The 144,107-nt window shown below is 39.7% G+C and overlaps 1 protein-coding gene and 1 long non-coding RNA gene across 2 annotated transcripts; one reads left to right on the forward strand and one right to left on the reverse strand.

Annotated features, from left to right (window-relative positions):
* Positions 1-13,295: 13,295 nt before the first annotated feature.
* On the reverse strand, positions 13,296-30,123 carry LOC123459226. The gene is made up of 3 exons (XR_006636112.1): positions 29,802-30,123; positions 29,142-29,224; positions 13,296-13,680 (listed from the first exon to the last, which is right to left on the reverse strand). It is a non-coding gene; the product is annotated as an uncharacterized LOC123459226 (long non-coding RNA).
* A 736-nt stretch (positions 30,124-30,859) lies between these two features.
* On the forward strand, positions 30,860-104,162 carry Sesn3 (sestrin 3). Its single transcript, XM_004661923.2, has 10 exons — positions 30,860-30,978; positions 72,025-72,090; positions 74,505-74,702; positions 76,566-76,748; positions 81,406-81,642; positions 82,947-83,121; positions 90,506-90,624; positions 91,425-91,615; positions 94,190-94,334; positions 96,306-104,162. The coding sequence occupies exons 1-10, from the start codon at positions 30,901-30,903 to the stop codon at positions 96,390-96,392; spliced, it is 1,479 nt and encodes a 492-aa protein (XP_004661980.1). The 5' UTR covers positions 30,860-30,900; the 3' UTR covers positions 96,393-104,162.
* Positions 104,163-144,107: the final 39,945 nt, after the last annotated feature.

Raw genomic sequence — 144,107 nt, forward strand, 5'->3', positions numbered from 1 at the left:
GGTCACTTGGTAAGTGAAATACCAGCTTTAAGCGACCCAAGCCTCATTCCAGAGAATATGCACCTTGCCCTTCCACCACATGCTTCCATCTTTGCTTACCCAAATTGCTTTAATTAGCTTAAAAGCAATGACAAAAAACTAATATGATTCTAGTAATTAAAGAAAACCAAAAGTGGCTACTTTCATGATTTTTAACTTAGTATATTTTTGATTTGGTATATATGCATTTTTAGTTTTAGTGGTCCAAATTCAATAGATTTAGATTTGAAAAAAAATTATAGCTAAGGGGTACATACTACTAATTTCCTACACATGAGTGCCAATCAAGATCTTTGTAGAAAAAATGTAAGTACAGTACAATATAAATAAGACAGAAAAAGTCACTTATGAGATAACTATTACTTGTATTTTAAAAATCTGTCAATTTTTTCTAATTATTTTTGCCTTCCCCACATACATATTGGTGATCATGCTATAATCAATGTTATCTTGATATTTCTCATGTTCCATTTTTTTATAAAAAGACATAATTCTCATTTTTGGCATGTGTTTATGCATATGGTATGCATGCATATGTATATACATGTTCATATGTATGTACATGCACATGTGTGAATGTGTGTTGAGACCAGAAGTTGATGTTGGATGTTATCCTTAGTCACTCACAACCTTCATTTTTGAGAAAGGGTTTCACAATGAATCTAGAACGTAGTGTTCAGCTTACTGGTTAGCCAGTGAGCCTCAGGGATTCCTTGGCCCTGTCTCCTCAGTGCTGGGATTGCAGGTACACACTCCTGTGCCTGGAATTTTCCATGGGTGCCAGGGATCCAAACTCAGGTCCCCATGTTTGCATGGGCAAGAATTTTACCCATTGAGCTGTCTCACCAGGCTCTTAAGCCTCATGTTAAGATCAGAAAAATGTCCCACCCAATAGCCATTCTATATTTAATTGTATCTCTAAGTGTTGTATCTCTTTGTGTTGTTTTTACTTTCTATATTAATTGAATGCTTCGATGCACACCTTTGTACGTTTTTATAATTGATATTACTTTTTCAAGCTTTGTTAAGTGTGTGTCAAATTTGGTTAATGAATTAATTCCATATGTGACAAATCTCTAGAAGGTGTCAGCTATAATTGAGGGATTGAGGACACTGGTATCCCCGCATTCCAAAGGCTGATGGCAGTTAAGGAGCTCGACATGTGGCATGTGTTACGATGGAACACACCTGAAGGCTATCACCAGCTCTTGAACAGTGCAGTTCACTGCATCCTACATGCATTATGAATTACATTTCCCAATTTGAAAAGTGAAAAATCATAACTCAACATTGCCTTTATATTTCTTTAATTTCTATTGAGGTCATACCTTTATTATATATTTATTATTCATAAATATTTAATTTTTAAATATTTTTTGGTTTATTTTTATTTATTTATTTGAGAGCACCAGAAAGAGAATGGGCATGCCAGGGCTTCCAGCCACTGCAAACGAACTCCATATGAGTGCACCCCCTTGTGCATCTGGCTAACGTGGGTCCTGGGGAATTGAGCCTCAAATTGGGGTCCTTAGGCTTCACAGGCAAGCGTTTAACCGCTAAGCCATCTCTCCAGCCCTAAATGTTTAAGTTTTAGAGTTAGGTTCAAGCCCTCATTTAATTGAAGAAATTTCTCTTTTCATGTTTCTTTATAGCTTACAAAAATGAATATCAAAAGTATTCCCTGACAGCCTTCATGTTGCCTTTTAGTACCCATAAAAGTCAAGGTCAGACTTTGAATTTTACTAGCTCTCAGAAATCTAAGTTGTAGAAAATAAAATATTGGCTCACTGTTTGCATCAAGAGCTTGGAATAGGGCTGGAGAGATGGCTTAGTGGTTAAGCGCTTGACTGTGAAGCCTAAGGACCCCGGTTCAAGGCTCGGTTCCCCAGGTCCCACGTTAGCCAGATGCACAAGGGGGTGCACGCGTCAGGAGTTCGTTTGCAGAGGCTGGAAGCCCTGGCGCGCCCATTCTCTCTCTCTCCCTCTATCTGTCTTTCTCTCTGTGTCTGTCGCTCTCAAGTAAATAAATAAATTAATTAATTAAAAAAGAGCTTGGAATAATCTAGGAAAAGATACTGAACAAAACTGAGCAGAAGGCACTCTGTTGGTCTCTTGGCTCAAGGAAACTAAGCCCATCATATATCAACAACAGTTGGATGGGTTCTTTCTACAAAATAGTTTAAAGATACAGCTTTGTCTTTCTACAGCAATTTGTTGTTTAATATGACTTGGTATAAATGAATAATAACCTTAATGTAACATATGTATCTCACTAAATTATGAATGCACAAAGTATTTGAAAATATTTTACAAAAATTCTTTGTAATCTCTTTTCAGATATAGCACCCCTTTATCTTTGTTGTACTATGGTCATTAAAAGTGGATCCAAGGGGCTGTGAAGATGGCTCAGTGGTTGAATGTGCTTGCAGGCAAAGCCTGCCAACCTAAGTTCAATTCCCCAGCCTCCTACATAAGGGAAGATGGACATTTGTCTGAAGCAACAAGAGACATTACTGCATCCTTGCCCAAACATACATACACACATACAAATAAATCAAATAAAAAAGTAAATCCTACTTACGTTCTCATTCAAGTGGTTATAAAAGATCATGAACTTCTGGAACCAAAGGTTATTAGTGACCTCAGAGGCTGCAAATAACACTCTGTTCAAGTTTTATTTGCTTCATGGTTCTTATTACTTCAATTATTTGTTCACATTTTTATTTTGTCTTCTTTAGAATGTAAGGTCCATGGAGGCAGGGTCTTCATCTGTTTTGTTTGCCATATTATTCTCGGATTCTTGACTATATTTGGTATTTAGTAGATACTAAATAAATATCATTTACTTAACTAACTAGGAAAAATGTAATGTCCTGGGGAAGCCCCATGTTTAGTACTCTGCTTGACCAAGAGCAAAATTGGCAGTCAAACTTGAGTTAAATTCCTGTTGTGTTCACTCACAAGCTGTGTTAGCTATGTGACTTTGGGCATATCACCTAACACTTCTGCTTAAATTTCCATGCTGATTATACACACACACACACACACACACACACACACACACACACACACATAAATAGACAGAGAGAGAGAGAGAGAAAAAACTTGGTATATAATCATTTTCATCACTCAATATGTGATTCTCATACCCTGCCCTAGGACTTATTCACTGACTTGTCTGAAGGAGAGCATGTGCATCCCTTCCTCCCCATTCAACTAAAACTTTGTTTGGCAAAATTGAGTGACAGGGTCTGAAAGGCTACCCTCAAATAAGATATGTAATTGAAAATGACCTCTAACTCCTGATCCTCCTGCCTCTACATCCTAAGTACTGTGATTACAGGTATGAGCCACCATGCCCAACCTTCATGAGGTGATCCTGTGATCTTGTGGCTTAATAGAAGCTATGGTTCACTTTCGCTGACCAGCACTACAAAAGAACATTGTACTGTATAGTGCTGGCCTAGGGAAAGACCAGAGTTCAAAATTTGAAGTTTGGTTTCTTCTGACTGCATATTGCTTCTGCACCACAGTAATAAAATTTTAAAAAGCACAAACTGAACTATGAATTGGGGACCATCTCTGTACTTATGAGCACAGCACTATATATGGATCTAGGAGACTCATGATGAGAGAACTGATAGAAGAGCACTGTGACAGAGTGCAATGGGACAGACACCTAATTCAGATGCTTACATAGAGGAAAATGAATTCTTTGCAATAGGTTTTGAAAAATGAAACTACTTTCTTCAGTTCATCGTTATCAACATGTAGTTAACTTCATGTTGATGGGAGTACCGGGAGATGGGGAGCAAGCAGGGAATGGGACGCACTTCTTCCTCAAAGATCTCACTGTCACTACGGGAATTAAAGAGTAGATGGAAAATCTCTGGGGAAGAGGAGGATACATGATTCTAGAAAAGGGAACTCTGTGGCTTATTTAGGGAGCAATGCTCTAGTGTGGGTGGAATATATGAACTTTGAGGATGGGTGACCTGTGAGGGGGTTAGAAGGAGATCAGCCTCAGAGGAAATGTTCAGGCCAGATGAGAAAGGCCTTGTGTCAAGGCCACGAGTTTCAACAAGGTTCTGTAGGCAAAATCAGGCTATAGAGCTGCGTATAGGAGAATGCTATTACAAGATCTGTGTCCTCACACAGGGATGCCATCTTATGGTTTTCCAGATAAGAAATAACTAGGTCCTGAACTAAGACATGGATGAGTACACACGGAGAGATGGGAAAGGACTCAAGAGCCAGGTCAAAGCCCATAAAGTCCATAAGGTATTGGGAAGGAACTAAAAGTTCCAAGGAACTTTAAATACCTTTTGAGTAAACTACTCTACCCCTACTACACATAAGAGAACTTTCTTCCAGAGAAATCAAGCAACTGGCCCAAGGCAAAAAATGGCAGCTTTACCCAGTCTCAGAAACACAGGTCATTTTAGTTGTCACTGTTCATTTGCTAAAGCTTCTATACCAAAGAGCCACTCACTGAGTACCTTAAATAACACAAATTTATTGGCTCACACTTTCGGAGATTAGAAGTCCAAGGTCAAAGTATTAGCATGGCCAAACTCCCTCTAAACTCCCATGGACCCTACTTTGCCTCTTTATAGCTACAGTAGTTAGCCAACAATCCTTTGAGTTTGTTAACTTGTGGGCACATCATTCCAATCCTTGTGTACAAGGAATGTTCTCCTGGTGTTTCTGTCTTTATCAGACATGCTGGATAAGGAGCCTACCCTATTCCATGCCTTCATCTTAACTAATTATATCCCCACTAAATCTGTTCCAAATATTATGACTGTGACACCATATCCCAATGTTCTGACTCAAGCTGACACTCTTGGAATAAATTGGCTTCCCCTTGCTAACATGCACATTAAGATCTGTCAGGAATTATGAGTGGCCATGCTTGGCTAAAGCAGTGTTGTGACCTTTGCCTATCTCTAACTTCTTAACCTGGACTTAAAGTGGTTGGTGGCACTTTTGAGAGATTTCAACTTTGATTGTGTCCCCATTCAGTTTCTCTATCATGCCGTCCTCATGTGATCCACCATAGATCGCCAAGCAAGCAAGCTAACAGTTTCTCTTTCCAGCCAGTGGGGAGAAGAGACTTCTTGGGGTAAGCTAAGCTTTAAGTGAACAAACAACAGGCCTACCATACCCGATCTTAATCAGCTAAGCAGCCAGTGCACTTCTACAGGAGAAAGGCTGGTAGAAAGAACAGACAGCTACCATTTCCATAGTCTTCTTGACTACTAACTAATGAGGAACCAGAGTCCAAAATAGCTGATGTGACCTCACCCAGGAAGTGCATCTCCCACCCCACTTCCTTCTGACTTCTCCTCGAGGCACCACAGCTGCTGTAACCCCTAACCTGAGCTGAGGTTTTCACCTCTGCACAGACTCCTGGTCTGTGCTGTTCTCAGAAAGTTTCTCTAAATCTCTCTGCACAGTGGGAACCTGTACCCTTTTGGGATGTTCACATGAAGAAAGGGAATGAGGACAACACTGGTTCAGAGACATCACACATTACATCTCTCTTGTAAAGAGAAAAAACACTTGGGGTGTTGGAGAATCACTGGAAGACTCTTTGTATTAATCTCAAGTCTACCAGCGAGGTGAAATTTAGATCACACTAAAGCCACCTTCACTTGCTATTTGGGGGTCAGTTAAACAGTCAAAACTGAAATTTAATTTTGCCCTCACAGTGCGGATTTGCTAAGCAAATTAATGCTAGAGTGTAAACAAGGCCTCCCCAGTCTGCCCAAGAGCCTGCAAAGCACAACATGCTTTCAGCACTTGGAAGCAATCCTTTTACATGCTAATTACAAATCCCACAGTATTTGTGAAAGTGGCTCTCTCTGGGATGTCTATTTGCCAACAAGTTGTTTATTTCCAGTTCAAAGGAGAGTGAGGACTATGAATTATTGAGTAGCTACTATGTGTTCAGCAGTGCAGTGCCCCACGCCTTGTGAGAGGTTGTTTATCTTCACACCCATCCTTGGAACTGAGCACGGCCCGGCCTGCACCTGTGGGATGGCGCTGCAGAGCTGTTGAGTGGTGCAGCTGGAAGGCAGCCCCAGGACAGGCACCTGTGCACAGCAGGCATCAACCATTGGCCAGGTCTTCTGCTTTTCTATATTCTCAAACTCAGTCTTCTCAGGAGATCTGAATGGCATGTCTCTAATTAGCTTAAATTAACTCATTTTTATAAGTCCTGTTTTCATCTCAGTAATGAGGGAAAGGAGGCATTCCGCCAAGAGGTTAGCTATCAAAAGAAAAAAAGAGAAAGGTTGTGGCAGATCTGGGCTAATAAATCAGTCCATAGTACTGGGACCTACCAAGGACTCTGAAAGAAGATGGAAAATCACCAAGTCTTTGTTTTTGTCTTTCTTTGCTTTGGGAAGATGTTTTCTGTACTCACAGGAGAGGTTGCCTTTTGGCTTTTGCTAGTGCAACAAAGGTGCATGTCTGGGAGGAATGACAGACAGCAATGCTGGGGAGGGAGTTTTAACCCTCAGCTGCACACTTTCCAATACTGTTGCCACTGTCTACCAAGAACAAGAATAAGAAAATGTGTGGAGACGATGGCATGTTTTCAGAAATACTACAAACCTTCTCTTACCTGTGAGGCAACATCTGCAAATTACATCTTACCCTTCCCATTTAGACTTGTTTTTAAAGCACACCATAAAACAAGTTAGTAGAATCACAAAAATAGGGCTATTGACCCAGAAATGAAACAGCTGTTGATTTCCAGACTCTGGGCTTGTCATTAGAGAGAAGAGGTAAAACATCACAGCCAAGTCCAAACTCTGTAGGGTTTATCAAGCATGTAGTTGACTTTACTCATGGCCTCCATGTCATTGGCTTACTAGCTGCCCAGCAGAATGTAATGTATGAATCAAAACAGGCTGCAAACAATTATAAGACACAACATATAAATAGAGGCTTTAAAACATTTCTTTTGGCCAAAATAATCCTTGCCGAAATGCATGGATAAAACTGTTATGACCCACAGGACTGGCTGTTGGGATCTAACTAATATTAACTGTTTGCACACCCATCCATGCCCCTTCAGCTAAGGAGCCATTTAGTCGCTGCTTCCAGTGTAAAGGAAGTGCAGATCGCCCCAGCACTCCAGAGCTCAGCTTGCTTTGCTAGGAGACAGTAGAGCGAAATCCTAGCATAGACTGATTCATTCTGTCTGCTGATTGGTTGTTTTCCCTGGCCACTGACATCATCCCTGTTGCTGGGTGGAAAACTTCTGCAGCACAGCCCTCCATACTGACAATACTACTGACTTGGGGTTCTTGTGAAAGGGACATTGTACTCAATGCAAAATTAGATTAGAGCTCAAATAGAATTAGAAAATCTTTTGTGTGATCACTGCAGTAATATTATGGCTCTTAAGATATAGTGCCCCCCACCCCATAATCTAGTAAATCCTTTTGTGTGACAATCTCTCCTCCAAGCCACCCAACCCCCAACACCTTGTAGAATATAATAGGAACCTTACCGTTTTCTCTATGACTGTAGATGGAAGATGTTTTTCACATCTCCCAGATGGGGCTGGCTTTTCAGATTAGTTTATGTCAGCCTTTATCAACAGAATTAGAGTATGTCCTGAATTGTGAAATAGGACTTAGGACTTTCTGTAATAAATGGCTTTCAGGCTCTCATTTGTCCTCTCAGATTCTGGGAGGTATTGATTAACAGGGCACTGATGGCCAACTTGTCTGCTGCCCTTTGCTGTATTCCTATGAATTAGGTGCTATTACTCCTCCCATTTTAAATATTTATTTATTTAAGAGAGAGAGAAAAAGGAAGAAAGAGAGGGAGAGAAAGAGAGACAGAATGGGCATGCCAGGGCCTCTAGCCACTGCTAACAAATTCCAGATGCATGTGCCACCTGGTGCATCTGGCTTATATGGGTCCTGAGGAATCAAACCTGGGTCCTTTGGCTTTGCAGGCCAGTACCTTAACCACTAAACTATCTCTCTAGCCTACTCCTCCCATTTTACAGATAAGGAAATAAGCCCCACCCCCCATACTAACTACATAGCTCATATGGGACAAGGCTGGAACACCAGCTCTGGATTTCTGACCCTAGATGCTGAACTCTTTCTACTCTAATAGCATCTTTCAGATGTGGGATGAAGTGAGTTGCAAGGATCAGTGTGGAGCAAGTCAATACCTCAGCATCAGACCCCAGCCAGTATTGTTCTCCACACAGGGCCTTTGCTTATCAACCTCTTAGTAGCTCTCAAGACAATCTCATTCTTCAAGTTTGCTTTAGGAGATGCTCATAGATACACATTTGTTTTAGAAAGCTCCAGGCTTTCACAGCCTTAACTAAGTGCTGCTTTGAGAGAAAAAAATAAAAGCCTAATAACTCAAACGCCCATTTGCATATATTACATAAGACTTCTATAAGGGTAAAATTATCCAGTTGCAGGCTTATTTTAAGTTTTAATGGAATAATTTTGACAGAGCAGAAATAGCAGGCTTAGTAACCTGCTTAGTAACTCAGATGTCAGAGATGTTTCCCCCATGAATACTGGACTCCTCCTGGGCTCTGAGGAGATGCCTGGTTTCCCTTGTTTACCACAGGCTGGGATTGTGAACATCCTTTGTGTGGCTTTCATCTTCCCTACATACTCAGCTTTCCTTTATCTCATTTGTTGCTATCAACTCTTCCTCTAGTCAGCATTTAATACTGAAATGTTCAGCTACTTTAAGTTATTTTATATAAGTAAAGGAACACAACAATAATACACACACACACACACACACACACACCATGGATTTACTTTATGCAACCTGCCACATCTGGCTTGCTCAGGCGAAAACAATGTACAGTTATTTGGAATACAACAGAATATCTGTGAACCAAGGCCTATGACACTAAAATGCTAGAGGGACCGAACACAAGACCAAGAGGTGCATATTACTTAGACATGGAGGTGGAGGTTTTTATTATCGTTCTTAACTTTGTTGACTACAGTCTTTACCCCCTTTAAGGCCCCATGTACTTTTGACCCTTAGGTCTCCTGGCTACTATGTGACATAAGCATATATAGCTTACTCTCAGTCCCAGCAAACTTCTCTCTCTCACTCTTTTCACATTGCTCACATTTTCATATTTTCACTGACTTGTTTTTCTGTGTTATTTTTAGGTAACAAGGAATTTGTCATATAAAGACACAAAATCTCTATCTTATTGACTCTCCAGGGGAGTCCAGAAACTAACTCTCCCTGTCAGCTCAGTGAACAAGACACACCTGTACTCTTGCTGCCCCTGCCTTTTTAGCTTGAAATGCAACCTGTGGAACTCTGTAAATAGCCAAAAAATATATTCGTATGTCACACAGTTGCTAGTAGCAGTTGAAACTAAAAGTTAGGTGAATATTTCATAGCTGAGGAAACACATCAAAGTAAGTTAAAAAGTTTATTCACTGTCTACCCAATTCCAAAGGACCAAAAATAGAAGCTCTCTCCCAGGATTCAGAAGTCAGAGTTTATCCACCCTGCCCTACCACTCCTCTAGTCTTCTCCTGTGCCTGCCTTCCGCTCTCCAACGGGGGTTGAGTTTGCCCAGAAAATAACTAAGTGGATGAAATCCACAAGCATTCATTCTTCTTGGGCTGGCACGTCCAGCACAGCAAGCTATATCTTCACACTTCTGAAGGGTTATATGTGTTAGTTTTAGAGTCTAGACTCTAGAATCAGATGCCACTCAAACCTCACCTCTGCAACACACCAGCCTATCAAGAGGAGAAAGAGAACTAAAAATCAATGTGCTAGTGATTTCCCTGTTTATTTCATTCTTTTAAATATATAAATCAAGGAGAGTTATATGCTTATCTCTCATTGGTAAGGATTGAATACACTAATAATTATGAAATCCATATCAAAGAACTGGGATGTGGGAACGTTTAAAAAAAAAAAAAAGCCAGGCGTGGTGGCACACACCTTTAATCCCAGCACTCAGGAGGCAGAGGTAGTGAGGTCAAGGCTACCCTGAGACTACATAGTGAATTCCAGATCAGTCCTGGCTAGAGTGAGACCATACCTTGAAAAACAAAAAAGAAAAAAAAAAGTCACCATTAAGCTAGGCACAGTGGTGTGGTGCACACCTGGATTCTCAGCACTCAAGAGGCTGAGGCAGGAGGATTGCCATAAATTTGAGAGCAGCCTAGCTACAGAGTGAGTTCAAGGCTAGTCTGAATTATTTAGCGAAATTCTATTTAGCTAACTTTAAAAAGTCCCAACAAACCCAGGCATGGTGGTGCACACCTTTAACTCCAGCACTGAGGAGGCAGAGGTAGGAGGATGGCTGTGAGTTTGAGGCCACCCTGAGACTCCATAGTAAATTCCAGGTCAGCCTGAGCTAGAGTGAGACCCTACCTCAAAAAAACAAACAAACAAAAAACAGGTCCCAACAACAAGGATTCAAGTTACTTTTGGCAAATGGATATAAATTCAGATGCAAGAAAGAAAAAAACATGAAGGCAGAGAGGAATTAGTGGCAATAAATTTTAAAAATAGGCATCTGTGGTCTTCACAGCTAGAGAAAAAAGTGAAATGTGCCAGGATGAAATGAAAGTTATAAGTATCTCAATGACTGCCAGTAAAATGGATTTTTTAAATTGGCATTCAGCATTTCTATATTATTACACTGTGATTTTTTTATACCACTGTCAACCAGGGGTCTAATGGAGAAGCCCAGGAACTTTTGACACATTCCCATCCAGGAACAGAGAATCAGTGATCTCTGAAAGAGTTATGCATCTTCTCCAGATTTTACTACATCACACGAGATCCTTGAGATAAGCGGAAGAGACAAAAATTTTCTGCGAACTATCAAGAAATGCTCCAGAAACCAAAACATATAATACTGTGGAACAAACTCTGAGGAAGGGATATGAGTCTCTGACACGAACCCCAGTGAAGCTGAGCTGGCCATAGGCCTGGAAACCATCTGTAGGGATAAATGTTCTATTTCCATTCTCAAAATTTATCAAATAACTTGGCTTTTCTGCACATTCTCTGCAAGTGTGTAGAAATGGTACGTATTAAGTTACCCTGAAGATGTTTATTGATTGTCCATCATCTGCAGCACACTGTACTGTCACACAATGGAGAGCAATAGAACAGCAGTCCCTAGGGATGGCCAGGTCTATAACAAAACTAGAAGAACTGTTAAGTGGGAATTCACAGGTGCTATGGGTGCTCAGAAGTAGGGCATTTATCTCTAGCTACAAGATAGAGATGGGTCTTAGGGGAAGATAATGCCACTGGCACTTGAACTTGTATTAACTCATTGATCAATTATTGCCTGGAAGGGAATTTCTACTACTGGGATGCAAAGAGTCTAAGGAACCCTTAAGGCCTGTCACCAATGTTTTAAGAAGGGTTTTAGGTTAACAAAAAAGAAATTGTTCAGCAAATCTGCATGTAGCAGGAAGTTGGAAGAAGGAGCTAGTAGAGTGATGACTGAAGCAAGATTCAGAAAGGTATGGTGGACTTGGAGGATGCCTGAAACCAGAAGATGTAAAATTCTGAATTGAAAACAAAAGCAAATACTGTATGTACTGTATATAAGAAGAGGAGATAGGAAAGTTGGGTTTTGGAACAGAATAGTAGTGCTGGTACAGAATCCTTTTGATGTGAGAAACAGCTAAAAGACTGGCCTAGTAAAATAAACAATCTGGAGGAAAGAGGAATCTACATATAGTAAGTGCTCAATAAATATTTATTGAATGTAAGAATGAACACATGAGTCATAGTCACTGTCTCCATAGGGAGTTGTCACATTGAAGAGAGATTGCATGGTGTGTTATGTGTACCTCTAGCAACTAGAAATTACATCTAGGGCAGCAGGACTCAGCCCAATATATTTTCTAGCAAGATTCAGATGTTACATGAAGAGCCTTCTAAATTATCTTTTATTGAAAATTATAGAAGCCACATAGTCTCTGGATTAGTGTGTTTTTTTGTGGCAACTAACATTAAAAAAAATTAAAGCTGTGGGTAATTAACTGGCTTCACTGGCAACAAACAAACCCTTATCCTTTGCCTTCTCTTCCTAGCCTCAATATCTGCTTCCTCTTGGGTAGCTACAGTGACAGCCCCCCAGGTCCAGGTCATTCCTTCTGATCAATGCATAGCCAGCCTCCCACCATAGCTCTCTTCTGACAAGATAAGCTGGGACTGTGGCTGAACAAAGCCATGTGGCTCCAAGGAAGACCCAATATACCTGGAGAAGAAGGTCCCACAGCAAGAGGACAATGGCAATGACAAGGCTGAGAGTGAAGGAGCAACCCAACCACCCAGACACAGACTGCCCAGTGTTCCCTGAAAGGATTGAGTGCTGGGAGATACTGATAGCAGTGGCCTACCATAATGTAGACTAGCCACCTCCGCCCAGGCTGCCAGCTCTGCTCAAGGGGGCGTCCACACATCCTACAAATGCAGTGTGTAACCACTGCTCGTTAAAAACTCCCAGCAATGAATGCATATTCTCCTAACCTGATAAACATTCACAGAGACTATATGACTTTTCTGCATTAATTTATTTCTTCTAGAAATATTTTATTGATGATAGAATGAAAGAAGAAACCAGTCCTCACAAAGTCTATAATCTTATGGAGAAGGAAACTAAGTAAACAATCACAAGCAGGGAATAAGCATGTTGGAAAATAACCTGTCTTTGTACTGTTGAACGGAGATGCAGGTTCCTTAAGCTCCTCCGTGACTAGGTGTCAGTTTTCTTTGTTAACCTGACTGGCCACCTCTCCAGTCATGATGCACATGGACAGCAGGCTGTGTTGCTGGAGCCTTCTCTGGTTTTCTCTGTCCATCAGAAGAACTGTCTACGTGCCTGAGCGCACAGTCTCTGGTCTAGCAAAGACTCACAAATGTGCCAGTGCAGTCGCTGAAATCAACACCTTCCAAGGCACAGAAATCACAGCAGATTACTTCCGGTAAAATGAGTAGCTCCAGCCAGTGGCTGGGGCTATTACATGATGAAAATGAACAAATGAAAAGATAGCGCTGTCCCAATTCTCACACAATCAACCCAAGGCAAGGCAGTAGCCTTCACTTTCTCTTATTTCTCAGGATGACCCTTTGAACTTTTGCCCCAGTCCTTCAAAGCTGTGGACATTCTCTTCTTCCACCTGTAGTGACATGGCCTACTACTTGTCCTCAGGGTCTGAAGTACCTGAGGAGGACTGAGGGATCCTCTTTTCTCCATAGAGAATTTGAATGTTTTATCTTCCTTGTCTTGTCTCTCCAGGCTCTGCCAAGCATTTTGCAGTATGCAACGGTAGCTGAAAGACAAGCTCACCAGAATTCAATCCATTCTTTTCACTTCGTTAAATTTTCCTTGATTGCTTGCTTATTAAGACCTTGGTTTCTGCTGACAGTCAGCACAGCGTAATTACAGCAGTGAAGCATCTAGAACATGGCTGTGACGACTCTGTTCTTCAGGAAACCTAGGGTGGCTTCCTCTCAGGCAATGGGCTCCATTGTAATTGTTGGCCCACACTGGGGGCCCAGCTGGGCTGACATTTTAATTTCTACCTCTTTGTGGCTTCCATTATCCTGAGGGCCAAGGTATACACGTGTCTGGAATCACAATTTGTGGAAGGTTAGTAAAGTTTTGGAGCAGGGCCAGGACCATTCAGTGCTCAGAATGAATTTCCTGGAAACTACCCAGATGTATGGTCGTCCATTTATGCCGTCTAGAATAGACAGTTAAGATAAAATTCTGCTTACCACAAGCCTTACTATGCAATGGAAAAAGCTTGAGGTGAACAGTCTGCAGAGTTTGCTTCTAGGCTTCAACTGTTCAATGAAGGCTGTTTGAGTGAGTGAGGGTTTAGGATGTTTAGAAAGCAGTTATTACATAAAGACTGAATAAAAGGGACAGTGATAGCTACCACTACAAGGCTTTGGTTCATGACAAATGTTCTGTCTACCCAAAAGGTGGTCCTACATAATAAATGCAATCAGGGAATGCTGCTTTGGCCAGAGCTGGTATTTTAGCTCTTGTTCATTGTGTGACTGAGAAGGTAACCCATGCCTCTGTGAAGCAATGGCATGATGAACTTAGAATTAAATAATACATATGTTGAGCATAATGCCTGTTCCATTAAAAGTGTTTACAAATTTTATAGAAAATCAATCCAAAATTATAATTTATAAACACATAATTAAAATGTTATTGGGATATAATTATAATGTTATAATCAAGAAGTTTACAAAGGTTTTGGAGGGCTGGAGAGATGGAGAGTTAAGGCACTTGCCTAAGAAGACTAAGGACCCATGTTCAACTCCCTAAATCCCATGTGCCAGTCAGACAAAGTAATGCATGTGCAAGGTCTCACTTGTACACAAGGTAGCACACACACCTGGAGTTCAATTGCAGTGGCTGGAGGCCCTGGCATGCCTGTTCTTTCTTGTTCTCACTCTCTCTTTTGCTCTTTCTCATTAAAAAAAAAAAGGCCATTCTGTCAGGTTTGCCGCACAAAAAGAGGTTTTGTGCTATCACGCCCAAATTTGATGAAAACTATAGATCCTTGTTGAATTTTAAAATGCATATTTATATAAATGTACACATATATATTCTCACAATAGATTTTATGTTTAAGTTCTTTGTACTATGGCAAGTCTCATTCCCAAAAGAGAGGATAAAAATCTGTTTTATTTATGTTCTATAATTTTTTGATCATTTAAAATAACCTCACAACATTTTTAAGTTGTAATCTTATCTAATCTTAATCTTTTCTTCTGCCTTTTTGTATTTTTTTCCTTACTTCCTTCTTATTTATAATTTTTTTAGGAATAACAGTGCTAAAGTCCAGAGAAAATACTTAAGGTTCAGGTAGATAGTCATATTTCTATAAATTTTTCAAGATATGTATCTCTCTATCCACTATCATTTATTTTGTAGCTATTCCTGTTATTTTAAGATATTTCTAGCTTGCTCCTAATCCTTTTCTCTGAGATATATTTAGATCCTCAGAAATTCATGACATTCATGTTCATACAAAGCCCCATGAGGGACGCAATGATGTTTTTTTTTCTGTATATATACAATGATGTTTTTTTTCTGTATATATACAAGTCTCCTCAGCCCCATCTATGTTTCCGATAGGAAAGAGCCTTGTTAAAAAGCAGCACTAACCTAGCAGCTTCATCCACTGGAATGCCTCGGAGAGGCTCCATTCCATGGTCTCTGACAAAAGGACAGAATCTAGATAGAAGTGTAACCTCATGGAGTTTACAGTCTAAGCGGGGGGGAGGGGGCCTTCCCTTTCAGAGGAATATGCCTGGGGTTGATAATCACTTCATGGACAGAGCCAGCGGTAACCCTCAAGAATTTACTCACAATTCAGCACAAGATACAGAATCACTATCTCTGGAAGGCTCATGAACTACAGGGAGCAAGCTGGCCACGTTTAGTTAGGTAAATCATTTCTCAGCTTTTTGCTGCAAAACCATCTCATTAAGCAAATCTACTTCCAGAATAATGTGGATGACTTTTGAGTATAGCCTGAACAATAGAGCAAAGCTACCGGGGTTTGGAAATTTGCTATATATAGTAGAAGGCAGCAGGAAGTAGGGCAGATGATGTAGAAAGAAGCAGACTCATAAAAGGAAAAGGAGACTGGAACATGAACAATTGGAAGCAAATCAGAAAAGTGGGCAGGTGAAAGGCCAGGGACACTAAAAGCCTTGTAATCATGTCATATTGTTGAAAATGCTTATGAAAACCCAGATCCAGTGGTCACACCATCAGAACAGCTAACATGCTTTTGGGATCTATGGGCTCTGAGGAATCCACTTCTCACTTCAGAAGTCTTGACAGCAATGTTGAGAGGCCACTATACAATGGACGGAGATACAGGAGAAAGGCTGCTGTGATGCTCATAAATCTGAAGAAGGAGGAATAAGCCTCAATGAGCTGCATCATTAGCTGAAAAAACAGTCACTTACTTATGATCCAGTAACGCAGTGACCTTGTTGACCTTGTTCATGGATACTCATAATTGATAGGGTACCATATATTTGGCAGATGAATTGCTTATCTCTTCTTGTAGACAATGTTGTGATAAACAGCAGTGTAAATATCCTGTAGCCTGGTTTCTTAGTTTTATAAACAACCAGAAAACAAATCAGGTGTTTATCTGATGACCGGTATAGGCTAACAGACTTCAATAAACAGATGACCACATAAGACACAGACAGAACCTGGGTACTTGGGGACTGGCTTCCCATACTTTCTGTCCATTGTACCAGAGGTCTCCTGCAGCCCAGACTTACTTACAATAGAGCCAGGTTCCTGCTTGAGTCATGAGAACACACTGGGAATATTAACTTTTGTGATTTTGTTCCTATCACAAAAGGCAGCTGCCTCCTGCAGAGTAAAACTGGAATCATTAGCTGTAACTTGTAGGCGAAGCTCTTGAATTATTCCAAAGCACTCTATCTCAAGTTTCCAGTTGTCCAGTGGGAATAATATTTCCTTTTCGTTAGCTGGCAAACCGCAACTCTTTAGCTAAATGCTTATAGAATGATTGCTATCTTTAGCATAGTAAAGAACATTTGTTGAGAGCAAGACACATGAATGCATATATATGTGTGTGTCACAGACACCTGTATACATATGCAAACCCAAATTTTAGACTTAACTTTCCTCTAGAGATTAGAGAGATACATTGTTGTCATTTAGTTTCTGCATACACTTTGCTTTTCATTGTTCAACAATACTGCGATACTAAAGTCTCCATCTTAGAATGTGATTGGATAGATCCACAGAGACAAAAGTATATTTTGCAAACACAAGCACAATAAAAATGCTTAATGATAAATCCTGCATGTTATCAAGCACTTGAAGCCTTTTAAACTGAAACAAACTGCCCTGGTAAATGGTATTAGGGAGCCTAAATAATAAAATTCAAGCATATTCCACTTGCTTCTGAAAGAAATATGATTGCCATATGAGTTTTCAAATAATAAAAGTTAACACTTATTGACTGTCCATAATTGGAAGGACACTGTTCTATCTCCTCTACATATATTTTTTCACTTAATCCTTACAAAAATTGTATAAAGTACTACAAGATAAACTTCATAGTTTTTTTAAACAGTGCCTAGATTATACAATATTGAGGTAGATATAAATAACAAAAGACCTTTCAGTTCATCTTCACAGAAGTCCTACTTGATCCATTTGAGGTTTCAGCTACAGCTATACTTGTACAATATGGGAGTGTTTGCCTTTCCATGCTTCCTAGTTCCCCACAGACATGGGAATCTCTGTCTTTACTGAGAAGGAGAAAATACAATCTGACAGGCCTTAAACCTACAGAACAAAACAACTTGCAGTACTATCTCATCGAGAACTAGGCCAGCACAACCACAATCTTTCTTGCATTGCCAAGGAGACCATTTTCTAGTCTTCATCATACCTGCAAAGAAGAGACCTTCTGGCAAGAGAATTACCTCCTTTGTTTTTCAAAGGCTTGCAAAGCCTAAGAACTATGTCACACAGGAGATGAAAATGGGTTCAAGGGGTAGTGATCCCAGAAGGAGTCCAGAATAAAAGTATAGACAAGAGACGAGACAGAGAACACACACAGAGAGAAAGAGAGAGAGAGAAAGAGAGAGAGAGAGAAATTCTCCAGTAAAGACAAGGAATATAAATGTAGAAAAGCAATAGTGGGAAATTGCAGATCTGTTGAGATCAGCTCTCCTGCAGCCATCTCCGCCTTCTTTCTGTGCGCGGCCCCAGCCTCCCTCCCCAGCCAGCCTCCTCACCCTCTCATCCCTGTCTGTTCTCATACAGTTTGCGTATGGTTTATGACATCGTCTCAAGTCTGACTTTGTTGCCAACTGGCTTTGTATCTTCATTTCCTAATGACAAATTTCCAAGAAAAAGAGTCTGATTTGCTGAGATTATCATTTTAAACCACCCCATCGTTGCTAGTGATTGGCTCTACAGAAATAGATCCATTTCCTATTCAGACACATTCCACATTTAGAAAATTGGATAAAATGAAAACTTCCTTATACATTTGTATTTCCATAATAAAACATCCTCCATCTTGTACAAATCTGGGCCTGTTTATATCACAATGGTGATGAACCTGCAGACCTGACACAAAACTATCATTACTCATGCTGTTTTTTTTTTTGTTGTTGTTGTTGTTTTGTTTTGTTTCGTTTTCTGGGCTATCTAATTCTCAGAAACTTTTGAAGAAATTTAACCTTGATTTTTGGTTGTTTTCATTTTTTGTTGTTTTCTTTTGTTTTTATCTTCTGGGTTCATAAATTCTAATCATTCAACCAGGGCTGCTGACATTAAGTCTGAACAAAGGGAAATAAGCAAAAGAGCAAACTTCTTGTCATTTCTTTTTTGAGGCAATTGACCACAGAGATATATGAGAATCACTTAACTATTAAGCCTAGAGAGAAGCACTTTGGGGACTAGGTTCACTGATCTCCAACCAGGAACAAAAGAAAGCAGCATACTATCTTAATGAAACTGTAAGTTTTGTTGTTGTTGTTGTTTTGTTTTGTTTTTTTAATGTGCAAAAACTAACAAGGGGATTTCTGGCCCAGTAAATTCTAGTTCTTTCTTCTGGATTATTTTAATTTCACATCCATGTACTAATGAGTACTAAGAGTTTATCTCACATTTAGAGGTACTTAACATCAAAGAAGAAAGACTGCTTCATTTAGTTGAAAGAAACAAAGATACAGTTACATCACAAAACTACTAGCAAGACGGGATTAGATTTTGGAAAGAATTATTGCACGATACACAGTAAGTATAAGTAGAAAGATGCCAGAATGTAAGACAACTCTAAAACTGGCACCCTCTTTCTGTGCATGACCCCATCCTCTCTCCCTAATCAGCTTCCTCACCCTTTCCTCCCTATCTGTTCTGATAGAGTTTGCATATGGTTCATGACATCCTTTCCCAATCTAACTTTGCTGCCAACTGGCTTCTTATCTTAGTGTCCCAATGCCAAATTTATAAGAAAGGAATCTGATTGGCTCTGCCATTTGAAACCATCCATACAGATGATGGCAGGCTGTAGAATGGGTGTTTTGCCAAGAGTAGTGGTGCACACTTTTAAGGCTAGCACTGGGAAGGTTGAGGTAGGAGGATCCCTGTAAGTTAGAACCCACCCTAAGACTACATAATGAATTCTTAGTCAGTCTGGGCTAGAGCAACAGTGAGACCCTACCTTGAAACACCAATAACAAAACAAAACAAAATAAAACAAAAAAAAGAATAGGTGTTTTCAAGTGTTTATGTGAGACAAGGGGCAAGGACATGGTAGAGCATAGTATAAGAATGTAACTATACAATCACTCACTAGCAAAAAATATTTCCTTAGAGGATATGGATGAGAGATCATATAAAAACCAACTTATTCATCTTCTTCCTCACTGGAGCCCTTCCCACTAATTGCACTAGACATGGGCTTGCCATGATCTAGCATGTGAGAACAGAAACAGCCTTTCCCCTCAACTTTATAAACTTTTATTTCATTCATATCCATCACTTTGTCTACATGACCAGCCCAGTACTAAGCAGTCTACAGACCTACATCTCAAGCATTTGGATTTAGCTTAGAGTGCAAACAAAAGCATTTTCCTTACCCAAAGATCATCCAATTGCTTCATTTTAGAGTAACATGCCAGTGGGAAACAGTAAGTTAGAACTGGGAGTGGTGAATACTTCTTTGCTTAATCCCATTGTTTTTATTTCAGTAGAATTCACAGAGGTGCCCCAGATATATTTGTTGAATGTATGGAAGACCTAAATCAATTGACCCGACAGTTTGATAGCCTAACACAAAGAATTCATTCAAAGAGTATTTACAATGACTAAATTTATAATGACTTAATAGTGTCAAGGTAGTCACATAACACTGTAAACACAGTTGGCATCAAGCAGTACAACTCCAGGTTCAAATCACAACTCTTTCTTATAATAATTGTGACTCTGGCCAAACTTTCATTGCTATAAATCATATGCAAAATGAAGATAACATTCATGGCGGGTTTATAAGTATTAGTCAAGATAAGATAATGTATGCAGGTTATTGGATAATGATTGGCACATAGTAAGTTCCTGGCATGCTAGTGATTGGGTCAATTACATATCTACAACGATTATCAGGACCATTCTATTATGAGGATTAGTGAGATCAGGGGTTTAAATGGTATACTTTCAATTACATTACAGTCAATGTAGATGGGCATATTATAAGTAATATGTGCATATAACTTGTATATATGCAAATTAAACTCCGAAGTGTGGTGAGCTAAATATGAGATAATAAAGTTAAGTGATATTTTTTATCAGGAAAAGTTGAGGTTTTTTTTTTTCTAATTATGGTGAATTCTTATTAGGGATAGTACTTTTAGAAAATAACTAAGGGATTTCACACTGCATAGAAGTTTGTCTGCTGCAATGGACAAAGTGAGGGTCAATGGGCATTTTGAAAATGAAGCATGAGCTATATTAAAAAGGCAAACTAAGACATTGAGATTACAGTTGTACATGAAAACACTTACTGGACAGAATGCCTTGGAGTCACCGTTGGAGACAGTGGAAGAGGCAGTCTACTACACCTCATTTCATCTGGGAGGCTTAGACCACCTTATAGTCCCTTTGCCTCTGTCTTGCCACTGTGGCACTCACTATTGGTGTTACTTGTTTAAGGTCCATTTTCTTGGCTAGGCTTTAAATTCTGACTCTCATGTTCACCACTCTACGTCTATGAAAGGTAAGTATCAGGCACAGAGTAAGCACTCCACAAACATACACTGAGTGAATGAATGCATGAACTTAAGAATGAACTAAGTCATAAACATAGAACTAGCAGTGATCACATCATATACTGCTCTGTATTATTCTCTAGTACTTATAGAGTTAATCCCAGCTTTTTGTTGACATTGAAATTTGCATTGAAGCACATCAAAACCTCTGCTTCAAATGTCTCCAACACTACGATGAAAAGGCATCTACTTTCAGACCTAAATGTCCATAAGACCTTTCTGAGCTCTTTCCTAATTTTTTTCTCTGTTTATCTTCTTACCAATGAAATTATATTTTATCTTATTCAATTATAAATCTCCTTTGTTAATTTTATCACCAGGATTTACTATTTGATAAGGGTTCATAAAATAAGAGCCTGAAAACAGGAATGTTTGGATAGCACATATTTAAATCCATATCATTCCAAACACACAGCCTTTTAGATTCTTAAAAGATGCTGTTGCCATTCCAAGCATAGTATTCATGTAGGAATGCATCACCGCAAACAACTGATCTGAAGTGCTATCTTTGTTGTCCACAATTATTGGTACAGAGATTATCTTTTTTTTTTTTTTTTGAGATAGGGTCTCACTCTTGCCCAGGCTGACCTGGAATTCACTATGTAGTCTTAGGGTAGCCTCAAACTCATGTCAATCCTCTTATCTCTGCCTCCCAAGTGCTGGGATTAAAGGCATGTGCCACCATGTCCAGCTATGAGATTATCTTCTTTAAAAATACTTAGTTAGGGCTGGAGAAATGATTTAGTGTTAAGGCTCTTGCTGGCAAGGCCAAAGGACCCAGGTTCAATTCCCCAATACCCATGTAAAGCCAGATGCACAAGGTGGTACGTACATCTGGAGTTTGTTTGCAGTGGCTAGGAGGCCCTGGTGTACCCATTCTCTATCTGCCTCTGCCTCTCTCTCTCTCTCTCTTTATCTCCCTTTCTCAAATAAATAAATAATTTTTAAATACATATCTATATAAATAAAAATGCTATCTTCTTGTTAACAAGGCCACTTTTTCCTTGCAAGAAAATATGTTTACAATTTGAAGACCATTTGGGAACTTTGTTGGCAAAAAATAGTATGTTCTCTTGATTTCTAGTTAACATATCATCCCACTAACTCAGTTTGAAAGCACATCAAAGAAGTCAAGTACTGGTAACACTCACATGAGTGAGACTCACAGTGAAGATGTTCAAAGTCTGGATGTATCCTAGTTACAGTCAAAGTCTCGGAAAGTAGCAATGCAGATGATTACATCCTTTCATCCGTCCATTCCCAAACTAACTTATTCTCATGTAGATATCTATGTTTTAGTCTATCTTTCTTTTCTAATACTTTGATAGCTAATGTATTCCACAGTGATCTTTCTATAAAATAATAAACTATTTCTGTCACAGAAGGACATTATAGATGCAATTTGCCACCTATAATATCATATCCTTCTCAAAAGAATTTGGGACAGTAACTTTGTGGTACTAAGGACATGGACAGACTAATGGGAAAAAACATTCCCAACAGGCTGGGTATGGTGGCACTCAGCTTTAATCCCAGCAGATTAAATTTAATCCCAGAAGGAGGCGGATCACTGTGAGTTTGAGTTGAGGCCACCTTCCAACTACATAGTGAATTCCAAGGAGTCTGGGCTACAGCCAGATCCTGCCTAAAAAAAAAAGAAAGAAAGAAAGGAAGGAAGGAAGAAAGAAAGAGAAAGATGTTCCCAGTGGAGCCAACTTTAGGATTCCTCACTGGATTGCCCTTTCTTGGCACTGAGAGAGGACCATGCCATAAATTCCTATGTTTTAATTAAATTTCAAAAGAAAGCATTTTGCCGCCTCTTGGCAAAGACCATAGTCCTTTTGTTTTCAAATTCACCCCTCATCCTGTTTTTCCTCATGCTTGCAGGCCTTAGAGATCTGGGGTATCTTTGTCCATCCTGCTGAGAGAAGCCTGAGATTGGGATACTTTTAGCCTGGGTATAATGAATGGTCTTCATGGAGATCACTGTCGCTTCTAATAGTTCCAATGGAATAATGGCTTCACAAAAGTTTTTCCTTGCTCAGCAGGCCAATGCATTGTCACAAAGGTAGGACTGGAGGCCATTTCATAATGTATATTTCAGGGTTCAGAGTTTTGAGAATATATGTCAAGAAAAAGACTGAATATCCTCTCATTCTTTCTAAAGATGATAGTACTGCAAGTATAACTGTTATATGGGCAAAGGAAATCAGAATATTCAGTCCCAATAATATAATGAAATAACAAAATAAAGATGTTTCAGGCAATTAAATTTTTTTGTTATTTATCTGGATTTTATTATTTGAGTGTTATTTTTCAGCTTTAAATATGTCTGATTTTGTTTCTGGTTTTAAGTAAGTATTGGTTATTATAACTTTTTTTATTTTTAAGTATTTTATTTTTATTTATTTGAGAGAAGCAGATACAGAGAGAGAGAGAGAGAGAGAGAGAGAGAGAGAGAGAGAGAGAGGGAGGAAACACCAGGGCCTCAAGCCAGTACAAACTCCTGACACATGCACTACCTTGTGCATATGGTTTACAGGGGTCCTGGGGAATCAAACCTGAGTCCTTTGGCTTTGCAAGTGCCTTAATCTCTCCAGCCCTATTAAAACTAATTTTGCATCCATAGCATTATTATTTATTTATTTATTTTTTTTGGTTTTTCGAGGTAGGGTCTCACTTTGGTCCAGGCTGACCTGGAATTAACTCTGTCATCTCAGGGTGGCCTTGAACTCATGGCAATCCTCCTACCTCTGCCTCCCGAGTGCTGGGATTAAAGGCGTGCGCCACCACGCCCGGCTATTATATTTTTTTTCAAAGAAGGCCTTATATTATATACTTTATGACCCCACAGAACTTGAATCTGGCCTTGACCCAACTTAATCACTGACATTTAACAGATTGGAAAAACCAAATCCCAAAATCAAATAGTACACAGCAGGACTAAACTAAGCCCAATATTTCTTCATTTTCTGTCATTGTTATGTCTCCTACTCCAGATTTTCATACTGTTGAGAACTCTCACAAAAATCAAAGTTATTCAATGAAAAGAAGCAAATAAAAACCTCCTGTAACAGTATATAATAATAACACTTATATAGCATTTCTTATAAACTAGTAGTTAAAATGCTTATATGCAACTCAATCACTGAAACAAGCCTATGATTAAGTTAATCTTAATAGTCTCCTCTTGGAGATGATTAAAATTGAGACACAGAAAAGTTAAATAATCAGACATGGTGACACAGTATGTGGAAAGCACAGCTTCCTTATATTGTTTCAACTTGCAGCAAATATTTATTGCATCTACACTGCTCTGGTCACTTTGCTGAGCAACACAGCATGTTAGCTCATTCCATTGTTATAGCCATACTTGAGGACAGGTAACATTATTATTCCTTATTTCAGTCAAAGACACTTTAGTATAGAGAGAGTTAGAATCTTGCCCAAGGTCATACATGTAGGAAAAACCAAAGTCAGTACTCAAATTCATTTCTGACTGCAGAGCTGGTATTCTTAGCCTATTAAAGAAGATACTCTCAATACACATGCTATGGCCTCTGGAATCTCTTTGCCCTTGCCATTCCTGACACATTCATCCTTCGTGGTCTCTTTCTTCTAAAGCAACAGTTACAACGGGGATGTAGACACAGTTAGGATAAAGTGTGGGGTTACTGGCATAAAAAACATAGTAGTTGTTCTTACACAGCTGTGCTGTGTGCACACACGTGCTGAGGCACCTGACATTACCATACACCATGATATCTCTTGCATTTGCCCCTTTCCCCAATTTTTGCTAGAGTCAAGAGATAACATTAATGTGTTAATACACATTCTATAATAAAGCTAAATGTAATAATCAACAGATCAGTAATTCTGATGCTGGAAAAAGCTTATACAGATGGCAAACTCTAAACCTAATAAGGGTTAGTAATATATTACAAATAAAATAGCAAAAAGTATTATAACTGACAATGGAGTGCGGAGATTTGAGTAGACCATCATGTCTAAACCCAGTAGTTGGAACTGAGCTCAACAGATAGTTGCCATGCAAGTGGAGTGTTATGTAAGCCCAGGGTGACCACATTTCACAAATTTAAACTAAAATCATATTTTTGTATTTTTGTGTGAAAAAGACCTCCTAAATCATAAATATTTAAAAATAAAAAGTTTTGCACCAATTCACCTAGCCCTTAAAGGATAACCTTAGGTCCATAAAGCAAAGCCACCCCTTATCAATAGGCTTGCATTTGGGGTCTCCCTAACAATGGGTTGAAGTACAGAAAACTCTGGGGTGGCAGGTCAGGCAGGAGAGAAGGCTAATAGGATTTGGGCTTTAGTCAAACATTTCTTCTTTTGAAAAAATAATCTTTGGTAAGAATAGTTTTGTTGGTGGTAGTTGGTGACTGAGGGGGGATGGGAACTAAAGCCTGGCTTTTACAGCTGATCTTCTGATTTCCCCTGTGGAATACTATTGGTCTAGGGCCATGGGTGTGGGGGGGGCGGGCAGAAATAGCAGAAATCTAATTAACAGCTCTAAGGGAGCAATCAATTTACAATTGTGTGAAATGCAAATTCCTTTGTGCAAGAAACAAAAGAAACAAATTACAGAATTTGCAAATTTGTAAATACAGCAGTGCTTTTCCTTCAATCCAAATGCTTTGTGTGTCCCCAGAGGAAGGAAGAAAGGAAAAAAGAAAGGGAGGAAGGAAGGGATAAAGTATTAGAAAATGGTCTATAGTCCCCAGAAACAGATTTTCAAAAATATCTTTAGTAATTGATTTTTCTCTACCAAATCCTTTCTAAGACTATAAGGACCAGGTTCATGGATCAATAAAGTAAAAATCTCTAGAAGTCCAAAAGTCACAGCATACTATTGACTGGATGTCTTCTTTCAAAAAAACTAAACACAAAGTTTTACTCACCCTTTCCTATACCCAATATGTGTCAAGAACATCCACTCTATTAAAAAAAAAAAATAGTAACTTTTAAGCAATAGTCATTTTCATATTCAATACCAAATAAAGTATCAGTGACAGATAAAGAAATAAACCCAGTCTTTTTGTTCCACAACAGTAGTTTCTACGAACAATTCTGAAGTTATTTTTATGCACATGTGCATTAGTGTGAATGTGCACCTGTGTGGAGGTTAAAGGATAACCAAAGGTATCATCCTCAGGAAGGCTGTACCCTCTTTTGAGACAGACTCTCTCATTGGACTGCAGCTCACCAACTATTCTAGACTGGCTGGTGAGCAAGCCTCTTGCTACTGCCTCCCAGCATTGGAATTACAGGAGTGTGCTAGCATGCCTTGCATTTTTATATGAGTTCTGGGATCCAGTTCAGGTCCTGGTGCTTACAGGGCAAGTACTTTACTTACTGAACTATTTCCCCAGTCTCCTCCATTCACAAATATTTATTAGAACCCTTTTATAAGATTCTGTGGGTGTTATTAAAGATTCAGAAGAGATATGCTACAAGAATTTTTGGTGTACTTCAAAAAATAAGAATGCACACTCATTCTCTAGAATTTTTAAAAGCACTTAGCTGCAGGCTGAGCCAGAAGACAAGAATGCAATGTAAATGTAACTCCATCCCTGACCTCTGGTGCTTCAAAGTCAGATGAGAAAGCAGTTTGCACAGTCATCCCAGTAATGAGTTTGATAGTAACAAAGAGGACTAGAAGGGGAACATGGATAATTGGAAATCTTTCACCCCCCCCCCACAAAAAAGTCTATGACTAGGAGATGGAGGGCATTTGAGGTAGAAATAGATTGAATATTAGTGGCATTATATGGGAGAATGACAGTCATATCTGTGTATTCAAATAATAGTTCTCACCTGTATTCATATCGGTGTATTCAAATAATAGTTCTCACCTGTATTTTTCTTAAGCTTTTCCACAAAATATTTTCAGCAAGTTGCCAAAGAGCTTTAAATTATATCCATACCTTTTTACTCAGAAATTCCCCACCTAGTAGTCAGAGATGTTGCCAGATACTTACATTCTAGAGAGTTTATCACAACACTGCTATAACCAGAAGCAATTTAAAATATTCAACTATGAAATAATGATTATATAAAACTATGGTATGTCCAAGCCCTGTGATTTTATGTAGCCCCCTTTTAAAAAAATCACATTTTGGAAAACCATTTCAAAGTAAAACAATTAAGAAAATAGTTTTAAAACCATATAAGGTTTAATAAAGTATCATCCTGGGCTGACGAGATGGCTTAGCAGTTAAGGCACTTGTCTTCAAAGCCTAAGGATCTAGGTTCGATTCCCCAGGGCCCATGTAAAGGCAAATGTACAAGGTAGCACATCTGGAGATCATCTGCAGCAGCTAGAGTCCCTGGTGCACCATTCCTATCTCTCTGTCCCTCCTCTCTCTTTCTTTCTCTCTCTCCTTGTCTCTCATAAATAAATAAAAATATTTAAAAAAATAAAATATCATCCTAAGTTTCTAGTAAAAAAAAAATAAAAGGTAGTTCTCAACATTGGTTACAAATTTCTAAATTTCTTCCTTGTATTAGATATATTAGACAACAAAAAGGTAGCCTTTCTTCCTGTTCTGTATGAAATCAAAAGAACTGTCTTTCTTTTCCTCCCCCCTAATTATCAGTGCGATCTTGGATCAGTCAATCAGTCCATTAGTCATATTCTCTTTATGGGATCTAAGCTTACTAGTAAAAGAAGTATGCCCAACCGAAGAACTGAAGAGAAAGGAAAGGTCTATGAGCTGGATTCCACCAGGAGAGAGAAGGAGTATGGTGGAAGTCAAGGTATGAGCCAGAAGAGGTGTCATGCACTGAAAATGGCTTACTGCCGTTGAACACTTCAGAAGTGGAACATAGGTGCATCATGTATTAATATGAGAAATGTCACAATGCACTACATGATTAATAGTCAAATAAATGGCACTAAACACAAAGATGTCAAATTTTAGAGGAGTGTAGTGGAGCTAGACATCATGTATCTGACCATTGGAGACATCTGTCCTTTAAACCTCCCTTTGCTAGAGGGAGTAATTACAATGGTGTGAACCCTCATGGCAATCATTTCATGGGGATTTATTTATTTAAGCATGTAAATGGGAAATGAGATGGCTCAGTCAATAAAGTGTCAAACAAGTATGCGGAACTGAGTTCAGATCTCCAGCCCTATGGGACACACACCTGCAATTCCAGTACTGATGAGGCAGAGATGGAAGGAACTGTGGGGCTTACTGGCTAGCTAGTCTAGATAATCAGTGTAATAATAATAATAATAATAATTATTATTATTAATAATAATAATTATTATTATTATTATTTGGAGAGAACTGAGGAAGACTCCAACATCAACCTCTGGTTTCCACATGTATGTGTACATGCATGTGCCCCCTACACAATACAAATATGCCCAAGCACAAACATATGCATGCAAGTGTCACAGACATACATATGCAAAGCAGAATGTAAAAGACCCTTTTGCAAAAAGGATTTTTGCTAGTAGGATAAAAAAAGAAAGGAAAAGGTTATAAAAAGTACTATGTTAGAAAACAATTTGAAGTTAAAATACTGTTTGAGACCAATCTGCACAAAAATTCACTTCATCTTTCGATTTCTCCTTTCCTTTAAAATTCGTCACATAAAATCTGTTTTAAAAGTCAGATCCAGGGATATAGCCCAAGAAATTTACCACTAAATGGGGACACATATGTGTCTCAGTTCTTAGAAAAACTGCGCCTGGCTGACTTTTTGCCTAGATTTCTTGGTTTTCTGCAATGAAGGGCATGTGGTAATTTCGTCCTTCATTTAATTTTCTTGCTTTTAGTTCCTCTTAACTGAATGTTAAGTATCTTTCCCATACCATTGCTATTCTTGGTTGTATGTTCACCCAGCATCAAGCAACCTTTCGCTATCACAAACTAAATGGACCTACACATTTATTCAATCACATAACCCTTTTGGGGTTTTCCAGTCCACTTAAACCTGGCATAGCAGATTCGCATTTCCTTTTTCCCTTGTGCAGACTTGGCTTAACATGTCCCTAAAAGGGACCAAGCTGAGACAGATGTTGAGGAACTAGGAGAGTGGCAGTTTGAACCATTTGGTCTAGAAGCTTTGATATGCTAACCTTGCTATCTCCTCCAAAAGCACCTTCCTGCTTTTGCATCGTAACACTGCACTAAACCCTAAGGAATCCAGGGGCGTTTATGAAATAAAAAGGAAGAAATGCAAACCCGCAGATCGGTTCTTTTAAAATCATCTCTCCAGATTCATTCTGCGAACTGCAGGCCTTCACAAGTCTTGCTACATTAGAGACCTTTAAAATAAAAGGAGAAGTACAGAATACAGATCAGGTTCCAAAAAGCGAAAACAGGTGATGTCATAGCCCACAGTCTTGTGTGGTCGCTGCCAAGGCCGGGTGGGGAGCTGTAGCTCTGCGCCAGTGGGATGCGAGTTCTCTGTGCGCCCCTAGACACCGGTGAGCACCCAGCACCAATCAGGTGCTCTCTCTGCGCTGTCTTTGTTCTCACTGGGGAGCTGGCTCCGGGCGGCTACTCTGCCTTCCGCTCCACTGGAACGAGCCCTGGTTGTACCCTCGGGGTACCCGGCTCCCCGACTCGCCAGTGCCCCGCACCCTTCCAGCCAGAGCTTCCAAGTAACATCTGCCTTCTCTCCCCAGAACGCGAACGCTTCACGCCCTGGCTCAGCATTGTAAGCTTTGGGAGAGGTGGTTCCAACCCTAACCGTTTTAAGGGGTGGTTTGTTCCAGGAACCTTCCTTGTTCTGCAGGGCTGTGATCTGAGAACTCTGACCAGCCACCTCGGAAAGGATTTGGGGTTGAGAGATAATCCTCTTTCTAGTCCAATCGTGCTGGATAAAGGAACTTTCATTACCTAGAGAACTGGAAGGATGCTTCAGATGGAGTAAACCTCTAACCGTAAGATGCGTCCCCTCCCCAAGTGGAGTAGTTATAAAGACCTCAAACTTCACTCTCAAGCTCGGTATAACTGGTGTTTTGCACAAGGTTCACAAAGTGATGCATAAAGTTCTTTGAGATCTCTGGATGCAAAGTGACTCAAGACTGCCGTCCTCTTTACAGCTCAGCTTAGATGTTGGTCGGGAGGAAACCGAACCACTACCCTAAAGGAAGGAACGTTCTAGTTTCCATCCTGCTCCCCTACCTTCACCCTCTGGAGATCAGGAACTGTTTAGAAGCCTGAGACCCTCTAGCGAGCTCTAGCTTCCAGCTATTTATCTCACTCACACTCCTAACCACTTCTGCAGGGACCTAGACGAGGGGGGCGCGGCTTATCCTAGGGGTAGGGCTAGGTTCCCAGGCTTATTTGCATACAACACACCCTTCGCCTCTTACTGGAGGAGGCCGCAAAGATTAGTCCCTCCCACTCTCCTACCTCATCTAACCCCACCCCCCTCATCTCCCTTCACTTCGGAGCCTCGGAGATAAACTTAACTCGCCTGGAGATTCTAGGCGTTCTTGCCCCCTGTGATTGGCCGACGTGCTCTCAGCCTCGCTTCTGGCCGCTCATTGGCTGCGGGCTAGCTAGCGCCCGAGGAGGCGTGGCCGGAGCCCTGCCATTGGCGGGAGGGGGCGGGGCCGCGGCGTGGAGGTGGTGAAGGCGGCGGGGGGCGGGGCCGCACTGAGGCGCTGCGGCGGCGGCGGCGGCGGCAGCGGCGGCGGTGGCGGTGGCGGCTGCTCGTCCTAGCTCGGCGGGGGCGGGGGTCCGGAGGATGGGGGCGGGAGGAACAACGGGCCGGTGAGGAGCTGCCGCCGCCGTCGCTTGAGCAGCGCCGCTGTCTCTGGGGCCGTCGCTTCCCATCTCGACATCCTGCCCGGAGGGAGGAAGCGGTGGCTGAAGCGCGGCCGACCGGTCCCGGTACTGGTCCCGGTCCGGCCCTGCAACGGTGCGGCGCGGCCGGCCGCAGTGACAGCCCCGCGCGACCGGAGGCTCGCCCCCGGCGTCTGCAGCCGCGATGAACCGGAGCGGCGGCAGCCCGTCGGCCGCCGCCAACTACCTGCTCTGTACCAACTGCCGGAAAGTGCTGCGGAAGGTACGGCTCGGCCCGAGCTCCGGCCCGAGAGGCGCTTCCTTGCGGCCGGGGTTCGGGGCTCGGCCGGGTACACCCGGGGCGGCTCGGCTCCGAGGGGTTCCTGGGGACGGTCCCCACGTCGGCATCGAAGCAGGGTTCCGGCCGCTGCTGCTTTAGCTCTCGGCCGGGACGGACGCTGGTCCCCGGGGGATAGGGTTTGGGGGTGCTGCGGGAGGCTGTGCTCGGCTCTCCGGCGCGGCGCGCCTCGCCACCTCGCTCCCCCGTTGGCCCCGGGGCTGGGAGGGAGGGACCGCTTGGACCCTCCTGGCGCGGCGCAGCTGTGATGGAGGCTGGCCTGAAATCTGAGCAGCCTTGGTCTGGTGGAACCCGGTTCCCGGTCGAGGTGGCTAACTCTTTCTTGGGGGTGGTGTTTTTGTTTATCGGATTGCTTCTGCCTGGCGCCCTTCTCACACACCCTTGATGGTCCTCCTGTGGCTACAGCTCAGTGGTGGAAAGAACTATGAAGGCATCTTGAACTTTATGCCCATGGGAAACGTTATTAGACCTCCCAGTTCCTCGGACAGAGGTTTGGGGAGGAGGACACTGAAGTGGGTTGGAGGGATCCCCCCTTAGCACCCCCAACCCCTTGTGGATCCAGAAAAATCAGACTCGAGGTCAGCTTACTGCTCCCCGGAGAGACTGATAGAAAGTTTACTCCAGTATTGTTTAGCTTAACTTGGCTTAATCGCTCCCTGAGGGATGGGCATGGGGGATGAAGAGGACGACAAAATGTCTCTTTAGACAGAGAAGTATTTTTCATCTTTTTTGAACAACCACCCTCAGTAGTAGTGTGATCCATTTATCCTTCTCCACAATCTTCTTAGCTGCATCCGTGAAAACATTAGGTGAGGTGCTTGTGTTTGTCCAGGACCAATGAATTAAAATTGCTGAGCTGTGCAAATCTGAAAGCTAAGATGAATACGGTGCCGCTTTTGTCAATTCCTCTGTCTATAGTCACTTTAGGTTGTTCTTTGTGTATTTTAAAAAAGCAAGTAAGCAAGCTCAAATATTTGCGCTCTTTGTCCAAAAACTGTTTTTCTTCCTCTGTGGGTCAGGCCAAGTGCCAATCAAAGTTGTTTTTCAAGCCTCTTTTCCCTGCAGCAGAGCGGCTGCTTTTTTTTCCCCCAATTTTATTTGAAAGCGTGAGGACAGCAAAGGGATTGCAGATTTGAAGTTGATCAAACAATTAAATGTGCTTTAAGGTTATTGGATATGTTTCTCTTGAAAAATAATTTTATTATATGTGCTTGTTGAGTATGTGCAGTTATTTTTTTCCCCATAACTCTGGGATCAAATTACAGTTGATACTTGCTCAGCTCATTGTAGGGCAGCTTGTGAAAAATGTAATGGATCAGAAGCACAGATCAGCCCCGTCCAATGTTAACTCTTTCACTGCTGGGCTAGATATCATCTGAATTTAGCTTTAAAAAATTTATTGTTTCCTGATTCCAATGTGACATTTTGTGTCTTTAACCTAAAAACAATGTCTTCCAGACATGCCTTATTAAATTTAAGCTCAGTTAAAATGGCAAGTTGTGTTTTTTAGTCGTATCAAGGAAAGTAATGTTGTTATTGACCTTGATGAAATATTTTTAAATGGTTATGGAAATTTGGCTAATGAACGATTTGGAGCTGATCTTAGACTTCACACTGTATTTCTTTTGAGAGACTTGTGGCTCTGGGTCCATTATGCTTTATTAGCAGATAGGATATATCGTCCTCTTGTCCTTTCTGTTTACCTAGAAGGAGCATCCTCACTTCCAGCCATAATTAAAAGAAAGGAATATATTCAGAATGTGTATTCACGTTTTTGTATTATGTAATTGCTGCACATATCTCTGCCAATATTTCAGTTTTCTGTAAGTATTTTTGACTCATGTAGTGGCATGAAATGCATTAAGGCAGAAAAAGAATTGTTTGTGCCAGTTATGACATGACTTGGCAACATTGGAAGCTTTTTAAGGTTGCCTTTCTTAAGTACTCTTGATAGAAAGCTGTGTCTGGCACTTAAATTCTATATCATCGTAAAAATACCACATAAGGATTGATTGCTAATAATGACATTTTTCTTTTTAACCAAAGTACAATAACTAAGTAAAGTTCATCTACAACTCTCAAAATGTGATTCCTTGCATTGTCTTGTTTTCCACTTAATAAAGTGCAATGTAATAAACAAAGGACTCATGAACTTTGAATTTTAGCTCAGTATAGTTCATAACTGATGAATGAAAGTAACTTGCAACCCATGTCGATTACCCTTTGTGTTACAACTCTCATTAATGATGAAGAAATGGCTTCACCTTCATATGTCAAGAAAGACTTTTTTTTTCTTTAAGCAGCTTAATTTATGCAATGTGTTGAGTTCTGGGGAAACTTCAAAAGGAGTTTCCTTCAAAGGAAATAATTTGGTTTAATCCATTGTCTGAATACTAAATTACATATTGTAGGAAAATCACATTTATTTCAAAAAGGACCTTCTAAGTTTTGGTGCAGTGTTTTGCAAAGTAAAGATAATCCTTAAAATATTTAAAGGTACCTAACTTTGCTGCTTGGGTCAGTAAGAGAATGAAGAGGTGACCCACATAACTTTTAGTCTATTTTTAGTCTATTTTCAAGGATAAATGTTTCTATGGTACCAGTTCATTTTGGATTTAGTTTTGTGTCTGTTTTTCTCCCATCCTTCCCTCTCCACCCCCCAAGCCTTCCATTCTTGTCTAGCGCATGAGTTTCCTATCAGGTATGTGTGACTATTTTTGATGTTTTATAAAATACTTGCCAAATAAAAATGAAGAATATAGCTGAGCATGGTGGCACACTCCTTTAATCCCAGTACTCAGAAGGCTGAGTGTAGGAGAATCGTGAGTTCGAGGCCAGCCTGAGACTACGTACATAGTGAATTGCAGTTCAGCCTGGTCTAGAACAAGACCTTCCTGGAAAACACAAACAAACCAACCAACCAGCAAAATAATAATAATACTTAAAAAAATAAAAGAGATTGGAGAGATTGCACTGTGGTTAAGGCAATTACCTGCAATGCCTAACAACCGGCATTCGGTTCCCCACTACCCATGTAAAACCAAATGCAGAAAGTGGCACATGCATCTGGAGTTTGTTTGCAGTGATTAGAAGGCTTTGGCACACCCATACATTGTCTTTTTCTTTCTCTGTCTCTCTTTACAAATAAGTAAATAAATAATATTTTTAAAAAGAAAACTATTATATTGATCCATGCAAACATCACTTACATAGACAAAATAGTAAGCATTATAAAGTTTGTTTATTTCATATAATATAATGTACTTGCTGATTCTGTGGACTGACAGCTATCTTGTGTTTCTTATTTTATTGTCATTGAAGTTTTATTTCTTACTTAATTTTTTTATCTTAAAAGACCTAAGCAGGTTTCAAGTAGAAAATTTATGATACAAACTTATGATGCAGTACTTTTCAGATTGCTTTTTGTAAAGGTCTGAGATGTTTCAGGATTTTAAAATACTTGAGTTAGATTAAATTTCTAAGTATATGTTAAAGTATTTTAAATTTTATTGAAAAATACATATTCCCCAAAAATGTATACACATTAGAGCCTATCATATTTATCTTTGTTACAAGATTATTGTTATTATTTTGGTTTTTCTTTCTCTTTTTAAAAAAAAATATTTTATTTATTTATTTGACAGAGAAAGAGGAGGAGAGAAGAGAGAATGGGCATGCCAGGGCTTCCAGTCACTGTAGACGAACTCCAGACATGTGAGCCCTCTTGTGTATCTGGCTAATGTGGATCCTGGAGAATCAAACCTGGGTCCTTTAAACACCTTAACCACTAAGCCATCCCTCCAGTCCTATTTTTGTTTAAGGAGGTAGGGTCTTGCTCTAGCCTAGTCTCAGGGTGGCCTCCAACTCAAGGGATCCACCTGCTTCTGCCTTTTTTTTGTTTGTTTGTTTTTGTTTTTTGAGATAAGGTTTCACTCTAGCTCAGGCTGACCTGGAATTCACTATGGAGTCTCAGGGTGGCCTCAATCTCATGGTGATCCTCCTACCTCTGCCTCCCAAGTGCTGGGATTAAAGGAGTGCGCCACCACGCCGACTTTGCTTCTGCCTCTTGAATGCTAGGATTAAAGTTTGCACTACCATGCCCAAGCTAGATTATTATTACTTTTGCAGAGGTGAGGATGGAAGTCAGGGCATTGTCTGTAATTGGCAAGCCCTTTCTTGAGCTATATCCCCAGTCCTAAGATTAGTCCTTTTAAAAAAATTATTTTTTAAGTGAGAGAAAGAAGCAGATAGAAAAAGAGAGTAGGAGAGAATGAGTATGCCAGGATCTCTAGCCATTACAAACAAACTCCAGACACAGGTACCACCTTGTGTATCTGGCTTATTTGGGTACTGGGGAACCGGGTTCTTAGGCTCACATGCAAGCACTTTTGACTGCTAAGCCATCTCTCCAGCCCCTAAGTTTACTCTTAAAAGACCTTATATTACAGGTGTTGGTTTATATACTTCATAGTGCAGTTCAATGTAGCATTTAATTTGGAAAAAGGATTCTGCTGCTTCCCACATTCATAGGATGTGTTTATAGCCTTTAAATATAGGGGAAGTTAGTTAACTTCCTTGAAGCCCAGTTTTCTCTATTAAATGTGTATGATTTCTTTCTGCCTTGCAGTTGCCTGAGAGATTCTGAAGCAACTTTACAAGAATGAAAAGGAAACCTGTGTATTTTCTCTTTGTCTAAAATACTTTAGTTCTTTGTGTTAAGAGATAGTGTGCTTAATAAAGAACAATGTTGATTAATACTCACTTTTCATAAGAATGTTTAATTTTTACTGGTTTAATGAGAAATGGTAACAATGCTTTTTTCCCCCATAATTTTGATTTCTATTTGTCTCCTATGCTTCCCAGTGCACACCCTCTCTAAATTGCCTCTGACATTAGAGCAGACAAAGAAAATTGGTACTTGTTTTGAAATGAATATGAATGAGGATGTACTTAGTAAAGGTGGAAGTAAATCCAAGATAAAGCAAAGATTTTTTTTTTTTTTTTTTAGCAACAGAGAAAGAGGTAGAGAGAGAGAGAGACAGAGAATGGGCGCGCCAGGGCTTCCATCCACTGCAGATGAATTCCAGATGCATGTGACCCCTTGTGCATCTGGCTAACGTGGGTTCTGGGGAATCGAGCCTCAAACTGGGGTTCTTAGGCTTCACAGGCAAGCGCTTATACGCTAAGCCATCTCTCCAGCCCAAGCAAAGAATTTTTAATTAGTTGAGTAGAAGAGTGTGGAAATAATATCTCATATTAATCTTTGTTTTTTTTCTGTCTTCATCTTTCCCAGTTTCTCCTTTGAAAGCGGTTGGTTATAACATGTTTGTATTGACCACCACAGATTTTAGAGGACTTCCATGTTACTTCATAGCATGAAAAGGTTTAAGTGGCAAAATCTCTGTCACACAGCCAATAAATCTATTTAAGCTGTAATTCTGTCTCTATAGTGAACTCTAAGCCATCCCTTGCAATTTTGAGGCTGCCAGGGAACACTTCTATACCATATTTTAGTATCTATATAGGTAGGTACCATTGGGGTACCTATCTACAATTGGACATGGAAATGTAGTCACTCTTTGACATATTCTTGGCATATGGCAGTGACAGGGGAAAAAGTAGTAGAGTAAGGTGAGTGATTTAATTCTTGAAATTGTTTAATTCATCCCTTACAAAGATAAAGTAGCAGTTCTCAGAACCAGGCTGTTCCTTAGTCTCCTGTGAGTGTGTTCAAGACTCAGAGGTGCTAGGAGGTCCAAACAACATTAATAATTATACAGAGGCTTTAAAAAAAAAGGGTAATTTTTTACTGTGTGCAAAAACAGTAGAAGTATAAATATGATGTTGGACCCTTAATATATATCATAGAAGTGGCATCAATCAGTTATCTTTTTTAAAAAAAAACACCATTCAACATTGAGAGAAATTACCAATTTCACTTAAGAATGCTCTTTAAGACGTCTGGGAAGATGACTCAGTAGTTAAGCGTGCTTTGTTGGAAAGCCTGCTGGCCCAGGTTGATTCCCTAGTACCCAGGTAAATGTAGTCACAGATTGGTGAATGTGTCTGGAGTTTGTAGTCGCAAGAGGCCTTGGTGCACCTACACACACATACACACACACACTTTCTGTTTCTCTCTTCCTTCTCACAAAAAAGTAAATGAAATTTTTTTTTTTTTTTTTTTTTTTTTTTTTTTTTTTTTTTTTTGAGGTAGGGTCTCACTATGGCTCAGGCTGACCTGGAATTCACTATGTACTCTCAGGGTGGCCTCGAACTCTCAGTGATCCTCCTACCTCTGCCTCCCGAGTGCTGGGATTAAAGGCGTGCGCCACCACGCCCGGCTCTGAAATATTTTTAATAAGCTGGGCATGGTGGTGCATGCCTTGAATTCCCAGCACTTGGGAGGCAGAGGTAAGAGGATCGCCGTGAGTTCGAGGCCACCCTGAGACTAGTGAATTCCAGCTCATCCTGGGCTACAGTGAGACCCTACCTCAAAAAACAAACAAACAAAATTTTTTAAAGAAAATGCCCTTAAAAAAAACACAGTAAACTTTTAAATTTTGTTCAACCTTGACCCTTCAGTATTCATCGTTTACCTGTGTGATGCAATGGAAGGTGTTCAAAGCATCTGCCATAGCAGACTTGTACAGCTGAGCTAGCCAGTTGAAAGGTCTCCTGTCAGACAAGCTTTCTTCCTCTGGCTTCGGTGCTTAATAAACCCTTATGTTTAAAGAATAAGTGTGTTGACTTGAGAATTCAAGGGAAATCGCAGACAGTATTTTTTGTCAGTGATAAAATTCAGTTTTTAAGAAAAAGCTAAACATTTTGGGGAAAATGAGGTTTTTTTTTTTTCCATTAAACCAGAAAATGTCCAGTTTCTTAAAGTCTCTCCCCTTGAGGTCAAGAGTGATATTAATTAATGTGATTCTCTTGATATTGTATAAAATGCACCAACATTTGGAAGATACATAATTCATGGAACTAGTGTTTACCAAATGATCTTTGTATAGAAACTGCTACTCAGGGCCCTTCCTGTCAGTGAAAAATCGACAGAAACAACAAATAAGAACATAATGGGCCATTGTGTTTATCATGGCAATGAATATCATCAATTGTTTGTCTTCACTTTTTAGGGTTGTGTTAACTTTGAGATGTTCATCAAAATCATATAGAGAGAAATCCAGTCAAAATGCAGGATGGATTAATGAACTTAAATATAATATAGAACATTAAGTTCCTGCATACGGTTCAGAAGGGTTATTTATCAAGGTTTAATGTGGTCTCAAAGAATAGTAATTGTAATTATCCCCCCCTTTTCAACCACATATCTGTCAAGCTTGATTTTCATCAAACATACTTTAATCAACTCACAACAGATAAATGCAGAAAATCCAGCTGTCTTGTAATAAACAAAAATAAAGAGATTTGCAAAAATGTAAATGTAATCTCACTATTTTGTTATGGAAAACAAGGTTTCATGAAAATATGTGAGTTATGTTAATGTAATGGATTTTATTATTTTAAGTGAATTAAATGTTTAAACTTCTCTTAGCTTTACAACTTCTATTACAGTAAATATTGACAGTTACAGCCTACATATAAACAAAACCTCTTTAGGATTCTCAGTAATTTTTGAGCATATGAAGGGTCCCAAGACTAAAATATCTGAGTAGTGCTAGACAAGAGTTACTAACAGTAGAATATGCTATGGATAAATGTAGTTTTATGTGGAAACTAAGAAAGATCTAATAATATTGGCAGAAAATATGGATACAGACAAACCGGTCACCTCTGTTTTCTGTGGGGATTCTTATAGATACTGCCTGTTACCTTTTAAGTGGCATCCTAGAAGCTTTTCTTATCATGGTAAGACTTGGGTAACTGAAGATATCTTCCTTTGATTTTCATGGGAATCACTTTCTCTGGTTAAAAAAAACAAAAAAAAAAACACATGGACAAGGGGGAAATGGAGCAAAGCTTTAGGCCCTGAAGGGCTAGACTCCCTAGTTCTGAACAAAGACTGAAGAAAGGGCAGCTCCGAAGTGTATGTCCATTGTTCTTGAGCTGATTGGTGCTGGGATGAAAAGAAAAGAGAGATTCTGAATAGCAGGGTTAGTCTTTCTGGCTTAGAAACTGAGAAGTATGGGAGAAACAACTGAAGAGGGTCAAGGAAGAATCAGGCCAAAGCCAAGTGTCAACATACGGTACTGATAATAAGCTTTGTTATACAAAGAAAAGCAAAACCACCACTGTAGAATGGGAGATAGGACAATTCAATTGAGAAGTTTCAGCCTACTTGAGATATTGGGTGTGTGTGTGTGTGTTGGGGGAGCCATGGCCGTCTGACATACCAACACATAAAACCTATGTCCGCCAACAACTGCCTGCGCTGTGGTCTCAAAGTTATACAATAATGATCTATTTTTAAAATTAGTTCTGGAAAGATCTAAAAATAACTACCAATATTTAACCTGTTCCTTAGACATCACTGTGATGGAAGTGAGGAAGCAAGTGAAAATTGCAATTTATAAACATTACTAAGCCAAAACATCCATCCATCCCATAGTAATTACAGTGAGTTCCAGGTGAACTTGGGCTATGGTGAGACCTTGCTTTAAAAAAAAATCTATAGTTAGCATGGAACTACTAGATTTTCTAAAGTTTTCTTTAAAACTAGTGGTAGGCTTGGTGAGATTGTTTGGCTGGTAAAGTGCTCGCAACACAAGCATGAGGACCCACGCTCAGATCCCATGTAAAAGCTGGGCATGGAGGCATGTGCCTCTAATCCCAGCACTGGAGAGTCAGAGATGGGATCCCTGGAACTTGCTGGCTAGCTCTTTTAGCAGAATCAGTAAGCTCCAAATTCAGTGAGAGACTGTCAAGAAATAAGGTGGAGAGAGATTGAAAAAGACACCAATGTCAGCCTCTGACCTTCATATGCATGTGCACACGTGTTAACACACATTTAAATACATGCACATGCACCACTCACCCATTTAAAAAAAAAAAAAAAAAACAACCTCTGGTGACATCTCCTTAAAGCTATCCTAATAAGTTCCAACATTCTGGTTATTTTCAAGACTGCCATGCAGTTCCATTACAGTGCATTTACTGTCCTTAGCTTTTTGAACTATAACTAACAAATTACATTTTTGTCCTATCAGATTGTCTCTTATTTGGGATATAGTTAATGAAAAATTTTAAACAATAAAGAGTTTTTGAATTAAAAATATATTGGGTATGAGACAGTAGAACTAATATAATGAGAACATACCCTTTTCTGATAAGTATATCCAGCTTGGTTCTAACGTCACAGGGAACACTTATATAGTTGTCTCTGTTTTTTTGTTTTTAGTTTTGCTATCCTTTCCTGTTTGGCCATGAGACTATTTCAGACAACAGCCATAACTATCATAGAAGTCTGTCCAGAGGGAAAGGATCAGGATGCTTGCCTTGCATCAGCTGTTGGTCATTCTTGGAAATACAAAGTAGCCATTGCTTTGGAATAACTATGTTCCTTACCTTGCGAACTGCTCGTGTTCTATAAAGAATGAATGTTTTAGGGACTGGAGAGACAGCTCAGCAGTTAAGGCACTTGCCTGCAAAACTTGACCACCTGAATTAGATTTCCCAGTAAAGCACAGGGTGGTACATGCATCTGGAGGTGCTCTGCAGTGGCTAGAGGCCTTGGCCTGCCCATTCTCTCTCTCTCTCTCTCTCACTCTCTACTTCCAAATAAATAAAAATATTTTTTTTAAAAAAAATAATGGGTGTTTTAGAAGAGCAGTTCAGGGCAGATCTGCAGGTTCCAGTTTGACGATGGGATTCTGCTTAAATCCCCTCCTGCTGCCAGCCCCTTATCTTAGAAGTCTCCATACCAGCTACAGTCCCCTTGGCTGAGTTTTTGTATGCTCCAACTATCCCCTAACTAGCTTTTACTTTTTAGATACACACAAGAGTGAGTCATTCATTGCTCTGGATACTGGTTTCCCTGAGGAGCTACTACAAACATTATTGGTAGTACTGTTACAGGATGTTTAGTTTTTATTTAGAACTCAATAGCTGGTTGAAAAACCTTTTTTTTTTAAATTTTTTTTTTTAATGCTCACCAGTTCTGAAAAGATATAACATTTTACCTTAATTGCCTTAAGGAATATACTGAAAAGATTATATATAAGTATGACCAAGTATTAAAAGATATTTAGCATTGCATTATTTCTTGTACCAAAGATTTCTTAACCAGTATAAAATGTTATTTTTAATTGATTTTCTACAAGTGAATAGCAACTTGTAAAGGAAGAATGTGCCTTACTTCTCGCTATCTATTTCCCTTTTCCTTCTCCCTGTACTGGATACAAAGACAGAACAGATCAGGTGAAAAATGAAATTCATCTTTTCAGTGATAGAATGCCCAATATTTAGAAAAGCCAAACACCTCAGGAGTAGTTAAAGCTGGATATTATGGGAAACCATTAGAATTATCTGAGACTGTGATGTAGTCTCAAGACACATTTTTTTAATATCAATAACAAGGGTAGCTTCCATTCAGTAGTACATTTGTGCCATAGTCCATGCGCTACACATTACTGCATTTAAGTATCACAACCAACCCATGAAGAATTATTCGTGTTTTAAAAATGAAAAGACCAGGGCTCGGGGGTAAGTACATTGTTGAACACTTAGTTAACATGGCTATGTGTAGGTCCAATGGAAAATCACTTGTTTTGCATACGCAAGACTGTGTTCAATAACTAGCAATGCAAAGGGAGAATAAGAAAGAAATTAGCATGATCTAGTAACTATTCACTTGATTATATTGGAGGCCTATTTAGTGTTTGTTACCTTTAAGTGTGAGGTAAGTGTATATCAAGGTAAATTGAAATGTAAAAACACATTATTGGAAAATATTTTGATTTCCATTTTAATATTATCAGGGTCAAATACTATTACCTTTAAATGGTCCTCACATTCTAAGGCAAAATTTTAAAGGCTTTTAGCATCTGTAAATCATCCAGTGCTATATGAATATTTTCTGTTCAGTCACTGAAACATTAAATCCTTCTACATTATTGATATAGGAAGAACAGAAACTGACAATAATTTTGCAGCATATAGCATACTTCTGTGGTTTTCAGAGACCTTCAAGGTTATGTTTCTGACTTGACAATATAAAACAAGGTTTCCTTACTTTATATGGGCTAGAGTAATATTTTAGGCTCCTAGACCATACCTCTAAACAGTGTGTGTTTTTAAAATAATTACAAACCATTCAATTAACCAGTCCTTGTCTGCCTGCCTTAGCCAATGTTAACCTAAGCACTCAAGCAGTGTGTCACTGACAAGTGACACATTCACATACTTCAGACCTGACAAGGGCAAAGCCTGATGCAGGGACACATGATTATTGGCCTTGGAAATGTTGCATAGGGAGGTAGTTCTACAGAAAGTAATCTCTCGAGAAGAAGTGATGGATGCCAATTTAAAAAATATAAAAATTTGTTAGAATACTTTTGATGGAGGTAAGCTTTAAAAATTGTACACGGAGCAATATGGCTCCATGTATCTGCATCACATATATGTGGGAGCATATATAGGTGATGTTTTCTAATGAGACCCCTGCAATGGCTGAGCCAATGCCTTGTGTAGGATTCAACCCTATTTAATCAATTTCCACTGAGAATTTGCCAATCATGTATTTAGATATAGGATGGAGTCCTTTGACCAGCTCTTGTTATGATTACCTATGAGAGAATTAAATACACACACCCATTCATTGGTATGGATGTTCTTTCTTTTATCTTATGAAGCAGTCACTAACCAATGCACTGGTCTAAAAAATGAAGGATTATGATATATAAGCAGCCATACATAATGGAAAATATTTCTGATTGGCTGTAAACTTTTAAAGGTGAGTACATGCTAATAATTTATGTCTCTGGTATTATTTGACTTTCTTTACTAATTGTCGTTGTTAGTGGTATTGCAGAAAACATTTGTCACAGTGCAGAGTGGATAGAGCACTTCATTGATAATTCAACTTCAGATATTAATAGAAACAAATGGATTTAAAAAAATACTAAGTAATGTGCCACATGGTGTTCAATCTTTGATTTTTAGAGCACCAATAAAATTTGAATGAATTATAACTGTGCATTTATATTTGCATTAACAAGCTGCCCTGTTACTATTCATAAAAGTATTCTTAATTCATAAAAAATGAAGTAATTTGTCCTCTAATTCCTAACTTGTCCATCACTTTTGCAGTGACAGCCATGCATTGCCTACTCATAAAAGAGGACAGGAGCATAGTGTTATTCTAACGTCCATTTCCTTTTGTTTCTAACTTGTAGTCATTCTAATGCATTTTAGTGTTCATGGATAATTAACTATTTGGCAGAAGCTGTAGAACATTTGGGAACTAAAGTGTAATGTGCAGGCCATTGTAGATCAATCAACTAAAGGTAAAGATGTTCTAAAATAAAGATGCAATCCAGTAGAAAATCTAGATTGGGTCCACAGGAAGCTAATGCATGCCTTTCCTGGAACTTATATAACATATAATCGACTTACAGTTATTTCTAAGAATGATTTACGTACAAGTATTAAGTTTCTCTTTATTTTGTTTTTACAGAAGAGATTTGTTTGTGGAGGTTAGTTAATTCACAGAGGACAAAACCCTTTACTTCTGATCAGGGTTGTGATTCTGACTGTCAATGTAACTCAACTTGTGTACAACTTGTGATCTTGGCAAAAATTGCTATCATTTCCAATTTGCTATGATTACTGTCCCCACACACTTAAAACTTTTATTTTTTAAAGTCCACTGTAAGAAATTAAGGTTTTAAAAGATACTAGCCATTTTGTTAGAAAGTATGTGGTGCAGTGGTTCTGAGGTGCATCTAGACTCAGCAGCATTAGCATCCTTGAAAGTCTGTTACTGTCTGTTAATGCCACCCCAGCTCTACTGACAGGAATTTTGGAGGTGGACCATTGACCCTTATTCTTAATAAGTTTTCCATAGGATGTTGATGCAAGTCAAGATTGAGAACTTCTAGCCTCGGATTTTATTAATTGCATACTTCTAGACGTAGGAACTGCTTTCTTGTTTGAAAAATATGACTTAATAAAAGGAAATTGGGAGCTGGTGAGATGGCTTATTGGATAAAGTGCTGGCCTTCCAGGAGAGGTACCTGAGTTTGGGTCCCAGACACCATGTGAGAGCCAGAATCTGTCAGGCTTCTGTAATCCCAGTGTGACTAGGTGAGAGGGAATGTAGTACATGAGAATTTTACAGAGCTTGCATAGAGTGAGGAGACCTGAAAGCAACCCTGCCTCAAAATGAGGTGAAAGGCAAAGACAGACCCCCAAAGTTGCCTGACCTACACAGGCATGCTATGGGCACATGCATGCCTACACTAATGTACATGCATACACATCACATACATAAATAAAATTTTTGGTTTTTCGAGGTAGGGTCTCACTCTGGCCCAGGCTGACCTGGAATTAAATATGTAGTCTCAGGGTGGCCTCGAACTCACGGCGATCCTCTTACCTCTGCCTCCCAAGTGTTGGGATTAAAGGCGTGCGCCACCACGCCCGGCCATAAATAAAATTTTTAAAAAGGAACTAGATTCAAATCAGTTGTGAAACCCTACTCTGTATAGCTAATGGCAGCATAAGCTGTAACTAAGGAAAATATCTTTTACCTATTTTGAAAATATGCTTACAGATTAATACTTTGGGTACAATATGGTCTTACCATAAGAAAGCCATGTCTTATATTATTGTTGCTAGATTCTGAATGTTAGCAAATTGGGTTTTGGAAATTTGTTCATGATTGAAAACCAGTTACAGTATCTCTTGAAATTGCTTGCTTACATAAAAATAAGTGTTTCAGAGCTAACATTGGCAGACCTCTAGCTAGGTCTTCCCATATTAGATTATCTTTATTTCCAGGAAGATTGATACTTTGAACTTGCATGGAAAAAATGAGTATATTTTTTGCCAATTGATGTATTACTTTTTATTGTTTGAATCCTTAGACAAGATTCTACATATATATAAGTTATAAATATTTTTCTTGCACATGATAGCTTACTTATTCTCCAGTATGTATTAGAAAGTCAGGTCATAAAAAATCTAATAACAAATGTGTACATGCATATATACAAATATATGGGCCCTAGGTAGATAAAAAGATGCCTGTTTGAAAAGCAAACATTGCTACAGTAGGACAGTACCTGTAATTTTATTTTGTTTGATTCCACCTAATTTTGAGGTAAGGTGTGTTTCATAAAACCTCTACTACTAAAATTGAGTCTATGTTGTTCTTACCATGGGAAAAAGAATAGGTTCTACTAAGTCACCCCCACTCCATTGCCAAATTCTCTCAGGTATTGATTGGGTGCCTCAGAAACAAATGCAGTTACTTAATTCAGAACCATGATGAGTGATGCCTTTCTATTGATCGTTTTTCTCTCTCCTGTGAGGAAAGGACTAATACAGTACCTGAAATAGAACTGTCTCCATGGTAATGGACAATCAGCTTTTGACTTTGAGTCTCATAAAAAGGGAAATTTCAAAAAGCATTTTCATGGTCTAAAATAGCAGTATGACAAAAGGTATCACATTATCTTCTGTCAGTTATTGCATGGCTGATTCAGCCTGCAGAACATCTTTTTTTATTATATTACATAGCGCTGATTTGGATGTTTTGAAATTCTAGACAATTCCTATTGTTAATTAAGGAGTGGCAATGACAGTCTTCAAATTGATAGAAAATGTGAGAAGCTCAGACACAAATTTAGGATGGGGGCTGATGCCTGAGCAAAAACTGCTGTTTAGCTATGGTTGTAATTTTATTCTCATAAAGGAAAAAATAATCAGTAAATTATGGGTCAGTTTGATTAAACAGAAACATCTCTGAAACACTTGAAGCAGTGACAAGATTAAAAATAAAGTCTTAACAAAATATTCCCTTATTCATCTGATTCTACTAATTGTGATCTTCAGATAACTTCCCCTATGCAGAAGACTGCTGGCAATCTGCCTCTCCTATCCGTTGACTCTTATCTACTTCTGGTACCTCACCATCAGTGAAGGCCAGTGAGGCTAAAGACTAAAAACAGTGTTCCTTATCTTTCTGTGTCATGTCCTCTTTTCTCTAACACTTACCTTAGTATGGGCTTATTTTCCACGTGACTCAGTTCCATCTTTAAAGTGTCATCAGTAAACACTTAACTCTCATGCAAGAATTGATTAGACAAATTAGTCACGAATACAGTGTCATACTGAGCAACTCTTTTTTTGCAGGGGGCTTACAGGCTCCAGGGGAAGCTCCAGAATGGCAGGGGAAAACGATGGCATAAGCAGAGGGTGAACATCACCCCCTAGTCAACATAAGGTGGACCATAGCAACAGGAGAGTGTGCTAAACACTAGCATGGGGAAACACCCAAAAGCCCACCCCCAACAATACACTCCCTCCAGGAGGCATTATTTCTCAAATCTCTATCAGCTGGGAACCTAGCATTCAGAACATCTAAGTTTATGAGGGACACCTGAATCAAACCACCACATTCTACTCCTAGCCCCCATAAACTGATAACCATACATGATGTAAAATGCAATGCATTCATCTATCTTTAAAAGTCCCCATAATTTTTAATCAATTCCAATGATGTTCATATATTCCCATAGTCCAAGATCTTTTAACTGAGCCATAATACCAAAAAATAACCCCCCCAAAAAAATCCATAATGGCATAAAATAAGCATTCATACTGCAGAAGATGGCATTGGGCATAGTAAAGAAACATTCAGCCAATACAAGATTTAAAACAACCAGGGCAAACATCCAACTGTAACTCCAAGTCCAACAACTCTAGTCAATGACAGATCTCCAAGTCCGATAATTCTAACCAGTAACAAGTCTCTGGCATTCCAATCCAGCCCCTCCAGCTGGCTACTCACAGTCCTGGAAAACTTCATCAGGGCGGGCCGCTTTCCTTAGCAGCCATTTCATGGTCCCAGCATCTCCACTGGGTCTCCAGCACAAGCCACGGATCATCCTCATGGCCCCATGGGGTCTCCATGCAGGCAACCAGCAAACTTGCCTCACACTGCCCATGGCCATTTTCAAAACACAAGACCATGTTGCAAACTCAATGACCCTCTCTTTCCTGCATTTCTTATATTCCACAATACCAGGTAGGGTGCCAATTTGGTCATCCAGGGGGGAATAAAGTAGACTTTGAAGAACAGGACACTCCTTGAGCACTCAGGCCCCTCCAAAAGATTCTTCCTGTTACCCCAGTGCAGGTCAGCTGGCCCAGTCTCAAAGGTTGTAATCTCTCAATCTGAGCAGCTCTTAAGATACAGATCCATGTACAGGAGTAGACACATGGCCACAATAGATTGTTGACTAGAAAAGGATAGATTTTTTTTAAATTTTCATATTGAAAAAGATAGCTACAAAAGAATGGGTGCCAAAATTGACAGGGGATTAATTTTACCATCTCTTCCTTGTTTTAAAGTTTGTTTTTAATATCAAATATTTATTTTATGAAAACATTTAAAACTATTACTATTTCAAGTAGAACAAATAATTTAATTGAAGGCAGAGCAGAGAGCAAATTTAAATGATAAACAATGCATTGAGATACAAACAATCAATCATAGGGTTAGTAGACATCCATAACAACTGCAGTACAGAAGCAAGGCAGTAAGAATGCTAAACATGGCCAGTGAGGACTGGTACAGACCTCACTACATACAGCCTGAAAAGGAACGAAAGGTGTACATTGTGGCTGTCACTATAGCTCATTCCTTTTTGCTTTTATATGTATTGTTAAGGTTTTTGTCTCAGAACCTGATGTACATACTAATACTTCATCAGAAAATTGTCATCTTAATTTTGAATTCACAAGGTAGTTGCAGTTGGATTCTACTTTTATAGTACATCCTATAAAAATTACTAAATAAATTTTAGGTATTCATCAAATATACAATTTTGATATTATATATTAATCTAGAGATTTCATTATTAAGACTTGGAAATAGAAAAATATATAGCTCAGTAGGTCAAGTACTTGCCTTACAAGCATGAGGATCTGAGTTTGATCCCTTGTACCCATGTAAAAAGGCCAAGTATGGTGGCATACGCTTGTAATCCCATCACAGAGAAGGTAGAGATAGGAGGGTCTCTCAGGCTCTGGCCAGCCAGTCTATGTGGCAAGCTCAAAGCCAATAAAACCCTGTCTTATAAAAGATGGGTGACACTTGATCCTGACGTCTGACCTCCCTAAGCCCCATTGCACAAACACAGCCAACACATATAAACATGTACATAGACATAATAAAATAGTCAAATTGAATTTGATAAAAGTAATTGCGTTAATTTTCAAGTTACTCAATTCAATATATATATAATTGATACATAATTCTGGTTTGGTTTGGTTTTGGGATTTTTTGTTTGTTTGTTCATTTGTTTTTGGGTTTTCAAGGTAGGGTCTTGCTCTAGCCCAGGCTGACCTGGAATTCACTATGTAGTCTCAGGGTGGTCTTGAACTCATGGCTGAGAGTTAGTTTTTTTCTTTTTTATGTTTGTTTTTGTCTTTGTTTTTTGCTTTTTGTTTTTGAGACAAGGTTTCATGTAGCTCAGGCTGGCCTTGAACTCGCTATGTATGCATCTGAGGCTGCTTAACTTTCTGATCTTCTTTCCTCTGCCTCCCAAGTGCTGGAGTACAGACAACGATCATCACACCAATCTCTACATTTTAGGGTTTTTTTTTTTTTTTTTTTTTTTTTTTAAGAATGGTGTCCAGATTCTCATTTAGTCTTCACTCAGAGGGCCTAGTGTGTGGTTGGAGAGAAAGATAGTTTCTTAAAAAATACAAGAATGGGGCTAGAGAGATGGCTTAGAGGTTAAGGCGTTTGCCTGCAAAGCCAAAGGACCTTGGTTTGATTCCCCAGGACGCACAAGGTGGCACATGGGTCTGGAGTTGTTTGCAGTGGCTGGAGGCCCTGTCTTCCCTTTCTCTCTCTTTTTCTCTCTCACGGCCTCTTTCTCACTCCTCAAATAAATAAATAAAATTTTTTTAAAAAAAGAAGAGGCTAAAAGTGGAAAAAAATGTCTTTATGTAGATTATTAGGTTATTAGTTATCACATTACTATCAACAATTGTGGAAAAGCAGATAAAACTTTAAACATCCAAATACATTGTTATGTTGAAAAGAAGGATAGTTTGCTCTAACTATTAATACTTATTTTTAAGGGCAAACAGGATTTTTTAAAAAGTTATTAATTTTTTTGTTTGCTTGTTTATTTATTTATTTAAAAGAGAGAGGAGAAGTGCACCGGGACCTCTAGCCACAACAAACGAACAAACTCCTGACACTTGCACCATATCTGGCTTTACGTGGGCACTGGGGAATTGAAACTGGATCCTTTGGCTTTGTAAGCAAGCACCTTAACTATTAAGGCATCTCTCCAGCCTTTGGTTTGTTTTTTGAGAAAGTCTCCTTTATGTAGCCCAGCCTTGCCTTTAACTTACAGTTCAGCCTTTTAAATGGAGAGATTATAGATTTACAAATGTGATGAGTTCCCCTGTTTTTTAATGATTTTTAATCTAAATTTTAATCCTTAAAAGCTTGTTTATATAGCATTGTAGAATTTCTATAACTAATGATTTTGTAAATGATTTTTGTGAGTTTCTTAAATGGCTAAAATTTCAAATTTGGCTTTCTACTTTTAAGATTCTGGGCAATTTGTTGAAAAAGATATGAATTAAGGGACTGCTATAAGGCAATTTATAATTTTCTAAATCCAGTCTCTTCTATAAGTCATTTCTTGCTAAATAATGGATAAACATTTTCATCCATTGCATTGTACTTTACAAGTTCACTATTGAATATTATTAAATGCTTATGTAGTAAATCATATCACACTATATTAAGAGCTCCTCAGGTATTTGCCAACATTGTGTTCTCACTGCCTGATTTGGTCTCCCAGCCACTAGTGAGTGAAGGCTTCCCACCTTGAGTCTTAAGGGTGCCTGAACTTACACTCCTTTGAGAGATGAGCTCATCGGCAACTTGTTAGTTATGCACACCCAGACCGAGGGAAGAAGACATTGCACACAATGCAGGGCCATATGGACATTGCACTCAGAAGCAGAATCCAGTGATTTTTGTTTTTTCTTTTTGGAATTAGATCATCTGAGGTCACAGGTACCTTTGAAGTTTGTCATGTGAGACTACCACTGCATGGAAATGTCCTGAATTTATATTCTGAATGCACAATTCAAAGCATTATTTATATTGTGGCATTTCAGCAGTTTTGTTTGGGGGAAAATTGTGGAAAAAATAAAAAATAGAAAGTTTATAAAAAATCTGTATTGATATGTATGCTTAGAAAACATTTTGGGAGAATAGAACCTACCATGTTAATAGTGTTTTATATGTTGATGTTATAAAAGGTATGTTTGCTTATTTGTACTTGATTTTCTACCTTAAAGAGTTGTTGCTGTTCAGAACATAAGTGAAAAAAAAGGAAAGGGAAAACAACCAGAGAGGGAGAAAGTACGCACAGATAGGTAGATAGGTGTTGGAAGATAGAACATCAGCAATAAGTTAATTCCCTTGATACATCACTCAAGAATAATAAGAATGGGAAGAAAAGTACTAAAGCTTGCCAGATGTGGTTTATCTAAAATTTGAACATATAGCTACTAGGGTTTTTTCCTTCATGATTTATCTCAATTCTTATAACCACTGTAGGAAGTTGAGATGCCAGTTCCACTTCATGAAATAATGAATTATAGGTTAAAGAGACAAAATGTTTATATGCTGGGTCCATGGTAACACTAGTATTTTACAACATGCCACTTGTCTTCTCTGGGACAATGTGAATTTGGAGAACATTTTCAGTTTTTAAACATATATATGTTTATTTGCAAGAAAAGAGAGAGAGAAAGAATGGGTGTGCTTGGGCTCATGCTGCTGTAAACAAATTCCAGATGCATGTACCACTTTGTGCATCTAGTTTTATGTGTATACTGGGGACTCAAACCTGGGCCACCAGGCTTTGCAAGCAAGTATCTTAATGGCTAAGCCAACTCCCCAGCCCATATTTTCATTTTAAATTATTATTTATAATGAGAAAATAAAGCCATATTTTCTAAATTAGAAAAGGCACTTATTTTCCTAGGGAATAAAAGATTGTCAAGCCTTTGTGCATGAAGGTCCCCTTGCCCTGTGGGAATATTGGCACTTAAGATTCCGGAATGAGCTGGGAGATGTCTCAGTGGGTAAAGTGCTTGTTGTACAGTCATGAGGGCCTGCATTCAGGGCCCCAGTGTCCACATTAAATGCCAAGCATGGTGGTATACACCTGTGATTCCAGTGCTGAGGAGGCAGGGACAGGGAATCCTGGCAGGGAAAGGGAATCCTGGTGCTTGCTGGCTAACTAGTTGTTCCAGTCAGCTTCTTGTTGGGACAAACACCTGACCAAAAGCAGCTTATGGGAGGAAAGGGTTTATTTCAAGTTTACAAATTCCAAGGGAATACCATCAGTGATAGAAGAAGCTGGCTCACTTCCACAGAAACAAACAGAGAGATGCCACGAACAGCCAGCACCACAAAACCACCAGGGCTCAAACTGTTCTATACACACCTTAGGGCTGGACTCCAAGATCCTCCCCAGCGATACCTTCTCCAGCTTTGCTGCCAAAGACTCAAGTTACAAGCTCAGTTTTTAATCAGAAACACCTGAGTCTGTGGAACCATACATTCAAACTACCACACTAATCTAACAGAATCATTGAGCTGTAGGTTCAGCTATAGACTCTGTCTTAAGGAATAAGCTAGTGATTGAGGAAGACACCCAACATTGACCTCTGGTCTGTACATGCATATAGCCACATACAAATGAACACAGATACATGGCTACACATAAAAAGTCACAGAAATCTGTATCTCATGTTTTGTTTTGTTTTTTTTTTGTTTTTTTGTTTTTTTGTTTTTTTTGCTAGTATAGAAATAAATTTTCCTTCAGTACTCATTGATGAAATTAAGCTGGTACCTCTTTTCCCTAAAGCATTCTTTCAGGATTAATGTTGTCTTAGAAATCAAGTAGCATCAAAATATATGACTCTTACATTTATATGTGCTCTGTGAAGTACAGATGTCTTGATGTACTGAAAATATCTAAAATATTTGCCAGCTAAATTCTGATTAAATCATCACATGTACCTATCCAAACTATCTAAAATAATTTTATTCACATGGATACAAGAAACACATGCTTTGGTAGTGCTGCTTCTGCTTTTAGTCATTAGGTAAAATCAGCATTTTATTAGTCTCCAAATCCTGTAGAAACTATCACTGGACTGTTTTAAGTGATTTGAAGTATACTGTCGTGTGGAACTTTTTCATAGGCCTTTCTGCCAATTGGAGAATAGTGCTGAAAAAAATCTCAAAGTTGTCCCCAGTGTAATGTATGTATCTAGGGGAAGTTATAGTTTGGGTGTATCTAGGGAGCTAAAATGCTTTAGAAAACAATTAGGTTTTGAAGGGCCAGCAGTAGAAGCTTAGAAGGGTCTACAGCTTCAAGGTCTTCCCATTTGGAACCAGCTCCTGCATTTTCAGGACACAGAATCAGTGGTGTTAAGGAAGGTACTCCAGCCAGCTGCTAGCACAGCTCTTTGAGTGAGGCACCTTCACTCCCAGCCCCACTGCTACCTTCTGACAGTGACAAATGCATTTGGCACACAATGATCACATAGTTTGTCTTCTAGGACAGTATTTTTTGGAGATGTCATTATTGGGCAAGAACAGCTATATTTGAAAGGTCTGAGCCAGGTGTGGTGGCACATGCCTTTAATCCCAGCACTCGGGAGGCAGAGGTAAAAGGATTGCCGTGAGTTCAAGGCTACCCTGAGTGAATTTCAGCTCAGCCTGAGCTAGAGTGAGACCCTACCATGAAAAACCAAAAAAGAAAGGTCTGTCAGGAATATCTGAATCCCATAGCAAAAAATTACATAAAGTTGAAACATATATATATGATCTCGAGTAATCCTTGATGTTAAAGCTACAATTCTGTATGATATTTTTAATGGAAATACTCAAAGATGACAGATCCATGTTATTTTGTCAGAACTTCAGAAATCATTTATTATAATATATAGATTATTAATCATATGAGGATTATTAAAAAGACTACCCTCACCATTTATACAACATTTAAACATTTATTTCTCTGGATTTATTTGGAAACAAAACCAGAGAAGAAAATCATCACTTAACAACAAATGTATTTTTTATTTTTAATTTTCTTAGTGTGGTGTATTTTCTTACCTAGATATTTATAATATATAAAATAAATATTATAGAATATTGAAAGGAACCTTCAGCATATTTGAAGTTGTTCTGTAAAAAAAAAAAGCGTATATATTTTGCATAGGTTTGATTTTAATCTTGGCTTCATGACATTTTACCAAAAGACTTGAACCTAAAAGCTTATCAGTTTAATAGTAAATTAAGCAAAACAGCTATTTAAAAATACTAAACTTGGGCTGGAGAGATGGCTAGTGGTTAAGTGCTTGCCTGTGAAGCCTTAGGACCCCAGTTTGAGGCTCTATTCCCCAGGACCCACGTTAGCCAGATGCACAAGGGGGGTACCCGTCTGGAGTTCGTTTTCAGTGGCTGGAGGCCCTGACGCGCCCATTCTCTCTCTCTCTCTCTCTCTCTCTCTCTCTTTTTCTGTCACTCTCAAATAAATAAATAAAAATGAACAAAAAATTTTTTAAAAATACTAAAACTTATTTAAAATTAAGAAAAGATAATGGAAATATTATTTTACAGTGGTTTACTAATTTTGTTTCTGAAAATACTCTATCAACATTTAGATTCTCATAGCATTCTGGGTAATCATGCAGTGTGAATGCAAAATGGCCCTTAGGATTGTCTGTCTCTCATTTGCAAATGGGAAAAGTGATGTATTTGTAGAACCTAGTCAGTCTTTCAGTGGTTAAGAAGGAGAAAGAGCTTGGGTTTTTCAAACCCTTTTCATTATATCATAGTCTTGTCTCTAACATTCAGTCACAAGCACTGTGTTTATTATTGTTTACGTGTCTATGTCTTGTTTCAGCAACTAGTTTGTAAGCCCCTTTTATGGGTTTTAATACTTTGTTCTTAAAAGTGCTGTTATTTAAGCTAGTTAACAATGAACACTGAATATTACATACTGGCTGGTTGGTTGATTTCTTTGAAAACATATTCAATGTCTAATGCAGTTCTCTGATCCCCATTAAATGACCTTTAGTGCTTAAAGTTTATTAATACTTAGATCAAATGAGTGATATTATTTACTTTGAGTTAACTAAAAAACCAGATTTAGTATATTGGCAATGAAGCCTTAAGTATATGCCAGCTATCCTGGAAAATGGGAGGAGCTTGCAGCAGAATGACAAAGTCTTTGTAGTTATGTGAAGATAAATACTTTGAAAGATCTTAATTGTAGCATAATTACACTTCATTCTTTGTGTCAAAAACTAAACTGAGAATTTTATTGTCAAAACAAGGATTAATAATCTTTAGATGTTGTGAATAATTTAATTATCCCCCCATGTGTGCATACATGAGTGTGTGTGCATGGTGTGTGTGTGTGTGTGAGTGTGTGTGTGTGTGTGTGTGTGTGTGTGTGTTTTAGGACTGGCATGAGTGAATACAGGGTTTCAAAATAATGCTTAAGGTGGTTATTGTCCAAAGCTGGTTACCAATGCTATGGTGTTTGATTAGGTTAAGAAATGTCTAGGAGCTTAGTACAGCACAGCTTTGGGTGTATCTGTGAGGGCATTTCCAGAGATTGATCATGGAAGTTCTGAGCCCAGCAACAGATTAACCTCTTGAAGGATTCACAAAATGGCATTATTGCAAGTTGGTAAAGGGGAGAGGGTTAGACCTAGTCGGAGGAAGCGGGTTACTGAAGACATATCCTTGTCCTCTTGCTTTATTCCATTTCTCCTGACCATCATTATGTGAACTGTTTCAGTAATTAATAGTCCCCATGCAGAGGGACTACAGCATCTGAAACCATGGTCTACATAAACCTTCCTTGAAGTTGCATATCTCAGTTGTTTGATCACATCAACACAAATGCCTAATATAATTACCATGACATGTATAAGGGGCTCTTTAATAAGCATTTAAGCACTTGCTTGAGTTCATTAAATTAGAACACAAATTTTATTATAAAACAATACCAGCTATGAAGCAAATGGGAAGCCACAAGAAAGAGAACACCAAGTGTGGGGTTGAATGACCCACTGCAGAGAATGAACGTGGAGACCAGTTGCACCTCATACAATAAGTTAGCAACATTACGGTAAATATAGAGAAGGGATGTGGTATTCCACCAAGAGGTTCAGAAGCAAAGCAATCAAGGTACAGGAATGTGAAAGAGTATTAGCAAGCCAGTACCTCATAGTAGCTGAAGTGATCATTAGAGACGAAAATATTGGAGAGCTTACCTTCTGTCCTTTCCACCCCCTGAGTTCCCATAAGTAGGGATAAAATGATAGAACAGGGGATGGAGAGATTGCTGAGTGGTTAAGACACTTGCTTGCAAAGCTTGCAAAGCTTGAGTTCTCTGGTTTGATTCTCCAGTACCCAGGTAAGCCACAAAAGGTGGTGCATGTGTCTGGAGTTCATTTGCAGTAGCTGGAGGCCTGGCTATGCCCATTCTCTATCTATCTGCCTGTCTTTTCTTTTTCTCTCAAATAAGTAAATAAGTAAGTTTTTTTTTTTTTTTTAAAGATAAGATAAACTGGAAAAATGCTGGTAGAAAGATAAAACAGATGGAGAAAAACTGTATGAACAGAGTGGCAGGACAACTTAACGTGATGTCATTAAATATTAGAGTTTGGGGGCTGGGGAGATTGCTAAGTGGTCAAGACATTTGCTTGTAAAGCCAGTTGACTCAGGTTTGATTCCCCAACACCCACATAAAACTAGATGCAAAAAGTGGTGCATATGAATGGCAAGAGACCCTGGCACATCTATACAGACATGCAAATAAAAATATTTTAAATATATAAATGCTAGAGTTTTATATCATGACAGAAGTTTTGATCTTTATATGCAAATTAAACACTTGGCTTTTACTACTACTTTCATCTCCTTGAACCTCATGTCTTCCACATAGCTTATGAACTTGTATCCCTGGATCAATAGAACCAACTTAAATTGATCAAACACTTCATCTTGTTCCTTTCTTTTATATTATTTGGTGTCACTGTTGTTCATCCATCCATCCAGTTAATCCAGAGTTCTCCAGTTCTTTAGTACCCTCATATTTAGTCAGTCACTGAATTCTACTTATTCTGTCTCCCCAGTACTCTCAACCCAATAACACAACCCTTTCCTTAAGTCTGCACGGCTCAGTTAATGTAGGCCACTTCTCCTGCATAACACAGTAACCTACTAATAGGTCTCACTACCTCCATCTACTCTTATCCCACACCATTTCCTTCCAGGTGTTGTAAATTGTGTCTGTTTTAAAAATAATTTTAGCCTGATGTGGTGGCACATGCTTTTAATCTCAGCACTCGGGATGCAGAGGTAGGAGGATCACCATGAGTTCAAGTTCACCCTGAGATGACAGAGTTAATTCCAGGTCAGCCTGGACCAGAGTGAGACCCTACCTCGAAAAACCAAAAAAATAAAAAATAAAAATTTATTTGAGAGATAGGTAGAGAAAACAAAAGCATGGGTGCATCTTGTGCATATAGTGGCATGATCCTGCCACTGTAAACTCCATCCATACGCATGTGCCACTTTGTGTATCTGGTTTTATGAGGGTATTAGGAATTGAACTTAGGTCATCAGGCTTTATCAACAAGCACTGTTAACCATTGAGCAATTTCTCTAGGCCCAGAAATTATTTCTTAAGAGACAAAATCAATTTACTGTGACTTATTGTTCATATAACATTAAATTTCTATAGCTTATGGTGTAACTTTTCCCTCTGTCTCTGCTCTTATTCCTTGAGAGAATTTCAGTGATCTCCTTGAATAGCATATGGTCCTCAAGTCTATCAAGCCTTTATAGTTGCTACTGCTTCTGCCTGTTACATTATTTCCATACCTCCATCCTGACAATGTCTGCTGCTTTCTAAATATTTGTCTTAGCTGGAAAGCTTTTTGGATCTATGCTCTTTGCAGGCAAAGTTAGGCATTCCTCTTTTGGTCACCGCTATTATAGTTCCTAATGTGTACTGTTATCATGCATTCCTATTTGCTTACCTGGTATTTCTGTGAGCTCAGCACACAGTCTTTGCTGACCTTTGATCTTCTGGTACTTAACCCAAGAACTTAGTTGATTCAGGCTCTTATTTTTAAAAAATACATAGATTATATGGCTGGAACAAAAAACATTTCTTTCTCACAGTTCAGGTGGTCAAGCAGTTCTGCAAATCAAATGTAAGCAAATTTGGTATCTGCTTCTTTTCACTCAAATTGATGAAATTGATGATAAAATTCTGTCAAGGAATAAGTGCAGGGACAGAGGTAAAAGTTTTATACCATAAATGCATGAAGGACCCTAAGAGTGCCTAAGTGATGTCTAAAGATATTAATCTCATTCACAAAGATGTACCCTCATGGCATAATTATAATCTGGTAGCCCTGCCTCCTTATACCACCTTATTGGGGGGAGGGGAATCAAGATTTCAAAGTTTGCATTTGAAAGAAACACAAACCTTCAATCTACTATAGAGTTTTTTTTAAAAAAAATCTATTGAGTGAACTAATAGCTCTTCTTTATAAAACCTATTATTGTTGGTTTTGTTTTTTTGAACAAAGTCTTGCTGTATTGCCTAGGCTAGACTGGAATTTCCTTTGTATGCAAGGCTGTACTTAATCTCATGATCCTCTTGCTTTACTCTCCCAAGTACTGAGATTACAGGCGTGCACTACTAAACCCTGATCTAATTTCAGTCTTAAAAAAGTTTGCTCATAGAACATTTTATGATATAATTTGCATTTTAAATGATCAGGACATTATTATAAAAATTGTCAACAGAAGCCAGGCATTGTGGCACATGCCTTGAATCCCAGCACTCGAGAGGCAGAGGTAGGAGGATCACTGTTAGTTCAAGGCCACCCCAAGAATACAGAGTGAATTCCTCCAGGTCAACCTGAGCTAGAGTAAGACCCTACCTCAAAAAACAAAAAACCAAAACAAACAAACAAACAAAAAAATCCTGTCACCAGGTATAGTGGTGCATGCCTTTAATCCCAGCACTTGGGAGGCAGAGGTAAGAGGATCACTGTTAGTTCAAGGCCACCCTGAGACTGCATAGTGAATTCCAGGTCAGTTTGGACCTACCTCAAAAAAAAAAAAAAAAAAAAAAGCCTGTCATTTGTTTAAATGATGTATGCTAGGCACATTTAAAAGAGTTACTGTGGGGCTAAAGGGATTGCTTAGTAGTTAAGATGTTTTACTGCAAAGCCAAAGGACCCAGGTTTGATTCCCCAAGACCCACGTTAGCCAGATGCACAAGGGGGCACACCCGTCTGGAGTTCTTTTGCAGTGGCTGGAGGCCCTGGTGTACCCACTCATTCTCTCTATCTCTCCCTTTTTCTCTGTCAAATAAATAAAAATAAAGTATTTTAAAAAATAAGAGTTACTGTGAAAGGTTACAAATTGCACAAAAGTAGAAATAAGGTAGGTGTCATTATTTCCGTACACCAATCACCAAATTCAGTATTGGCAAGATCAACTCACTCTCACTTCATTGATACCGTGCTGTTACTTTTGCTGATGGAATTAAAATCTCAGAACTCATTACTGGCTCTTCTTGGGGAGGTGGCTGCCATCTTCTGCTCAGCATCATGGCTACCCACAGACTTCTAGTGGAGGCCAAGATTGTCAGAAAGCTGACCAAGAAGTTTATCCATCACCAGTCAGAACCATATGTTAAAATTGAGCATAACTGGCGGAAACCCAGAAGTATTGACAACAGGGTGCAGAGAAGATTCAAAGGCCAAATTCTTATGCCCACTTTGGTTATGGGAGCAACAAGAAAACAAAGCACATGTTGCCCAGTGGCTTCCAGAAGTTTCTGGTCTACAATTTCAAGGAACTGGAAGTGCTCCTAATGTGCAACAAATTTTACTGTGCTGAAAAAACATTTCTTCAAAGCATCCCTCCATGTGCTGTGGAGCTGGTGCTCTGATCAGATGTGCTGGATGCCCTGCCTCCGTGGCTGAATGCATTCTCTGGAGGGTCGTGGTTCTGAGGGCTAGGGCTTAGGAAGAGTGCAGGAAGCCTGGAGTTGTGCTGGAACTGCTCAGCTGGTCCCGCCTGTGTCCCTTTCAGCAGCTCCTTAGCTGATCTCCACTGTCTCCACTTTAGGTTTGATGAGGTTGGAAAATCCCCTTGTTTGGTCTTTGCTCTTACTTTCTGGTAAACCTTGGTCTCTTGCATCTCTGCTGTGGCCAGTAAAAACCTATACACCTTCACTTTTTTGAAAAAAAGTATATTTTCCTGTGGTTTTGCTTAAATCCCTCCTCAGGCTAGCTTGGTGTTACTCTTATGCAGCTATCTTACCCAGAAGTCCCTCTGTTGCTCTTTTCAAGGTAGGGTCCCACTTTAGCCTGGACTGAGCTCAAACTCATGGCAATCCTCCTACCTGTGTCTCTTGAGTGCTGGGATTAAAGGTATGTACCACCACATCCAGCCTCTACATGCTTCTTAAACTGATGGAAAAGAGTTTTAGAATTTGGATTGCTGAGTCAGAGGATAAATGACTAATTTTGCTAAACAATTTCCAGATTCCTAATATGGGGCTGTTTGGTTTTGTATTTTTACAATTTTTGAGAAAACTTCTCTCTATATATCATGTCTGTCTATCCACCTACATAGTTGGATTCTTGCCATCCTAAGGCATGAAATACACTATTTGTTTTCTCCTTTCATGAGTGATTTCTGCATGTAATTTGCCTGTTCTGTATTTATTTTTATTGGGTTGTATGCTTTTTCATTCTTGGCTTTTAGTCATATATCTTAATAGTTGAAGTGTTTGCCATTATCTGTTATATTATAAATATTTGCCTCCTGATTTTTCTTATGGTATTTTATAACATGTATGAATTTTAAAATTGAGTAGTTATCAGGTTTGCCATTTCTGTATTTTGAATAATAATGAGATTCTATTGATTTGTGAGTATGCTCATATAACTCTTAATTATAGAAACATGATTGTTTTACTGTGTGGCAGGACTAGATTGCTTGAAAGTTTATTTTCCCAAAAGGCAGTGAACACTTGTATAGAAAATCTAAGGCCTTTTCTTGGGCAGTCTAAGGCAAGAAATACTGTTCTTAAGGGATTCTTAGTACTTAAAAGTAGCATCATTTTTGCAAATGGCTGAAAAAGTTTAGAAGAATATATGATTAAAGGAAAAGAGCTACAATGTCCTGGAAATGTTCGCTTCAACCAGTGGTTGTTAGGATGTGTTCTGTGGTCCTCTGTCTAGTCCCTTAATCATAACTTAAAGGAGTGTGTCATACTCCAGCAGTGATTACTGTTTTCCTCAGCGCTCAGTGCTTACAATGGAAAAGGCTAGTTTACTCAAGAATATATATATCTGGAGCTGGGGAGATGGCTGTACTGGTAAAGTGCTTGCCAGACAAATAAGAGGACCTAAGCTCAGATCCCCAGCACCAATGTCTATGTTGGGTGTGGTAGTACATGCATGTAATCTCAGCAGCCAGGAAGTTTGCTCTCCAAACTAGCTGAATAGTGAACTCTGGATTCAACTGAGAGACCCTGCTTCAGTAAACAGGGTGGGAAGCAATGGAGGAAGATACTGGCTTCCACATGCATGTACACACACATTTGTACCACATACATACAAAACATGAATACACACATTTTCAAAAAAGTATATATTTATTTATTTTTGGTTTTTCGAGGTAGGGTCTCACACTAGTCCAGGCTGACCTGGAATTCACTCTGTCGTCTCAGGGTGGCCTTGAACTCACTGTGATCCTCCTACCTCTGCCTCCCAAGTGGTGAAATTAAAGGCGTGCGCCACCACGCCTGGCCAAAAAAGTATATATTTAAGAAAACCTTCACCACTGAATGCTTAGCTTGTTAATACTGTGTTTCAAAATGGAAAACATGCATGAAACTCTTCTGCTTGTGTCCAGCAAAAACACTGCTGTCAACTCATCACTAATCACCTTTTATTAGCACTGTTTTTGTCTGACAACTATGGTCATTCATATTTATTTGACATACAGTTTTACAAAGTGAGTCTGTCACTTCAAGGAAAACATCTAACAAGTATTATTACCAATAAAAGTTTTTAGAAGAAAAGAAGTTTAGAAAATTTGTATCTTCTATCATGAACTTGACTACTTCTCAAGACTCAAATAACTTTTCTGATGTGATACTACCAAAACTAATGTTTAAAATTGTATTAAATATATCAACATTTGGAAACATACAAAGCTCAATGAGCCAATATTTTTAAATGATGAGTGATTAATATCATAGAATTACTATGGGTAAAATGAGCTATTCAAAGTATGAGCTGAATAGTGGATTTTTTTTTTTTTTTTTGAGATAGGGTCTATATCCCAGGCTGGCCTTGAACTCAGGGCAATACCACCTCTGCCTCCCACATGCTGAGATTAAAAAGGCATGTTCCACTATGCCCAGTTTAAACCAACAGATTTTAATGTAACAGCATGATTCCACATTGGGGCTCAGTGGTTAAGGCAGTTACCTGCAAAGTGTAACAACCTAGATTCGATTCCCCACTACCCACATAAAGCCAGATGCACAAAGTGGTACATGCATCTGAAATTCGTTTGTGGTGGCTGGAGGCCCTGGCACACACATTCTTTATATGTGCCTGCCTTCTCTCTACCTCTTTCTGCTTACAAATAAATAAATAAAAATTATAGTTCAGCCAGGCATGGTGGTGCACGCCTTTAATCCCAGCACTTGGGAGGCAGAGATAGGAGGATCATGGTGAGTTCAAGGCCACCCTGAGACTACATAGTGAATTCAAAGTCAGCCTGGGCTAGAATGAAACCCTACCTTGAAACTTCCCCCCTCAAAAAATTTATAGTTTAGATTCTACATTGCACCAAACATCTCAAAGCTACTATTGCCAAATTTTGAGTAGTAACGAAGAATGGCCAAAACTCTGAAAAGGGTTGTTCACATACTCTTCTATATTCCAGTTATATATTTTTGTAAAGCTATATTTTCTTTGCAAATTTTAGTTATCATGGCATACAGCAACTGATGAAATGCAGGAGCCACATGAGAATTTGGCTGTGTTTAATTAAGCCAAATATTTGTAAAAATGTGAGACTCGTCCCAATTTTTTGAAATTATAGCTTGTTTTTTTTTTTAAAAAAAAACTCACTTGTGTTAATGTAGAATGGTAATTTTTTTTATTTGTACTCTGTGGGGGGGGGGGGGTGAGGGAAAGGTTGCTAGCAATTTAACCCAGGGCCTGGCAAATATTAACCACAAACTCTACCATTGAACAACAGTAAACTCACCACCAGTCTCTAATTTTAGTTTTCAGTAAATTAAGAGATATTTTAAAATATTTATTTAATTTACAATATGATAATTATTGATAGATGTAGCTCATAATAGACAAAAATTTTAGGATAGAGCTTTTTTTTTTTTTTTTTTTTGAGGTAGGGTTTTGCTATAGTCCAGGCTGACCTAGACTTTACTGAGTACTCCAGAGTGGCCTCAAACTCATGGCTGTCCTCTTACCTCTGCCTCCCCAGTGCTGGAATTAAATGTGCCACCATGCCTGGCAGAATCCATTATTTTATTTTGTCTTTGTTGTTTGAGGTAGGATATCACTCTAGCCCAGGCTGTCCTGGAATTCACTATGTAGTCTCAGGCTGGCCTCTAACTTACAGCCATCCTCCTACCTCTGCCTCCCAAGTGCTGAGATTAAAGGCATGCACCACCATGCCAGCAGGATCCATCATTTAAAAAGTATAGAGTACCCAATATTAAAAGTTTGTGGGTAATCTACTCAAATGAGCATAATAATCATGATTTTAATTCAGATTACAGTCAATTTTTAGTTTATCCATATAAAGGCGTAGTGTTAATAGTCCCTAATTTAGGAAGTGTCAGACTAGAGCAGAGGTGACATCTACAGCTTTCATATTAGAGGCCAGATCTATTTTCTATTCCAGGCAAAAATTGAAACATGTTTCTTCACACTAGGATTAGAAACTTCTGTCCTTTTTAGTGTTCTGAAAGGTGAAATTGAATGCAGTTAACTGTAAAATAAAATATTTTAATTTGTGCACTTGGTTCCTGGGCAACCATGTAAAAGGTCCTTATCAGTTTAAATAAAGAAAATGAGCCATTACTTTTGAGTACTGCATTATGTAAAGAATTACTGGTTTTCACTTGACTAAATGCTTATATGTTCTGTGAATCTGTGGAGATCAGCTATGTTTAATGTATTTTCCCTGGCTTTTCCAAGTTGAACAAGTGACCAGTGTCTCGAAATACATGAAAATAACCATTCTGCTTTCTACTAGAATAGCCTAAAGCCCTTTCATTTTATTACAGCCAAGCTAGTTTATAGAGGCTTGATGTAAAACTCTTAATTTTCTGTCATGCCATAACTACATTTACAGATTTTATTGTTGTTTGATTCTCAAAAAAAAAAAAAAAAAAACTAGAAACTCTACTGAAACATCTACTGAATATTAGAATGTTATATAACAGGAATTATCTCTAATGGGAATTTTACTTTCTAAAACTCCCAGTTTTAATCTCTTAATCTAATTGGAACATAATTTTAATAGGAAAAGCTTTATAAGATTCAAGGTAAGATTTTATTATTACATAATGCAGAAACTTAAAAATGTCATTGTACAAGAAAAGCCTTCTTAATACTTTGGTGGAACTGGCCCTTATAATTAGTGGTAGAAAAGTATATTGTCTCTATGTTAAGGTAGGGAAGCATTGAGTTAGGTAGCTATTATAAGCTTGCATTATCTCAGGTACAAAGGCTTATAGTTCTCTACTTATTATCTTGGGCTTTAGCCCAAAATTTCAATAGCATATTTCAACAAGTATGTTTTGCAGCTCTCCATCTCTAATGAAGGTTTCAACAGTTAAAAACTTATAAAAGGAGCCTTTGCTGCTCAAGTTGAGTGTCACAGCATAGAGTGTTATTGGTTTCCAAGAACACAGAAAATTTATAGGAAATTTCAGGTACTATTTGTTTAGTGTAAGAAAATAAGTAAGCGGGGACCCAGATGGTACATACAATCTGATACATGGCTGTTGAGGACTGCATTGAATTCATTGATTTAGTTTCTTTAAGTTTACAAGTGTTCTTTTTCTGTTAAGGAAAAGAAAGGGGTAGAAGAGTGTAGAGGTAGACTCCTGTATCCTTAAATACAGATACTGTGTCAGAAATGGATCCTACTCTGAGCTTAGAATGTCAATGTTAACATAATGACTGACCTAATAACTATAAGAAAGAGATAGAAGCTGGGCGTGGTTGTGCACACTTTTAATCCCAGCACTCGGGAGGCAGAGGTAGGAGGATCGACCTGAGTTCCAGGCCACCGTGAGACTACATAGTTAATTCCAGGTCAGCCTGGACCAGAGAGAGACCCTACCCCAAAAAGCAAAAAAAAGAAAGAAAGAGAGAGATACAAGGGTGGCATGAATCACAAGAACAGATTTAAATTCATAGAAGTGTTTGGGACTTGGCAAGAATGGAGAGGAAGACCACCAGATGTAGCATTATACAAGATGTGTTTTAAAAATGAGTAGAGATAAGGGAAGATAGATGCATAGGAAATGTAGGTAGATTCCACAGAGCACAGAAAAGACCTTTTAGATATGAGAGCTACCAATTGCCTCTCTACTGCACAGGAACATCTTAATGTCTTGTGCCAGTTGGTTCCGTTTTATAGAATGTGAAAAAGGAAGTGTGTTCTTTGTTACTTACCTGTGGGTAACACTTGACATGAATAAGGTTTATTTCTTTAAAAAAAATTATTTATTTAGAGAGATGGAAAGGGGGATAGAGAGAGAGAATGGGTGTGCCAGGGCTTCCAACCAATGCAAATGAACTCCAGATGCATGTGCCACCTTGTGCATCTGGCTTACGTGGGTCCTGGGGAATCGAACTGAGGTTCTTATGGCTTTGCAGGCAAATGCCTTAACTACCAAGCCATCTCTCCAGCCACAGTTTAGGTTTATTTCTAGTTTAAGTAATTGAGTAGCACTACAATGCTAATCATATTGTGTAAAGATGACCTAGCTTGTTGTTTGACTGTTCAACCTCTGCGTGCCTATATAACTCAGGTGGTTCAGGGTTCAAGTGTGTTACAGTGGTCCTTCTGTTTAGAAACCTGCACTTCCATAGTGTTCAGGTGCTCCTTGATGTTTATTGGGACTATGTTCCAACAAACCCATTTTAAGTTGAAAATATCATTATCATGAGTCAGAAGCACATTGAGGGGCTGGAGTAATAGCTCTCAATAAAGTATTAGCTGCACAAGCATGAGGGCCAGAGTTCAGATCCACAACACTGACTTAAATGCTGGGTGTGACTGTGAACACCTGTAATCCCAGCTGTTGGAATCAGGACAGGCAGAGCCCCAGGGCAAGATGACTAGCAATTCTCATTGAGTCAGTGAGTTCTGAGTAAGGTGAGATACTTTCTCAATAAATACGATGAAGAGAGGTTGAGGAAGACACTTGGAATGAGCCTGTGGCCTCCACATGCACACATATGTGCCCACATACATACGAGCCTGCAATAAATATACATATACATACACCATGCACATATACCCGTGCCAAAGAAAAACACATGGAATACACCTAGCCTGCCAAACACTAGTTTAGCCTCACCCACTTCACATGGGTACAGACACTTATACTAGCATGCAGTTTGGCACAAATCTTCTGTCACATAGACTGTATTTCAAAATAAAGTGTTGAATATCTCATGTTGTTTAGTGAATACTGAGCTAAAAGCAAATAAATAAATAAGTAAAGTAAATGAAAAAAGAAAGAAACAAACAGAATGGCTGCTTGGACCTTTACTCTTAGTTACGTTCAAGTGTTGTTCCCACTAAATGCCTGTCATTTTTGCACATAAAGTCAACATTTTCAGCAGAACCACTGCAAAGTGTATAAACACTTCCTATAGCCTATAATACTTCCTGCACTTTGAATAGGTGTTCTGTTTCTCTCAACCTACTTTTCTTTCATTTCTTCTTTCCTTTCTTCCTTCCTTCGTGCCTTTCTTCACCCCCCCCCCCACCCCAGGCTCTTATGTAGCCCTAGCTGGCTCTGGGACTTGCTGTATAGCTCAGAAAGGCCTCAAGCCCTCAGCAGCACTTGTGCCTCAGCTTCCTGAGTGCTGGGGTCACAGGTGTGGATCACCACACCAACTCTGTATTTTCTAGTGAGTAAACGTAAGGGATTTTGTGGCCAGACATGAGAAAGCTTATTTAGAAACACACACCATGCCAGTGCCCATGTGCATTATGTGCCCTCTGCTAAGATGGGAACACATGATAAGTACTTCATACATTTCAGTCATTTAAGCACTGGAATGAGCTTCATTCACTTGGAATATTTAATTGCCGAGTATTTTTAAAATTCTAATGACTACTTTCACTACCAATTCTACTCAGTTCTGCTACATGCCATGCTTAGAACAGAGAACCCTTCCAACCTAGAAGGAACTGATGACTTAGGAGGGACAAGGTAAAGAAACCCAAAGAATACAATTGGCAAATGCAATGTTTTTGAGTGAAAATGTTTGGAAATTTCAAACTAAAAATTGGAATCTGTGCCGGGCATGGTGGTGCCCACCTTTAATTCCAGCACTCAGGAGGCAGAGGTAGGTGGATTGCTGTGGGTCCAAGGCCACCCTGAGAATACATAGTGAATTCCAGGTCAGCCTGGGATAGAGTGAGACCCTACCTCGAAAAACAAAAGCAACAAAAAAATTGGAATCTGTATATTGTTGAAGAGGGCTAAATTTGGTTTGATAAGTAGTAAAAATTCCTGTAATATTTTCCCATGATATTCCAAAACTGAGACTTTGACAGGAAGGGCCTGATAGCCTTGGCTTTTGTAGCTCACTTAAAAGTATTCCAGGTGTGAAGAGATGGCTCAGTGCATAAGGCACTTACTTGCAATGTCTGATGGCCCTGGTTTGATTCTCCAGCACCTAATAAAGTTAGATGCACAAAGTGGCACATGCATCTGAAGTTCATTTGCAATGGCAAGAGGGCCTGGCATACCCATTCTCTCTGTCTTTCTCTCTGTGTTTGAAAATATCTGTGTTTGAAAATAAATTTTATAAAGAAGTATTCCATATTGAAGTTTTTCATTAACTGAAATGGGATCTCTGTGATGCAGGGAATTTCAATGCTCTTTAGGGTGTCAGTGGACTTCTGACACACTGCAGTGCCTGGCTGGGCCCCTGATGCACAAAAACTCTAACTTAAAGTAAGAGGAGAGATATCAGTGTGGAAGAGTCTCATGCTCTTGCCATTTTCTTTTGCCAGATCATTTCTCACTCAATGACTTGGGTTTCAGTCATGATAATATTGCAAATGTCAATCCATGTTTCATGCTAGCTTGGAAGAAATTATGACTTTTAAACAGTCTTAGATTTTTCTTCCAGGGATGGTAGGAACAGATACATGCTGGCAGTAGAGAGTGACATTTAAAGTTGAGCTTCTTGTAAAATTACCAATCTATTTAAATTAAACTCAGTCTGGAGAGATGGCGTAGTGGCTTGTGAAGCCTAGGGACCCAGGTTCGATTCCCCAGGACACATGTAAGCCAGCTATCTCTATCTGCCTCTCTCTAATAAATCAATAGAAGTAAAACATTAAAAATTAATTTGATTAAAGCCCCCTCCCTCATTTAGGGTTTGAAGTTTTTGTAGCAGTTTTCTTATTTTTTTCCATTTAGTCTTTCTCTTTGAAATATACAATGTATAAACATCTACAAAAGTCATATACATGAAATTATCATGACATTTGCATTATTTCATAACTCTGAAGCCACTGGCTGAGCCTTACTCTTTTTTGCAGTGTCTCTGTCAAAATGGAACATATTTAAACAATAAAAAGAGTCAACAATGAGATTTACCGTCTCTCTTAACAGATTGGCTTCTGTATACTCCCAACTAAAAATTTTGTTTAAGGCATGTATTTTAGTGTTTACAGCTTTGTCATTGTAGTATATTAAAAACATTCAAATTATAAGTAAAATATTATAAAATATTTTTTAAAGGGCTGTAGAGATTGCTTACTGGTTAAGGTGCTTGCCTGCAAAGCCTAAAGACCTGAGTTCAGTTCTGTAGTACCCACATAAAGCCAGATGCACAAAGTGCAACATGCATCTGGAGTTCATTTTCAGTGGCTAGAGGCCCTGGCATATTCCATCTCTCTCTTTCCTTGCAAACAAATAAAATGTTAAAAATATTTAGGGCTGGGGAGATGGCCTAGTGGTTAAGTACTTGCCTGTGAAGTCTAAGGACCCCGGTTCAAGGCTTGATTCCCCAGGACCCACATAAGACAGATGCAGAAGAGGGCGCATGTGTCTAGAGTTCATTTGCAGTGGCTGGAGGCCCTGGCGTGCCCATTCTCTCTCTCTCTCTCTCTCTGTCCCTCTCAAATAAATAAAAAAAAATTAAAAGATGTTGAAACTATTAAAATGTCTTCTAAGGATATATTTAAAAACTGCAAGCTTAGTATGCTCAGTGGAGTTAGATTTTTCCCTTGCCAGGATTATTCTTTTGTATGTTAAGCAGGTAGTATTTTAAAGAGAAGAGTGTCTTTATATAAAATTAATTAGACATTTTGCTATTAATACTCTCCTGTGGATATAAGTACATGAATAGCTTTTACATTATAGTTATAGAAATGCACCTTTTTGCTTTTGCATTTTCTAATAATAAGAACTTAAAAATAAATGAAAATTAAATTTACTAAATTAAAGCATTTAGTAGCTTAAAATGTAGCAATTAAGTTTCACTGCCAGTCAAACTTTTAGGGTACATAATTTGTTCATTGCTTTCAAAGATTCATAATTTTAAGAGTTCCTAACTTTCATGTGTCTCAATTTTCCATTGCAATTAGTATATATAAAGTGATCTAGTAAATTGCTAAGCTGCTAAGTGTCAAAATAACTAATTTTCTAAATATAACTCAACTTTATCCTTTCAGTGTTTTATTTTCCAGCAGATAATTACTTAATCGACATAATCTCAACTGATTAATGTCAAGTATAACTATTCTCAGCTATAATATCTGCAAAAAGAAGCTTTCCTAATGGTAGCATTGTTGAGATCACAACCTTGGTAAAATATCTCTTCAAATACAGACTTGACACATGAAAAGTATTCCTATTTTATAACTCATTTTTTAAATTGAAATGGTCATATTTTATAGGAAAAATAATGAACAAAAGTTTATAGTATTTACATTTTGTTTATTTGTGGTTGAGATAGGGTTGCTATTTAGCCCAGACTGGACTCAAACTCATAAACCTCCTTACCTAAATCTCCCAAGTACTAGCATTGTGGGTATGTACCACCACACAGACCTTGAAATCTCACTTGCTATACTTTACAGAAGAAAACAAAAGGAACATCCAGCTTGTTTTAAATTATTTTTTCTGGAAAAAAAATGTAGATTATAGTTGATGTAGACAAGAAATATCATTGTTAGCAATTTGAATTAATTCATTTCATGTATAGCCTCTAGTGCATATGACCAGTAGACTGTGTAGAGGTGATGTAGATGCATACATAATTTATATGGAAACTTCAGCAGTTTAAGGTTATCATTACACAATATATTTACTTTACCAGAGAACTGAAAATTGATGAAGAGCATGTGCTAAGCCCCTGCAGGTTGGGACCAACTGTGTCTATTTTTCTTCAGTATCCTCCATCTAATCACTACATCTGATTAAAATTTTAAAAATACTCTTTGCTGAAAACCAGATTACCTACTTTTGCCAATTTGTTTCATAAACAATTCCTAATGAAATAAGGATTTAAAGTCTTTAAATAACTATTTTGATTTTGGTAGGCACTTTGTAAAGAACAACATCAACAAAACATCCTCATGTTAGTCACTAATATGGTGCCCCAGAGGGGAGGGAAAGGAATGACTATAAATGACCATAATTAAGCTCTACCTCTTGCTCAAGAGTGCATAGTAACTCTGGTAGTATTTGCCTTAGAATCCAGTATCTGTTGGTACCTGCCTTGTGCTTTTCGTTGTCGCCTAGATACTGCTGCCTTTGCTTTTGAGTGGCATCACGTTCATAGAACTCTTGTCTCAGTTCACAATGCTGAGAGACTCTTTAGTGTCTAGCTGTTTACCCTCAAGTCAGTTTGGGCAGAACTTTTATATCCAGATATCCATGGTCTGCCAATTTGCTTCCATTTGGCCTGGTTGGGATCTTGGACTTAGTTGGCCATGGCCTGGAGACAGGGTTGTTAGGAAGAGATACTGCCATTTTCAGATAAGTAACTACCTAAGGTACCTTTTTTTAAAATTTTATTTATTTTTATTTATTTATTTGAGAGCGACAGACACAGAGAGAAAGACAGATAGAGGGAGAGAGAGAGAATGGGTGTGCCAGGGCTTCCAGCCTCTGCAAATGAACTCCAGACGCGTGCGCCCCCTTGTGCATCTGGCTAACGTGGGACCTGGGGAACCGAGCCTTGAACCGGGGTCCTTAGGCTTCACAGGCAAGCGCTTAACCGCTAAGCCATCTCTCCAGCCCCTAAGGTACTTTTTTAACTCAGAAGTTTCCTCACAGGGTTTGTGGCATGTAAAGTTTATGTTTCCTTGGTATCACATTCAGTCTTTATAACCTTTTTTGTTATTGTTTTTGTTTTTTTGAGCTAGGGTCTCATTTTAGTCCAGGCTGACCTGGAATTCACTATGTAGTCTCAGGGTGGCCTCGAACTCATGGCAGTCCTCCTACCTTTGCCTCCCAAGTGCTGGAATTAAAGGCCTGTGCCACCACACCCGGCTTCTTTATAACCTTTTAAGCCATGGCATAGTCCATATTTTTATGTTATGGCTTTGGGAGCTTCTTTATAAGAACTTAGACTATTACTTTTATAATAGAAAATTAAATGGCCATTTTCCCCATCTTTTCTCCTGCCTAAGAACAAATTCCAGGACCTTCCTTGGTCTGTCCTTGCATCTAACTATAACTAAAGAGAAGAAAGAACTCTTTGAAACTTAAGTGCAGTCACCAAAAGATCTTGCTATTTTTTTAGTTTAAGAAAAATATTAAAACCTATAAAAAATTTAGCACTCATACATATATTTGGTAACAAACCAGCTAATAGGATAATGGAACAATGAGAATTACTATATTCTTCATGTTTAAACTCATAATTTGATGCTTTTCAAGTTTTACATTTTAATAAGTTTAAAAGTTTTATTATTATGTTCATTATTGTTTCAATCAGAAAATCTCACAAATCAGCCAGTGCTTTGCAAAGTTGCATATGATCTTCAAGTCTGACTTCTTTTAGCTTTCAAAGTACCCTTAAAACACACTATATTACTAATGTATTAACAGATGCAATTTTGTCATGAAGATTAATGATTTCCAGTCATGTCAAATATGAGCTAAAAATGTATGGCAATGTAGACTATGATTGCATTCCATGACATTTTGAAGTTTCTTGCTATGCCCCTAGAACTGTTTTCTCTGATCCACACAAAGGTCTTTTGGGGTTTCACTTATCTAGACCCAAAACTTATTCTTTCACATGATTCTATTTACTTATTCTGTTTATTTTAGTATCTTTTACAATAATAACATACCAATTTAACTTTTCTTGGAGAGTGATCATTAATACATTAATTTTTTTAAATAGGATAAAAGAATCAGAGTATCGCAACCTTTGACAAGAGGACCAAGTGCCTTTATTCCAGAGAATGAAGTAAGTTCATCTGTCTTAAAATACATATAGTCAAAAACTATTAAAACTGTGCCCATTTAAAAAAACTGTGCCCATTTTTAATACAGAAGTAAGAAATGCATTTTCACTCGACTTTCTGATTCATAGAAAACTTACTATTTTCCTTTCAGCTTCCCCAAGAAAATCTGAAGGTTTTCAATTTTAATAAGACCAGTGCTTCACAGTGATAATAGTTACATGAATATTAAAAAAATTAAAGAAGGTATTTTGAAATAAATCAAGAGCTTCCCAACTAAACCTTTAAAGCAGATATGATTTTACATTCATTTCTAGTAGGTAATCTGTTTCTTTTGTGATGTGTCTTCTGTTTGATTGGATGTTAGCACTATGAGTTTGAGGCCAGCCTGGGACTTCAGAGAGATTGGATGTCAGTTTCAATACAACAGTATGCCTTTGGTGAGGGTGGGGGTGTCAAAATGGCAAATACAAGCAAGAGAGGTTATCAGATGACACAAAGGAAATTGCCAGCAGCTTGGAGTTGTGTTGGCATACAAGTTTGTAAATTAAGACAGCAATGTGCAGGGTCTTCTAGATTCCTGGATGCTGTTGGATACTGCCATGCTCAAGATCCACTGATGAGTTCCCTCTGCTTCAAGGAGTTGTTACATCTGAATATAGTTATCAGAGAGCTATTCACTATTTGCATTGGCTTCATTCATCTTAAAGCCTTAGGATAGTACTTTTCTTGTTCTGAAATTAGTCAACAGAAGTTTACAGAGTTACCTATTCTATGCCAGGTTTTGTCTCAGGAGAAACTAGTAGAATTAAATGAGACCAGGTCACACCAGAGTCAGCAGCTCTTCCCCCTTCCCACCAATGCTTTGGTGACCCCTTCATTGAATGGACAGCCAGAGTGACAGGACTGTTTGCAGAGCTCAGTGGCAGTAGCTGATCTAGGCAGTAACTATGCAAGAGAACTGCTGGAAGATGCCTGTTTCCCTCCTACATCTCAGAGCTGCTCTTATGGAATGATGGCCCAATACATATAAAAGACTTCCCGAAGCAGTCTTCACAGCAAACAGTTGAAGATAATCAGGGTTTCAGGATAGACTGCATCCATTAAGTTTAAGAAACTTCTGCTAGGGAAAGCAAATAAAAATGACAAACATTCTAGGTCTATATTCGGATCACCTCAATCATATTGTATTTAATTGGCACCTCAGTCCCTCTAGTTGACAGAATAGGGAAAGTGAGCAAATGAAGTATATAGTGAGCTAAAATGCACTTGCCTCTTTTCACACTAATATAATTCACATTTCTTTATAATTTACACTTTTCAAATATATTTCTTTTGAGAGTAAATCTTTCTTTACCTTAGTACCATTGTGTAATTTGTACTTCTCAGAAGAAAAGCTTTGACTATGCTCTTAAGAGTAAACAGGATTTCCTAATTGCAGTGTGGTCTTTAGAAAGCCCATTACTTTGAACTTTGAGAGCTCTAGTCAAAACCACTTTACTATTAACTAGGTGCATGAAGCTGAATTTAACCCACAGTGAACATCATTCCTTCTAAAGTAGGAGGGATACTTACTTTAAGTCTAGAAGTTCTAAAGAGCAAATAAATAATAAACCAGTGCTAGAATTCCCAGACTTGGGTCCATCCACAAACTGTTAACAAGCTCTTCACACCATCAGAACCAATTCGTAGTGTGACACGCAAGCAAGCTGTCATAGTGTATAAAACTGTACAGATTACATAATATGTAATCTATTTTGAGACAGTTTTTTGTTCCCTGTGATGAAGGATGTCCATTCTACTAACATACCTTGCTTTAAGTTTATAGTAAGCTTAAAATAGGAATATAGTATTCTACTGTCCTTATTAATTTTTCAATTAACACCCTCATACAAATTATCATATGTTTCTGTGTCTCTAAAAAGACATCATACGAATTTTTCTGAAAGACAGTATTCAATGGGGAAAAAAAGAAAGGCTCAGACTAAAAATATTTGTTTAATATAATATGATTAATTTTCTTTCTAAGTTGATGAGATAAGACTATAAATATACATAATCAATACTGCTATTTATGCCCCACTACAAATTAGTGTGACAATGGCCAGGTAAATTGGTTCTGAAAAATCTGCTTCATATACTTGGAAAGACAGATGGCTGCTTCTTTTCCTCAGTGTTACCACGGTATGTTTAATGTTGGATAATTTAACACTTGTTGTTTCATAAATTGTGGTTCTAAAGCCAAAACTGAATGGTGCTTTTTAGTTTAAGAAATTTCTGTTTCTAGTATGACCAACTGTAAAATTTCAGTGTCTCTTAATGTCAAATGAATATTTATTTGCTTCAGTAGTGACAAAAATTCATGTAAAGCAAAGATATCTTTATCATAATAGGTTGTTTTTTCTTTCATGGTTGTAAGGTTGTCCAAGCAAACACAGTGGATGAACGAACAAACTTTCTTGTGGAAGAGTATTCTACATCTGGTCGCCTGGATAATATCACCCAGGTGATGAGCTTGCATACTCAGTACCTGGAGTCTTTCCTGCGGAGTCAATTCTACATGTTGCGCATGGATGGTCCCCTTCCTCTACCATACAGGCACTACATTGCAATTATGGTGGGTACTTGCTTTCCTACTGTCACATAATACCTTCCGCTTACTCTAAGTGTGTGTGTACACGTGTGTGTGTGGAGAGAGAGAGAGAGAAAGAGAACTAAGTACAGTTTATGGATATAATTGAAGAAGCCTGTAGCTTTTTGAATACCCAGTACCTTAGATACACTCATAGTGCTTTAAGCCACTTAAGATACTAAATGTTTCTCATTAAATACTTAATAAAATCACTTTCTATCTTTAATTTCTTGTGATTAAAGATGTTTGTTGGATACAAAAGGATATCCCACAAATTTTGTTTTTCATGAGGTCTTTTGTTTATTATTATTTAAAAACATAAGTTGTTTGTGACAGTTCCCTCACACATGAAGGTGATCCTTAATTTGATTAAATACGAGAAAGGTACCAATCAGCATGCATGCATTCTTAGATGAACTATAGCATTTCTAATTATAGTTCTTGCTGCTGGATAGCTGACTGGTAATGTCAGAAAGTGGTGGGGTTAGGAAGGTAGACTGCAGGTAAGGTAGTCAGCAGGGATAAGAGAGGTAGACAGATGCAGTGCTCCTTTTGGATGGATAATGGAGAAGGGGAATGATAATGTGGTGCTGATCTGTGCATTTCAGAGGTAAAGAGAGTAGCTGGCTGACCTACCAGAGCTTGTTATGACTTAACATATATGTTTTTAAATTTTAGTTCATCTTCAATGCATTCTAATTTAATTTGAAGCAACAAAAAGTAGCATTCTTTGCTTTCTTAAGTGATAAACTTGATAAAGGCTGTAATCTTAAAGTTTTTTAAAGTAGATTTTATTTTCTAAGAGGAGTTTTAGGTTCTAGCAAATTGAAATGAAGGCATAGAAATTTGTCATGCTTTCCTTCTCCCTATACAGTGCATGGACTCCGTTGCCAAATGTGGTGTGCTTGTTACAGCTGATGGAACTAGATTGACATACATAACTTGAAATCCATAGAACATGTTAGCTCACTCTTGATGTTATAGATTGTATGGGTTTGGACAGATGGTAAGGTTTGATGACAATATGCCCACTCAGAATGCTCACAAACTAACAAGAAAACCAAGATACACGAGTAGAAAGAGGAAGACAATACTGTTTTCCTGAGAAGCAGCCATGAGGAAGTGAGGACCAAAGTCTGCTTGTATGAGCGTACTAAGCTGTGAGCCCCACAACTGACTGGGACTGCACAGGAAGGAAAGGATCAGTGAGCTTCAGGGTCATCTAAGTGATATGTCTAGTACCACATTTATCTTAAAGGGGGGACAAGAGAAGTATGTACACTGGCATAAATTCAGTTGTGATAATACAAGTGAGACATTAAATAAATTTTAAATAAACACAATATTCATTTGATGAAGTATTTCTTTAACATAGCTAAAAAAAAAAAAAAAAAAGTAAGCTCTGGGTTAATCTGTCCCAGATTCATAAAGAAGAAGTATTGACTTCATGTGACATTTATTTGCTTTTATAAGTACATGTAACCTACATGTATTGATACAAGAATCTATGCAGGGGCTGTAGAGATGGCTCAGTAGCTAAGGTGCTTGCCTATAAAGGTTTAACAACCTGAGTTTGATGCCCCAGTATCCATGTAAAGCCAGATATACAATGTGGCACATGACATGTGTCTGGAGTTCATTTACAGCATCAGACCAGAGCTGGAGGGAGACCCTACCTCAAAAAAATAATAATACCCCCCCAAAGAATCAATGCAGCAGTATGATGGATTATGGAAAAATGTTACCAGTTATAAAAAATTATTAAATTTATCTAACTTATTTACTGTAGATGGTGGAATAAGCTTTGATCAAAATTGTTTATAATAAATTCTTTTCTTTGTGCTTTAGGCTGCAGCTAGACATCAGTGTTCTTACTTAATAAACATGCACGTTGATGAATTCTTAAAGACTGGAGGTATAGCTGAATGGTTGAATGGCTTGGAATATGTACCACAAAGACTGAGAAATCTTAATGAAATTAATAAGCTGCTAGCACACCGACCCTGGCTGATCACGAAAGAACATATTCAGGTACCAAATGTTTATTTGTAAGAAAAAGGAAGTTTACTAAGAATTCTGAATTAAAGTTTTAGTTAAAGATCCTTTTTAAAAGAGTTACTTTTAAATACTCGCATATTAGGAACTTGAAATGTGTAGAAAAGATAAATTATAAAGTTAACAAATGAATACTTAACCTCCATACATCATCACTAATTAGCTTGAGCTCATATTTTGGTGCATGGCTCTGAGAAAAGTTAGTTTCTATTTTCAAGCAGTAGATAAGACAGAAGAGTTTGCTAGCATCAAGGATGCCTGGGTTCTAATAGCTGCCATTAATTCTAAGTACGTGCCTTATGTAAATCACATGCATACGTCTAGGTCCCATGCTTGAGTCATATCTAAGAGTTCTCAGCTCTCTGTTAATTTTAATATTTCATGATTTTGATTCGCACATCAGTGGCTTTGCAAATAAAATGTGACTTGCCACTCAAACGTAGAAACTAGAGGTTAGAAGAACATTTTGGAGTAACTGAGAGCATATGGGTTTCAAAGAGTGCTTTCCTGAAAGGCCCACAGGGTGAGGTCATTCATTCTACAACATGTTTAGCACTATATTTGGCACATGGAAACTATTGAATAATTAGGAGTTATCATCAAATTTGGTATCAGTAGGAACATTAATTATTCAAAAACATTTGTAATGCAAGAGAAATATTGAGGGGTTTTTATGCTCCTATTAGACCACATTTTCATTTGAGATTATTTGACCAGATACATCTTTTATCAGCTGTATGTATATAATGTTAAATTTTGATGAACTTTCTGAGACTGTGTATAGCACAATACTGTTCTGGGTTTGTGTTCTGACTTAATAGTATGTTCAGTGAATGAGTTCATAATTATTTTTAGTTGTAAATTCTTCAATGAGCTAAAAGATAAGGGTATTGCCCTAAAATGGATTTGGACTATAAGGGAAGACAGCCAAAATGATAATAACAATAAATGCAAGACAATAAGGATATGAATGTGTGGATAAACAGAATGGTATCCAAGGTGGATTTGTTTAGAGCTAATGTTTGAGCCAGATCTTAAAGAATTAAGTGGAAGTTTTCAAATAGCGAACAGTATTTCATAGAGTGTATAGTTTTGTGATATTGAAAGAAGGGCTAACAACTTCATGATGCTAAAATACAGGGATACTTATATAAGGTAGAAGATAGAAAATAGTTGATAATTGGGATCATATTGTATGAGCCAGTGAATGCTATATTGCAGATTTTTATTTTTATCTTCAGAAAGCTATGTTCTCCCATGTTATGTTATGGTACCTCAAGGAAAACACAAGATAGTCCATCAAAATATTAGAAAATGTATGTATGCATTATCATCTTTGACCTTTCTGTATCTGTGTATTTTATACTATTAATATTACAGTACATGTATGTATTCTACATAAAAGATACCTTAATTATATCTCTTAATTTGTGGATATATGTGGTACATAATATTAGAGATTGGGTGGAATTGTTAGTATTGCAAGTACACATGGGCAAAAGTTAATGTTCACTCTTACAAAGAGGTGAGACTCATTTAGGAATTTGTGAATAAAAGAGATGTGTGGGCTGGAGAGATGGCTTAGCAGTTAAGCGCTTGCCTGTGAAGCTTAAGGACCCCGGCTCGAGGCTCTATTCTCCAGGACCCACATTAGCCAGGTGCACAAGAGGCCCACACGCGTCTGGAGTTCATTTGCAATGGCTGGAAACCCTGTTGCACCCATTCTCTCTCTCTCTCTCCCTCTCTCTCTCTTTCTCTCTCTCTGCCTCTTTCTTTGTCTCAAATAAATAAATGAACACAAAAAAAATTTTTAAAGAGATTTGTGCCAAGATGCATTATGAACATACTTAATTATGCATAAAGTACATTACTCCTGGTAAAGACTAGAAGCAGACCAGCTGCAGCCTGAGAGGTGGTTCTATTTTCACCACAGGGAGATGAGAGGAAGAATAAGACTATGGTAATTATTCTGCAAAACTTGGAGAATGGCAGGAGGTGAGGATGGAGCCAGGTAGGAGAGCGACTTTAGGTTTCCTCTTGCCTGACATAAACATGCATAGGACTGAGAACAGAAGATTATGACATCCACAAAGTGTTTTTAGTTATGAAGGAAATAAGGCCTCTAGCTTAGAATAAAGAGTGAATTAGAAATAAAATCAGGAAGCCACACACGGTGGCACATACCTGTAATCCCAGCAACTAAAAGGTGGAGGCAGGAGGACCAGGAATACAGGGTCATCTACAGCTAATTATAAGTTTGAGGTCAGCCTGAACTACAAGAGAACCTTATCTCAAAATTCAAAAAAGGAGTAGGGGCCTGATGGATGGCACACACCTTTAATCTCAGCATTCAAGAGGCAGAGGTAGGAAGATCATTGTAAATTCAAGGCCATCCAGGAATTACACAGTAAGTTCCAGGTCAACCTGGTCTAGAATGAACCACTACCTTGAAAAAAAAAAAAGAGTGGTAATGAGAAAAGGAATTAAGGGAGGGAAGGCAAGGGAATGGAGAGAGGGAGGAAGAAAAGAATGAAGGGAAAGAAAAAAGAAAGTATCAGCCAGGCGTGGTGGCACACGCCTTTAATCCCAGCACTCGGGAGGCAGAGGTAGAAGGATTGCCAGGAGTTTGAGGCTACCCTGAGACTTCATAGTTAATTCCAGGTCAGCCTGGACCAGAGACCCTACTTCGAAAAACCAAAAAAAAAAAAAAAGAAGAAGAAGAAGAAGAAGAAGAAATCAAATAGTTAACAGATAAGCGAAGGTCAAGTTGAAGGAACAAAAACATCCATCCAACTCTTAAGACACTGCACAAAGGTTGTATATAGAACGGCATTAAGGCAAGTAGTGATGGTAAGGGCTGGCCAGGAAGGAGAGAGAGAAAGACCTGTCTGGAGGTCTGAAAGAAGCTGTAGCATAGAGATGCTTTTTATTTGTAGCAAATTAGGGAAGACTGCAGGAGTACTTGGATAGCTGTACAAGAATGGAGAAGTAGCTAAGTACATGCACTGATGTACATGATAGACCTCTATACTCAAAAATTAATATGACAGTGTTACCTCATGAAAAATGAGCATGCCAAAATAGATTCAAAGAGTAGAAAATAGATGGATATGTCTATAAGTATATAATAGTGGTTATAAAAGAAGAGTAGGAGAAGGAAATAGCACAACAGAACCATGTGAATGAATGAGCAAGGTTTCTGGTAGATTTATAGTAGAATTCACCCTTACAGAAAATGGAGTGGGAAATTATTATTTTTTTATCTCTTTAAAAAATATCTTATTTCCTTATTTGACAGAGAGAGAAAAGAGGCAGATAAGGTAGAAAGAGAAAGGGCATGGCAGGGCCTCCAGTTAGTGCAAACAAACCCCAGATGCATGTGTCATGTTGTCTATCTGTCTTTACATGAGTACTGGGGAATTGAACCTGGGTCCCTAACCTTTGTAAGCAAGCATCTTAACTACTAAGCCCTCTCTTCAGCCCCTGGAAATTACTATGTTTAATGGTGATTCCATGCAGCTATAAGAGTAAGACAGCATATGGAAACATGTTTTGAGACTTCTTAAGTTATTCAAATGTGAGGTGGTATACTGTAATTCCTGTGGTATATGTGGGTCTTTACTGAAGATGTCTAAGGGGTAACTGAAAGTTAACTTGTAATATTAGATTTTTATGTGCTTTTCTGAGACATAGTTTCTGAAACACCTTAACATTTTCAAGGCCCTTCTAGTTTTTTGTTAATATTTTTATTTATTTATTTATTTGACAGAGAAAGAGAGAGAATGGCCATGCCAGGCCACTGCAGACAAACTCCAGACGCATGTACCCCTTGTGCATCTGGCTAACATGGGTCCTGGGGAATCAAACCTAGATCTTTTGTCTTTGCAGGCAAATGCCTTAACCGCTAAGCCATCCCTCCAGCCCAAGGCCTTTCTAGTTTTAATGTTTCTTTGTTTCTTGATCTCATTAAGATGATGTTTAAAAGTACTTTGAAAACAGAAGAATCATGTGTAATAGATTAAGAAGAAGTTGCAACATAATTAATTAAACTGTGAGGTTTGATAGTCTTCATGTAAGTAACTTGTTTAACCAAAGGCATATCTTCATCCTGTGAAACATTTCAAAAGTTTTAATTTTCATTACTGTGGATAGGTATATGAAGCTTTTTATCTTGCCCATGATTTTTAAAATTGCTCTACAGGGGGCTGGAGACATGGCCTGGGGGTTAAGACACTTGCCTGTGAAATCTAAGGACCCAGGTTTGATTCCCCAGAACCTGCATAAGCCAGGTGTACAAGGTTGCACATGAATCTGAAGTTCATTGGCATAGCTGGAGGCACTGGTGTACCCATTCTATCTGCCTCTTACTCTCCTTCTCCCCTTCTCTCGCAAATAAATAAATTTTTTAAAACTGCTCTAGAAGAATGAAAGAAATGGCTCAGAGGTTAAAGGCACCTGCTTGCATGCCTTCCAGCTCAAGTTCAATTCCCCAGTTACCCACACAAGGGCATTCACTTTACAGCAGCAAGAAACACAAAACATGCACAAGTAAGAAATTTTTAAAAATGAAGTACAGTTTATCTGTAACATTCTGTGGTTTTGTAGCATTTAGTGTGGTTTGCTTTTATTTCAGACGCTTGTCAAAACTGGAGAGAATAATTGGTCTCTGCCTGAGCTGGTGCACGCTGTGGTCCTCCTCGCGCACTACCACGCGTTGGCGAGCTTTGTTTTTGGTAGCGGCATCAATCCCGAGCGAGATCCAGACATCTCCAATGGACTCCGGCTGATCTCGGTCAACAACTTCTGCGTCTGTGACCTTGCTAATGACAACAACATAGAAAATGCTTCCCTAACAGCCAGCAGCTTTGGGGTCAGCTTTCTTACCTGTTTCTCTTTACCAATTTTGTCATAAAGTTCTTACTGTTAAGACTACCTATAGAGCATCATTGTGACTAGATGGCATATCACATACTTAAAAGATTCTTTTATAAGTTTGATCATTCCAAAATTGTAACCAGCATATGAATTTCTGACTTGTCTTCAAGAGGCTTTTCGACCAAAAAGATTATTACAAGTGGTAAAAACTATTGGTGCATTCTGGGGATGGTAGGCTTTCTGTGTTAGGACCTTCTTATAGCAAAACTCAAAACTGTATCTGTGTATAAGATGCTGGACAAGTAATGGAAAATGTCTTTTAAAAGCAGAAGTAGAAAGTAGATAGGGGGCTGGGGAGATGGCTCAGTGGCTAAAGGCTTACAAAGCCTGCAGGCCCACATTCAATTCCCCAGCTACTCATGTAAAACCTGGTGGGTATTTGTTTACAGTGCCAAGAAATGCTGGCATATGCACACACCTGTGTGCGCATACGTACATATACATACCTTCATAAAAAGAGCAGAAAGTAGAAATTTTGAACAGGCTTCATTTGTCAATAAACTATATATAATTTACTATATACTAAATATTAGAGTTCTAAATTTAAATATATACCTACTTATAAGCTTTTTACACTTAGGACTGAAGCAGAGTCATATATCTAAAAATAAATCTGTCATGTGATTGCCATGAAGTTAATAAAAATATCATATAGGAATTTTTAAAAAAGTTTTAATGAAATGTAGTTCACATATCACCAAATTTTCTTGTTTGAAGTGTACAGTATGAACACTTAAGTTGGGCAACAATACATTTCTGAACATTATCATCATATGACAAAAAGAAACTATACCTATTAGTGGTCATATCCTGTTCCTGTCCCAGTTCTCCTCTTCCCCCAAAACTGGCCCATGGCAATGGCTTATCTACTTTCTACTTCTATATCTGCTGATTTAAAAAATATTCCTCCCAGAGCCAGGCGTGGTGGTGCACGCCTTTAATCCCAGCACTTGGGAGACAGAGCTAGGAGGATCGCCGAGAGTTCGAGGCCACCCTGAGACTACATAGTGAATTCCAGGTCAGCCTGAGCCAGAGTGAGACCCTACCTCGAAAAACCAATATATATATATATATATATATTCCTCCCAATTACAATGACATTTTCTGTAGCAGACATCTCCACTGCATCTAGTACTGCACCTGTGCCACTGCATATCATGATGCAACTAAGAGATGGAGTCATTTACTAGGGCAATGTTTAATATTAATGGCATCCAATATCATCTTATGTGGTTTCAGATTGTGGATTCTCTAAGTGAGCTAGAAGCCTTAATGGACAGAATGAAAAGGCTTCAAGAAGAAAGAGAAGATGAAGAGGCATCTCAGGAAGAAATGACCACTCGTTTTGAGAAAGAAAAGAAAGAAAGTCTTTTTGTGGTCTCTGGAGACACTTTCCATTCAATTCCTCATTCAGGTACTTGTTCTTTTCCTGACTGTGTTGTTTAGTTGCTCACAGAACAGTGACAAAAGTAGCCTTCCATAGTTCCTACATTATACATAAAAATAATTCTGCCACTGAGCTGGAGAGATGGCTTAGCTGTAAAGGTGCTTGCCTGTAAAGTCTAATGACCTGTTTTGATTCCCCTGTACCCACATAAAGCTAAATGAACAAAGTAGTACATGCATCTGTAGTTTGTTTACAGCAGCTGGAGGCCCTGGCACATCCATGTCCACCCCTCTTCCTCCCTCCCTGTCACTCTCTCTCTGTCTTTCCCCACCCCCCGCTTGCAAATAAATAAAGTGTTTTTTAAAACAATGATTCTGTTATCATCTTCCTGTTACACCATTCTGTTTCCCTATCTTACCCTGATGCTATTGCTGTCCTTGTAAGCAGGTACATCTGGGAATGAACAATCATGGTTTGCTCAACAGTAGGATAGGTTTTGATAAATGTGGAGTTACTCATACATCATGGTATGTGCCCATACAGACCAGTTTAGATCAGTCCACTGATGTGTCCCCTGATGCCAGCAAGAAACACAATAAGCACATCATGTATGAGACTGCTGCCATCATAACATGGCATACTATTTTACAATAAGCTTGGAAAATAGCAATAAAAACATCAAAAAATATGTAAGCCAGTAGTATTGCTGTTTATGACCAAGGTTTTTACATGTACATAATTGTGTGTGATCGATAAAGCAGTTGTTTGTTTATGCCATCATCACTACAAACATGTGAGGATTGAGCTGTGCTGTGATGTGTTGGCCTCAGTATGGAAAGGGGGTAGAGGTTCTATGGCTCCATGGTACTCTTAGGGAACCTCCTTCCTTGACTAAAACACCACTCCTTGAAGCCTAACTGTTTCCAATCTAATTGAGACAAACTTCTAGGCATGTTGGGCATACTCTGTCTTCAATAAGATGCACTAATAGAAATATCTAATTCATTCTAGAGTAAATGTTTTGAAGTTCTTCCATTGTTGTTGGTGAGATGTGGGAGTTGTGCACTTAGTGCAACTGCCTTCCCAGATTTTTTTCTAATTTTTTGTGTTCATTTTTTATTTATTTATTTGAGAGTGACAGAGAAAGAGAAAGAGACAGAGAGAGAGAGAGAGAGATTGAGAACAGGCACGCCAGGGCCTCCAGCCACTGCAAACGAACTCCAGACGCGTGCGCCACCTTGTGCATCTGGCTAACGTGGGACCTGGGGAACCGAGCCTCGAACCGGGGTCCTTAGGCTTCACAGGCAAGCACTTAACTGCTAAGCCATCTCTCCAGCCCTCCAAATTATTTTTAAAATTATATTGTCCTTGCATTTTTATTTCTTGGAATTTTGTAAAAAATACTTTTAATTTTCTTATATGGAATTTGGAAGAACTCATTCCATATTAAAAGTTAGGATCTTTTGCTCTAGCTTTAAAAATATACTTTTGCTAAAAAGAAAACTCCACGTCATTTGACCTGAGAAGACAAGAGCTGTGCTGCACTGAGAGTGTCGGTCTATACTAGCTCCATGTCACCCGACCTGAGAGCACGCGAGCTGTTCTGCACCCATAGTGTCTATCTACACTAGCGCTGAGTCACCTGACCTGAGGACACATGAGCTGTGCTGAGTGAAGAGTGTCTTGTTTCATGCATTCTGGAGTTGTTTTTTTTTTCCCCAAGGTGTGTCTCAATGTAGCCCAGGCTGACCTGGAATTCATTCTGAAGTCTCAGGGGGGTCTCAAACTCATGGTAATCCTCCTACCTCTGCCTCCCGAGTGCTGGGATTAAAGGTATAAGCCAACACACCCAGCTCAGTATTCTGGATTCTTTTTTTGTTTGTTTGTTTTTTGGGGTAGGGTCTCACTCTAGCCCAAGCTGACCTGGAATTCATTATGGAGTCTCAGGGTGGCCTCAAACTCACGGCAATCCTCCTACCTCTGCCTCCTTAGTCCTGGGATTAAAGGCGTGCACCACCACGCCTGGCTTGTATTCTGAATTCTTGATCAGAAGCTATATTTCATTTTTTACAAAGTTGTGATAAAATAAACAGTTTGGCTTAACTTGGAAATACCAGAGAAAAATATTTTTTAATATTTTATTTTTATTTATTTATTTGAGAGAGGGAAAGAGGCAGAATGAGAGAGAGAGAAAAAATGGGCACACCAGGGCTTCCAGCCACTGTAAATGAACTCCAGACACATGAACCACATCTGGCTTACATGAGTCCTGAGGAATCAAACCAAGGTCCTTTAGCTTTGCAGGTGTGGTGGTTTGATTCAAGTATCCCCCATATAATTAGGTATTCTGAATGCTAGGTTCCTAGCTGATGGAGATTTGGGAATTAACACCTCCTGGAGGGAGTGCATTGTTGGGGATGGGCGTTATAGCTAGTTTCCTAATGCCAGTGTTTGGCACACTCTTCTGTTTCTAATGTCCACCTTATGTTGGCCAGGGGGTGATGTCCACCCTGTGCTCATGCTTTCATTTTCCCCTGACATCATGGAGCTTCCCCTCAAGCCTGTAAGCCAAAATAAACCTTTTTCTGACAAGCTGCTCTTGGTCAGGTGATTTCTACCAGCAATGCAAACCTGACTGCAACAGCAGGCAAACACCTTAATCACTAAGCCATCTCTCCAGTCCCAAATATTTTGTTTGTAGCAATTCTCATATCATAGATAGGAGTTTCCCATATGTGGTGGCTTGATTCAGGTGTCCCCCATAAACTTAGGTATTCTGAATGCTAGATAGATACCCAGGTGATTTGGGAATGAAACCCTCTAGAGACAGTATATTATGGATGTTGTAGCTAGCTTCCTTTTGCCAGTGTTTGGCATACTCTCTTGTTGCTGTTGTCCATCTGAAGTTGGCCAGGAAGTGAAGTCCACTCTCTGCTCATGTCATCATTTCCTCCTGCCATTGTGGAGCTTCTCCTTGAATCTATGGGCCAAAACAAACCTATTTTTCCCCAAAAGCTGCTCTTGGTTAGGTTTTTTTCTGCCAGCAATACAATCCTGACTACAACAGTAAAGGTAGTACTAAGAGTGGAGTCATTGCTCTGGACACCTGACTTTGTGGCTTTTGGCCTTTTGGAACTGCTTTGCAGGAGAAATGTGGATGGGTTTGAGATCTTGGCCTAGGAGACGCCTTGCAGTGCTTAAGTGCAGCTTGATGGACTATTCTGGTCAGAGTTGAAAGACCTGAATGCAGTAAGAACTAAGGACTGTAAGGTTTGGCTTATGAAGGTTAGAAAGAATTTTGCCTAGACTGGGCTAGCAGCAGTTTGTGTGAGAGGCTTGTTTCTATGCCCGTGTCCTGAGAATTTGTGCAGGATTAAAATGAAATCTTTGAGCCAAAACTGCTGCCTGTTAGCTGTAATTGTATGAGACATTACAACCATTGAGATTGGGCCAGCTGATCCGCATTGGGATAACAGAAGAATGCAGAGTCTTGAAGGGACTTGAAAGCTGAAGGAGTGTGCCATTCTTGAAAATCTGCTTTATTCCCCCCTGGGTTAATAAATTGGCAGCCTACCTGGTATTATGGAGTATAGCAAATGCAAGAAAGAGAGGGCTATTGAATTTGCAACACAGTTTTGTATTTTGGAAATGGCCATGGACAGTGTGGAGCAGGCTGATTGGATTACCTTCATGGACACCCGATGGAGCCATGAGGATGAACTGTGGATTGTGGTGGAGACCCAATGGAGATGACAGGACTATGAGATGGCTGCCAAGCAGAGCTGCTGGCACTGGATGGAGTTTTCCACGATTGTGAGCAGCCTAGCTGGAGGGGTGGAATTGGAACTCCAGAGACTTGTCACTGGTTAGAATTATTGAACTTGAAACCAACCAACAAACAAACAAACAAACAAAAATGAATTATCAGACTTGGAGATTCATCACTGGTTAGAGTTGTTGGACTTGGAACTACAGAATTTGATGGTTGCCCTGATTATTTTAAATCTTGTATTTGTTCAATTTTTCCTTGCTATTTCCAATGTCATCCTCTGTAGTGTGAATGTTTATTTTGTGCCATTATGGTTTGTGTGTGTATATATATATATATTGTGGCTCAGTCAAAAACCCTTGGACTACAGGGATATTTAACATCATTAGATTGTTAAAAAACTATGGGGACTTTTAAAGTTGGATGAATGCATTGCATTTTACATCATGTATGGCTATCTATCACTTTACGGGGGCCAGGGGCAGAATGTAGTGGTTTGATTCAGGTGTCCCTCATAAATTTAGGTGTTCTGAATGCTAGGTTCCCAGCTGATGGTAATTTGGGAATTAACACCTTCTGGAGGCAGTGCATTGTTGGGGGTGGGCTTATGTATGTTATAGCCAGCTTCCTCTTGCCAGTGTTTAGCACAATCTCCTGTTGCTGTTGTCCATCTGAGGTTGTCCAGGAGGTGATGTCTACCCTCTGCTCATGCCATCATTTCCCACTGCCATCATGGAGCCTCCTCTTGAGTCTGTATGCCAAAATAAAACTTTTTCCCATAAAAAAAAAATATATATATATATATATATACATATATATATATATATATATATATATTTGCTGATACTCTTAGGAAATTCTGAAATAGGAAGGCCATGTTCCGGTTTCATATATTAATAATACTGAGTACTACAAAGTACATGATAGTTAAACAGCATAAACTCATACAAAGCTAAGACTCATCCAAAGTCACCAATCTATGTAACATTGTTCTCTAAAATAAAAATTACTGTTTTAAGGCTGTGTTTATCAGTCTTAAATTTTGAGAGTTGTTTGGCTGTAACTTGTCAATGTTAAATATCACATTGATTATTAGCTCTCTGGAATTTTACATTAAGAACAAGAATGCCTCTTATCACATTTCATGGTGTGTGTGTGTGTGTGTGTGTGTGTGTGTGTGTGTGTGTGTATGTAAAAGATTCTTTCCTACCCAGTTAGATAATCATTTTGACCCATTTAGTACATCGAGGGCTACTGTGATTACAAACAGAATTATACTCAACAGGAAATCCAAAGTGAAGAAACTTACTATTAAAGTTAGTCTAATATTCATTCTACATTCATTAATTTAGCACTCCATGTACACACTGTAGACACATAGTCCCCATATAGGCACTAAGGTCTTCATCATGAGTCCTGCCTGAAAGGCCGTCATGCTAGTGGGAAAGGAATGAGCAAATATAACACATAGCAGAATGTAGAAGATTGATAGATGAGGTCACTGAACACAGTCTTGTTGAGGAAAGGGCATGGGCAGATGGGGGCCCAGAGAAAGAAGTCCTACAGCCTTTGGCTGTGTGGTAAATGTGAGAGTTAAGTGTGAGGAAGTCAGTCACTGGCTAGGGGTGGGAGGGTACCAGAGGACATAGTAAATAACATTTAGGCCTACCACAGGCATATGATAAGCAAAAAGGTTGCTGAATATGTGAACAAGTCATTTCATGTGGTTAGAACATTAATCTTGAGAATAGGAAGTATGGAAAGGAAGCTGGTTAGTTAGGTAGACAAAATCCTTACATAATGACCTTCCTGATCTTAAGGAACATGTAATTAGTCATATTGTGAACATTTTTGAGTGGTGTTCCTAAAACACCCCACACTTTGAGGCTGTCGTGTGTTCTTGAGTCATGAGGGAATCTTGTTGAGATACACATGCTGTGATCAGTGTGAATAGGCCTGAGGGGCCATGTTTCTGTCCACTCCTTCACACTGCTTTTGGTCTGCAGACCTCCCCGCAGCTCAGGCAGCAGACAAAAGAACAGAGCAAGTATGAATCATACACTTTGGGCATTATCAGTGTATCCAAGGAAGCCCAAGTTAAAAGAATTCATGCCTCCATGCTGAGTGTGGTAGCACACACCTTTAATACCAGCGCTCTGAGGCAGAGGTAGAGGGAACACAGTGAATTTGAGGTCACACTGACAGCAGTAGTGAATTCCAGGTCAGCGTAGGCTAGAGCGAGAACCAACCTCGAAAAAACAAAACAATAAATGAGTAATTCATCATTGTTGGAACTAAGAGATGAATGTTGGTGTACTACTAAACTCAATTCCAGACTTTATTTAGAAAAATAATTGATTGTAAATAAAAATCCAGGGAGAACCTTTCTGGTAAAACAATATTTGAAAATGCAAGCATTTTATGTAGTTGTATATATTTGCTTATAAATACTAATTTTAAGAGCAGATTTAAGATTGCTAGAACTTGAAAATATAAATATTTCTTTTTAAATATTAAAATATATTTTGGTTCCCAAAGTAGACTCCTTAGACCCTTAAACAGAGACTTCTGTCTTCAAAAGAAAAATCTGGGCTGGGGAGATGGCTTAGCGGTTAAGCGCTTGCCTGTGAAGCCTAAGAACCCCGGTTCAAGGCTTGGTTCCCCAGGTCCCACGTTAGCCAGATGCACAAGGGGGCGCACGCGTCTGGAGTTCGTTTGCAGTGGCTGGAAGTCCTGGCGTGCCCATCCTCTCTCTCTCCCTCTATCTGTCTTTCTTCCTATGTCTGTCACTCTCAAATAAATAAATAAAAATGAACAAAAAAAATTTTAAAAAAAGAAAAATCTGACCAGCAAGTCTTAACCCTATTCAAAAATTATAATTCTGATTTCAGCCAGGTATGGTGGCACATGTCTCTAATCCCAGCACTTGGGAGGCAGAGGTAGGAGGATTGCTATGAGTTTGAGGCAAGCCTGAGACTACATAGTAAATTCCAGGTCAGCCTGGGATTTCATGTGCTTGGAAGAGTGTATGTCTTAAGTACAGTGTTCAGTGAGTGTTCACAAAGTGAACCCTCCTGCTGATCTAGTACACAAGTAAATCCAGAGTAGCAGTGTACCCAAAAGCCCTTCTTGGGACACCCTAATCCCTCTCTTCACCTATCTCTGTGGAAGCTAAAAATGAACTACATTGAGTGGATTTTGATGAGAAAATACCTAAATAAACTACCATCCAATTTTAAATAAATCTATCTTCAATCAAACTCAGAGTAGCTTTTACCCTTATATCTTTTCTTTTTCTATATCTTATTTTGTCTCTTGGAGAGATCAAACATTTTTAAATTTTATATTCACAGGCCTGTGCTTTCTTCTCTAAATTAGTAAATTCCATGTGTTCATCTTTTGCTACTATTGTTTAAATATTTCACTTTAGACAATCTTTTGTTTGGATAAGTATAATTAAATGCTAACATCTAGTATGTAGTAATGAAATTGTACTCAGAAGTTCACCTGTAGGTATTTCATATCAATTTAAGCCATATAGTCAACATTGTCACACCCATGTACAAGGAAAATGGAGCTCATCTTCATTATATTAACTGTATGAAATATCCTTAATACTGGATTACTTGTTGTTTTCTCCAGATTTTGAAGATGACATGATCATAACATCTGATGTCTCTCGGTATATTGAAGACCCTGGTTTTGGATATGAAGACTTTGCCAGGAGAGGAGAAGAACATTTGCCAACATTCCGAGCTCAGGTATATGTACCTTTAATTCAGAGAAACTAGAGGATACTGTCCTTTTAACTGCTGAAATATAAATAAATTAACTTGTTAAGAAGTGGATAGGTCATTTTAATACTACCTTTAAATCTTTTAACCTATTTTTCAATCTAATCTAATTTGATGTTCCAGTAGGTAGCATTTTCCCCCTTAAAAAGTCAAAAGTTAACTGTCTGATTGTTAAATCATTTGTGTTTTAATCCATGATAGTTATATAATGTTTGTTACCATTTTTTTCAGAAGGGAGCAGGGAGTAAAACAAATTACAGAATGGCATTTATAATGAAAAGACATTCTGCAATAAGATAATATACTAATAGCTGTGGGCGTAAGGACTGCCTTCCCACAGTACTCTTGTGACACCTCAGGAGTATGCTTGTTCAAATCTAACAGTCTCCTTCATGCTTACTTAACATTATCTAGTAATCTGTTACCACAATGATCACTGTCAGTGTGTCCCTGAGTAAGTTGGTGGCATGGAAGTATTCTAGAATCTCTGGGGTCCTTTCAGATAAGGTGTACCATGCACAGTATCTGTCACAGAGGTGACCAGAGTTCATTGTCAACATGCCAAGCAGGTCTTGAACCCTGTAATGCAACATCCTTGCTTTGCACTCTGAAAACTGAAGTTCAGGGTTCTTGGTAAGGTTTGTAGAAACCTACAATCCTAGAAGTGAATGACAGATATCAACAACCTGCTTCAATAGTTTTATTTTTTATATCCATAAGTCTAAATCAAGAATGCCCATTTTGTAATTGGATAAATTTTCTTTTAGGACTATACATGGGAAAATCATGGGTTCTCCCTGGTAAACAGGCTTTATTCTGACATTGGACATCTTCTGGATGAGAAGTTCCGCATGGTCTACAACCTCACCTATAATACCATGGCCACCCATGAGGATGTGGACACGACCACACTACGCAGAGCATTATTCAACTATGTTCACTGTATGTTTGGAATCAGGTGTGTTCTATATGCAGTTTTAAGAGTTCCTAAGTGAGAATTCTGGCAAGAGTTGTGTTTATATCATATTTAGGAGTGTATCATTCTGGGGAAGAAATGTTACACATCTGTATTCTGATTTAAGAATTAACTTAAAGCCAGGCATGATGGTGCACACCTTTAATCCCAGCACTCAGGAGGCAGAGGTAGGAGGATCACTGTAAGTTTGAGGCCACCCTGAGAATACAGAGTGAATTCCAGATCAACCTGGGCTAAAGTGCCCTACCTGGGAAAACAACAACAACAAAAAGAATTAACTTAAGCTGAGTGTGTTTTTCTTCACTGGAAGGGTTAGGAATCTTGATAAAGATGCACAGATAGAGCAGTAAGAATTTGGGAATGAGGTTAAACTCAAGAATTCTTCATAAAAGAATGGGTCAGTTTTTGTTTTTTTTTTAATGTGTGTCCATTTAGAGTGCTGTAACAGATTCACATTTGTTTGGTTAATTTCGTTTGCCTTTTGAAGGAATAGTAATCAAGCATAAGCAGAGCTGGGAGAAATTCTTTTCCTCATAAAGCTATGCAGGCTCACAAAAAGATGCAGAAGTGAGACATATCAGTCCATGTGTTAATTAATGGTTTCTAAATTTAGAAAATTAGCATTGAGAGGCCAGTAAGTATAAGAGGGAATGAGATTGAATAGTCTAATCAGGAAAACTCTTTTTGCAGAGTGTGTCTTTTGAGCTGGGTTTTGAAGGCTTTTTATGGAGACAGACTTACAGAAGGAGAAAATTTACAGTTATAAATACATCTCACTTAACTGTGTTGTTTCTGCTATATTATAAGAAACCCTTTATGGAATGGAGCTAAGATTCAATTTTTTAAGCAAAGTCTTTTTTATAGTTTTTACCAAGGCACCACAAAATTTTCTCAAAATTCGACTACTAATATAACAAACCTTCACTACAAAGTGAGCACACCTGATCTGAAAATCTGATATCCAGAATGCTCCATAGGGTGGAGCTGGAGCTTACCAGTGGAGCGCTTCCCCAGTTTGCACAGGGTTTAATCCCCAGCACAGAAACAAAGGCTCCACAGTCCTAAACTTTGTCTCACACTCAAGTGGTTCAAAGACTAATGTTGTAGTTGAAAACATTTCTGTCCTCAGACATTTCAGATAAGACTTTTATCGCCACATATTGTAACAGTTAAGCTCTTTGCCTTTTGACCATCTTGGACAATAACTTTTCAGAGTATTCATATTTTAAAATATATGCATATGTATTATAGCTACCCACTTAAGAAAGATAAACACTAGAAGTGAAGCCCAATAAACATTTGTTCTATGTAAGGCAGTAAGGAAAATTGCTGTGATGATCACATTTTTGTATTATATACTATCTAATGTTTTTATAAAACTAAAATATTTTTAAGCATCTCAGCAGTACTTTGTAGCTAAAAATTAACTTAAAATGTAAAAGAAGGATTCCATAAATTTCTACTATCACCCTTATGCGCCTTGTTGCATTTGTACCCCTTCCCTGATCTCTGTTACTGTGTATTTCAGTGGTCCTATGCACATAAGCCCCTATCTTCATTTTCTGCCACAACAGTTTTCACTCCCCTCTCCTTCATGACAAACATCACTCCTTTCATTAGATATTTCTTGTCGGCATGGAAGTATACTGTTACTTCACCCATCTTTAAAGGAAGCTCTTTTATCCTTTCCTATTGTTGCTACCTAATTTTTCTGTTCTGTATACAATAGACTTCACTGAAAAAAAAGGTTAAGATATACTGCCACAATTTTCCTTTTGTTTAAATTATTTTTATTTATTTATGAGACAGAGGGAGGGAGGGAGGAAGAATGGGCATAATCAGGGCCTCCTACCACCACAAACAAACTCCAGATACATGTGCCATTTTGTGCGTCTGGCATACATGGGCAGTGTGGAATTGAACCTGGATCGTCATGCTTTGCAAACAAATCCCTTAACCACCGAGCCATCTCCAGCCCATACTTACACCATTTTCTAGCCTAGAGGATAAACATCATGTTTATCCTCCAGCCATTCCATCCAAGCCACACACATTGAGGTTACACATGATCTCAGCAACATAGTAGACTCACAGTTTCTCCCTCTACCCTGCAGCACCTGACATCCTCTCTTTCAGCTTTTGGTGTTCTTACTCCTTCACTGCCTTTTAGTGTTTGTTCAAATAAGCATGCTGCCCACTCTGTTTCTCTGCTTAAAATCACAACTCCTCACCTCATTGACCAGAGATCTACTTACTCTTCATAGCAATTATAACCATTGTAAACTACATGTTTGTTTTTAAATGTTTTGTCCTTTTACTTTAATAGAATTTAAGCTCCATGAGACCAGGAATTCTTTTTTTCCTTTGTCTTCACTAGTGAATCTCTAATACCTAGAAAAATACATAACACATAGCAGGCATTCAATGAATATTTTCTGTGTAAATTAATGTATAAGCTGTTGGTATGAACTTTCTAACAAATAAATGTCTACTGGCATAACTTTCTAAGTGAAAAGTTTTATGTTTTTCATGATGAAGCTGTTGTGTTGCTCACAGGTATGATGACTATGATTATGGAGAAGTTAACCAGTTACTTGAAAGAAGCCTGAAGGTTTACATTAAGACAGTGACCTGCTATCCTGAAAGAACTACAAAGCGCATGTATGACAGTTACTGGAGGCAATTCAAACACTCAGAAAAGGTGAGTTTTATAACTAAGCATTATAGCATTGGCAAATGTTCATCATAACTAGCATTTTTGAAAATAGGCAGCATCTAGCTGTTTTTAATATTTTTTTTTAATTTGAAGTGTGTTGACTGTTAACTAAATTTTGGCCGTGTTTTGTCCAGTGTGAGTATATTTTAGCATCAGCCTTTGAAAGACTAGATTTAAATGCTAATAATCTTCAAACCACACTTGTGAAACTAGCATTCTATCTATTTATAAAAATAATCCCACTGAAGGCCAGGTGTGGTGATGCATGCCTTTAATCCCAGCATTTAGGAGGCAGAGGTAGGAGGGTTGCCCAGAGTTCAAGGCCAGCCTGAGACTACATAGTGAATTCCAGGTCAGCCTGAGCTGAGCTGAGCTGGAGTAAGACCCTACCTCAGAAAACAAACAAACAAACAAAAAAATCCTACTGAAAAGTTGTTATATCTAGGCCCAGAAGACATTATTTATTTAGAGATTCTTTATTACTTAGCCTATTAAAGCAATACTTTATCACTGTGATTTAACATTTTGGCAATATAATGTAGTACCTTTAAGCCAAATATATTATTATATAAGAATATCTCTTTCGATAAAATATTAGGAGTGATTATTTAAGTTAAAATAAAAGCTAAATACCTTTACCAACATTACCTTAAGAGCTATGTTTTTTTAATATTTTATTTTTCTTTATGTAATTGACAAAGAAAGAGGGAGGGGGAGAGAGAGAATGGCCACACCAGGGCCTCCAGCCACTGCAAACAAACTCCAAATGCTTGTGCCTACTTGTCATCTGGTAACACGGGTCCTGGGAAATTGAACCTGGGTCCTTTGGCTTTGCAGGCAAACGCCTTAACCATTAAGCCATCCTCCAGCCCAAGAGCTGTTTTTAAGTCCTAAGCCTTCAACCATTAAGTCTAAGTTTCTCCTTTAAACCATAGTTTCCATGCTTTATTGTAAGAAAATCTTTCTTGGGTTCTGTCACTCACAGATTATCTGTATGGCCTTGGCAGAGTGTAAGAGGACCCAAGTTTTTAGTCTTAGAGCCATTCACACACTAGGCAAATGCCCCTTTCATCTCTAGCCTCTCTCCTCAATAGATCTTTATGCCATTTTTATTTGCAATATATGTACTTCCCTTCCTAGATTCTTTCTCTTTCCTCTACACTCTATAGAATATAGCCAACAATAGTCCACTAATAGCAAGATATCCAAGGAACCTTGTATAACATTTCTTTGCAGTAAATTATAAAAGTATCTGAGAAGTATCTCCAAAGCAGTGTTTTTCGTGGGTTTAGCTAACACTCCACCTAACGATACATATTTGGTGATGATCAGATAGTAACAGAAGCTGCCTTAAGCTCCCGATATGTCCTTTAAAGTAAATGCTAGCAGTTATTTTTTGTTGTTTTTAATTTTACTTCTAGAAGGAAGTATAGTTTGTTAGAAAGTTGGAATTTATAAAAGCTAGTCTTATAATCTAAATGATTATTTCACTTGAGCCAGGCATGGTGACTCTCCCTGTTAAACCCAGTACTCAGAAGGCTGAGGTAGGAATATCACTTTGAGTTTCAGGCCAACCTGGGCTATAAAGTGAGTTTCAGGTCAGCCAGAGCTAGTGAGACCCTGCCTCAGAAAAAAAGAAAAGAAAAGAAGGAACAAAGGAAAAAAAGAAGAGAATGAAAAAAAGATTATTTGGCTTTATATAATATATAGTTTAACAAGATTATGGGAATTTTGTAAGTTGTTTTGGCTGCTTGCAATAACTTTTTTCACAAATGCAAGTTTGAATGTAATATCACAAACATGCATAAACATTCCCAGGGTTGTGTGTTTGTATATTATTTATACACACATAAAAAAGTTTCTAAATGTCTGTTATCTGAAAGAAAACAAACAACTCTAAACATCTTTGTACTCTGTGTGTAACATTCACCAACCTGATAACATTTCTGTTTCCAGGTTCACGTGAATCTGCTCTTAATGGAAGCGCGGATGCAAGCCGAGCTCCTTTATGCCCTTCGTGCCATCACTCGGCACTTGACCTGAAGCATCAGCAGGGAAAATGTCACATGTGTAAAGACCTTTCACACAAGATTTACGTCAGAAGTTGTTCGTGATAGAGCATCAAAATCATTCAGTTCTCTAGTGTCAAGGTTTAGCCGTTGTTTTTTTGTTTTTTGTTTTTTTTTTTCTTTGCGGCTGTAATGTGCAATGATGTGTTTTATATTTCTTGATGCTTAACATTACTAACAATTGCAAAAACAATACTGAGGAGCACTACTTTGCATTGTTTATAGATGGATTTTTGGGTCTGACCATAAATATGAACCTGGTTTGTGAATGCTTAACTTCAGTGCTTTGGGGTTTGTGTGTATGTGTACTTTTTTTAATTTACTTTAAAAAATAAGGAAAAGCGCTTACAATCTGCTCAAGGAATTGTTTTTCAAATGTTGGAATTCATCAGAGAATGACCTCCCTGGTCATTCTGCAATGTTCTTGTTGTGTCCTAAATCTGGTGGAGGAAAAGCATGCGCTGTTGAACCAAGCTGCTCACAGGATACAAATTGTGTCCCCTGGAGATTGTCAGGCACTGTTCTTGTTTGTTTGTTTTCCTGGGTTTTGTTTTTTACACTGCTATTGGCGATGACGTGAAATGTGATACAGACATTGTCCATAATTTAATGTGAAATTAATCATGATTAATTCTATAGCATGCTACTGAAATGCCAAATTCAGCTATTTTCTTTTTCTTATAAAACAGAAGTCTCAGTTTTCCATATCAGATGTATATATGAAGTGGAATTATGCACAATCCTTCAATCACTGACAGTAGTCCTCCATCACCTAGAGTACTCAGTGCCACAGTGCTGCTCAGAGTCCATTCAGTTGGCACATACAAACCCAGATTCACACAAGACTGACCAAAAATATTCTTTGCACATTTTTCCTTTCTCTTAATTTTTTTTTAATATTGCAGCAAAGGAAGGTTAATACACCTATATTTTTTCCTGTTAGAATTTTGGAAATTGTTTTGCATGATTTTCTTATAATAAGTTAAACAGTTTATTATTCAAAGGTAAAAAATGTGTTTCTATGCATTAATGTGATTGAGCAACAACAACAAAAAAGAGTGCAATATGTTTAAGAAAAGTCAACTAAACTTTCCCCAGTCATGTCACTGCAGAAGTGCCCTTTTGATAGAGCCATAAAGAAATTTTCTTCAAATTTCTTTATTGTGCTAGACTTTTTTTTTCAGTTGTACCTTCCAGGGATTGAACAATGTTCTTTTCATAATGCCAAAGCATTCCCTTCCTCTGAAAAATCTCTTTGGACAACTGGTTAAATATATATATAAATCAAGTCATAGGGGAGAAAAAAAGCAGCCAAAAAGTCACATTTTTGCATTGATTTATGTTGCTTGGTTAGACCATCTTCAGAGAGCACAACTTTATGTGTTAATAGCTTTAATTTGCATTATGTTAATGATCCAGTGAAGTGCCTAAAGAGATGCTTACAACGATCCAATAGGACACAACTGCACTGCGTAAACACTTTTTGGTTAATTAAGGGTGACTTGAATCTTTCACACACATGCTAATTTTCAAAACATGTCCATGTTTTCATAGTAAATCATATAGTCAAAATATTCCATGATAGTTCCCACAGAGATTTCATTTTAGAGTTCTTCACTTACTATAGAGGATGTACTCTTTTCTCTTATGAGAGAATTGTGGGCTGGTGTTTTATGAAGTCATTCTCCCTTCTGTTCATTATCCTTTTCTGGTACAATCCTTGAGTTTATTTTCCCTTAGGTTTTGTTCCAGAGGGGAACACAAAGATAACTGTAGACCTGCTGACATGAGGCAGCTCTGCATTTTTGGATTCCAGGATCTTATTTAAAAATCTTCCAGTGAGCAAAAAGTCAACTTTTTTTTAAAGACAGGGTGGTGTATTTAAAGAAATTATTCCAAAAAAAACTTGTGCCAGACTCCTTTGTTTCATTTATTACATATACTATATATTTTCTTCAATATCACATTATTCAATATGTACTAACTACAAGGAAAGTATTTAGAATGGCAACACACATGGCAGCATAAATATCCATTTATTTCCCCAATTTTAGGACTTTTGAGTTTAGGATATCTTTTATTCTTGCATTTTTTAATTATTAGAATTTTTGTGCAAGTGAACTGTATTTCAGGATGTAAGTTTTTCCATATTGACAAGGATGTAAATTCTCATAGAATACCATATGAGCTTTAGACCAAAAGGGTGTCTAATTAAGTAACTAAAACAACCACTTGCTTTTTTAAATTTTTTTTTGTTTTTGCCCAGAAATGTAAGTAGTTTGGGTTATGGAAATATTAGTGCCTTTAATAGATCGCTTTCCTTGCAAAGTTTTTTTTTGTTTTGTTTTGTTTTTTTAGTTCAACAAACCTATAAACAATCAGGAAAATAAGTTGACTGGGAACTCTCAACAAAAACCTAGCAGTGTGTTTATGAGCCTCAGAGAACCAGCCTAAGCTGGCCTGTGAAGGTGCTGCTACCACCAGCTGCAGCAGCGCAGCACTCCCGGGTGTGGACACCGTCTTACCACAAGTTTGCTGCAGTTTTCTTTATCCAGTGTAAACTTGAAATTCTGATGCGGTTTTCCAGGGTGGTATTTTTTCAGAGTATTGAATTTACTATGTAGTAATTTATAGTGTAGCTTTTTATATTAAAATGTGATATTTTTTAAAAAAAGAGATATCTGGTTCAATTGGTATAATGATGTGATCATATGATATGCTAACCTATACCTGGGGCTCACATTGTGCCAAACATAAATGTGCAAGTATATGTGAAAAAGCACATCTGAATGTGAATTCCTTAATTCCCTGCTTAATATGTTAAAATCAGTCTAATAATCCACTGATATATATGCTTGAACAATGTCTATTTACTTTGGAATTTCAAGTTTACCAGCTATGATGATAATTCTTAATTTCTCAGATTACCTTAAGAAATATCAAGAGAGTCAGACATGACAGTGCACACCTGTAATCCCAGCACTTGGTAGGCTGAGGCAGGAGGAGGGTATGTCTGAGACCAGCCTGGGCTACACGGTGTCACCCTGTCTCAAAAACTAAAAAGAAAGAGGAAAAGAAATATGGAAATACTTTCCCACATGCAAACAAATCTGCTCTTTAACCCACTTGCCTTTGGAGTGTCCAGAGTGACCCTTGGCTTGGCTCCTTCAGACCAGTCCTACTCAGGTAGACCTGTAATAATGGGAGGGAAAGAAGCTTTTGAGATGGGACTGCTTCACCTTTTTGAACTAAGTACATTGTCTCAGTCCAAAGAAGAGTTTGTCCCACTTGGGGTACTCTGTAAGTAAAAGATAACTAACATAGAATCTAGATCATTACCTTGTCCTTTACTTATTATTTTAAACCCAAATAATGGCAGAGGTTAGCAGGGCTAGTTTTAGAACAGAAAACCCAACGTAAGATTAATATAAAAAAAATGAACCAGAGTCCTACTTTGTTATGTCTCTTAAAGATTTGACATACTTCTAAAATCTGATTAATGTTATTTCAGAGAAACTTTTTCTTGTCCTGCCTTATAATGTTTTGATAACTAAAATCTTAAACTTTTATGCTGCAACAAAGTAAACTTACCAGCAAACAATTAAAGATCTGAACTTAAAGTAGTTTTCCACTTTTAGTGGCAAGCGCAAGTCTATATGGTGTTAGGTTATTTAAACTCTTAAAATAAGGAAAAAAAACAAATTCCAGTGCATGTTATAAAGCTGGTATGCACTGTGGTAGTAAAATGAGTTTTTTTATTTTGTTTTATATTGTGTTTTTAAAGACAATTTTAAATTAATTCTCTGAAAAGCAAGACTATAAATTTCTTATCTCATAGATCTTCATATTTATGAAAAGAATGGTCTTGCATGGAATAAATCTGTATGCAACAATAATGCTGTATAAATAGTATATGGAATGTTTTTAGTAGTACAGTTCAACAGCAAGAAGAAAGATATTTGGCTCCTCTGTTCAGATGGAGTTTTAGGTTACAAAATTTGTGTAATCAGAACCAGTTCTAGGTGGTCGTCATCCTGAATTGTTTTCCTACTATACCTCTGTGGAGACTGAGAATCAAATTAAGTAGTCTTTCTCAAAGCAGTGCTATAATGTGAATGTATTTCCCCCACTCACTAGAACTTCAGTGCCCACTGTGTGTGTAGGTTATTTCAGTGCTAATTTGGCTCTGTTAACAGTACCTGCTTAGGTGAGACCAAGAACAAAAGCAGCTGGTGTAAAGTGGATTTAGAGGTGGAAGTATATGTCAAGGCAGAGCCCTGTGAGGAAGTAAACATTTCCAAGAACATGTGAACCATGCTGAGATTGTGGGTGTCCTCAGCTTCACATACCTAGTGTAAAGGAAATACTTTGCGAATGGGAACTCCTGCCTGCACCGGCCACCCTTCCCTGCCTGCTTTCCCTTCCTCCAAGTGCCTCAGCCACTACACGTTCCCTCTCCTCCAGTTCCCCCAGTCTTGTCTGAATGCCTTTCACAATCCAAACCAAACATCACCAGCCACCTGATGATCATCACCAGCAAGTCCTTTTCTGAGTTCCTTTTTTCCATCCATTAAGGTACAGCTTCGTCCCAGCACCCTCCGCATCTTTCCACCATCCATATTTTGACTGACTTTTGCCCTAGACACTCTAGCAGATGTTACACAGCATCAGGTATAACTCTGTCCACCCATACTGTTTCACCCCTTTTCCCAGCTGCCAAAATATCTTGCTCTCCTCTACCTCATCCCTAAAGAGCCTATAAATTCAGAGTATCCAACCCTTTCATGGGTTTAGTGTCTGTTGTTCAGTAATACTACTTCCATATTTTAAAAAAATCATATAAGATTTTTGCCTTCTATTAAAGTAGGAATCTTTATATTTGTACATGATACAGAAATTGAACTATTTCTACCATGCAGAACTTAACATTTAGCAGGATTTAAAATGATTGAATTTCCATCCTAACTTGGGTCTATATTAGATAATGAATCCTGGTTTTAGTCCAAGTTATTCAAATATAGAATTAAAATTCTCCAGTGATCCAGATTGACCTGTAATCCTTGTCAGGACAGGAAATTTTGGTACACAATGAGGTAGTATTTAAGATACTTGTTTTAATTGATGTTGTTTGGGCCTTAAAACACATTTCTCATAAGAGGACATATGACAGAAGGTGTTTATAGGGTCAGACTGGATCCCATAAGATGATTCCATTTATAATGTACTTAAAATCCCACAAAACTGCGTACATAAGAATGAGACCAGGGTTTCCTTGGTTAGGCTACTCTTCTAACCCCATTTTTGCTACTTTGTTCTTACCAGAAGAAAACATGATCTATGGAATGAAATGGGAATGTACTGATTTCTGTAGTCCTGATCCCCCTTGCTGCACTTAAGGTATGTTCAGACAGTGCACATAGGAAAGACAGAAGAAATTTACAGGGGAGGAAGTGCAGTCTCCCCATTCTAGTCAATTTGCATTTGGTGTTTTTCACAGAAGTAAAACAGTGTCAGGCTTCAAACAGAAAATGTTGATATGTCGCTGGTGAAGTGTGGAAGTATAGCTCAATCTGATCTCTGACATTTCCATCCCAGTCATGAGCACCCCAACTTGACGGTGTCCTAGAAATGCCTTTAAGGGCTCAAGAGTAAAACAATGACTTAGTTAGGAAATAAGATTTGGAGTCTAAAAGATTTATTAAATGGTACATCCTGAAGTATTAATACTAGCTCTAACCTAATAATGAAGTATCACCACCAGACTTGAGAAGAAAAAATATATAGGGGGGGGAAGAGAATATCTGTTTCTTTTGAATGCTTGCAGAAATCTTTGCAACAATGTAGGGCATGCCCTAAAATAGCCTGTAGAACGAATGTCCCATGCTCCAGTTCACAGGACAGCAGCAAGCATCAGAAATTTAAATATGATAAATATAATTTTGGTATATAAAATTTTGCTAAAACAGTCTATTTTCTTGTACCACTCAATTTAACCTCTTAAAATGAATGTATAATTTCTATAGAAAGAATATTAAAGAGGGAGAGAGAATCTCTGGTCTTTATTGTTAAAGAGTTATTCATGAATACTGAGTTAAATGTGTACATCATGACCCAGCATAATACTAATTACACATCTCTTTCTTAACCAATCTTTGCAAATTTTCAGCTGGCTCTTCCAAGCCTGATAAGAAAAAAAAAGAAAAAAAAGGATGGGATGAAGGAAATGTATCAGTTGGGGATGGGCAAAATTTTTCTTTTATGAAGTTCAGACTATCCTTTCTCAATTTCACTGGTTCTCCCAAATAGAAGCTAAGTTAAATGGTACCCTTGATTGCCAAGGAAAGTGAACCAAACTCTGTATCTAGTTCTAGTAACTTCCTTTGCCTTCATCTGTCTTCTTGGAAAAGAAGGAAAAAAAATTCTTTCCTCTTTCTCTTCACATTTCCTCTTTAAACCTAAAATAAGATAGGCATTGAAAGCGAATCGCGGGCCACTTTGGCATTTTACTGATGGTAATTGAATAGGCACCCCCATGTGCAGAGTGTAGGCAAGGTTAATATCCTGGTTAGGTCATCTTGGAATGTGGCCCTGCCACTTGGATTAGCTCCTTCAAACCTGAAAATAACTTTCCTGGTCATGGAAGAACTGGATGTATCCTTTAACTTATGAATAAGGATTTGAACTTGAAAACTTTTTTAATCCTGATCTTGCAGGGCAGCTACATAATGAATGTATATATTAAGACTTTGTAGCTGAATTGCACATGAAATCATATTGCCAACTTCTTGACTTTCAATTGTAGACATCATTTTATTATCCTTAAGTTGTGAGCAATATATGTAGCATGCTGTGAAATGTCTGTTCTAGTTCTTGAATTCATCAGTATTAATGCAGACTTATCTTTTGCGTTCCTTGGTACTTTTTATTCAATGTAATCAGAAGCTGTGATGTCTTGCCTTTATAGTCCTGTGCTTTGTTACTGTAATTCTTTTTTTTTCCCTTTTTTACAAAGCACGTGACTTGGACTAATGTAAGGCAGATGACGTGATCTTTAAGACTGCTATATATATATCAGTCTCTTACTCTATAAGGTTTAAAATTAGAATAAGCTTTTCTCAAATATATCTTTGATGCAATTTAGGATCCACACAAGTTTCATTGTCAGATGGCAGTCTTATATTTATCGTTCCAATTCTGAAAATAGAAAACTTAATGAACAGCCACTTTAAAATTGTTCTTGAAAACCAGACCCTGCTGTAGATATAGTCTAAGGTAGTTAACCACATAAGCCTTGCAGCTCCTGATGCCCTCCACATGAGTCAGCAGTTAAGGAGATTGTAGAATACATGAAAGCTTTTTCTATGTATAACTAGGTTTGATTTTTCCTATGTTGCTGATTTTACAGTTCTGACTAAAGCTGACCAGAATGGATCAGCTTATGTGTAATATTCTAGTGCTTTACTGCCTCTTTCTTGTTGGTTTTTCTCTTGGAGGGATGGGTAATGCTATTTGAACAGATGCAGAAGGAACTGTTAGTGAATCAAGACAAACACATCTGAAATAAAGGAACTGTGTATTAACATGTTAACAATTCATAACTGCACTTTTTATGACATTTTGAAAATCTATTTATAGGTACAGAACAATGGGTTTTGTTAAACTGTATCACATTTATACCTGCAGAAATTTATTTCATTGTTATTAGTAGGAATTTTATTGGTTCAATAAAATTGGCAAAACTGAACCCAATTATTTTCTTGCATTACTTATTTATAGTGTACAATATAGTCTCATCTAGTGGGGAGGTAATATGATGGAGAATGGAATTTCAAAGGGGAAAGTGTGGGGGGGGGTATTACCATGGGATATTTTTTATAATCATGGAAAATGTTAATAAAAATTGTAAAAAGATAAAAAATAAAATAAAATAACAAAAAAATATAGTCTTATCTAGGTTTGTTACCAAAATCATAATTAGAATGGGGTACTTACTGAACACAAAGTCAGGGGATGGGATCAAGCTTTGGGGCCTTGCAAGGAATTTGCTGTTAGGAATATTGATTTTCACACCACAGTATGGGAGAAGATATATCCATTTGAGGTGAGTGGTTTAGAATTAGGTGAAGTGTGCTGATTTATTTCCATATTCAGATCAGGAATGAATAAGAAAGCCCAGTAGACAGTGTTATTGTTGATTAAAGTCAAGTAGGATGGAGAATTGGTAAGGAGGGGAAGATTATGCTTGAGTAATGGGGAGGGAAGTGAAGCTTTACAATGTAACATGGGCTTTTAGAAAGCTGCAAGGAAGGTGTGGATGGTCTTTTGTACAAAGTTCTCCAAGGAAAGTCCTGACTTCCTTGCTTTCAACTCACATAAAAATTCATGCAAAAGGCAGAGTTCTTCCTGCATGCCATGTTTCCAGCTGTGGTAACAAGCAGCAAAAATAGCTCTTTGCTGCTGAGAGTCAGTCTTTGTCAATAATAAGAAATCTCTGGGGAAATAAAGGATGGGACAGTTGGGAATCAATTCAGCCAACAGCCCAGCACAAGTTATTCTCTAAATAAATCTACGCTTTGAACACTCACTCTCCATTACAAATTTATGAACAACTTCAAGACATTTTTAAAAAGTAAACTCTTCCGTCTATATGTGTTTTGTTCTCATCCAGATAGACACCACCCATGGTCCTCAAGTCCCACATACCCTAGGATAGCTAAGAATGCAACCCAACATGAAACTGTAAACTTACTTAAAATACTACCAGGTTTTTTTGTTTTGGTTTGGTTTTTATTTGTTTGCTTTTGTAACTCATTTGTGTGGTTCTTGAGCATAAACTTTGTAGACAATAGTGTTGGATCACGGTGTCAAAAGTTTGGACCCACCTGTGGGCATACGTGACCTCATTCAATCCTCATAATAACTATAAAGAAAGGAAACCTATTACCATGGGATACTTTTTATAATCATGGAAGATGTTAATAAAAATTTGAAGGAAGAAAAAAAAAGAAAGGAAACCTTCATTTCAGGGAGGAGGAAGTTGAGTCTTAGCTTTGTTAGCCTTGCAATTGGCATGTAAAATTAGCACAGAGGGAATGTGAACTGGGCTTTCTGACATTTTATACTGTACTTTACTACTTAATTCAGCTGAGGTTTCTCTTATAAAGATATAAGTGACTATTGACCTATTCTCTCTACATGGCATTTTAGCAAAAAGTGAAAACGCCAACACATGCTTCAAACAAATAACTCCTCTCTGGTCAACTTGCAACTTTTTTTTTTTTTTTTTTTTTTTTGGTGATGGTGGGGGTTGTTCAAAGTAGTGTCTTGCTCTACCCCAGGCTAACCTGGAATTCACTGTGTAGTCTCAGGCTGGCCTTAAACTCACAGTGATACTCCTACCTCTACCTCCAGAGTGCTGGGATTAAAGGCATGTACCACCACACCCGGCCAACTTGCATTTTTTTAAGAAACAGGTTCAAAACACCATTTTCCCTCTGTATTTAAACAGAACCTATGACTTTTGCTTGCTTATTTGTTTGTTTTTGTGTTTTAGAGGTAGGGTCTCTCTAGTCTAACCCTGGCTAACACAGAATACAAATACACTATGTAGTCTCAGGGTAGCCTTGAACTCTCGGCAATCCTACCTCTGCCTCCCAAGTGCTGGGATTAAAGGCATAAACCACCATGCCCAGTTTAGGGCCTATTCTTTTAAAAAAGGTTCCAGAAGGGCAGAGTTCACTGATTAGTTCTCAAAATGGGAATATAGGTTCAAAAAATGTGCTAAGAGAAAATTAGACCTAAAGATTCAAAAAAGCTTAAAGTTTGTGTTTTAATTTGGGGGCCCCTCCTATTATATGGTAAAGTTACAGACTCACAGTGTTTAATACATGTAACTTTCTCCCATGAGCTTCCCTTTGTGCAGATAAGAGAAGGAAGTTAATCTTGGAAAATCTCCTATAATCTCACACATATTTACTCACCATGAAAGTAGAAAGTATAGCCATTTTGGAAAGATGAACCCAAAATGTTCCATTTCATAGGAATTTGAGGCAAAAATTCATAATACTCCTTAAATAAATACTCCCAAAATAAACATATTAAGGTGTTTATTCCATATTAAGGTGTAGTCTAGGAAACTGGCTTTTGTATGCAACACATCATTTTGGCAACACACATTAGGTCTGACCTTTATCTGCTAAGTTGCTGTTGTAGTGAGCTTCTTGTTGCTGGGAAAAAGCACCCAACCAGAAGCAGTTGATGGGAATAAAGGGTTTATTTCAGTCTACAGTCTCAAGGGGAACTTTCATCATGTAGACAAGCACAGCAGAACAGAAGCTGGGCATCACTTCTTGCCACAGCAGCTGGCATAAAGCAGCAAGATAGTGAGCTGACTCTACACACTGGCAAGCTGGGCTACTGGACCTCAAGGTTAGACCCAGTGACACACCTCCTCCAGTGAGGCTCCACCTCCTAAATTGCCACCAGCTGGGGATTGAATATTCAAAACACGTGAGGCTATGGACGACATCTCATTTAAACTACCTTAGCTACATGCCACACACAGCTCTTCACAGTCACCTCCTTCCATTGCTAACTCCTGCACCCACCAGTGCTGTGGTAACCAGATCCCTGTAGCTTTGGCCAGCTTTTCACAGGTATGGCTCTTGTAGCCCTGAACTACTTGTTCCTAGCTTCCTGCCTCAGTAGGAGGATGCCAGGGGGAGCATCCTTCCCACTAAGCATGACCATCCAGAGTGCAGGTAACTGACCCAGGACTTCCTTCTTCATCCCATAAGCAGTTTCGAGGTTCAGAGAGCCTGGCTGGGTTAAGTGCTAAGCCAACTATTAATTTTTAGTCCTGTCCTACTTCAAGTTCTCTCTCCTTGTCCTCCACTCTTACTCTTTGCTCCCAAGCAACCTTGGTCTTGGACTGTTTCCAAGTCACGTCAGACTAAGACAAGGCAAAAAAGGATAGATACTTAGAAAGTAGAGCCAACATTCAGACATTGATCCCACTGTTGCTACTTAGACTTAAACAAGTTATTTAATCTTGTGGTCCCTCAGTTTCCTCATAAGCAAAATGCAAAGAATAATAATAATAAGCTATAACCCTTTGTCTTTAGAAGGGCTAAGCATGGGCAGGAAGAGGATAAGATAGACATGCAATAGATCATACAATATAGAAAATAATCAGGAAATAGCTTTTACATGGGGATCACAATATAACATAATGTGAAGGAGTTCATTTTATTATAATTACCATAAAGGTTAGTATTATTTCCATTTTGGAAAGTTATAAAAAGAAGGCTTAACAAAAATTAAGCTCCTTCTCAAAAGTCCATGAAAAAGTGAACAGGAGAGCTATTTTCAGAATTGGCTAACATTTACTGCTGTTCTCTTTCCTCTAAGCCACATGAAGCAAGCAGCACACCTTTATTTTGGCATTTTTGGTGAAGTTTTCAAAACAAGACTGAAGCTGATACCTGTAGAATTGTTGAGATTTGGATCTGAGCATTACAGTGTAGGTAAAAAGTCAGAGAGAGCAAAACTCCAGAGTCAGATGGTCACGGTCTATGCGTGACTTTACATTAGAAGATGAACCTGTCAATTTTGGTCAGAGTGTGCCCACTTGAAAATGGTGGCGCATGCCTTTAATCCCAGCACTTGGGAGTCAGAGGTAGAAGGATCACCGTGAGTTCGAGGCCACCATGAGACTACAGAGTGAATTCTAGAGGTCAACCTGTGCTACATCAAGACCCTACCTCAAAAAAAAAGTATGCTAAAATATCTGTACTTTCTCCTTTCAAAGCTAAAGTGAAAACCAGAGTGAGCATATTCATAGTGAAGCCATTCAACTGGGTCTTTTGTGCAACTGGTACCTTCCACTCAACAGTATCTCCTTGACAGCCAAGTAACCCAATGCCTGTTTTCAATATTGAGAATTTGCACAGTACTCTGAATAATTTCTTGAGTATTTTAACACATCCTGCTGAATGGCACACTGCTAAAATACAAAGTATTCAAAGAAAACTGGTCCATTAAGGCCTTTCCTTCACACATATGTGCACAGACTCTTCTAACATTCAAGAGTCAACAGGGCAGACTTCAGAAATTTGGCTTTTAAATGTGCATTGAAAAGATGAAGTTTAATAGACATGCTCAACTACTTGCATAAGGAGTTCCAGTTAATGGCCTCACTGCAACTTCTATCACAAGGTAGAGTCAGGGCTGGGAAGCTGGCTCAGTCAGTAAAATTCTTGCTATGCCAGCCTAAGTGCCAGAGTTTGATCCTCAGAACCCACATTTTAAAAAAAGAGCACCCTGATCCAAGCCTCAAATAAAATGCTTCTGAGGGCTGGAGAGATGTTTCAGTGGTTAAGGCACTCGCTTACAAAACCTGAGAGCCTGGGCTCAATTCCCCAATACCCACATAAAGACAGATGAACAAAACAGTCCATGTGTCTGGAGTTCATTTACAGGGGAACTAGGCCCTGGCATGACCATTCTCATGCATTCTCTCTCTCCTTAAAAATATTTTAAAAAACAGAAAGAAACTGCTTCTGAGCTATAGACCACAGAGATAGATTTCTCAGTCAAAGGGCAAAAATCTCTCTTAATGCTTCTGGTATCTATTCCTGAATTGCTCTGCAGAAAGGTTGCTCTGACGTCATGTTAAGAGGGCAGCCACATCACCACGCTTCAGCACCTGGGAAGGTAGCAAAATCCAAGGAGATAAGCCTCACGCTAGCCAAGGCCCAGCTAAACCACTGAGGAATTGGGGAGATGAGAAAGAGTGCTGCTTCCATGGTGAACCTAACAATGAGTGCCAGGATGAAGGAGACAGATGCTAATGATACTCTACACTTACCAAAGCAGAAATCCCGAAGCTCCTAAGAGCTTATCACTAAAGCAGACTTAAAATACACCCATAGGCTGGAGAGATGGCATAGCAGTTAAGGCACTTGCTTGCAAAGACAAAAGACCCAAGTTCGATTCCCCAAGCCAGATACACAAGGAGATGCCTCTGGAGTTTTGTTTGGAGCAGTTGAAAGCACTGGCATGCCCATTCTCATTCTCTCTCTCTCTATCCCTCTCTCTATCTCTATCTCTCTCAAATAAATAGATAAATAAAAAATTTTAAAACCATACCCACCACAACTCAGGAAATTTTGCGAAAGAGGGGGGCAGCAATATTGTAAGAACCACAGGTTGGGAGGCCATACCCAGAGGCACCCACACTCCACCCCAATATCTGACTGCTGCTCTCACAACACATAACTAAAAACCCCATGGAGAATACTAGTAACCCCACTGAGGAGGGGCCCCAGTGGAATGGGGGCAGGGATGAGGGAAAAAATGGTACCAACATATCCATAATAAAATAAATAAATATGAAAAGGAAAAAGAAAGAACAGTTGTTCGGTTCACACTCCTCCCACTGTTCAGAGGCTGTGCTTCTGCATAGCCAGCCCTCTTCTGGTCAGCTGCAGCTCCTGCGTGTATGTGTCAAGTGCTGGCTGGGTAAGACAGAAGTGCTCTGTGCTGGACTGAGTACTCAGTGGCACAGGGTCCAGATGACCATGGTACTTCTGAGAGTGACAGGACTCTTACAGCTTGGTGAAAGCAAAAGATTGTCTCAAGGGAAGTGTTTCTGCCCAACATGGTCAGGCTTTGGCAGCCCTGAAGTCTCCCTTGCTTTCACATAGGTTTGGGGGACCTTATAGAAGCGGCCTGTCTGGGACAATGCTGAGCTGATATCTTTTTTTTTTTAATTTTTTTGTTACTTTTACTTATTTGACAGCAACAGACAGAGTGAGAAAGAGGCAGAGAGAGAGAGAGAGAGAGAGAGAGAGAGAGAATGGGCACGCCAGGGCTTCCAGCCCTGCAAATGATCTCCAGATGCGTGTGCCCCCTTGTGCATCTGGCTAACTTGGGTCCTGGGGAATCAAGCCTCAAACCGGGGTCCTTTGGCTTCACAGGCAAGTGCTTAACCGCTAAGCCATCTCTCCAGCCCTGAGCTGATATCTTAATGGGAGAACAAGTGTTACAACCTGTGGGGTGAGTTAAGTGTTTCAGGAGACCTTCACTGACTTCAGGTATCAGGCACAGCAGTGAAGGCCAAGTTTACCTTACTTGATTCTAAGTGCTGTATACCCCCTTTCTTCTCTGAAGATGATAGATGCTAAATGACTCCTTCCACTGGGCATCTTGTATATAAAATAGGATTCTATAGATGAAGCTTTCTTGTTTATTTATTTTTTTTGTGTGCTTTTGGTGGGGGGTGTTGCTTGTCTAGACAATATCTCACTATAAACACACTTGCCTCAAACTCATGATTTTCATGCCTCAGTCTTCCATGTGCTGGGATTATAAACCAGCACTCCTTCTGGTATTCATTTTCCTGTAAATAAGCAAGAGATTGGGAGTGAATCACCTGGACTTCCTAATTAACATGTATTGGATTCTGTCTTGCTGGCTGGACTTCCTTATGCAAAAGGACTAACTGTTTAAGAACAGGGCAACTGCCCGCATATCAGAGCCAGCCAGCTAAGCATTTCATGATGCCTTGAAACAACCGCACAAAGACCACAGCTGATTGCGCTGGCTCCCAGAGGCATTTCTCCAGCCAGAGTTGCTTGAAACAATTTGTGTAAGATGCTTTGAAATCACAAGCCTCAGCCCTTCACCATTGTTGGTAAGAATGTAAACGGGTACAGTAACTATGGAAATCAGAGTGGAGATTCTTGAGACAGCTAAAAATAGATTTACATATAAACCAGCTATACCACTCCTTGGTATATACCCTAAGGACTCCACACATTACTATGAACATACTTGTTCATCCATGCTTTCTTCTGGTCTATTCACAATAGCTCAGAAACACAGCCAGCCTAGATGCTCATCAACTGATGAATGAACAATGAAGATGTGGTGAATTTATACAATGAGGTTTTATTTAAATGTAAAGAAAACTGCAATTATTAAATTTGCAAGAAAATACATAGATTTGGAAAATATTATACTAAGTGAGGTAACTCAGGCTCAGAAAATCAAATACTGAATTTCTCTCTCATATGTGGGTCATAGCTTCAAATGTTTAGATTTGCATATGAGTTGGAGTAAAAGTCAGTAGTAGAGGCCAGGCAGCTAGAAAGGGGCCATGAGGGAGGGAGAAGAGAGGCTTAAGTGGAGGGTAGAGTATATATTTAAGTAATGGAGTAGAATACCAGAGTGGGACAATGGTCTAAGTGAGGTCAAGGGAGGGAGATGGAAGAAGGAGGGAATGGGAGGAAGGTTAATCAAAACTTAAGACTCAGGAATAAGCCATATGGAAATCTACTTCTTTGCTAGCTAAATTATATATATAACATATATATATGTTAAAGAAACACAAGACTTAATGATTGGTTCTAAGAGGTAAGTTTATGATTGATCCAAATATTTCTCTGGAGCTGTATAAGCATGCTCAAGTCTACTCAGGGAGCTGGCTGAGCTACCTAATCTGATGTTTCAATATCAGGGCCCACAAATATGTATGTACTTTTGGAAATACAGGCTGAAGAGGTAACACAAAGAAAGAAACAGAAGACGCAGCTAAGGGGAATGGCAGCTGAAAGAGAAATAGACTCAGCTGCTCAGACCAATACTGCCCAGTGTCCTATGCCCAATGCTGGGCACCCAAACAAACTTAATTGCACCCAGAGCCCAAATTTTTGGGCCTCAGATTCCAGCTTCCAAACACAGTATGTCAGCAACTGAAAATTCAGAAGTAGGCAGCCTGTCTGTTTTCCATCCATCCTGTCTGTCTACTAGTGACCCATATTTGCCTGACAGAATCTCACTATCTGGCCAAAAATATCACCAGAAATAGATGTCTGCACCTGAGGGATCCTAGACATGCCCACTTCCTCACCCACCTGCCAGTTGCCCCAGTGCCAAGTGGCAGCAGGTGAATGTGTCCTCATACACTTCCTGACGTCAAGTGCTCCAACTTGATTCAGACTGTGGCCGCTAGAGGGTCTGGCAGACAGCTTCCTGACAAGTAAAGAAGCCACTGAACACTTCCAAGGCAGCCAGGCCAGGTAGAAGATGATAAGAAAGCAAAGAGCTGATAAAAGGCTGTGAAGAACCAGAAAAAAAGAAAGCTGCAGAGCCTGGTCACAGGAGACTTGCAGAGAGCTGCCAAGTCCAGGGTCAAAGCTCTCAGGCACCAAGCTGATAGGGTAACTGACACTGGCGCTTAACAAAGGCCAAGGGTTCTGATACCTCGGGCCTGCAAGGAGAGACTAGAGGGGTTGCAGGGATAAGGGCTTATGGGGCACAGGGATTGTGGCACTAATGTACACCACTTGTTGCTGCCTCAACTGCCATGGCAGCTGCTGTCAGACACAGAAAGGAAAACTACTAAACTCCAGCATTTTTTTAAAGTATTTTTATTTATTTATTTCCAAGGAGAGAGAGAGAGAGAGAGAGAGAAAGAAAGAAAGAAAGAAAGAAAAAAAGAAAGAAAGAAAGAAAGGAAGGAAGGAAGGAAGGAAGGAAGGAAGGAAGGAAGGAAGGGAGGAAGAGATAAAGAGAGAGAGAAAAAGAGAGAGAGAGAGAGGAAAATAGGCATGCCAGGGTCTCTCATGCCAGGGCCTCTTGCCACTGTATATGAACTCCAGATGTATGTGCCACCCTGTGCATCTGGCTTTCTGCAGGTACTGGGGAACAAAACCCAGGCTGTCAGACTGCTTTATAAGCAAGTGCCTTTAACTGCTGAGCTATCTCTCTAGACAAACTTCAGCATTTCAAAAGCTTTCTCCTGGCTTACCCAAGATTTCTATCTAGATAGAGCAAAAGTACTCTCAATGATCTGATCAGTGACAGCTCTAGGTCTCTTCCCCAAGTGTGGAACTTGCACAAACTAGTTCATAACTGATCCCTAAGGGAATAAAGCTCTTGGTTAAAGCAAAATGACCTAGAGGGTCAGGTTATCTGTCAGCCCTGTCAAGCCAACCCCAAAGCAAGGCTAGCTATGGTTGCCATGGTAATCTTTGTGTTCAGAGCACTGAGTGAAAACGCTTCTGGAGCCTGAGCCTTGGGGCTCCAGCCTAGGTGATCCCTGGTAATTGCCTGAAGCACATTCTAGCCTGAGCCTCAGCTTATTCACCTCATTCCATGTCATCTGTTTTCTTCACTTCTTTTAATTTGTGAAAAGTGCAACATGATATATGCATGGGAAACATGGTTTGAAGGCTACAGGCTTGAGTATCTGACCGAGCGCAAGTCAGGAAGAGCTAAGGCTCTAGAGGCACACACCCAGTTGCAAATGCCAGTCCTGACAACTGGCTTGGTGACATTGGCAAATTATGTTTAGGTTTTTCGTTTGTTTGTTTTGTTTTTCCAGGTAGGGTCTCACTCTAGCCCAAGCTAACCTGTAATTCACTATGTAGCCTCAGGGTGACCTCGAACTCATGGCAATCCTCCTACCTTTGCCTCCCCAGTGCTGGGATTAAAGGCATGATCCACCACACCCGGCTATGTTTAGTTTTTAATTTTTAAATATTTGCCTTCCTTCTTCACCTTTATGGGGGTAATAGAGGCTAATGCACAAAACCTGTGATTTTCCAGAGTCAAGGCCCTTCCCAGCCTACACAGACTCAGTGGGTACTTCACTCCCCAGAATGTGTGTCCTTGGCTACAGTCACCTTTGCCTCTCAGCCAAGACTGCCACACCGTGCCTTCTCTCTGGCTCTGGCCATACAGCCAGTGCTGTGTGCCCTCTACACACCATGTCTAGTGAAATTCTCATCTTTTGAGGTGAAAAGCAAATGCACCTCCCTTTTGAAGCCCCTTGCCCACTTGCTTATCCCAGCAGTCAGTATCTCCTTCCTCTGTGTGCCCCAACCCCCTTCCTCCACTTTTTAAATGACAGTTCACATAAGTGTATGACACTATGCTAAGGTTGAAACTCATTAAATCCTCTCTGGAAGCTTATCACTGAGACTATGAAATGAATCTTAAAATAAGGATTCAGGAAAAAGAAGCAAAGAGAAGATGAGTGGCTTGTCCAGTGGCACAGAGCCCACCAGCAGTAGAGACAGTGGCCAAGCCAGGCCCTCAGATGCCAAATGAGAGCTCTGAGCCGCTGCTCTATGCCATCCATTCCTATGCCCCGGGTGCTTAAGCCCACTTCACTGCGTTGGGAGCCCAGGGATTGTATCTAATCCATTTCTGCATCCCCAGCTCCCAGCACCTGGCACACAGGCACAGCCCAGCTCCCTGCCTCCTAGATCTTGAAGTGGAATGATTTAAAGAAAACCACTAATCCACTAAAATTCACCCCATGTCCTCATCCTTTTTCTGGCCATGATTTCCAATTTCTTCTCTGTAGTCCTGTCCAGCAGGCCTGGTGTAGTCTCTTTGAAGTCAATGAATAAAGATCCTCTTCTAGTTTATTCAAGTAAACAACAACACTCAGCCAGGCTTTTCCCCATGGACAAGGTTAGAGCGCAGTGGTAAAACAGACATGCAATTCTCATGACACCCTGTCCCACCGAGAGGAAGAGGCTGCTTATGAAGAGAACAGGAAGAACAAGACTCAAAAGGCAGCAGGACTTCCGAAGGGTCCCGGCTGGCCCTGCAGCTCCTGGAGGCAGCTCTGGCATCTGGAGGTGGAGGGAGTCCTGAAGAGGAAGTTCTTTGAAGGCTCGGCTGGCTACAGACCTGCCCAGGAACTGGAGGCCAGCGGTTCCACTCAGCCCAGCCAGAATGGAGCTGTGCAGGCCAAGGAATCGTGCGTGTGTGATATTTTAAAAAAATCTTCGGAGTTAGCAAAATTGAAGGTGACCTCGGCCGTGCTTAGTGTTGGCTGATTTTGTGTATTTGCATATTCTACACCTTTCCCATCAAAATTAAGTTAGGACATTACGTTAGAAACAGTCCCCAAGTCACAAGTGTTTCTTAAGCCTCTTTCCCTCCTTAGAAAGAAAAGATTGGATTGCACCAAAGCTCTATGCCTGCCTTAGTTCAACATGTATGAGGCAGAACCGAAGCCTTAAAAAGAGCCATCTTCAAATCTAGGTTCTGATCAGCTCTCTAAGAACTAGATTAGTTGGGGACAGGGGAGATGGCTTAGTCAGTAAAGAGCTTACCGTGCAAGTACGAGGACCTGAGTTTGGATCCTCAGCACCCACGTAGATCTTAGGTGAACAAAGCAACCTGCCCGTCATCCCCGTGCTCAGAAGGTGGAGGCAGGGGATCCCCAGGGCAAGCTGGCCAGCTAGAACAGCCAAGTTGGTGAACTCTGGGATCCACTGAGAGACCATGCCTTGGTACATATGGTGGAAAGAGATCCAGGAAGACACCCACACCAATCAGGCCTCCACAAGTTGTTTACACCCATACAAACATGCATGTGCGTGCACACACACACACATACACATACACACACACACACACACACACACACACACACACACACACACAGAGAGAGAGAGAGAGAGAGAGAGAGAGAGAGAGAGAGAGAGACATTGATTATATAAGTCAAAGCTTACTAATGGGGCTTGGTTGATAGCTTAATGGGAAAAAGTGCTTGCTATGCAAGCATGAGAATTTGAGTTTGATCTCCAGCACCCACGGGGCTCGAGAGATGGCTCAGCAGTTAAGGCGCTTGCCTGTGAAGGCTAACACCCCTCGTTTGATTCTCTAGTGCCCATATAATCCAGATGCACAAGGAGGCATATGCATGTGGAGTTCATTTGCAGTGGCTGGAGGCTGTAGCGAGCCCATTCTCTCTCTATTTGCCTTTTGCACACACACTTTCTCAAATAAATAAATAAGGAAAGGTCAGTTGTGGCCATGCATGCCTATAACCCCAGTGCTAAGGGAGGCAAAGATAGGAGAGTCATTGGGATTTGCAACTCCAAGCTCAGTGAGAACCTCTGTCTCAAAAAGACAAAGTGGAAGAATCATAGAGGAGAGTGCGTGATGCTCTCCTCAAGCTTCCACATGTGTGCACAGAGGATGCATTCAACACACACACACACACACACACACACACACACGCACTTAAGTAAACTTGGGTTAAAGCCTCAAACTTGAAGCCGGGCATGGTGGCACACACCTTTAATCCCAGCACTCGGGAGGCAGAGATAAGAGTTTGAGGCCATCCTGAGAACACAGAATGAATTCTGGGCTAGAGTGAGACCCTTCCTCGAAAAACAAAACAAAAATAAATAAATAAATAAATAAATAAAACTTGAAACCAGGTTTGGGAGGGCGACAGGTGTGATGAGGAGGTTAGGGAGGGGCAGCGCTGGTCTCAGGTTTGGCTTTTGGTCTGCAGTGATGGGGTTGATGCGACTTTGCATCTGCAGACTGGCTGCTAAGTTCACACTGAACATGTAAGCACTCACTGAACATGTATGTACAGCAAAGTTCACTGTGGCATGTAAAGGTATATGGGACAGGCTCACTGGGAAATGAGAGACAAACATAAGCAAGAATCTATAAAGAGGGCTTAGCACATGGTAGAAGTCTCTTCTCTTTAGCTTGCTAGGGAGAAAAACAGTGTGACCTCTGGAACTGCCCCTGGCCAGAGAGGGCACGGTGGCCACACTTAGGAAGGATAGCCGTCATCCTAAATAGCAGTGCCATAGAGAGCCAGGAGTGGTAACCAGCAGAGGGGCGATAGAGCAGGACCCATGTTGAAGAGTGAGGAGACTAAAGGAAAGAGATCCCAATCAAGCACCCCCCCCATACACACAGACCAGGTGTTCTGACAGCCCCACCTGTGTGGATGAGTGTCTTGCATAATTACATTTTGCTTTCACTGATATTAATTACTTACTTCTTAAAATCTAAGTATGAGGGCTGGAGAAATGGTTCAGTAAGTAAAGTGCTTGCTGTGCACACACTTTGGATCTTTAGTACTCTTGTAAAATGCCAGGCATGGCAGTGTCCGTGTGCAATCCCAGTGCTGGGAGGCAGACAGGAAGATCCTCAGGGCTTTCTGACTAGCTTGTCTAGCCCAGACAGCGAGCTTCAGATTCAGTGAGAGACCCTGTCTCAAAATCCAGTAAGGTAGAGAGTGATCAAGTAAGATATCTAGCATCAACCACTGTCTGCACATGTACACATGCATGTGCACACATACCTGCACATATGTGTGGCCACACTCATGAGAACATGCATACATGCACACACACCACACACAGCCACACAACAATATCTGAATTTGAACTTCTGGGGAACATTTGCTCTTCAGTTTCCAATCTATCTCCAAACTACTTTGCTTGTTCTTCACACAAGCCACGCCTTCCTGTTAACTACTTAGAGGAATTTGAGTTCATGGCCGCAGCCATGTAAGAAACAGAAATTAGAAAAGTTTTTAATGGTGTAAATGGCATTGGAGAACCATCACTTCTATTCACAGTTACCCATGTAGATGCCCAGGGATGTTTGAATTTCATATGAACAAATATTTGTAATGTCTGTCTTATACAGTAAAATTACTGTTTCCTAAAATTTAAATTTAACTAAGTGCCCTACATTTATTTTTTACTAGATGTGGCAACCTTGCACATGTCTCGTGTGATGGATGAAAGGGAGGAGAGTGAGTGTGAGGTCAGGGAGGAGGTGTGTAGGGAGCACACAGCGGGGGGAGGTGCTCTCCTCAGAGGTGGGTAGCTGGGCTGGAGCAAGGCTTTGAGAAGAAGGATGGCAGAAGCCACTGTCTGGGATGTGGAGCATAAGCAGGGACTTAGCCCCAGAGTTACAGAGTTATGGAGTTTGGCAAGATGTGTCTAGCTTCGGTGTCGCCATAACCACTCCTAGTGTATCATGAGGAGTACACACTGAGGGAAATGCTGCCTGAGTGTGAGCTGGGATGGTGAGCTCCAGCTCCGTTCTCCTCCACACCCACAATGGAAGCCAGCCTACTCCCCTACTGCCTATCCAGTTATTTATTACTATTACTATTACTATTACTATTACTATTACTATTACTATTACTATTTTGGTTTTTCAAGGTAGGGCCTCACTATCCAGCCCAGGCTGACCTGGCATTCACTCTGTAGTCTCAGGGTGGCCTTGAACTCACAGTAATCCACCTACCTCTGCCTCCCGAGTGCTGGGATTAAAGGCGTGCACACCATGCCTGGCTCCTATCCAGTTATTTTGAATGAAGGGTAGCATGCCAACCTTTCCACTTCCTGATTGACCTGCATTGCTGGAACCTGTACTATTCCAGGTTCTTCTATGTGAATTCCTGCAGCTACTCAGCTTTCTACCTTTGGTAACTTTTCCAGTCATTCCTCTGTGTGTGTGTGTGTGTGTGTGTGTGTGTGTGTGTGTGTGTGTGTTTAGTTGGCTTTTGTTTGTTTGAGTAAATCATTGGTAAAAATGTTTCTCAGGACAGTTGGGAATGGAGTCCTGCCACAGTCAGGGGTGGCCCTCCTCCAGGTCACCCCCAGTCTATAAATGCCCATTCCTGGAACATGGTGAATGCACCTAAACCTGGACCTAGCTTCTCGGAGCTCCAACATCAGACAGAAACTGGCTCTGCAGACAGCAGGAGGCTATGAGCCACGACGTTGCTCCACCCTAGCATCTTCCCATGTTATGGGACATATTACAGAGTTACCTAAATTCAAGGCATTTCGTCATTTGCACCCCTTTTATTTTAATTACTTCTTCCTTCATATCAATTCTATGAGCAGTGCTCACACTGAAATGTCTGAACAGTTTTGTTCCTACTCACAAATGGTAGATACATAAAACACTTGGTTAGTGGCCAGATTTCCCCCATACCACCTATTCCACAGGGAGTTCAGCTGCTCTCACCAGTAGTCTATCCTTAAAGTTCCCTCCAGATCTTTATCTTCCTTGGCCTCTATTGCCTCTATTGTCACAGGAAGGTTAGATTTTATCAGTTGTCAAGAAATGTCATGGGATGTGTCCTTCTACCTCTATGGAGCCTACACTCTACTTAATCAGCTGAGTAAGTTTGGCTATGACACTTCTGTTAATACCATGGTGGATCCAAGACACAAAAATACATGAGAACCTCCACTAGAAGATTTCTCACCTTTCAGAGATATCTGTCAAATCCACAGCAAGTGGTCAGTTTTTTTTGTGATAGAGGTATGACCCCCACATTCCATGTGAATTAAGCTAAAAGTCTGCCTATGTGAGTGGGGAAGGCTTCCCAGAACAGGTGACATAGGAGTTAGACTTAGACACATAGACATTCTCAACAGTGTGGAAGAATGCACAGGAGCTTGTCACACAGAGAAGCAGAGAAAAGACATTCCAGAAAGAAAAAGCAGCAACCCAAAATGCTTTACCTCATGTGCACCTGAAAGGTTCCAAGAAGTGACAGAACTTTTGGGTCCTACAAGAAGCTTGGTAGGAGGGAAGTGTGAAGAGAGAGGATTCTGTTGGCTTTGAAGAATGGCGAAGCCTGGCGCTGACAGGAGTCTAGTAAGGGAAGATGCCAAAGAGCCATGAGTTGAGGAAAGAGCATTCGAGCTGGCTCAGATCCGTATCTTTATACAGGCCCTGCCACCTGCTCATATGGGACCTCGGCAGAGTCACCCTTCCCATCTAAGCACTGGGCTCTTCCTTTTCAAGTGAACGTAATAATGATCACGTAGGAGTGATGCTGCCAGATAAAGAAGTGTTGACCTGGTGCCCCACATAGACATTAGCCCCTGGTATAGTATTAACTCACCACTGCCAGTTGTCCTCATCTAGAACGTGAGAATAACTCTTTTTGCCCCATATGCATCAGAAACCACAAAGATGCAAGAACACAGTATAAAATACCCAGTTGAGATATTAAAAAGGAACTAGAGAATGCGACTGAAACCTACATTGTATAAGTACAGTGCCTACTATGTATAAGACATTTTGGCCCTTACTACCTCTCTTAACTCTTCTGACAGAAGCCTGATAAGGTGGGGCTCAGGGTGATGCACATGTTACATGTAATGAAGGTATGAGTTAAGCACATAGATGCCTTCATAGAATGTTCTCTAAGCAGGCACTGAGAAACAGTCATGGACAAGACAGATGGGAATCGTAGCCCAGCAGGGGCCCCGCGTCCCCGCTTGACTTCCTCTGCCTCATGCACTCTCCACACAGCTCCTCAGCCCCAGGCCCCTTCCCACTTTCCTGCTTGCAGCCCAGGCCTCTCCCCACACTTGTCTGCTTAATCAATGTGTTCTCTTGTTTTTATAATAGATACTTTAAAATTGTCTAAATAAGGGCTAGAAAGATGGCTTAGCAGTTAAGCCACTTGCCTGCAAAGCTTAAGGATCCAGGTTCAATTCTCCAGGTTACATAAGCCATATGTGGCACATGCATCTGGAGTTTATGTGCAGTGGCTAGAGGCCCTGGTGTGCCCATTACCCCCCCATATATATATATATATGTTTTTAAAGATTTTATATATATATATACATAAATATATATATATAATCTTTAAAAAATATATATGTATATATATTATATTATATATATTATATATATAAATATATATATAAAATCTTTAAAAATATATATGTATATGTTATATGTATATACATATATATTATATATATGTATTTATATGTATATATGTGTGTATACACACACACGCACACACACACACACACACACACACACACACACATATATATATATATATATATATATATATATATGTAAAATCTTTTTAAAAAATAAAGTGTCAGATGTGGTGGCACATGCCTTTAATTCCAGCACTTGGGAGGCAGAGGTAGGAGGATCGCCATGAGTTCAAGACCACCCTGAAACTACATAGTGAATTCCAGGTCAACCTGAGCTACAGTGAGACCCTACCTCAAAAAAACCCAATAAATCAATAAAATTAAAAGTGTCTAAACAAAACTTCTTTACTCTTTTGCAGTTTTCCAGTCTTGGTCAGGGGCCACTCGATCTTTCCTGCTTCTTGTAGTCATCCTTAATTCCTCTCTTCCCATTGAACACCTGAACAGGAAATCATTTATCTTTCATTTCAAAAACAAATTTGACCACTTCTTTTAACATCAGTGCTTCCCCAGCCCCAGCCCCTCTCCTCTCCTCTTCTTCCTCTCCTGTTCTTCCTCTCCTCTCCTTTCCTCTCACATGAATCACAACCATGCTCTCCAAATTGTGATAAACAATTTCCACCTGATGCTGAAAATCCCTGGAAGTCTTTTTATTTCTTTCTTGTTAAGCTCAACACCTGTAAATTCTGTTGAGCCCTGTGCAATTGTTCCTTTACAACAAATAGTTATTAATTTACTGCTTATTGTCTGTCTGACCATGGGCTTAGCAAGGGCTCATTTACTGGTGCATAGTAGGTTTTCCATAGCTATGTGTTGAATGATGAAATGATCAAATGAGTCTTTAATTGAATGGTGGCTGCTAAGAAAGAGATGCAATACTGTACAGGGCGGATCACACAGGGAACCAGAATACCACCCAGTTCTCAAAGCCCATCCAAGAGTTTGTTCTATTACCACAACATGCAGTGGGGTACTAAACACACTACATCTCTCCCTTCTCACCCCCCACTCTCTCTCTCATACATACACACATAATCACACCCATTCACCCCATGTGCACACACACACCCATTCATCCCCATGTGCATACAGACACCTGTGTGTGTGTGTGTATGTGTGTGTGTGTGCATGAAAACACACTACGTTTCTCTGTCCTGCTTGCCTTATATTTAAAAATGCAAACAGAGGGCTAGAGGGATTGCTTATTGGTTAAGGCATTAGCCTTCAAAACCAAAAGACCCAGGTTCATTTCCCCAGGACCCATGTAAGCCAGGTACACAAAGTGGCACATGCATCTGGAGTTTGTTTGCAGCAGCTGGAGTTGGTGTGCCCATTCTTTCCCCCTCCTCAGCCCCCACCGTCTCTCTCAAATAAATAAATATTGCAAAGAGAGGAAGGTGGAGGTAGATCAGTAGTTCAAGGTCATCCTAGGCTATATAGTAAGATCTAGGTGAACCTAAGCTACACGAGACCTAGTCTTAAAACATTTTTTTTTAAAAAAAAAAAAAGGGGGACAAGGGTCTGGAGAGATGGCTTAGTGGTTAAGTGCTTTCATGTGAAGCCTAAGGACCCCAGTTCAAGGCTCGATTCCCCAGGACCCACGTTAGCCAGATGCACAAGGGGACACACACATCTGGAGTTTGCAGTGGCTGGAGGCCCTGGCGGGCCCATTCTCTCTCTCTCTGCCTTTCTCTCTCAAATAAATAAATAAAAATAAAAATGTATATTTTTTAAAAAGGAAACAAGTCTCAAAAGAATGGGTAAGAAATAAACCCCTCAACACAGCCAGTTCATAGTGGGTGGGCCTGGAACAGACAGAGACAGGAATGTCCTCTAAAAGAAGCATGACCTGCTGGATCTCGAGGATGCTCAGTGCCTTTGAGGGTGCAGAAATGGTTGTCAGCCTAAAGATGCCTAAATCTGCCTCATAGTTAGGGTGAGGCAGGGCTGCAAGAGCTCCTAGGGGTGCTCAAGAACTTGGAATAAGGTCGCCCTCTATGGGTGAAGTTGGGGAATCAGCTCACTGTAGAAGAGATGGGCAAAACATTAGCCTCCCAAGTTTAACCAGGCTGCATTGAGGATGGGAGTGGGACCCTGCAGAACTGGCTGGGTGAGGCTACATTCTTCTTAGAGGACTTAGCAGCTTCCCTCTACTCTCCAAGGCTCCCACCCAGAGAAAAGAGAAGAATGCAGCAGGAGAACTCGGGCTCAACCACTTTCAGGAACCCTGGCTGTCACATTGACCTCTGTCAACTTTTTCATCTCACCCCCTGGGTCCTCAGAGAAGCAGAGGAGTGAGACCTATAGCCCCTGCAACCAGAAGGCAGGTGGCCCACTGCCTCTGAAAATAAACCCTATCCTCCAACTCCCATGCTCCTCCTGCTGCCTACCTGAGCACAGGAGAGTGATGGCCTAGTGCCCTGGGGACCAAGCCGCAGTGGACAACTCCAAAGAGATAACTCAGTGTTCTATTGTAGATATCCTAGCAAGAACTGTCCCTCCACCACTGCCTCGTGAGAGCCCAGAGTTGTTTCTCAAAGAAGTTGCTAGGTTTCCATGCAGATGAGCATAAGGAATTACATATGTATCTCAGTTCCACCTCGAGAACTGCATTTCTCACTCCAGGCAGCTGAGTATGGAGTGTGAGGACAGATCCTCACCGATCCTGCATGTGCCCAGCATGAGTTGAGCCAGGGGGTTTCTTTCATCCTTTCTGGCCTCTGCACTGCAGTTGTCCACATCACTGCTGAGTGGCAAGGACGCAAACTAGATGAGGCTTAGAACTGCACACAGATGTCATAGAGGACTGGACAATATTACCACCTGGCTGCATCATCAGGACACCCCAGCTCAGGGACACCACACGCCAGGTGGGGTAGCCCAGTAGAAGAAGCAACTGTCTTCCAACTATTCCTGGAGAAAGAACAGTCACTGGCATTTTCCTCCATTGTTGAATTTGGACAAAACTATTGTTTGGAGATGGTCATTGTGGGCTAGGATAAAGAGCTTGTCTCAGGCATCAGGGCTGCAACCTGTAGGAGCAGGCCCCACTCAGCCCTCTTGGGGAAACAATGTCTTTTTGTCTCTGTGTTCCTGTGGCTGGATGATCCCACTCCTGTCTGAGGTCTTTGCCTGGGAAGAAAAAAAAAAAAAAACAAAAAACAGTGTACCTTTCTAGTTTCTCCCAAGTAGGAGCAAAAACAGAATTTTCCCTGCATTCTGAATACGTGCCAACTTGTGACTCCTTGCTGACAGCCAAGGACTGCCAAGCTCAGTCACATTCTGTGCCTTGTGCAAGGTCACACAATTAGAAAATGATAGAGGGGTCACAAATTCAACACTATCTGACTTGTAGAAATTATAGATAGAGATAATTTGAGATAGATATAGGTAGCATAGGTGTATAGCAATGAACAGCATACAGAGATATGGTTAGTTATATAGGTATAGAAGTATAAATAGATGGAGATAAGTTACACAGATGTAGATGACATAGGCATATAGATACCGAAGATACAAACATATAGATGTTCAGACATGTTCAACCTGCAGCCTGCAGGCCACGAGTACCCTTATGATAATTATAAACTCAGCCCAACATATTTACAGATGACAGCTGTCATGTCATGATGTCAAAGATTATATACTCCTAATAGATGAGATACATGTAGAAATATAGATATAGATAGAAAATGAATGCATATGGACTGAATTAGCCAACGTCTCCTTGCTGGGACAAAATACCTAACAAAATCAGTTTAGGGGAGGAAAGGTTTATTTCAGCTTCAGTTCCATGTGGCTGGAAGGCAGGCGGCAGGAGCGTGAAGCAGACGTCCTCACACGCAGCCCACAGGGAGGAAGCAGGGTGATGAGTGCTGGTTCTCAACCAGCTTCCTCCACTTTATGCAGTCCAGGACCCCAGCCCGCAAAATGGTGCCGCCCACAGTTATGGTAGTTCTTTCCACCTTAATTAACCTGATAAATATAATCCCACACGGGCATGCAAATAGGCTAACCAAATATATATTCTCTCACAGGTGATTCTAGGTCCTGTCCAGTTGTAATCAATACAAATCATCACTGAGACATATATTTTCCCCACTATCCAGAGTTGAAGGCTAATGTCATTTCAGATTTTAGAGGAACCATTAGTTTCCCCCCATTTAGTATAATGTTAGCTACACTTTTGTGATATATCAACTTTACAATGTTGAGGTATGTTCCACCTATTCCTAATTTATCTAGAAATTTTATCATGAAGTCATGTTGGACTTGATCAAATGTGTTTTCTACATCTATCAGGATGGTCATATGGTTTGTGTCCTTAAGTCAAATGATGAGTTACAGTTATCAATTTACATATGTTGAAGCAATCTTACATGCCCAGGATGAAACCAACACTCTTTCAGCAAAGTTGTGGGATACAAAAATCAACAAACAAAAATCAGTAACTTCATATTTTCCAACAATGAATTTGCTAAGAGAGAATTTAGAAATAGTAACCTATTCATAATAATTTCCTCTACAAATAAAGTACCTAGGAATAAGTCCGACCAAGTATATGAAAGACCTCTACAAAATAAACTTCAAGGCTTGGGGCTAGAGAGACGGCTTAATGGTTAAGAAAATTTCAAGGCTCTTAAAAAGAAATAAGGAAAGACACCAGGAATACCTTTCATAGCCCTGAACTGGCAAAAACAATTATGAAAATGGTTATATGACCAAAAATAACCTACATTTTCAATATTTCATCAAAGTTCCAATGACATTCTTCTCAGAACAGTAAAAACAAACCAACCATTCATATGGAAGCACAAAAGACCAAAGAGTTGGAAAATTCATCTCACCTCATTCAGAATGACTCTCATCAAGAAAAGTAATGACAACAAATATTGCCAAGGTTGTAGGAAGAGGGGAACCCTTATTCAGGCTTGGTTGGAGCGTAAGCTAGAGGATTCACTATGGAAATCAGTGTGGATTGTTTATGCAAATTGAACTACCATATAACCCAGCTATACCACTCCTGGGCACACACATGAAGAATGGGTCGGGAAAGGCTTGCTTCCTTCATTTTATTCCTCTCACTTTGGAGGTTACCCTTTGAAGATATCACTGTGATTGACTGTTATCATCTTATTTACTAACAACCTTCTACCCCCACCACACCCACCATGAGCTGCAAGCCTCAATGAGTGAATGGTTCCTAAATTATTTACTTTTTGGAGCTCCTAGTTGGGTGTATGGTCACAATTTGGAATCCTAAACAAATTCAATACTGTAAGTTGATTCAAGTTGAGGCCATTAAAAATGTAGCAGCCTGCTCTGAAGACTCTGCGCAGGTTATGATGAGCCACTTGCAGCATTTGCCTCAGATATTTGGGCAGAGACCTGGATTGAACTTTTGAGGACTACCAGGAATATTCGTGTCCAGGCTAGGGCTGGCTGCCCTCATGCATCAGCTGCATCTCGGACTGGTTTTTAATGCATTGCTTACTCAGTAACCATTTGCTATCTTGCCTGTGTGAAGGAATGAGGGTAGCATTAAAGATGCCAGGGCTGAGAATATGGCTCAGTGGGTAAAGTGCTTGCTGCATAGGCATGAAGAAATGAGTTTGGATCCCCAGCTTCCATGTAAAATGCTGGGTATGATAGCATGTACCTGTCACTCCAATGCTGGGGGGTAGACACAGGGATTCCCTGGACCTCACTGGGTAGCTAGTGTAGCTGAATTGGTGAGTTTTAGATTCAGTTCTGTCTCAAAGAAGAAAGTGGAAAGTAATTATGGAAGACCTCTGATAGAAAACTCTGGCCTCCATACATAGACATGTAAATGTGTACCTGGACATATGTGTACCCACACACATAGAAACATACATACACATAAACACATGCAAAAATTAAAAATACATATACAGAGCCAGGCGTGGTGGCACACACCTTTAATCCCAGCACTCGGGAGGCAGAGGTAGGAGGATTGCTGTGAGTTCAAGGCCACCCTGAGATGACAGAGTTAATTCCAGGTCAGCCTGGACCAGAGTGAGACCCTACCTCGAAAAACAAAACAAAACAAAAACAAACAAACAAAAAAAAAAAAAACATATACAGGAGTCTGGCCTCTCCTGAGACAAGTCTGAAGGGCTAGCCCAGCAGTAGCACTCTGTGTGGGTCTGCTGAGTTATCTGCATGACTGAGCCACAGCCTCACCTCTGCCTATCCTGTGGCTTTCTCTTGTCTATGGTATTGGCCCTGAGCCCTGTGCATGTTTTTATTAATCTCTTTGGCAAGTGAGTTTCAGGAAGCCCAACCTGCAACATGGAAAGTTCACAGAGGTGGACCAAGATATACCTAAGGTAAATCCTGGCCCTGTCACTTAGGGGTTGTGTGATTTGGAGCAAGTTAATTACTCCCTGTAAATTTCACTTGCCACACCATATTATGTGTAAGTATCTGAACCACCGAAACTGCTCAACGATGAACAGCTGAACATGTCACAAATTGTACTAGAATTTATATTTCTTTCAGTAGAGGGAGGATTTGGGAGGTAGAAAAGGGAGCGTGGTTGGAGGGGATTATAATCTTGGTATATTGTGTATATGAAAGGAGGTTGTCAATAAAAAAGTTATCTTTAAAAACTTACTAAAGTTTGCTGCTTTCTGGTTAGACCAACAATCAGCCAAATGAAAGAGAGCAGAAGTGATCCAAGGAAGCATAAAACTGGAAGAGTAACTAGTTAACAAAAAGAAGTTATATTTCTACTTTGTAGATTTTATTCATATTTGTATTGTCATGTTCTTGAAAATACTGCATCCTAGCATGGGTAGCTTCTTTGCTACAAAGGTTAGAGAGCACTGCTCTATATGAAGTAGAATAGTTACAAAATCAGAGGTAACCTAGCTTTAGTTGCCTTTAGACAAGTAGGATAACCCTATAACCCAAATAAGTCATCATGAATTTCCTCTGCTGAAGAAAGAGACAGGACTAGTAACTACATGTGGCAGATACTCTTTTCCTTAGGTGCCTTCAGCATGCTTCTCATCCCAGATGATCCAGAGAACTGGCCATGTCATGCCTCCGTCAATAGACAGAGACTAATTCCCCAGCCCCTTGCATCTGGGCTAGGCTTGGTGACCATCACCATGTGCAGAAGTAATTTTCTGGAGCTTCCAAAACAAGATAAGCAATCTTGTCTAAGTGTTTTAGGATGTTGCTTCTGGGATCGCAGCCACCAGGCTGCGAGAAACTCCACTTGAAAACTCTGTGAGGGAGCTGTGGTGAATAGTGCCAGGGTCAGCTGCCAGCTGAGGGAGTCTTCTTGCACATCCAGCCCCTCTGGCCTTCAGATGGCTGCAGCCCCAGCCAGCATCTCACTACGACTCCATAGGCCTCAAAAAACCTCACTGACCAACAAACAGGACATAGAATAAACTGTTGTCTTAAGCCATCAAGTAATGGAGTGGTTTGTTATACAGCAGCAGAAACCAAAAGGCTACCTCCTAAGGTTATTGTGAAGATAAAAAGGTATAATACCTGCAAATAAACAAAGTGTTCTGTGCCAATAAATTAATAAAGCAAGCTACTTACATTAGGAGATAAAATAGTTTTGTTTTGTTTTTTTTAAATAATCCTCAATGCTAGCCAGGCATATCTAAAGGGCACATGTCTCATGCAAACTTTCTGTATAGTCATAAAATTTTGGTGTAGAAGGAATTTTGGAGCTCTTCTTTTGCCTTATATCCTGTCTTCTTGACTGTCTGTTTAATCCAACAGTTATTTATTGGAGCCAGGAAGTACGGTGAATGGCAATGCTGGGAAGTGAGATTCAAAAACGATTAAGACAGGCGAGGGCCAGAGGCAAACCTGGGTTTAGTGTCTGCACAGTAACTCACATGCAGGAGACGGCAATGCAAGGAGGGATCCGCAGAGAGAAATGAGCCATTGCGCTTTCACCAGCTCTGGTGATTCAACCTCCCTGAGCTCTGAAGTCTGCAGATAGGTTTTCTGAAGTGTACCCAAATGTGTTTTGAGTGGCAGTTCTTGGGGGCTTTGTCTTCTTGTTCTTTGTCCTTTAGTTGGCTAGGGGCACATGCCCTTACCCATCTCTGTTCAAACTGACCCTTATTGGGAAAGCAGGAAGGTCTGTCTGGCCTTGGACCAGCAGCCACACTTGACCTGTTTCTGGGCACTTCCTGGGTTTTGTTAATTCAAGGTTGAGGCCTCTGCTCCTGGAGCACCCAAAACAGACAAAAGGAGAAGGAGGAGGAGAAATAGAAGAAAATAACATTATGCGTGGGTTCCGAAAAATGCCAGCAATTCTTTGAGTTTATTTTCAATAACAACAGCAGGGAAAATTACCAGCAGCTTACTTATGTTTCCCAGCTGACACCAAGCTTTTAATAGGCTGGGGTTGTAAAAGGCAGGTGAAACCAGTTTTACAAAATGCCTGAAGAGTTCACTTCAAGTTCATCTCAGCCAAGTCGGTAACAGCTGCTACCACTTATGTCACTGATTCCCACACAGACCTGGGTTTGTGACTTAGAATTCTCTCTGAAAACATTTCACACGCCATGAGCGTCACATTGAGGCTAAAGTTTTCATTTTAAATGACAATCAAAAAGCCTGTGTCACATCAGAGAAAGCTCTTGTTTTTGGGTTTTGAGGCTAAAGTCCACAGCACAATGACTGCCTACTTGTTGGGCCTTTTAAGTTTGTTTTCTGGCTCCAGGGTTGGGGGGGAGAGGTTCGAGGTAGGGTCTCACTGTAGCTCAGGCTGACCTGAATTCACGGAGCTACCTGAGCATCTGAGGTTCTCCGTCCATCTCTCCTGTGTTGGAAGCAGTGTGCCAGCTCACAGAAAGGGGTGACAATTTGCTTGTCTCTTTACTTGACAATTTTGTCACTTTGTTTCTATGAAAGCCTCTATAAATTTCAATTTGCATAAAATAAGAACACTGGTCTCTTCAGTTAGCAATTTATTTTAATTTTGTTGTTGTCAATGTATTCATGTTGTAAGAGGTACTCAAGTTTATTTAATCACTCCTACAAACAGTGCACCCTGCTGTACAAACTTTTCTATGGAGGAAATGATGAGAAATTAGACTTGAAAAAAAAAGCTGGTAGAAAAAGGGTAGGAAGATGAAGTGAGATTTTTAAATATATTTTATTTTTTTATTTGAAAAAGAGGAGAGAGGCAGCTGGTGCAAACAAACTCCAGACGCATGTGCTACTTTGTGCATCTGGCTTACGTGGGTCCTGGGGAGTTGAACCTAGGTCCTTTGGCTTTGCAGGCAAGTGCCTTAACCGCTAAGCCATCTCTCCAGCCCAGAAGTGAGACTTTTAAGAATTCAGAAGTGAACCAGGCACCTAGTAAGTGCCTGAAACTTTTCCATGGGGAGATGGGAATCGTGTGCACTCTTAGCTTAGGTAGGATATGCTCTAAGGGACTTCATGAAATTCCAGAAACTGTTGGATAAATCCTAGAAGCTTGGGACCCCTGTTCTATAGAGCAAAGTTCAGTGTGTGGTGGTTGGACTGTCAGGCCTAGGGATAAATACAGCATGAACTCCAGGGAACATTAGGAGACCCAGGAGTTGATGGTGGGTTACTGGTGCCAGGACTAGCCTCAGAGAAGTCAGAAGCAATAGAGGTAGCCAGTGGATTCAGAAAGTCAAGAAGACTTAGAAAGGTGGGAGAAGGTCACAGGAATCTTGACCAAGGAGGACAATGCTCCCCTTCACACCAGGGGTGTCTGGAAGTGGCTCCTCACACTCCAAGTAGAACTGGGAGGAACCCTTCCAATGTGGCCAAAAATGTACCTGCCCAGCTTCTCTGCTCAGCACCTTGAGTGTTATGGTTTTGTGAGACTCCTCAGCTATTAATATGTACTTCCTGTTGCTCAGCATAAATACAATGACATTGGCATGGTACCCTGGCCATTTCTAAAAGGCTAATCTGGAAGAGAAGAAGGCTATCTACAAATGTCTCTGCTCAATTATTTTATAGCCCAAAGAACAGAGTTTGTGTTTTCCACATCACCTCCAGCTTCCCTTGCCAAGAACTGGGTGGGCTGCAGTATTTTTGAATCATCTCTGGATTTATTTGGCTTAACATCTTTCTCTCCTGGTTATGAACATGCATTTGTATGAACTCAAGTCACTGTTCACAGAATGTGGGATATCACTGAGGCCAGTGGTCTTTGCAGTGATCTTCCAGGGGTGTACCCTGGGCAGCTTGTGGCTCCCCAGAAAGGACGATCATCCCTTCCTCCGGTGTGGTCTCATCTGTAATCCTTGCTAATGCTACTGGTTCAACTTGAGGGAATTTAACAACTCTTTTCTTTTCTTTTCTTTTCTTTTCTTTTCTTTCTTTCTTTCTTTCTTGGTAAATGTGGTTATGTTCACTTTTTTAAAAAAAATTTAGAGGTTTTAAATTTTTTAGTTTATTTTTATTTATTTACTTGACAGTGACAGGCAAAGAGAGAGAGAGAGAGAGGGAGAGAATGGGCGCGCCAGGGCCTCCAGCCACTGCAAACGAACTCCAGATGCATGCACTACCTTGTGCATGGGTTGGTCCTGGGGAATCAAGCCTCGAACCAGGGTCCTTAGGCTTCTCAGGCAAGTGATTAACAGCTAAGCCATCTCTCTCCAGCCCTGTTCACTTTTGTTTTTTTAAATTAAAAGAGAAATGTTAACCTCAACAAACTCTAGATGTCCTGAGGACATGGGAGAATCAGTATTTCCTCTGTACTGGAATAGCTGCACATCCACAGTGCTGCTAGTCAGAAATCCTGGCCCTGAATTAGTTACTTTTCTCACTTCTGGGATGAAATACCTGACAGAAGCCACTGTAGTAGACAGCTTCAGGTTTGCTGAAATGAACTTCCAGATCAGGCACAGTTATGGAGGAAGGGATTTATTAAAACTTACAGACCCAGAGGAAGTTCCATAATGGCAGAAGAAGTTGGCCTGCCTTCACAGGACCAAACACACAGAGAGAAGGACAAGCCTAAAAACCAAAAGCCACACAGCACAGCACCCGTCAGGAACTCCAGCTGGGCACACTTTGCATATCTTTAGATTGAAATCTCAAACCCACCACCATACCTTAAGATCCACTTAGTGACACTGCCTCCATCTAGATGGCTGCAGATGCAAACTACAAATAATAAAACACTGAATATATTGGGGGCCATCAATTCAAACTACCACAGCCACTTAAGGAAGGCAGTGTTTGTTTCACCGCACAGTTTAAGGGCACAGTCTATCACGGTGGGGAAGGTGTGACAGCAGGAGTGTGAAGCAGCAGGTCACATCGCATCCACAGTCAGGAAATACAATGCTGAATGCTCAGTTCGTTTTCTCCCTTTTATTAAGTCCAGGAGCCTAGCCCCTGCAATGGCAGTCCCACAGTTAGGATGGGTCTTCCCACCTCAACTAACATGATCTAGAAACTCCCTCACAGACAAGCCCAGAGGTTTGCCTCCTAGGTAATTCGAGATGCAATCAAGTGGACAATAGAGATTAACCATCACGAGCCCTAAACCCTTTTAGATGAGCCCCAATTATTAGCCAAGGAAGATGAAGCAACTGAACGTTGGCCTCTCTATGCCCATATCCAGAGTCACAGAAGTTTTATATGTTCAACACTCCACTTTTAGTGGTGTTCTTCTTTTGCTTCTTGATTGCAAGTATGCAAACTGCTTTTGGTTCCAATACAATGAGTCTGGCCATTAGACCTTTGTAGTACTTGGTGCAGATCTTGACTCTGGAGGAGGAGCCAAGCCAAGATCTGCAGGGAGCCTCAGCTTCCTATCTCTGTTTTCCACACGCAGTGTGTTCTTCTTAGTAACTTTTCCCATGGGTCCCTTTCTCCAGCCCCTGGACTCTCATTCTCTGAACATCCAGCCCAAGTGTTCACGTGCACAGGAGCCCAGTGGTTTCTGCACCTCTATGTTCTATGGTTGCTCAGTAGGTATATCCCTTCCTTTCTGCTTCTTCTCTCTGCTCCACATAATCCCACTCCATTTTCCTTGTATGGTGGGACTTGGCTTAAAAGTATGGCACTGGCATTTTAGAATTCAGCCTCATAGTTTATTTGTGTCATGTAAGCATCTAGGGTTTTCACGACATGTTGGTTAAAACCAACCCAGTCTGAGCTCCAGAAAACACATGCCCTACCTACCCTTTTCCCAGAAACTTGACACACTGGGAAAGGGGTCAGACTGTAATCAGAAGAGTTGGTCCTATTTCAGAGCAGGTCTGTTCCACAAACAGATAGATGGGAGTATGAGACCATCTTGCTCTCACTAGAGAAGCAGCATGAAAGATGACTTATACAAGAAGAGCTTATACCAAACTGGCTAGGGCAGGAGAAGAGCCTTTGAAGTCCTGCTAAAACCAGTCTTACTTCCTGGATAGGATATTGCTTGCTTAATTTTTTTGTGGTAGAGAGAAGCCTGGGGTTATCATCAAATTGTGAGGAAAGGACACTTGTTGAAGTTATATATTCCCTTTAGGAGTGACTGGTGAGAAGGCTCAGGACCCTTCCAGTGTTTAAACGATTTGCTGGAGGCTATCTCAAGAACCTTAATACTTTTGGCTCTGGATGAAAAGTGATAGATGCTGCAAGCCAAACTGGGGGGTGGGGTGGATCATATCATGCCTTCCAATTTTGCAAGGAGGTGCTTGAAGAGGCCTTCTGGATGGAGATTTGTCTAGAGGGTTAGCAAATGTCCTCCTCAGGGCCTGGCTACTGGACCTGGGAAGCCATAATGATCTCTGAGGAAGAGATGCATCTGGAAAGTGATATGCTCCCAACTCTGCACTGTATCTGAAAAGTCGTGAGCCCCAATTATAGCACCATGAAACTCTTTTCCTGGGAAGAAAAGGCTGGCGGGGGAGCATGAGCACTATAAATTGCATTAGATATCAGAAGCTGGACTACTGTTGTCTGGCCAAATGAATATATATTGTGCCCACCAAACTGCCCTCTAAACACTTAAGTTAATGCCCATATATTAATGCTACTCTCACTTTTTGTTCAAGAAGCTTCTCTTTTCAGATGGTGGTGACCACTGGGGTTACTCAAAGCTCAACAAAGTGCTGAGAAAAAAATAACAATGAAGTGTTCAGCACTAAGTGAGACATCTCTGTCACACCCTTTCAAGTTCAGGGGCCATTGCAGAAGAGGTGGAGGAAAGAATGTAAAAGAAAGGAAGGAGTTGTTTGGAATACTGTCTTTCAGACACAAAGGGACCATGGTGCTCATGACCTCACAGTGGCTGGTGTTACCTACACAAAGCTTGCATAATAATGATGGGGGGTTGATGACATCAAAATACAAGAGAGACTAGTTGGAAAGAAGAAGGGATTCAATGGAAAGGGGAAAGGGAGATTGGTGGGAGGGAATTATGATTATGTTATATTGTCTACATGTATGGAAGTCATCAATAAAGTTAATAAAAAAAAAAAGAAGAAGAATTGGAAGCTGGAGTCTACCAGCTGCCTGTATCAGTAGCCTCTGCCAGTGATTGGGAAGGAGAGCCATGATCACTAATAACACCGCTGGCATGATATCAATTTGTAATAAGTACTTCTTATGTGTCCAGTCACAAGCTAAGCATTTTTCAGGTATCCTCTCACTTCTCATGAATAATGAGTAATAGATACAGAGTTCCACAGTAAAGATTTGGGATACGCAAGGAAGCAAGGACATTGAATGAACTGAAGGGCCAAGTTGATCCAAGTTTCTTCCAGGATGAGTTCCTCCTCTGACGTAGTTTCCTTTCATCAGGACAAGGCTTAGGAAGACTCCAGTGATAGGTTCTGGGAAGTTGGCCTCAAACAGCTTCAGGTTAAAAGGAGTAAGAGGAGTGTTAGGAAGTAGTTCAGGATTCTAGTGCACCCAAGTCCTTGGCCCTTCTCAAAGAAAGATTAGATTGTCCTAGGATGGGTATGAGCAAGACATGACACAGTTTTCTCATGGGGATTGTTTTGTTCTCAGACAACCGCAGCTATGAGATTCCCCTAGTTTACCGGGTGTGTCCTGTCTTGGAGGGAGCCCAGCCCCAGGGTACTTGTGATCAGCAATAGTCAACTTTCATTTGCTTGAGTGACTCTTTGAGCAACTGGAGTTACTCAGAGAAGCTAGAAGTGGAGCTCTAAGCTTCACTTCACCTTCAGTAAGAACAGCAGTATGCCTTGTGAATCCAAATTCTTGCCTAAAGATAATGAGTTTGTTTTTGTTTGTTTATTTTTGTTTAATTTTCTCACTCTGGTATGTTAGATTATGGTCAAATTCTTAGAGCAAACCTAGGGCTTTACACAAGCATTCTACCACTAACCTAAATCCTCAACCCCTAAAAGAATGGACATGATTAGAGTATGTTGTGTAAATGTGTGGTAGTTTGAATGGGTGTCCCCCAGTAGATTCAGGAGTTTATTAAAGCTTGTAACTTACTAGCTCTCCAGTTGGCTGGCTGGAGGAGATGTCACTGTGGGTAGATCCTAGGGTACAGCACTACAGTGTTTGGTGTTGGATCTGGAATTCTGTCCTAAGCTATGCAGTGTTTGAACTCTGTCTGCAGTTCCTGGAGTGTCCTTGCTTATGGTGCTACTGATGATATTTCTCTCCATGTGGCCCTTGAAAAGGGGCCAGCTTCTTCTGCAATTATGGAACTTCCCCTGTGTCTGTAAGATTCAATAAATCCCTTCTCCCATAAACTGTGCCTGGTTTGGAAGGTCATCTCAGCAACATGAAGCTGACTATACAATATGTATGGAGGTTGTCAATAAATTTTAGAAGTTGATGGTTAACAAAAATACTTAAGATTTTGATAAGTTGCCTTTCTACAGACTCATTCACTTCAAAAAGATGAACTGTGACTTTATGTACCCAATAGGGAGATAGTGATGGCTCTTAGGCATTTTTGTAGAGACATGTATACACAAAGGACCTTGGCTGTTTGCCATATGAGATTTTTTTTTTTTATCAGTGTGGTACAAATGTAAACTTCTCCCACACGTTCAGTTCATGTGTTTGAATACTTTGTTCCCAGCCGGTGGCGCTGTTTTGGAAGGTAGTGGGATCTTTAGAAGGTGGAGTCTTCCCCGAGGAAGTGGGTCACTGACCTTGAGACTTTATAGCCTGACACCCACTTGTTATCTTTTTTTTGTTTGTTTGTTTGCTTTCTGGTTGGGGAACATGATGCATGGATTCAGTTGCATGGCACTCCTGTGACCATGCCTTTCCAGCCCACCATAATGAACCATCCCTTTTAAATTGTGAGGCAATAGACTCTTCCTCCCTAAAGTTGCTTCTTGTCAGGTATTTGGCCTCTGCAAGGAGAAAACTCGCTTATGTAATCAGTGTCTTCTCCGCCTCCCAGCCACAGTCTGCAAAGCGCACAGCCCTGGTGCCTCAGCAGACGTACCGCCCTGCGTCTGTGCTATGCTCTCTGTGCTGCACACACACTTTGCAGAACGTGAACGTTTAGCAAACAACCCACGTCTGCAATCTAGCTGATAGTCCTCATCTCATTCTCTAGAAGCAAAGTAATTTTTTTGAAAATTCTGTCACAAATTGATATTGCTAGGTAGCACAGATGAAGTCTAGATTCTAGAACAAAGATCTGTTTTTCCTGATTACCAGCAAAACCCTATCTTCTTTGGGACTGACGGAGTTTGTCTGCAGACCAGCACTGTATTTAAAATTTGTTAAAATACTGAAGTCAGCCGGGTGTGGTACTGCACACCTTTAATCCCAGCACTCAGGAGGCAGAGGTAGGAGGATCACCGTGAGTTCAAAGCCAGCCTGAGACTACATAGTGAATTCCAGGTTGGCCTGGGCTAGAGTGAGACCCTACCTCAAAAAAAAAAAAAAAATACTGAAGTCATTTGTTAAAATACGGGAAGAGGCATTCCCTGGCAAGAGGGAGCTCAGCTGGTTATAACTATAAGCTCTGAAGCAGGACTGTGATACTAAAAATCCCAAGTCTATTCACTGCCCATGTGACCTTGGCAAGGTATATGACCTTCCTAAACCCAGTGTCTTCCTTCTATGAGGTAGGTAGATGTACACTTTTGTGAATTAAGTGCTTAGTACACTGTGACTATCATTCTTGTTATCATGATGGTATTGCCTAAGTTTGTAAACAGTGAACCTAATTTCTATTCATTTTGTTATTGTCAAGGATAAGGGTAGGGGAGTTTCAGCTCCACACATCATCATAATATCTAGTTCCTAGGTAGAGGTTATACAAGTAAGTGAGAACTGAGTCCTAAATCAGTAGTTAGAAGCTTGGCAGTGACATTTCAGGAAAACTGAGCCAGGGCTGTGAACATGCTCTTTGCTGATGTGCACACAAAAGAAAACTCAGAAAAGGGAGCCAAGCATGGTGGTGCACGCCTTTAATCCCAGTACTCGGGAGGCAGAGAGGCAGAGGTAGGAGGATTGCTGCGTGTTCAAGGCCACCCTGAGACTACATAGTGAATTCCAGGTCAGCCCGGACTAGAGTGAGACCCTACCTTGCAAACCAAACAAACAAACAAAAAACAAAAAAGAAAGAAAAGAAAAGGAAAGGAAAAGAAAGAAAACTCAGATGTGAGCTCTGATGAGCTTCCAGAAGAAACAAAGATGCTTCAGGGAAAGAATTCACACTAGAGCACACAAGAAGAGAATGGCAGCACTACGAAGATGAGCCTGCCTTCATTTAACTCACAAAGCTGGACAGACACATAGACTGGAACACTTCCATGAGCATCTATGTGCTTAGGCTAGGCAGGAAGCAGAGTGCCACTAAAATCTACTTCTTTCCATTTTGCTGTGACAAAGCATTGTCAAGGAGGCTTGGAATCTGTTGATTAATGAATGCGTTCCACAGAGGCAAATCAGCAGAGGAAGCCAGATGGTTGGAACAGACTGGAAAAGAGGTGTTAGATAAATTGTGACTTAATGGCATTGGGTTGAAATAATCTGATGTGCATATTTTACAGCACAAGTGATATAGGCTTCCAATTTAGAACTATTCAAAACGAATTGCCAAGACTCTTCTCTCCTGGATAGCTCTCATGAAGATGTGGTCAGTGCATCTCAGTAACTTTCCTTTGTTTCTAAATTATGGCTTTTCCACTCCTTTTCTGCTGGAAACTCTATAGCTTTGTGGATCTTACTGAATAATGTAGTGGTATAAAGAAGCCAGAACACCAGCTTAGAAGAGCAGGAGTGAGCTCCTTTGCCATGTCTTTTTCAGGGAATCACACTGGCAGCTTGAAGCAAGTGGTAGGAATAGTGACATGACAGAACTCAGCAAACATTACAAATCAAAGCACTCCTTTCACCAGAAAGCTGGCTGGTAAGTAGTTATAAGCACACCCATGGCCAAAAGTGCAATAGGTCTGACAGCAGTGTTTCTTTCAGATGTATCCACTATGGAATATTCTTTTTTTCTTAATAAACATTGTGAGTAGTTGAACAGAACTTTTAAAAAATATTTTATTTTTCTTTATTTATTTGAGAAGGAGAGAGAAATAGGCAGAGAGAGAGAGACAGAGAGAGAGCGTGCGCGCTAGTAGGTGCACCAAGGCCTCCAGCCGCTGCAAACTACAGATGCACGAGCCCCCTTGTGCATCTGGCTTGCCTGGGTTCTCCGGAATTGAGCCTTTGGCTTTGCAGGCAAGTGCCTTAACTGCTAAGCCATCTCTCCAGCCCTGAATATTATTGTATTGCCATTTGAGAGCAATTTCCTGGTCTTAGAGGGCACGTCTCTTTGTTCCCAGCCCTTATGTTAAAACACTTTCCTTAAGTAAGGAAGGCTCTGAGCTCTTGGGATGCTAGACTAAGACCAGCACTTCCTAACTCTAGTACAGTGTTCCCCACATACTTCTTCACTATTAAGGTGTTTCCTTCTGTGAAGAAGTTGGTTTCTTAAGATTATTTACTCAAAGATGCTAGTCTTCACACACCATGTTAACTCTCCTCAGACTTCAGTAGTAGTGTGTTTTGTAGCTTGCACAAAGTCAGATTTTGATCCCACTAATACCATCCCAAAATAAAAATGCAAACTTGTTCCTGCTTGTGGTAGTTTGATTCAAGTGCCCCCCATAAACTTAGGTGTTCTGAATGCTAGACACCCAGCTGATGCAGATTTGGGAATTAGCACCTCCTGGAGGCAGTGCATTGTTGGGGGCAGGCTTATGGGTGTTATAGCCAGTTTCCCCTTGCCAGTGTTTGGCACACTGTCCCATTGCTGTGGTCCACCTGATGTTGGCCAAGGGGTGATGTCCACCCTCTGCTCATGCCATTGTTTTCCCCTGCCATCATGGAGCTTCCCCTCAAGCCTATAAGCCAAAATAAGCCTCTTTTCCCCAGCAGCTGCTCTTAGTTGGGTGATTTCTACCAGCAATGTGAACCTGACTGCAACACCGCTTTCCTCTGTGTTACCTCTCCTCAGACTTCAGTAGCTTGCAACAAGAGTGCTAAGTGGTGAGATTTCCAGCAACACTGTAGGATGCTGCCTGCTATCTGTGGGGGGGGGGGGGGAGGGGAGTGTTATTTTGAAGCAAGGAGCAGGACTAGAATTTCTAAATGCCCTCAGGTTAAATATTTGGGTTACTCTAATAATTCATTCTGAAAATCAATCTGAGAAGAAAAAATGCCACTAATCATGATGGTGTGGTGGTGATGTGGCCATAACTCATCAGTCACTGTTCTTCCTGAGAATTTTCCAGGAGAATATTCTGGCTTTCTGTAACCCACCCTTAGGAGAGTTACACTGATGAAACTGGATTAAAATCGCTGTGGCCCAATGATAAGAAAGTACTTGAATCATTAGCTGCAATTTAGCAAGGCCCTGGACCCTGTGCTGCTGAGCCCTCTCATGTTGTAAATAGAGCAGTGGTGGTCTCTAGAGGAGGCGCAGTTACTCACAGGAAGGAAACCCACATCTCCCAGATCCCAGGATCACCCTCACCTTTACACCAGCCTATCCATTGCAGTCTTCTAAGACTTCACTTCCCTGAACATTTCTTAATGCAGTGAACAAGACACACCCAGATTGCCTGTAGTCAGCTGTATTCAGGGAAATGTACCCTTGCTGTAGCCTCTTCTGCAGCTGAATTCTGGAGCTGCTAGGGCCACGACTAGACTGTACCATGATTTGTAGGTTGTTGGGGTGCCAGGTGGCCTCTCCAGTTCTGAGACTTACCTGCAGGTGCTCTCTGGGTGGACTTGTTTCTCTTATTATTAGATGACTCATATGTCATCATTCATTTCAGTGTTTGTGTCCAGAGATTTGGCTGAGGCATGCAAAAAAGCAAATGGGCCTGAGGGGTTTGGAGTAGTCTACTGCAGAGGGAATTTACTGAGTTTTAAGACAGGACTTAGAGAGATGAGAAACAAAACTCAGGGTTTAGTATTTCCAAAGCACAATGCTACATCTTTGCTGTTAATGCCGTTTTTAGCTAAGTAGTGTATGTTTTATGAATATTTTTTATTCTTATCTACTCACCTTTTAAAACATGAAGGATGTGTACATTTTAAATGAAGTAGGACTAGCTCTAAAGCATCCTGTAACAAGGAACTTTTATGTTTCTATGGTGTTTTATTGTTCACAAAGCAGATTGTTTCATTTGGAATATTTGCAAACCCCTTTAAGAAGCCAGGTATGGCTTAGTGACAATCAAGTTCTTATAAGAGAACTAACACGTCATTCTAGATCTACAGAATCCAAAGTGGTGGCCTAAAAGTAACCAACCACACATGGGCTGGGGAAATAGCTTAGTGGATTAAGGGCTTTCCACACAAATCACTTTTTCTACCCAAGTATCCAGGAATTCTGGAAGCTTTTGTTAGGACATGGAATCTCCTATAATGACTCTTGAGGATAGTATAGTGATGTTCCAAATTGATTTTTCTTTTTCATTTTTGAGATAGGGTCTCATGTTGCATAAGCTGGCCCCAAACTTGCTATGCAGTTGAGGCTAGCCTTGAATTCCTGATCTTCCTCCCAGTACTTCCCAATGCTGGGATTACAGGTATGCACACCTCAGCCAGTTTCCAGTGCCCTATATGTTTGTGGCTGCCATCCTGAGATGAAAACAAAGCAGCTCACACACTAATTCAGATGGGCAAGGAGTGTCCAAAATATGTTTATATTTAGAGAGGTTTCACAGACAATTAGAATGAGAGCTAACTTGTGATAGCTTCATGAATCACCCTATGCGCTACACCCATCAAATTATTGTATGTCAAATCCTTTCACTGATCACTAATTGCATTTTTATACAGTGTGTATATGTGCATACAGTGCTGAGGATTGAACCCAGAACACTTCATACATGCTAGCAAGTACTCTATCTCCTGACCCTACTTTTCTATACTTTTTAAGTCATGGAAGTTTAATTTTAGGTGGTTGCATAGGCTAAATAGCCTTGTCACACTTAGAATCTTCTACCTTTGCTTCTGATTGTGTTCAAGGTGTACATGAGGCCAACTGCCCATGGGTACTCATGGCTTGGGTTGACTGAACAACTAGCTATAGAAAACGTGAGTCTGGGTTGCAAAAGTCATCTTTCTGGGAAGCAGGATAACTATATTAAAATAAGAGGCAAGACCAGCCTTGAAGGGTTAAGGTTTAGAAGCTGTGAAAGCAACTAGAACATGCATAACCCTAGAGTGGGAGGCAGAAAGGAGATGGAGAGATGCCCAGCAAGGAGGCCAGGAGGGAAGAGTGAAAATTTCCAAGAGGGGTTCAGGAACTAAACCCATGAGCTATAAGCATCCATGAATGTGGCTCTTGCTTAATATTGATCCGATCTTTATGCAGGCCAAGTCAAGATACAAAGAAAGGTAGATTCATAATTTCTTGTCAAAATAATCATTGGTTTATCGAGTTAGCATGGTATCTTCTTTATAAAAATAATCTCCCGGGCTGGAGAGATAGCTTAGCAGTTAAGCGCTTTCCTGTGAAGCCTAAAGACCCTGGTTCAAGGCTCAATTCCTCAGGACCCACATAAGCCAGATGCACAAGGTGGTGCTGGAGCCCCTGGTGCATCCATTCTCTCTCTCTCTCCCTGACTGTAGTTCTCAAATAAATAAATAAAAATAAGCAAAAAAAAAGTCTCCCTTTTAAAATGCAATCTGTGTGATCACATGACTTGCCAAGCTCCTGTGCAACTTTGTATCACACTGGGGACACCAAAATCCAAACACAATGTCAGCATATGTTTTGGATATAGGTGTCCTAAGTTGTATGAGACACCCCAAGATGGCCCTAAGGAGAGGAAAGGACCTCTTCGAGTGTGGGTTGGTGGGTGGAAAGTGGTTGTAGCAGTTGCTTTCTCGTTCCTGGAACAAAACACCTGACTAGAAGCAGTTTATCATAGGAAAGGATTTATTTCAGGCTTACAGTTTATAGCATCCAGCTTACAACATCTTACACAGCAGAGAGACAGAGAGAGAGAGAGAGAGAGAGAGAGAGAGAGAGAGAGAGAGGCAAGCACAAGCTGGCTATGGACACTCAGTAGATCAGTCTTTTCAACTCCAAGATCCACCTCCAGAATCACATCTCTACCTCCCAAAGACTACCAGCTAGAGACTAAGTAGGAAGCTTAATTAAAAATAAATAAATAAATACCTAAGCATATGAAGGACATTTATATTCAAACCACCAGTGAGTGTCATTCTAGTACAGGATTAAGGGATCAACAATGGGGTCCCAGACATCCTTACTTTATCAGTTCTCCAGGTCAAGTAATCTTGGGGGGGACTCAAGAATAAAGAATGAGGCTGGAGGGCTGGAGAGATGGCTTAGCGGTTAAGCGCTTGCCTGTGAAGCCTAGGGACCCTGGTTCGAGGCTCAATTCCCCAGGACCCACATTAGCCAGATGCACAAGGGGGCGCACGCATCTGGGGTTCGTTTGCAGTGGCTGGAAGCCCTGGCGTGCCCATTCTCTCTCTCTCTCTCTCTCTGCCTCTTTCTCTCTGTGTGTCTGTTGCTCTCAAACAAATAAATAAAATAAACAAAAAATTTTAGCTGATGAAAAGAATGGTAGCCTTCAATAAAAATTGTTCTTGGGGGCTGGAGAGATGGCTCAGCAGTTAAAGCGCTTGTCTGAGAATCCTAAGAACTTGTGTTCAAATCTTCAGGTCCCACGTAGCTAGATGCAAAGACGCAAGCACGCAATGTCACACATGCACCCAAGGGAGCACATGTGTCTTGAGTTGGTTCATAGAAAACTGAAGGTCCTGGTACACGCATTCTCTCTCTCTCTCAAAATTAATAACAACAACAATAATAATAATGAGTGACTTTTTAAAGAATGAGTATACCAGAGCTGCTAGCCACTGCAAACAAACTCCAAGTGCATGTACCACCATGTGGGTACTGGAGAATTGAACCTTGGTCCTTAGGCTTTTTAGGCAAGTGCCTTAACCACTAAGCCATCACTCCAGCAAAGAACATTTTTTAAAATTTTTTTGTTTGTCTATTTTTATTTATTTGAGAGTGACAGAGAGAGAAAGAGGCAGAGGCAAGAGAGAATGGGTGCGCCAGGGCTTCCAGCCACTGCAAACGAACTCCAGACGTGTGCTCCCCCTTGTGCATCTGGCTAACATGGGCCCTGGGGAATGGAGCCTCAAACCAGGGTCCTTAGGCTTCACAGGCAAGTTCACTAAGCCATCTCTCCAGCCCCCAAGAACAATTTTTAATGAAGGCTACCATTCTTTTCATCAGCTAAAATGTACATGCTATCTGTATAGTTCCTTCTGTTTTAAGCAATACAGTTCCTAGGAAGCCAAAACTGTTCTAAGTGTGAAATTAGAGAAGTAGAGACCTAGAAGAAAAATACTTCTAAGATCCAGAGACCAGAAAGCCTCACATCACCCTTCCTAAATAGTGCTGGCAACACTGAGTTTCCATTTTATGACACTCCACTTTCTAGCCTATAGTGATTTAAATAAGGGGTCCCCCATAAACTCATGTGTTCTGAATGTTTGGTCCCCAGATAGTGGCAATTTGGGAGGTGGAACCTTGCTGGAGGAGGTGTGTTGTTGGGGGCAAGCTTAGGGGTATTATAGCCAGCTCCCCCTTGCTAGAGTTTGGCTCACTCTCATGCTGCTGTTTTCCACCTGCTTTGGCAGAG

The sequence above is a fragment of the Jaculus jaculus genome, chromosome 3 (genome assembly GCF_020740685.1).
Source record: "Jaculus jaculus isolate mJacJac1 chromosome 3, mJacJac1.mat.Y.cur, whole genome shotgun sequence".
Lineage (NCBI taxonomy): Eukaryota > Metazoa > Chordata > Mammalia > Rodentia > Dipodidae > Jaculus > Jaculus jaculus.

Coding starts and splice junctions, on each gene's coding strand:
- Sesn3 (XM_004661923.2), top strand. CDS start 30,901: ATGAACCGGAGCGGCGGCAGCCCGTCGGCCGCCGCCAACTACCTGCTC. Junction 74,703..76,565: donor GGCACTACATTGCAATTATG/GTGGGTACTTGC, acceptor TTTGTGCTTTAG/GCTGCAGCTAGACATCAGTG. Junction 76,749..81,405: donor TCACGAAAGAACATATTCAG/GTACCAAATGTT, acceptor CTTTTATTTCAG/ACGCTTGTCAAAACTGGAGA.